The sequence below is a fragment of the Crassostrea angulata genome, chromosome 8 (genome assembly GCF_025612915.1).
Source record: "Crassostrea angulata isolate pt1a10 chromosome 8, ASM2561291v2, whole genome shotgun sequence".
NCBI classification, from domain to species: domain Eukaryota; kingdom Metazoa; phylum Mollusca; class Bivalvia; order Ostreida; family Ostreidae; genus Magallana; species Magallana angulata.
The window spans coordinates 42,524,449-42,651,387 of NC_069118.1; the positions used below are offsets into that span (position 1 = coordinate 42,524,449).

Consider the following 126,939-nt stretch of genomic DNA (forward strand, 5'->3'; position numbering starts at 1 on the left):
TTTATTTAGATATTGAATCTCGAATTTCGAATTTCGAATCTCGTATTTCGAATCTCGTATTTCGAATCTCGAATCTCGAATGATCCTTCTCGGCTTTCGTACTATTTCGCGTCACTATCATTCATAAACTGAATTTAAAAAAAAAAAATGTTGTAATTTGTATTATTTTCACAATTAAGAAAATCTAAATCATAGTGTAAAATTTTTAGGGATTTTACTGAACTTTTCAACAACAAAAATGGCCATTAAATCCAAAAATAGGTCATTAACATACTTTTTTGATAGTGAAAAATAGCACTACCATGATAGGTCTATAACACACAATATATATATATATATATTTTTTCAGATTAAACGTATACCTTGAATTATTTCCCGATAAAATAGTTATTAACACATTAAACATGATTAGAACATGTGATTAAAATAATCTCTCGTGGTTTGTGATTTCTATTTGCAACGAATTCGAACGTGATCGTTTTCGTAAAAATGCAAAAAAAAAAAAAAAAAAAAAAAAAAAAACAAGACCATAATTGCTAAATTTACCAGACATGCAGCATATGTCGTATTCAAAAGTCGACAATATTTACCCCCGTCTAAATCTTATTACTTATCATTTTTACAACACACTCAAATCTAATGTTACACAATTTCTGTAATGAAGATTACTGTGACTTTGAGGCTGACCCCGAGGTGTCTTGTTTTCTGACGGAGGATCTAGCAGATGATGATGGTGACTGGATACGAAACACGGTAAACATTATAAAAACATGTTTTAGAGTTGCAACTCTTTTTGTACATGGCACTGTAACCTTTCAACTGAGAATTTTTAGTCAACAAATTGTTTTGTTGGGAGGAAATACATTTTAATTCATAAATATGACTTTTACAGGGCCCGACAAACACTGGCACTACCGGACCAAATGCAGCCAGATTTGGTAGTTTCTACAAATACATGGACTCTGCCCCAATGAAGCGTAACGAAGTGGTAACAATGATTAGTTCCAAAGTCTTTACAGGTTTGTTCTCTGCATGCAAAGAAAAAGGGGGGGGGGGGGGGGGTCAAATATGTGTTTCTTGTATGACTTTATTACGTGAAAATTTTTCTTTTAATATTGATCCTTCTCTAGGTGTTCAAGGATTGTAATTTTCATAATTACTTTCTGTGTTCAACGTTCTATTGACTTGTTCGATCACAATTATGAAATAGAATCATATATATGCGTCATGTTTTATTTATAAGTACATGTAAAAGTTTCAAACAAACTTTGTAATTAAAACTCCTTATATTGCATTGCAACGAACAACACCGTTTATTTTCATTGGTTTTATAATCCAAGGTTTATACTAGATATTAGTATTTTGATAAATTACTAATTCAGTTTGTACTATTATAATGTACATGTAATTCATTCCTTCAAACCCAAATTAAAACATATTTTATCGACAATAAATCAATGTAGTATTAAGAAGTTTGCTGAAGGTTTCGATCGATCGATAAACTTGTGTCGTACAAATGGATCTTGTATATTTTAGTTTCAATAGAGCTGTGAATCACAATTAGTTTTCTCAACAAATAGAGAACATATTCTTTAGATGTACAGTTGAAAATATCTTGCAGCACGATCATATTGCCTGACATTCTATTATCACATGTCCGGGAGTCAAATGGGGGATTTGACGGTGTCCACACAGAACGGAACTCAGTCAGCGGTAACCAAGTGGACGAGGAGCGGAAACCAGGGCGACGTCTGGATACAAGTTCCCGGAATTGATCTCAAACTCGATTCTCAAACTAAGGTACAGAGAGAGAGAGAGAGAGAGAGAGAGAGAGAGAGAGAGAGAGAGAAAAAGAGAGAGAGAGAGAGAGAGAGAGAGCGCTATTTCGTGTTTCTGAATTTCCTCCGATATGAGACTAATTTTTTTAGGCGCTATGTACTTTTGGATTTCAGATTTTGATCACGGCTAAGAGAGATGGAAATGCGGCCGACATTGCTGTAGATCTGTTTGAGCTGTGGCCATATCCCTGTTAACAGAGGCACATTGACTGAATATCGTTAAATTGGTACATGAAAATGGTCCCCAAGACTTTCAAAGTTGTTATTTGTTGTGGCTGTTGTTGTTGTTGAAGTATATTGTCTGTTGGAGTTGATGCATGTTCATGTAGGTTCTGATAAGCAAAGGTAACCCAAATTAAACATTATGGTAAACGTATCAATTATCTTTTAGTCGTTTGTTCAGTATTTTGACGAATATATTACCGAGCGAAGCGAGCTCTACCGGCAAGGCGTGTATAAATAGAAAAAATTCGGACTACATGTAGTTGCACATTGATTCAAAGGATTTTATTGGCGTCAGTAACTCAGACCAGTAATACCTTTTTTTTATCGGACCAGCAGTTCCCTGTAAATATGATTTCCCATTTCACACTCTCACGAGAACAAGATTATCTTAAAGATAAAAATAATTAAAGACTATATGGACTATGTACATGCATTGTAAGTATAAACTGCTGACACAACGTAGTTCCATTACATAAGACTGACGGAGTTATCGTCCTTTCGAGTGACGTCACAATCGATTTCGAAAGATTTTTTTGGGCGTCAGTAAATTTCGACCCACAATGCAGTTCCAAAAATACCGTTTTAGCCTAGTCTCGTTCAACCAGACGCTAGGCTGTCTCTGTAAAACTCCGACGTCTAGTTGAACGAGACTATTTTTAGCCTGTTTCCCTGGCCTACCCATAATGCTACTGTTGCGGAGCATTATGGGTAGGCCAGGGAAACAGGCTAAAACACACGACCCTTGACCGACTTGAACTTTGACGTTACAATAAGGGAAAATTACTCTAACTAGTTATTGTAAATCTGCTGAAATTAAATACCAAAATCTTCTCAAAATCTTGCAGAGCTAACGAATGGAAATTTAATTTCATCTGTTCAAAACTAGCATCATTCATGCGCCGTGAATTGCAAGTTTTTCGTAAGTATGCACTGTACATAATATATTGCCATGTACATATGTAATTCAAACCCATATTTTTTTTTCCTAGAGCTATGTACAGCTATATATGCACCGAATGTATGTATTGTCACAACTATACGACAAATGCCCCAACTCCGACAGTCAGCGAACCAGCGGTAAGCTGCATCCACCAATAAGAAAGTTTGTGGTTAAGGTGCGGGTATTGTTTATGCATGGCGTAGCTAATAGAATTGAAAGCGACCCAATCGAAAAAACCTTACCAAATTCGATCGGATAATAAACGGAACGCGCAGATTTCACTCCTGTCAGTTTGTACAGAGCTATGAATATACAATTAATGTTCGTAATACTAAAGGGAATCATAGGTACTAAGTCTTGATGGATTTAAATACCCGCAACGTTATTTGTTACAAGATAAACGAAGGATAGGATTCACGCACGATAGGATAGGATTAACGCACGATAGAACAGTATACACAGACGATAAAATAGGATTGTTAAACGATAGGAAAGAATAAACGATGTTCATGATAAACGTATAATCGCTTTAAACGATCTTCCCGAATAAACTGATAATGGCAGAATTTGAGAAAGAACACGTACAATTACAGATTTACGTGGAATTTCTTTTCAGTAACAATTGCCGAGTTGTTAACCATTGTTGCATCATTTATAAAATGTATAAAAATGACCAGTTAATTTTTTAAACTAAAATTATGAGCTTAAATAACCAATAAATTGTCTGTATTGTTAACATTGTTTATAATTACCGAACACCCTAGCTGATCACTGCGAATATTTCAGCCTGAGTTCAAATCACACGAACAATAGCGGGTTCAATTATAAAAATCCAACTCTTGTTTAAAGAAAATATAAAATCTATCATGAAAGTTTAATACATTCCTTCTGTATAAGATAATGATGCATTAAAAATGAATTATATTACATAGAAATCAAATAAATATTTACGCAGATACATATTCCACGTACGATTTTTTAACAATCTTTTCATTACCACTCACCCTGGCCGATTGCCGAGAACATTTCAGCCCGAAACAAATATCACACGAACAATAACAGGTTCAATTAAAATTCAACTCAGTTTGAATTATATATAAATTATATCATAAATACGTTTGTTATCGTGAAAATATGATGCATATAAAAACAAATTATACTGCATAAAAGTTAATGTTTACGCAGGTATAAAAATGAACGATAAACCTGATAGGATTAACGCACGATAGGATAGGATTAACGCACGATAGAACAGTATACACGCACGATACGATAGGATAGGATTGTAAAAAATAAGGTTGCGGGGACTGTAATGTAAGGAAGTAATAAATGAAATGGGAAAATACTGATTTTTTTTATTTTTTCATTTTTTTATCTATTATTTTTATTTATTTTTTTTTTTTTTGGTATTTTACGATTAAACCAAAATAAGTTTAACCATCTTATTCGCCTATTTTAATTAGAATTTAAACGTCTTTATAATACATGTACATTACTTGCATGATAGTAAGGGAGGTAAGGAGATTCGCATATCTCCAGAAATTGTTTGTTATGCCGAAGGAGAAGTAGTAATATGGAAAACATCGCCAGGTCTTATTGTTTATCAACTCTCGTAAAGCTACATAAATTATCCTGAATGTTTACCGGTTTCTTTCTATGTTAGTTTTTTTTTTTCAATTTGCAGTAACACGTAATACATGTTATACTTTTTTTAATTTTAAAAACTATTAAAGGTTTGATATAAATCGATTTAGAAATAATCTTTTGGTTACCTAATAAGCTCGTCCTCTGAATTTTTCATACGATTGAGAATGCACGTGGTTTCCAAAATGGTGAGATGCACGTGTGAGGTGAAATGAAAAATATGACAATGACAGGGAAATTAGAAGTTGGATTGCCCTGACACGTGACTGTCTAGAACAACTCAAGTATTTACTCTGAAGCTTCATACGAACAGAAACTGCTATTAAGTGTGAGTTTTGTAAGCTACATTGATTAATAAATTATTAACAAATGATTACGATATTTTTTTTTAAATTGTGTTAAGTTTATACATAGTTGGCCTAAATTGTTAATTCTTTAAAAAAAACAAAAACTTATTGTTGTGTCTTACCATTATAAACTTTTTTTTCTTTTTTACATTATGCCATGTTTGTAAGATATATCGATTTTGGATTTGGATTTTAAGAGCACTTTGATAAAAGATGAACAAAATTGTACAATGAAGTACATGTACATAGGCAATTTCGCCACATATGATTTTCATATGTATTGCCTTTCACATGAGAATCATATGTGAATCATATGTGTATCATATGTGCATCATATGCATATCGAATCATATGAGTATCATATGTGGCAGATCATTTGAGAATCATATGAACACTCACATGTGGATCATATGTGGCGAAGTTGCCTGTATACATTTACCTGAATGGGAATACCTGGCTCATTCGATCTTTAAGTTACCAACAGTTCTAAATAATATTTTTCAATATATATTAATATACATATGTAAATACCTCTGGTTCTCAATCATGTTCGATAACTCGAAATCTTCCGGATTTTTTCTTTATTTGTACCATAAATCTGCCTTTTCTATAAAAAGTGTTTGATTAGTCTTCTATAAGTCTGTCCTAAGATATTTATGCAGCACATTTGGCTGAGTTTTTAATTAATAGAAATACATATACCTGTGCAAAATGTTCAATTGAAATTCATGGAAAGGAAAAATTATCATTTTTCATTCTAAAACATTTACGTGCGCGATACAGGAACAAAAACAGATTTATTACGGAGATTTAATGGGGAATGTTTACATCTAGATCTTTTCTCCATTTGGAGATCACTCGGAATATCTCATTTTTCAATGTTATCATCCGGGTCTGCTGCAATACAAAATCCCCGTAGACATCAATTTGTTAACCGTAGAGAGGACACCAATGAACCTTCTTCATATTTTTTTTTTAGATTTTTAAATCTTCAAAATATGTCTGTAGCTGCGCAGTTCGGCAACTGTTCTGACTGATTAAAAAGGCATTGTCTTGTTCTTGTATGCATACTTTTCAAACGAAATGACATGTAAGACTGCATATTCGTTTGGCAACATTTATGCCAGTGTCGGGCAGAAACAAGTCAGTTCAAGAAATGTTTTCATTCGTATCCGATGTCTGCAAATCCCCCTTAAATAGAGTATATTTTGAGAACATAGAGGAATGCGTCTTTGATTTCGTTCATGTTGGAGAATTTGCAAGTGTGCCCAGATATAGAATGAATCAACAAACTATTGGTATCTCTCCGCAGCGGTAATACTGTAGAACTTACACTAGCCTATACATTATAATTCATGTAACCTCGGGTTTCATTTGATAATTGATTTGAAATGATTGTACATTTCTACATGAAACTTTATTCTAGAATTCTTGTGATCAACAAGGACCTTGGCAGTACACGCAGTATATACCGGAGACTTGTGTTACCAAATCAATATATACTGATTTAATTAACTCATTGAGATATTTGAAAACATATTCGAGAACTCATGGGCTTTTTACATGTACATGTACTTACATGCATATAAAACAATAATCTTACTGATTGACGTTTGAAGGAAATTGAAAGTTGGGGAGGGGGTGTCTTATCGGTGTATCTCCTTGTAACGTGTCAGTACACAAGCGCCCTCAACGATGATCAAAGAGAATCGATGTGAATCGCACGGCAGTTACATGTTCCAACGGTAGGAGGACACAAGTTCTAACTTGTCCGAAACCTTGAATAGCAAGGGAAAAAATGAATGAATAAATTTAAAAAGGAAACCCGTTCTCGCCATTCCTCAAACTACTAATACGTGGGGGAGGGAGGGGGGGGGGGGGGTAGGGTAACCACGGTGCTTTTATATAAAGCTAATTATCCTGTTATTTTTTTTTAATCTTGAAATATAAAACAGGGGTGGATCAAGGATTTGAAGTTAAAGGGGGCATCAGTTGTAAACAGGGACCCCAGGAGCCTTAAAGGGGGGGGGGGGGGGCTTTGTTGATCCATAGGAAAGCCCATGAAAGTCCCTTTATTTTGAATATTAAGTATAATAGGGTATAAACTGAATGAAGTATTTAAAGTCACACTGTTGTGATAGTGATATTTCCTCTTGTAATCTGTTTTTCTCAACATTCTTTAGAAAATTACTAGCAGAGGGCAGATCCAGGATTTAATTTGAAGTTGGAGGGGGCTCCAGTTTTAGGCAAAGGGTCTGAGCAACCCTGATGGGGGCCAAGGGGACGATTTTTAATTTTTTAAACGATTGTCAATATAATACCTGCACAATTCCAGAAAATCCCTCCGCCATGCAAAAATATATGAAACATATCTGTTTACTTTAATTTTTCTTATGAATGGATGTAAATTAATCAGTTTAAAAAAATCAAGTTCAAAGTTTCTGAAGTTGAAACAAAGATAACTATGCCAGCTTGTATTGTACAAAACATATTGGGAAGAGTTGTTTTAACACTAACTAGTATGACAAATTACTTAAAGCCGAATGACTGGTCACAATTAAACTCAAAGGAAAGGGGATTTAAAATGGACTTTCTATTTACGTTTCACACGGATATTTTTATTTTATACTCACTGTTGATATCAGTGTAATGTACATGTAGAAATATCCCATAAGTTTCCAAAAAGTTCATATTTAGGACTCGCAAGCTTTACATTCTGTTTGATCGAAGGAGTATATTTTAACTTTATTTTGACAATTTTAGAAGGGGGAGATGCGCCGGGTACACCCCCCTCTGACTCCGCCTGATAAGATTAGTACAGGTAAAAAGGAAGTATCTGTTATTATTTAGCGATCAGTGCTTATGAATAATATTTGTTTTTTTAAATGTCATTGTTTAAAATATTATTTGAAAAATATTCCCAATAATTCAATCATTGTTCGATAACATCATTTACAATCATTTTTAATAAAAGTCATAAAAGTCATTTTAATAGTTTTTCATTGTCAAAATTTAGTCAGGCAGTTTTCAATAGCTATTAAAAAAAATTGGCAATATATGCATATTTATTTGTTAATTCATCAGCAATGATAATAATCCATTACAGTGATTAAAATTACGAATAAACATGTTCATATTTACATTGAACACTGTAGATACCGGTAATTGTACACAATCTCGGTGTTGTTGTTACATTGTCTCACAACATATACACAGTACATAATTATTGTATGGACATACATGTATAATGTTCACTGTAGATACTTGTACACTGTTACTGTCCTGGTGATTTGTCCCACCCAGAGATTGTTCTCATCATCCACACACACACTACGGGGATCCTCTACCCCTTGTTGTTCTGTAGGTAGTAAAGACATTAAGAACCGACCGTCCTGATCCAGGAAATGAACTGTGTTACTGATACTAAAACACACCAGGATGTGACCGAGTACATTGGTACATATTCCATAGGGATAAAACAATGACCCCTGACCTGTGTAGGAGAACCTGTGTTGTCCTGATTTATCCACCACCACTACAGCATTGTCATAGTCTGATACACAGACATCACCATTGATGTTTTCTGTGACGTAGTGTGGATACCTATACAGTGCCTGTCCGTTGTTGTTTCTCTGTATGTTCTGTATTTCTGTCCCTGTCTTGTTGTACCTGGTAACTTTAGCCTTTCTATACTTTATCATCCCCACCAGTATGTCCCCGTTGATGTGGGAGGAGTGTATACTGAGTGGTTCCCAGTCTCCTGTTTTAATGAATTCAGTGATTGTATTATCCGGTGTTATCCTATTGATGACTTTGTTGCGGTTGTCTGTATAGATCAGATCCCCGTCCTGTGTGACTGTGTGATAGCCATATCCACCACTGGTTTGTATCTTCTGTAGCTGATTCCCCTGTAGATCTGTTTGGATAAGTTTACCAGTTCCATCACTGACCCAGAGTCTGCCTGATTTATCCAGTGATATATGAAATACTCCATTAAATCCTGGTACTGTGTACTCCCTGACCTTGGTGACAGAGGAAGACAGACACAGTGTTTGTTTCACGTCAGATTTCTCTCTGTTTTGTTTCTTCTGTTTCCCTGTAGGTTTCAACTGTGTAGAGGCAGTCTCCATGGGCTTTATTTTTCTGTTCTCTGGTTTAGTGTTAGGAACAGTTATTCTACCCAGTAGTTTGGCGACATCTTCCTTGCTATGTTGACCAGCAGTAAATACGGGTGGGACTGGTTTGGATGTCTCTGGCACGGGTCGAATTTTAAGGCTTTTTGATTTAAGAGATAATGTTAAATTTTCTATTTTTGAGGGAGATAGGTAACCATAATATGTTTGGATCAAATCATTAAGGTAGTTGATGAAGTCATCTATTTCTTGGTTTTGGCCGTTTAATGTTTGCAATAATGACTGTTCTATTTTATTGACTTGTTCTATTTTATCTGATGTGACTGCATCTACCATTCTTTTAACAAACTCAGCTTCAGCCTTCATTGCTGTTCTTATACCTTCCATGATCTTCTTTATTTCTGTGACATCTCCAGCAATTTCTATTTTCACGTCTTGAGAAACTGGCTCAAAATAATTTTGAATTTTGTCAATTTCCTCTTGATATTGCGATACCTTTTCAGCAAAGACAATTTCTAGATCAGTAAAAATATGTCCGCGATGTTCTTTTGTGGCTGTGCATTTAGAACAAAGGGGAATCTGGCATTCCTCACAGAGAAGATCTATGTCTTTTGTTGGGTGGATCTTGCATTTCACTACAGGAATTCGACGTTTGCGTTGTTTATAATGGACCACTTCATGGTTCTTGGTTTTCTTATTTTTCTGATGTTCACCCATGCATAGTTCACACATTCGTAGGTGACAGTCATTGCAGTAAAACTGGCAGTTCTTCTCACAGTCTTCAGTGCCACACACCAAATAATGCTGGGCGTCGGGTGGTATTTGGGATTCAGATAGTGCCATCTAAATGGTAAAAGTGCCTAAAAGTTAGTTGAGGCTATATGTATTTGATTAAGTGTATTTGTTATTAAAGATCATTAAAAACTCTGAATTTAGGACCCATCTACACCCCCCCCCCCTTTACAAACATACAGGTACTCAAATCGATATGCATGTAGTAAGTATAATCTTCAGCAGATACATGTAGAATTGACATACAGGTATACACTGTAATGTCACACTTTGAGGTAGAGACAATTTATTTGTCTATTCCGTATTATCAACTTTTCTATCTTAATTATGTGAATCCGGGATTTTTTGTAGATGTCTAATATTTGTATAATAATGAGCAAAAAATATAATGCCGGTTTATCATAAGGTAAATAGCTTCCCTTTTCAAATCAATTATTTGTTGTTGTTGTTTTATTAACAGGTGCAAAACAAATGGATGAATATGATAAAACTTGATATCTGACCATGGCAATATATACCAATGAAAATGGTCACTACTTTCGGTTTAGTACAATGACAATATTACGCTAGGAAATATGTTAACTTCTGTACCGTCATGATCGGAAATAGTTATGACTGTTTTTGTATCAAACAAATTATAATATGATTCTAATTTACCTTTAGTTCTGTAGCAAGGTAACCTAGTGACGCCCTGAGATCAGAGGGAGAAAATACGAGACTTGTGTAATTTACTTCCTGGTTGAGCTAAAATTAGATTTAAACCTTCCGGCCTATCTATGTGATACGGGTATATATGTACGAGCAGTCTGATTAAAACAAGCCCCTTCTCTTTACTCGTACAGAAGAGTGTATGAATAAGGGGGGGGGGGGGGGGGTAATCAGACTAGGGTACGAGGTACTTCTTTAATTTGAATTCATAAAACGAACCTGATTCTGACTTTTTGTTTTCCCTTTCTGTAAATCATCAGTAATCGATTAATAAGTAAAGCAAATAAGTTTGTGAACCAAGCGTAAGTAATATATTATAATTTTAAAAATGCGGAAAAAAGATACAGTGCTAAAAGAATATATCAAATTATTGTTTTGTTTATGCAAGTCAAATACCATCTGTAAATATAACTAAAGGTGCATTTACATGTAAAATGTATACTGGTATATTTGCCAATTAATAATATGTAGTACCATAGACATGTATAATAGCTGCACGTACGCACATAAGTGCGAAGACGTCTGAAAATGTATTTATTATATAAAAATATATTTATGATAATTATAACTAATGTCATTAAGAAAATTAGCCGGTGAAAAAAATATCTTATAATATTTTAAACATAATGCAGATATGTAAATTATAATGTATTATTACATGTAGATATGAACTACTGCTCTGTATGACCGATATGTTTATACAAGAAGATCATGGCTACTTTGAACATTCCCCATAATGTATAATGTATAAGCACTTATGTAGTAATTTTTAAGTACAAGAATATTTAACAAAACCAATATCAACTTGAGATTGAGCGTGGCAGATTTTCTAATATCCATAGAAATGAGAGAGTTTGTAAACTATGTTCACTATCACAGATTGAAGACGAGTTTCATTTCATCAATATGTCCATTTTATAAGGAGATACGAAAGTTGTATGTAAAAAAAAATATTAAAATGAATCAAAATTAAAATGAAAAGCTTTCCGCCTGCATGTAAACCTATTCAATTACTTTCAACAAAGAATATCAAAGAGTTGTGCAATTTGGTAAAATACCTAGTATATAAATGCTCAAAATTACGATAAAAATACAATTATTGTTTTTGTTTTGAGAATATACTCTTCATTATCCTGTTTACTTTTGTAATGAACATTTTGCACACTGCTATGTGCACACACAGTCTAATGCAAGATTGTGGTGTTTTTAAAAAAATGTATACATATGTTTGTTTACTTTATTTATGTATATATATGTTAAGCCTATGAATCGTATTTTTCTTGGTTATAAACAATACAATAAAATGTATTTTGAACGCTAGACCTGCATGCAGAACCAATTTTCGTAGCAGTGAGCGCTAACCCATCGGTCATATATAGACATCCAGGACAAAAAATCTGCAACCTAGCATGCTTATCGCTCATCTTACTTCGAGATGGACGTAAAATACAATTAAGCAAATAAACATTTCCACAACATAATTCCATAAACGAATTCCATATTATTAATACTACGTTTCTGTTTACCATGTGAATATATAGTTTCTATGGAATTTTGTAAACATTCCCATCACACGGCTTTTCCGAACGCGGAGGGCGTTGCCGCACGCAGAACAGAAGTAACTTGCCACAAAAAGGTAAGATCTTTAACTTTCTTTCAAACTTTCTATAGATAGCTAATGGACTTTTAAGATTTTCTTCAAAATTCTTTTTAAGTTTTAATCATAAACATCTTCTGAAGGCGAGAGTTGCTCTACAGAAACTCTTGACGTGGGAAGAAGTAACCTAAAGGGATTACATGTATTACATCTACAAGCTTTTTTTTAAATGGTACATTTTTAACAAAATTCTGTTAAGTCAAGAATGTTTCCGTTGTTGGTGTTTAAACATCAATGAAATCCCTTCAAACCTTTATAATTCAATAACATTTAAGATAAAGACTAGAAAAAGGAGAAATTGTAGATTTTTGATTTTGACAGATTTGTATATTATTTTAAAAATTAGCGATGAACGCTCACGTGCACACTTATTGGTACATGTAAAATTATTTGTTTCCAAAAAAAAAAACCCAAAGCGCACGGAGATCATAACTAAAATGGATTCTTACAACAGGATCCACGCATTTTCCTTACCAGGACGCACCTTAAAATCCGCGCCTGTAGTAGGTCTGTACATGTAAAATATTGTTTGACTCATCCATTATTTACATCTCTGCCAAAAAAGGTGCTCCCCCCCCCCCCGGTCACAGGTTGTGATCCCCATGTGTGTAATGCAGTTCATCCCGTTGATAAATTTCGCGCCATTTTAAATATTAATTTTGCTCTTCATTAGAGGGAGATAAGAAGTGTCGGTCGGTAGGATGCAGCGAGGAAATAAGGGGCATCAGATTGACTGGTGATTAATAAAACATCAGCATTGAACAGCATCTCGCATATGACACTCATCTCTTAGGTCAGGCTTTTAAATTTTAACGTATATACTAGTAGAGAAGGGTCCGACTTTCAACAGTTATACGTCCCTGAATCGAGTAATTTTGATGCACCATCTGAACGGTTGGTTTTTCGCAAATTTCTCTTAACTGCTTAACGTTAGATTCATCCTATATTGTACGCACATGTATTAGGTAGGATAAAAGGACACTTCGTCTTAATCTTAATTTTAAAAGAAAGCTGGTTTATTTGAAATACAATTCCTTGGGTAATTAATAAGGAAACATGGGCGGTAATTCGGTGTTTTTAATTGATGAACGATGTGACTTCTCATACAATATTGGCTGGGTTTCTCATATTCTCTTTTGAGAAGTGGACAGGCATAGCCTACATCCACTTCTCTTCGCAAGCCCTCATATTTTGATTCTGAAAAACGTGTAAATGTAGGAACCGAAGACGGTCCACGCTTCGACCCATGTTTTGAGTCCAGTTTCCCTAAATTTTCGTAACAGACCTATTATTTCTACATTTTAAACATTAATGCATGCATATATCACAAACAAATCCACACTAACCCGCTGTCAAACCATTTTCTCAACTTCTACATTCCGGGTTTAAATTATGAGACATCTCGCTACAGGTTGTTTAAAAAGTAAAAATATTATAGTCGGAAAAAACGGAAAATATTGTTCGGATTGTAGACTTTAGATTAAAGATATTTTTCTTATAATTTAAAGAGGTTTAAGTAGTGGGTTTACAATTTCAGACAAATTAACAAAATACATACGATTAAATAAGTAACTGTGGCACATGAAAACAAAAAATCTCTTTATTTTAATCTTTGTTGCTTGCTATATTAATCAATGTTTGTTTTTATGTTAAAAACAGATGTAGAGCAAATTTGTCACCAAAAGAGATTATTAAAAAGGGAACAAATACAACTTTGTAATTTTGTGACTCAGTATTTGTTTGTACATTGTTAGGTTAAGTTGATTCAGTAACGTTTTCTACATTACTGTCTTTATTAGGTTTCCAATTTTATCCGAAACACAAACATTTAATCTGCGCTGACCTAGATAAACAATGCGATACACAAAATTTAAACCCGGGATGTAGAAGTTAGGAAAATGATTTGACAGCGGGTTAGTGTTGATTTTTTTGTAATACATGGATGAAATAATGTTTTAAATGTAGAAATAATAGGTCTGTTACGAAAATTCAGGGAAACTAGAGTCGAAACATGGGTCGAAGCGTAGACCGTCTTCGGTTCCGACATTTATACGTTTTCCAGAATCAAAATATGAGGGCTTGCGAAGAGAAGTGGATGTAGGCTATGCCTGTCCACTTCTCAAAAGAGAATAGGTTTCTCATTAACCCTCCCAATAATATAAATAAATGCAATCTAATCAATTTACTCCAGTTCAGCTGGAAGACGCAGCAACTCCATTACCAAAATGAACCGAACAAAAGGTCCAGTTCTGGTCTCCGCAGGAGTCCTACTCTACGAAAGCCGAGAAGGATCATTCGAGATTCGAGATTCAAAATGCGAGATTCGAAATACGAGATTCGAGATTCGAAATTCGAGATTTAATATCTAAATTAACCAATCAAATCATGGATCTGAAACCTGTATCCTAGCAACATCAAACTGTTCTAAATAAAGATCATTCATACATGCTCTTTCCTACAAATAAATGTCTTAATAGCTCTTATATAGTGGTTATAAAATGGTTAAATTAACATTGATGAATTAACCCCACACAGTAAAAACAATTAAATTAGAAATAACACTGTTGGCTTTGCGAATCTAAATGGTTTTGTTTGCCCTGTATGTATTTCCCCCCCCCCAACAATTTTAACCCGAAGTGTATTCGCCCCAACTGTGTAAAAATCGGCTCGCGAAGAAATATCTGTTTAATCTAAATGTTTTAGCTATGAAACGAAACTCAGTGAAATAATCGACATGTCAAAATATAGGTTATGATAAAGTTTTAAACCATAGAAGATATAATGATTTACAACCTCAAAGACAAAAATCCAGATAAGAATAGTGTATTGTAGGGTATGGCAATGCCATTGTCGATATGAGAGAGAGAGAGAGAGAGAGAGAGAGAGAGAGAGAGAGAGAGAGAGACAGAGACAGAGAGACAGACAGACAGACAGACAGACACAGAGAGAGTTTGTATTGTCAAATTCAGTTTTGATTTAGAATTTGAAATTGATTTGATTTGTTACAAGCATATATAGACAGTAATTAAGCCTCTAAAAGGAGAAAAGAGAGGAGGTACATGTAGCTAGGGTAGGGCAGACCAACTAGCAAGCTTTAATTTTAACGGTGTTAGCGCACCTGTGATTTACATCGACTCTCTCTCTCTCTCTCTCTCTCTCTCTCTCTCTCTCTCTCTCTCTCTCTCTCTCTCTCATCACCTAGCATTTCCTTTTCCGTGAGGGGGTTTGGGGTATTTGTGATGTCTTACATTAGCTAGCGAAAATGATAAAAAAAACATGAAATGTTCTTTAAATTGTGTGCGGATGTTGTACTCCAATCTGTTTTCAGTATATACATTTCAAGAGGGGGGGGGGGGGGGGGGGGGGGGGGGGCTATATGGTCCTAATTAGTTTGCCAGTTATTCTATCCCAACTTTGTTTTCTCTTCGTTTTCCAGGTTTTTTTTAGTTGGCTCGGCAAACTTTCTGTGTAGCTCCATAACGATGCACTGTAGATAAATTATGAGTAGTTTTACTTTTGATAAACAGGTACATATCCATACTTGATTTTTAATTTGACTCTTATAAGCGGATTTAATATTCCAATAAATATAGGGTAGGAAAGAGTAGACGGGACTTTTTTGCGCATATCCTACTGTACCATTCATTCAACACAGGTATTAGCACTCATCGAGTTCGACTTGCTTTCCTTTTTTTCATCCACTGGATTTAAAGCTATTAATTTTTGAAAATATTTTGAATTTATGGCCTGATTATATATAAATTAGAGCTGCGCTGGTGCATATATTTACCAAAATGGACCAAAATATAACCAAAAAGTACGACTCTTTTTCAATTCTAATCGGGTATGTCCTTTAGAAAAATCTTGAACCACACACATTTAGGCAAATAAAACGACAATTGTTTCATTTTTAGCTCACCTGAGCCAAAGGCTCAAGTGAGCTTTTCTGATCACAATTTGTCCGTTGTCTGTCGTCGTTGTCGTTGTCGTCGTCGTCGTCGTCGTTGTAAACTTTTCACATTTTCATCTTCTTCTCAAGAACCACTGGGCAGATTTCAACCAAATTTGGCACAAAGCACCACTAGGTGAAGGGGATTCAAGTTTTTTCAAAAGAAGGGCCACGCCCTTTTTAAAGGGGAGATAATTGAGAATTATTGAAAATTTGTTGGTATTTTTCAAAAATCTTCTTCTCAAAAACTATTAGGCCGATAAAGCTTAAACTTGTGTGGAGGCATCATCAGGTAGTGTAGATTCAAGTTTGTTCAATTCATGGTCCCCGGGGGTAGGGTGGGGCCACAATTGGGGGATCAAGTTTTACATAGGAATATATAGAGAAAATCTTTAAAAATCTTCTTCTCAAAAACTGTTTGGCCAGAAAAGCTCAAATTAAAATGGAAGCATCCTCAGGAAGTGTAGATTCAAGTTTGTTCGAATCATGGTCCCCGGGGGTAGGGTGGGGCCACAATTGGGGGATCAAGTTTTACATAGGAATATATAGAGAAAATCTTTTTAAAAATTTCTTTTAAAAACTATTAGGCCAGAAAAGCTCAAATTAAAATGGAAGCATCCTCAGGAAGTGTTGATTCAAGTTTGTTCAATTCATGGTCCCCGGGGGTAGGGTGGGGCCACAATTGGGGGATCAAGTTTTACATAGGAATATATAGAGAAAATCTTCAAAAATCTTCTTCTCAAAAACTATTAGGCCAGAAAAGTTAAAATTAAAATGGAAGCATCCTCAGGAAGTGTAGATTCAAGTTTGTTCAAATCATGGTCCCCGGGGGTAGGGTGGGGCCACAATTAGGGGATCAAGTCTTACATAGGAATATATAGATAAAAATCTTTAAAAATTTTCTTCTCAAAAACTATTAGGCCAGAAAAGCTCAACTTTGAGTGGAGGCATCATCAGGTAGTGTAGATTCAAGTTTGTTCAAATCATGGTCCCCGGGGGTAGGGTGGGGCCACAATTGGGGGATCAAGTTTTACATAGGAATATATAGAGAAAATCTTTTAAAATTTTCTTCTCAAAAACTATTAGGCCAGAAAAGCTCAAATTAAAATGGAAGCATCCTCAGGAAGTGTTGATTCAAGTTTGTTCAAATCATGGTCCCCGGGGGTAGGGTGGGGCCACAATTGGGGGATCAAGTTTTACATAGGAATATATAGAGAAAATCTTTAAAAATCTTCTTCTCAAAAACTGTTTGGCCAGAAAAGCTCAAATTAAAATGGAAGCATCCTCAGGAAGTGTAGATTCAAGTTTGTTCAAATCATTGTCCCTGGGGGTAGGGTGGGGCCACAATTGGGGGATCAAGTTTTACATAGGAATATATAGAGAAAATCTTTTAAAAAATTTCTTTAAAAACTATTAGGCCAGAAAAGCTCAAATTAAAATGGAAGCATCCTCAGGAAGTGTTGATTCAAGTTTGTTCAAATCATGGTCCCCGGGGGTAGGGTGAGGCCACAATTGGGGGATCAAGTTTTACAATCCTTAAAAATATTCTGGGAAAGTTTTCGGTCCAAAACTCAGTACTTAGTGTGAAAGCACAGGTTATGAGATTAAAGGTAGATTTAAGTTTGATGAAACCATGATTCCCTAGAGAATAGTGGGGCCACGAAAAGGGGGGGGGGGTTTATAGGAATAGAGAAAAATCTTCTTACAGGTACAACAACAAAAGGGGCTTTACTAAAAAATAAGAGGTGGATAAAAATTGGCAGATTTTCAATTTTTTTTTAAGCAAGATCTACTGTACTCCGTTGTCAAGATATTTTGATATTGTAAAGCTAATTTGATCAGAATTAAGGCAATTGTTGCTCAGGTGAGCGATGTGGCCCCTGGGCCTCTTGTTTTTATAGGGAGTGAGGTGGTGCCGGTAAAGGACATGTATTGCTTATGGCAGTTGTGCTATACTCTCATTTGTTATAATAGGTAATACTACATATTGATATAAAATGAAAGTTTCCAATTACACTGTACATGGCTTCTATCATGCATTTTGACCCGTGCGATAGTTTAAAACAATTTTCAAAGCATTTAATGTAATTCAACCGATCATTTTTCAAATTTAATTTTCTGGATCCCCGCCTGATACGTCCGCCTTCTTGTATATTAGAATTACATGTACGTTGACCATATGTACACATAAATTAATCGGCTATGTTATGTAACGATTACAAATTTTTGCAGGATATGTAACAAATAACAGCCTATTTGTGGGTTTTTGCACTGATTATTTGAAATAATTTGCCGCCATCTTTTATGCATTCCACACACCACTCACAGTTTCTTTATTTGGTGTTCTGTGTGTATGGCGACAAATTGGTAAATTTGTACCACTCACCCCTTGTAGCTTCATCCTGATTTTATCTGGCTAAGTGTAATGTAGTAGTATATTAAATACACACATCTTTGTTTGCAGTGCTTATTTACATCTTTAGAGATTTACTTACTAAAAAAGTAAACATTTGTATGACTTTCATGTAATTATTGTCCATTTTGGTGCGGGGGGGGGGTGGGGGGGGAGTTGGAAACTACAGAGAAACTTAACTTGGCTGTGAAGCAAATGCTTTTATTCTTTTTTGTTGATATATCAATGAATGAATTATAACAAAATACATGTACAACAATTAATTTTGAAATATTCATGCACAATCAAATAAAAAGTTTTACTGTTCTCTGCACAAGAAATCGGCAATGTGAACAAATTGGCACCCTATCATCCCTACCTTTAATTGTAGAGAGTAGGTATCCTTCAATATTGAAAACAATTCCAAAAGTAAGACTTATAATAAGTTGTTTACTGAGGAAAAGGAAAAAAAATTGTATTTATTAATAATTCCGTATGATGTGATAATATCTCAATGCTTTGTTTATAATCATAGTACTAGTGTATCACTGTATGCATACATAAAAACGATAAGTAATGCTTATATCTATTAGTGAAACAGGACAGATTATTTATATTTAGATTATTTAGATACATGTACTAATCTTCATGCGGGGATCTAGAAAGGAGGGGGTCAGGGGATCTGGACCCCCTCCTCGGGAAAATTGGAGCTTATTAAATTTACATAGGAAAATTATTTAAAATTGGCCTAGGACCCCCTACAGAAAAAATAAGCTACGCTTATTAAGTTCTCTACCATAACCGCATTTTTACACAAAAGGGGTGAATAAACCCGGGTTTTAAACTATTACTGGTGGTGAAATACCTTAGGGTTCAAACGCATCAGGTGGAAATGCACCAGGGAAAACAAAATCACTTAGATCCGCGAAGCACACTGCATTATTACTAGTCTACTTAGATATTCTGTGTAAAAGTAAATACAAATAATTATTTAGTTAGGTAGGGAGAAGTGAACATAGCATTTATTTATATATAAGAGCATGTACGTATGATTTTTATTTAGAACAGTTTGATGTCGCTAGGATACATATTTTCAGATCCTTGATTTGATTGGTTAATTTCGATATTGAATCTCGAATTTCGAATCTTGAATCTCGTATTTCGAATCTCGTATTTTGAATCTCGAATCTCGAATGATCCTTCTCGGCTTTCGTACTACTCCGCTCAGTCGGCTGTCAATCAAAATAAAGAGGGTGGAGACAATCGACAGGTGCTGCATGGAGATGAGAACTCAAATGTGGAGGAAGAGGCTCACTCAATGGATGTCTTGTGGAGTCTGTCTGGGTCAGTGTTATACTCGGGGAGGCACAACTACTACGCCAAGGCTTACTCCGTGTATGTAGTTTGGTATTTTATTGACTAAGTAGAACAATTTCAATTTCCTCACTCAAGTTACTAACAGAATATTACTCAAAATGTATTCCTATCTCATTTTGGTTATTGTCGAATGATGAGACAGAGTTTATTTTGGTATTCTATTGACATATATTAGGTATAACTATTTCAATTTACTAAATATAAGTTACAGAATATTACTCAAAATGTATTCCTATCTCATCTTGGTTATTGTTGCATGATTACAAGTGTCTCGCTTCTCTTTCTTACTGTTGGTCACTAGTCCAAAAAAGCACTTAAAATAACATTTTAAAAAATGCATACCTTTATTAAAAAAAAAGAAGATCTTTGCTGACATATTTCATACGTTAACAACAAACTTGTTGAGAAAACTGAACATGCTGAAAGACAAAAACCAGTACCAGCAGTCTTTTGATGATTTACTTAACAACAGACACGCTGACACTGGCTGACTGATGGCTTTAAGAATCATTGCAGTGGAGAGAGCCGCACAGTAGTCCTCATCACGCGATGAGCTGTCCTCACTCTCAAATTTATGATTCAATTCTGCAAAAAAAAAACCAAAAAACTAAAAACCCAAATTTCCTCATAGGGTTTTAATCTGATTAAGAATACGACAAAAGATAGGTTTAAAGTGAACTGAAGCTAAAAGAAAGTTTAATGTATAAATATATAACATTGCCTTCAAATTTGGACACATTACCATTAACTAGGTTGACTATAGAGTCCATTAGTATCTTTGTAGTGAGCGAGGTCCCCTCTCTGAGAGGTAACACCACAATAGGCTCCTCCGCTGAGGTTACTTGGTAGGACCTGTATGACTCCTCCAAAGAAACAGATTCCTTGGAGTCCTGTTTGTGAAACATGAAGCATGGTGATTTAATGTGGTGTAGGTATGTTCCTAATCGCACTTCAGGAACTCAGAAAACTGAAAAGTTCAATACCTATCATACTGTTAAATTGATTGATGACTAAGTTAGAAACATTTGGTTTTTTCTACAATAACTTCTATACATGGTTCAATAAATGCCTACTGGAATTACATATATGATAATTGGTGGACTGTTGTTTATACTTTACAGAAAACTAAAAATGGTTGACAATGATAATACAAGAGAGTTTACAGTAACTGTTACAGTAGTACATTGTAATGCTAGAAAATTATGATTTTACACCAGAGACTCTAATCATGAGATCAATACGTTCAGCTTTAGTTTTGTCTACACTAATACACTTTTAATAAAAATCATCTTATTTCATTTAATCATTTTCTAAAACATTAACTAAAGGTGATTCATTGCTATGCGTTTGTCATAAGTTCAAGATTTTTTTTTTATAATAGAGAGAGTGAACAAACTTTCTTAAAACAAAGACAATGGGTAGAACCAAAAACCTTAAGTTACAATTTACATCTTATAAAACTTTCCCTAAAGGCAGCATATACATGTGTGTTAGGTCCATATAGATATAATAAAGCTCTGAATCCACGACAGAGAAGGGGTAGAGTCTGTGCTCCTGTAACAGATCATGAGCTGCTACGAAAAATCCATCAAAAGTCAACATCCCATACCAAAACATTATCACGATTTGCTCATGAGCAGCTCACTTGAGGACTAACAAGATTTCCTCACGCGAGTTGCTCATGTGAGTCTCATGTACAATTTAACATAATGTTGCCATATATGTCATACAGAAGATGCAGGGGTGTCGACACTCGATTCATTCATTCAGATTCGTCCTCTGTTCAACCGTGGATTTTTCACACTAAAACACTCCATTGACAACGTAGTTTTTAACCTTATTAACCGGTAATGCCGATAATTCCCTTTTTAATTCATTTCTCCGTCATCTGTGATGGTAGACAACATGCCGGAATCGAGTATGAAAATTGGCGGCTGGCAATTGACCAACCAATGAGCGCGCGCGTAGCGGAGTCTGGTTCCCCCGCCACTGCGTTTTTACTTCGTTTTGGGCAGGAGCGAAAACCAGACAAGCAGGTAACTTTACATTAAAACAAAAGTTAAAGTAGAAACAAACAGCTTACGAAAAATCACAATATCAAGCGTTTTTGTCAGATACTCATATCTAAATAGTAAGTTGAGTAATAATAGAATTCAGGAAGAAATAAAAGAATATAATTTTACCCAAAAAAACAACAACAACAAAAAACCAGACAGTTTGGTCTTCATTACAAAAAGACGGGGTGGGGGAGGGGGTGTAAACAGAATATTGCAATTGCTTACGTGAGAAAAAAGGACCTATTTTTTTTTTTACTTTGATTTAACATCGATACTGCATATACTGACCAATTTTCCAACCTCTTGCTCACGTGAGGAAGTTGAACTTAGAAAAAAAAATCCACCGTTAGTGTATCCGTATAGCCTGTTGCTTACGTGAGCAATTCGAATAGAATTTTGCTCATAAGCAATCAGGTGAGCAAATTTTTGCACATGTGCATTTTGGTTAGTATTTTCCTCCCTAAAAGAGACTAACAATCTGCACATGAGCAAAATGAATTCCTACCTAATTTGCATATATTTCTTACTATATTCTCATGTGCTTCTCATAAGCTGCTCATGAATATTTGTTAGAATGTTTGGTACGGGATTTGATGCAAATGTCATTCCAGCAGACGAACCAAGAACTCGGTCAATGTATCTCTGAGGTATCTGTGTGGGGATGAAAGTATACACTGTTTATGGATGAAATCATATACTGTGTATGAAAATAAACACTGTTTGTGGATGAAATTAAACATTGTTTGAGGCTGATCACCACATGTACTGTTTTCACTGTCTTCAATTCTACTCACAGACACTGTATACAGGGAAATATTCGCCCTGGTCCATTTTATTTTCGCCCCATTTGCCATAGTTGTCAGTGGGCAAAATCAAGACAGGGCAAATTCTAATGTCTCTAATTATATCTCTTCAAACACAACTGTCTCTGGGCAAATTCAAGACGGAGAGAAATTGTTTGCAAGTGTAGAAGGGTGAAAATTACATGGGGCGAAAAAAAAAACACCTTTCAAATAACACTTTTTACAGTACTTGCGTCTTAATTAAGATTGTTTGACCCTAGCTTTGACAGGTGATGTTGAGTTTGTTACTTGATACCTAACTAAATATAGCTGTGAGTTATAACATGCTTTTTGATTGGATAAAGTAAGTTACTTTTTATAGCTTTAAATCACTTGACAATGCAAGATCAGTCAAACACGTTATGACCTCTTATGCAGATCTTCAGAAAATAACATGAACAATAGTGATTTTATTTGATCCCCATGATAACTTTCACAAGAGAAGAATACATGTGCATGTACATTTTAAAGTGTCCTTGCTCTCACACAAATTCTATATAATAATTTAAAAATTGGCTTTCTTTGATAGCCTGCAGGTTTGGGGCAACTCTTTGGACCAGATGATATCTCCAGTGGCAGATGTCTGTTCACCAGATATCACTCCCAGATCTTGATGGGATATCATTTGAAACCTGGAAATTTACAGAAACAATCTTTAAAATCAATGACTACAGATATTGATACAAATTGTAAAATGTGGGATGAGAGTGATAGCAAGGGTGGTGGCATTTTGCGGTAGTCACTCTAAGATGTGGTGTGTATGGTAAGGGGATGGCAGTGGGGTATATTTTCTTGTGGTAGTTACTAATAAAAGGTGTTGGTAGGGTAAAAGTATTTTTCGAATGGGGGTCACTCTATGGGGTGTGGGGGGTGGTGGAGTGGGGGTATTTTTTTTAATGTAATCATTGTATAGGATGGATTGAGAGTATTACAGCTTATATGGTATGTTTGTCCCCGCGCCAATGGAATGGCTGAAATGGAACCTTCCCAGTGGCGGTGTGATAAAGTGTGGCTCCCAGACTCCACAAGTCAACAGAGATGTCAAACTACCGCGGTCTGTGGCGTTCAATGAAGGCTGCCTTGAAGATGTCCGGATGCTGAAATTTTTAATTATTTATCCGTCAATACTGCATCTATAATACTAATAAAAAAAACGACCAGAAGGCATGCATTGATGTACAAGTACTTGTTTATTATAGAAATTTTTAAGTGATGGTTCAAATTATGATCATTGTTTGTTGTTGTTTATAAGGTAGTTATAAAGAGTACAAGAAAATGGATTTCAAGTGAAAATTGCAGTTTAATTTTTGAAATAAAAATTTTAGAGAACTCTATCATCGATATAAAATTTATTTACCAAGTATTCTTCTGTTCCGACTAAAAACTGGAAGAAATCTCCATCCTTGAGAGGTTTAGCTGTCCCGAAGTCAGACAGTTTGTAGACATAACAGTTTGTAAAAAAAATAATATGAAAATCTCCATATCTTACTCTAGCATCACCATCAAATACATCAGAGAGCCATATTTTTGGAATATTTTGTATCATACCTGCCGTCGTCTGCTATGCACACTAAGATGTTTCCGGGTTTTATATCACGATGGGAGAATCCATTTTGACGAAGGTTCTTCATGCCAGAGACTGCAAAAATTTCAACAGTTACTGATTTTTTAAGAATTCTAGTGTTATAAGATTTGGAACCATGCAGCAGTGAATAAAAACCTAGTAATCATTAACTTTTTTGGCCTAATGAACATATACATAAAACATAATACAAATTTTCATATCATTTTGAAATAAAATATATGCACTTTTCAGTGCCATATCTTTGATACAATTAGATGTATCTAGAAAGCTAAAATCAAACACAGATTAATCCTACACAATGATGAAATATTTTCTAACTTCACGCGACCTTTTTTATTTATTTTTTTCACACCTCTCTCCCTTGATTAATTTTTCAAGAAAAAACATTTTTGATCATAGACCTCACAGGGTTGCTTTTTCACTACTGTTATTCTGTTGATTTAAGACTTTTTTAATGACAAAATAATTAGTACTACTTATTAATAAAATTGTCTTTAAAAAATGCGTACAGTAAAACTGCTTGTATTGCCATTTTGTAAGTGCACTCTACAATGTAAAAACAGATAAGTTGGTACCATGCATACACACCTAGATGACTAAAGAATCTGAGGTATTCTTCCTCTGGGAGACCAAAGGCATTGCTGGGCTCCCTTAGTACCTCCAGCAGGTTCCCTTTCTCACACAGTTCCATCACTAGGATTGGTTTGGCACTCTCCTTCTATTTTTGAAAAAAAAAACAACGAATTTGATAACGATGGGTCTTTCTTTTCAAACAACTACATGTAAATGATATTACTGTGTAGAAGATCATAGTTACATAGCGTGTGATGTGATTTTGACAGTTGCTTTTCTAATTAAAGAAGAAAACGATAGTGAATAGATTTGACTTTTAGATGCAATTTTTACAATATTTTGATACAATTAACATTTACTTTCATCTATTAGGTTGTCGACATCTATCTGCATCAATGAAATGAGAATTATATAGGATATATCATGTCACATTTTTATTCTATTAAATTCTATAATCACATCATGTAAAAAGCCACGTTAATAATGTTAACTTGATTTTTGACATTTTTACTTGTTTGAGCATGAAATATACATGTGTAATGCAATGCTTTAAACACATTAATTGCAATAAAGTGTGCAATAGAAATTCACATTAAGTCTATCATAACAGTTTACTTGATCCAATATATGCCCATGATATATTCTACAAGTTCTAAGAATAACTTTAAGTATATTATTGTATACACACATCATACTCCAGTTGGTAGAACTTGGTGATGTTGGGGTGCTGGAGTTGGCGCATGGCCTCTACCTCCCTCTGGAGCTGCTGGGTGAAGCGCGAGTCACAGAGCTTGAGGGCACAATGCTCCCCCGTAACCTGGAAGTAACAAAACATACTGGTTTAATTAATCAAATAAATAATAAATAAAAAGGCTAATAATCATCCAAACTAGATTCGGCTATGCATATTCAATTACCTACATGTACGATTTTAAGAGCATAATACAAAGGTACATGCCTAATAGCTTATTTTGTGAAATTTCTGGCATGAGAAACTATCAAAGGCTTAATTTTGTTTGATTTATCTATACACTAAACCATGTACATTTATACAGTGAGCGATTGCCTAAATTCTATTGATTGTATTGTACAGTAGTACATACAATTCTAAAAAAAAAGTATTCGTTGAAATAGTTGTACAATGAATAAAAATTAAACAATGAAGATACACGTATTTATTCTTTTAAAGACAACTGAACAAGGCTAGTATGTAATATGTCTTAAAAACAGAGTTTAACTTAAGTTTCAAGTGAAACTGAAAGTAGAAATATTTAATGTCTGCGTTTACCTTGTGTACACCTTTGTATACATCGCCAGTGGCACCACGCCCGATACATTCGTCTGTTTTATACACATAATTCTCAGTGGCACGATATGTGCTCATTTTTAACAAAATATCGCCTACTTTGGAAAACGTAACTTGTCCTCCATTTTTTCTCTCAAAGATCTTCAAGGGAAACAACTCTCACATCGGTAACGTCTATAAATATAACAAATGAAAAATCCCACGAATTTGCATGCGCGGATCTAGAGAGGGGATGGGGGAGGGGGTACCCCTTTACTCACCAGAAAATTCAGGCGTATTGAATTCACATTGTAAATAACTTATTGAATGTATTTCTTGGACACCCCCTTTTTATTAAAACATGGTATATAGTGACATATACGCATTACATACACAATGTTATACGTCAATCATTACTGTATTGTATTCATGTGTAAAGTCAAGGTTTTCTGCTATAACGCCTTCGTAAGCTAGATATCAACAGAATAGAGAAACACCGTGGATCTTTATCCTTGGTTGGCGATAACTAAAAAAAGCTACACTTTTACCAATATAATATACATTCTAAACAGATGATTTTTTTTAAAATTAAAATTATAAAAAAAATATTTTCATCACCCCGTTTGGAAAATTCAAAGTTTAACATACACATGTAGTTAATTAACGAATATTTAAATATCCCCCCCCCCCAAAAAAAAAAAAAAAGAAAAAAAAGAAAAAATTGAAATAAAATAAATAAATAATGACCCCCTCTTGAAAAAATTATGTGATCTGTACATACAATAATGGTGAAAACCTCTCTAAAAGGTACCTGCAATTTTTACAGGTTAAAAAATCGTTTGATTTTATTCGAATCCAATTATATAACTCCTTCTACATAAGTTAAAAAAGGATACGGGAAAAATCAATATTTATAGGAAGGGGAATAATCGATAATAGGTTCATGTAAGAGTTACCGTCCTTTTAATTGTGAGACACGTGACGCATCACTAAGCAATGACGTCATAATAGGCACCTAGCTTATTGGTGATTCTTGTTCCATTTGCGGTAGGTATTATATATTTCCTTCTTTCGCACACACAAAATGTTTAATAATCTTTGAAGAAATTGAGAGTTAACTCAGTCTGATATATAAATTAAATTCTTAACCAATTTAATATACTTTATAATTGTAAGTGTATTCCATGGTGAAATATCATCCTTTCAGTTTTATTTAATTGTTTTTCTTTCTTTCAATATTTCATAGAATAGAGATCAACAATTTCATCAGCAAAGTTGTGAAAGCTACGAAATATTTTCTGAGCAGGTATATATGTACAGTTTATATTATATCGAATATCTTCCAAAGATCCATAACTTCTAAAAATCATAATCATATGTCATATATCTCTATAATATATTACAAGGAATAAAGTATTATTAATTAATTGGTACAAGTACGTTCGCATTAATACTTTCATACTTACGATAGTTATTAATTCAAATTAAATATGTGATACAAAATATACATGTTTTACATACAATGTAATAAATAAATGTTTATATAATATGAACAACTGCAACGAAACAATGCCGTGATTATTGCCGAATTCCGTGTCATTTCTATATCCATGTCAATTTCAAATGCAATTTGTTTTATCAAAAAATCTTTTCATGAAATTTTGTTGACAGCAACAATGGAGATGAACAAAACCGTTGATGACCCACAGGGGTCCACAGAAGCCCTCAGCGAATCCTTGCCTCGGGAGACCCTGCCCACAGGGACCCAGGTCGAGACCAAAGAGGCACAACATGTGTCAACAGAGGCACATTCCATGTCCATGGAGGCTCAGCACGTGCCCACAGAGGCACACCACGCAGAAGAGGGACGGCTCGTGTCCACAGAGGCCCAGCACATGCACACAGGGGCACCTCACCTGTTCCAAGAGCTCAAAACCGAGTCCCTAGGGACACAGGACATGCCCCCGAAAATTGAGGCACTCGGATTAATGCAAACAGAAGAAGCCTGTGAACATTTAGAGAACGATGCCAAACCCAAGGTAATTATAAAGATATCGTTTTGTTGAACTGCCAATTATTGATACGTGGAATTATTGCATTTTTTATATCATTGTGGTTTTTTTTTACTCTATTTACTTAAATTCTAATTTTATAAATTTCAACAGACCGGTGATTTGGAGATACCGGGTCCTTCGTTTACATCGACCATACGGAGAGAATCATTGGTATGATTTATTGTTATCAGATCCAGATATTAGTGTACGGCGGTTCTTACATTGAACACACTATTTTGCAAAAATACAGTCTGTTTATTTGAATTAATAGGCCATTAGTTGGACTTTTATGCACAGAGAGAGAGAGAGAGAGAGAGAGAGAGAGAGAGAGAGAGAGAGAGAGAGAGTTAAACTATTTTGGAAAAGTGCTCCTTGTTTTTATGTAGATGAACAAATGTTCGATGATATCGATGATGTTGGACCATGACAGTGATGACGACGAGGAAGCAAACAACAAAGAACTGGACCAGGCGGTATGATCATGATTAATTGTAATCAGATTAATCATATTTTCATCATGTCATTATATAATTCCATATTTAGATTTGGTTAATATTCTCAGCAATCTATACTTGTTATAAATTTCACAACAAATTTGAACACTTAATAATTATCACAACAAATTTAAACACTAAATAATTCATAGTCACGTGGTTTACAGGCCCTGTCCAGACTTTGTGCAGAGTCGGGGGAGATAATTCTTAGAGAAGAGGTACTGCAATCAAGACGTGTCCACCTTTTGTTGAAATATACAATCAAAATTACAGATTAATCGAGTTGTTTTAATTTATATATCTATATATTTCTATATATATACACTTTCTCTCTTTAGGCACGTGCATTGTCAGAGCTGACCATCAAAACAGTTCTGGCTGAGGAGCGAATAACATTAGAGGTGATCATACGTATATGCATATATCAACCGATACATTTCCGAGATAGTTGTCTTATTGTAAACTTCGGATTTGCCAATTGTGAATAGATACACAATTAACAATATATTAATTTTGCATTTCCTACCACCTGGTTAATTCAAAGTATACAACATGACCTAAATAATGATCGATGAATCGATAAATTAATACCGATGTGTACAGTTGTTATTCATATGAACCATTTTGTTGATTGACAATTGTTCATATGAACATCTATATCTGTTATAAGGCCAGAAGGATGTCCAAGATGGCGATACAGTCTGCCTACTCAGCGGCCGTGGTTACTCCACTAAGGTCCTCTAAGAAGGTAAGAAGGAAATAAAGCTCAACACAGGAATAAGTATTCTAATGTTAAAATGTAAATCAAACGTACTACATGTAAATCTCCATAGCTAATGCTATGGAAAAAAAAGGTTCGGATAGTACCAATTTTAGGTCGTCCATCCGAATTTTTTTTTCAGACCGGGAGCTAAAGACCAGCTATTTGTAACTACACACGTAATTGTGAAATAATTTGCCCGGCAAAGGTCATCGATATATAAGTATATATTAGATGGCCGCATATATCAATGAAGCTGAAACGAGAAAGAATAGCTTCAAAGTTTTAATCATATAACCATGCACGTGCATTGTAATGAATCGTTTCATAAAGAATCAATAAATGCATGCGTGTTACATTTCAGCTTCTCATATTTTTTTTTAAAGACTTGTTGAAGATTAAAGTTCTTAATAGCTACACCTCGTGAAATAATATCCCCATTATGTATTCATTTTCTATTTCAGCCAAACATCTTCAGGCGACTTCTAGCTTGCTGTTTTGGGTGCTGCAGGAGGAGACATTAAACTTTTTAAATATTTTTATTTAAATAAAAAAAATTAACAACATTCATTGTTTTATTTCTCTTTCCAAGAAAACATTTCATAGCATAAAAGACAAAGTTCATAATACTTTCCAGTTGTCATTTGTACGTGTTCATCTACAAATTAATTAACATGGTCCCATTACAGAGCAATTTTCATTCATTTGGCGGATTCAAGGGGGCGCCCTCGGCGCGCGCGCCCTGTAAAATTGTCAAAATAAAGTTAAATCATACTCGTTCTGGCAAAAATAAATATACAATTGCGAGTTTTAAACATCAAATCTTTAGAAACTTAAGGGATTTCTCTACATTAGACTAATTTCAACTGTGTAGCATGAACAACATGTGTGTGTTTAATGGTGTAACGTACAGACTAAAAAGGCTGATTTTGTCACGCTCTTTCAAATGTGACCAGTCGCTTACCTCAAGTATATGTAATTGGTTATACTACAGGCACGTAGCATCAGGGGGCCACAAACATTTTTTTTAAATTACATACCAAAAATTGAATTAACATGGAGTTACCTTCCCCCACACAACATTTTTATGGGACCAATGTAAGAAATTGAAATGAAAAATGAGGGAATAAACTGTGAAATTGAAGTTAAAATTATACTCCCCCCCCTCCTCTTTCCCAAGGATTAGGATTTTGGAAAGTAACCTTTTTTTTTTCTTTTTGCTTATCAAGATTTTTTTTGATGAGTCTGCCCCCCCCCCCCTTTTTCAAAAACGATTAATTACAAGCTGGTGTATGGTTATCTTTTTAAAAATTTCATTTACATTGTCCCATTGATCTTAATTTACTGATTAATCTACATCCATTAATAAGAAAATTCTCATATTTCTGCAAGGCAGAGGGTTTTGATGGGATTACTGCAGGTCTCAAATCTACAAAAAAAAAATTCAAAAAATGAAAATAGTTTTATTACTTCTAAGTTTAATCACAATAGGACAAAAGTCTTAATTGTAAGACTTCATTTTAACCCTAAACAAATCTGTAGAATCCATGAGCTTCCGGCGGCTTTGCCCCCCTGTGCCTCCATTAAAATAAAAGAAATTAAGAGGGTTTTGATAGAATTACTGCAGGTCGTAAATCAACAAACATTAAAAGATTTTAAACAATTCTATTACTTTTAAGTATAATCACGAGAAGAAATATTACAAAAGTCGACATTTGAAGACTTTATTTGTACCCTACAACATCTCTAGAATCCAGGAGCTTCAGGGGGCTTTACACTCTGGGCCCTCACCAGGACTTTGCCAAGACCCCCTGCCTAAAACTGGCGCCCCTTCAAATCCTGGATCCGCCACTGAATTTTTACTCTAAACCAACAATTACCGGTATTTCTATTGCTTTCGACACATATTTGCGATGTCTGCGGATACTGTGAAATTGTTAAAATTCGCAGCCCGGGAACTAAATGTTCTTGGATTTACAAATATTACATATAAAAAAAAAATACCCGACGAATTATGAAATACGCTCTTTCTTCATTAGACGCCAAAACGAATATATACGCAATAATATTCCAACGTACCTTTAAAAAAAACTGCACTCCACAAACTTTTGGACCTATCGATTTTAAATAAATGATACCTCAGTATATAACGACTGTTTGTCGCGAATATTGATAATATTTATCGTATGAAGCATCGTAGGCTAAGTACAGTTGTTTATTTTGAAATATTAACGGAGCACATTTCAAGCCAATCGTCAAAAAGTACCAATTTGAACACTATATATATGACATTGGTCTAATTCTTTTCAGCTCTTTCAAATTGAACATCTACCGGCTCATTTGAGCAAGTAAACGTTGTATGGGACACCTCCATATTGTGACGTACTTCCTATCGAAAAAACCCAATAAAATCAAGTATAGTTTCATAAATATTTTAGTCATGTGTTCGAATATCGCTGGGGCTTTTATAGTTTTTACCTTTCCAAAAACTTTTTAAACGTATTTTTTGGTCAAATACTGTAACAATTGAAAATTCTAAACCGGTGAAAGTATTTCGATTATAATATACTTTTATCCACATTTCTATCAACCAGTGCCCCATGCAAACCTCATTAAAAGAAATATAGACAAAACGCAAAAAAAAAAAATACAAGGATTTTTCTTTATTCACACAGCACACAGCATGGTATGAGCTACGTATAAAAGTTATAATTTGATAAGCAGGATGTCACTAGGGAGAAGTATACCTTTAACTTCAATTTCATTGATCACTTCAATTTTTATATGGTCCCATCAAAGTGGGGGAGGGACAACTCCATGTTAATTCAATTTTTTGTATGTAAATTTAAGAAAAATCTTTGCGGCTCAAAAAGTGGGGGAGGGGCCCCAATACTACGTGCCTGCTCCGCAAAAAAGTTGGGGGGGGGGGGGGCTAATGCTACGTGCCTGTGTATAGATTGCCGCGTGGTCGCCGCTATGTATGGGCAGCGGAAAGGGCAAAAAATACATTTTAACAAAATCAACGACAAACTAAATTCAGCAATCTAAAATAATATTATCAATGACCATAAATGCAAAACAAACAGTCTTCTTTGCAAAATAAATGTACATAAAAATCAACCAAATGTATTTAAATACAAATCAAACACAAAAAGTAAAACCAACAGAGAACATACATCAACATGAAACAAGCGGACGCACAAATAAACGCCAGGTGGCGTTTTTTGGGAAGCAATATACGTTATTATTGGAATCCGGGATGGTTCGCACCTATTCTGTTTCGCCCTGAGATGTTTCCCACGTCAATGTTTCGCACCTGCCTCGGAGCAAAACATCTGACTGTATTATAATGTAATGTAATGGAGTGTTGATTTAATTAGAAATGAACATGTATATATGGTAAGCATAGATCTATTTTGGGGACCATTTAATTACATAAATTACCGGTATCTGCTTGAACTTTACATTACCCAACTGCATCCACTATTTAACTACGATTTTTACCAGTCTTATTCTTATAGCAAAAGTGGGGTTAAATATTATTTCCATTCCCATTGATTTATTATGATTTATTTAAAATTATAAATAATATTTTAATGACCTGTTTATACTCGTACATTTGTTCCAAATTTCATATTCGGATGAAAACATATGTATAATCAAATATTGTACAGTCTTATATAAAAAAAGTAATTTATTTGTTACCCATAAACATGATGATATACAAATATCTGGAAAAAAACCATTTTTAAAATGCTACAAGACATATGTACATTGTGAATTAAAATTAAGTGCATGTATCAGAATACTTCAAGCTTATCGACACATAGGCTTCGGAACCGGGGGGGGGGGGGGGGGGGGGGGGGGGGGGGGGGGGGGGGGGGGGGGGGGGGGGGGGGCTTTTTGCAAAGTTAGACCTAACCATTAGGCACATAGCAGAATAGACGGTTCAGCCCCCCCCCCCCCCCCACACTTTTTCTCGCAGGAAATATAATTGTTCCTTAATGTACCTTGAAACATTGAGAAGTTGGAGTCTTAGGCATACTAGCCCCCCCCCCCCCCATCCCCACCCCCACCACGGATTAAGATTTTTATGATTTGGGGGAAAATAATTTTTAATGTAGGTTAGATTTTTTCTTTTGGAAGTATAGGTTTACTCCCCCCCACCCTCACCCCTCTCTCCCACGGATTAGGATTTTTATGATTTTAGGAATTAGGTTTTTCTCTCTCAATATTTCTGAGGATCAGTCTAGCCCCCCCCCCCCTCCCCCCCCCCCCCTTTGTCAGTCATTTGTTGCATTTTGTATCACTTTAATTTTACTGGGTGGAAGTAATGCAAAATTTACAACTTGACAACTTTGTAAATTTTGTATTTACTGCCATCCGGTAAATAAGCAATTTATAGAATAAAAAAAAGTCGGATAAAAATAAAATATTTAACGAGTTTGAATGGATATAATTCCATAAAAAATGGATACAGGGGAGGGGGGGGGGGTGGGTAATGTAAAGTTTAAGCTGATAATTTATGTAATTAAATGATCCCCAAAACAGAGCTATGCTAACAATATGATATTTTACATTTGTAATTAACATTCCCAAATTTTTCATTATAAAAATACAGGTAATTCTCAAGTGAAAGACAGGCTATAAATGTTATTACAACACGGTTCACACCTCTTGTTCTGAACCATATAAAACGACATGGCTTAATAAAATTAGTAAATAAAAATCCTAATCAAGCAAGAACGCTTTCTTGGCCGTGCATGAATAAAGACAAGCACTGTTTCAATAGTTTTTTTAAAAAACATATTTCAATTCTTGTATAGGTAATAATTTATTTCAGAGGAATGATAATACGAGAAAAATATCTAAACACAGTGAGATGGTTCGCCCCGAGGCAGGTGCGAAACATCTCAGGGCAAAACAAAATAGGTGCGAACCATCCCGGATTCCAATAATCGATGACGTATATTGCTTTCCAAAAAACGCCACCTGGCGTTTATTTGTGCGTCCGCTTGTTTCATGTTGATGTATGTTCGTTTTACATTTATGTCTGTTGGTTTTACTTTTTGTGTTTGATTTGTATTTAAATACCTTTGGTTGATTTTTATGTACATTTATTTTGCAAAGAAGACTGTTTGTTTTGCATTTATGGTCATTGATAATATTATTTTAGATTGCTGAAATTAGTTTATCGTTGAGTTTGTAAAAATGTATTTTTTGCCCTTTCCGCTGCCCATAGCTATGGCCGCTCACTGCGAGGAGATTGATTCTGCAAGGATGGAGTTCAAACCCCGACCTGGGCGAGGAAAAGCTCATTCATCAATTTAATTTACATAAATGCATTCTGACAGTGTTTAAACTTCGCAGGCGTTATAAATGATCTTTTCGCACTGGCCTTTTTCTGCTTTTCTACTTTCATTTTACCTTGAGTACTTGAGCAATGGTTTTACTAAAAACCCATACTGTAACATTATAATCGTCGTAAATCATAGACTGATCCTAAGTTCATAGGTAATATAAATGTTAACAGATTGTTCTTATTATCAGTTACACAGTATACGTCTTTGTATACGTGCTTTGAACATCTAGTAGAACACCAGGAGATTTAAATCTAATTTTGGCTCTATAAACAGGAAGTAAATTACACAAGTCGCTCTGATCTCAGGGCGTTACCTTGATTCAGGACTCAAGTGGTAAGTTACATATGTAATAAGAATAGTTTTGTCTAAAATTTTAAATATCTTTTATATCTCATGACGGTACAGCATTTGACATATAATTCATATTCATAATCAAGATGGATAAGTCAACAATGGATAATAATATATATTAAACAGTTAAATGCTTGTCCTTATTATTGAACCGAAAGTAGTGACTATATTTCGAGACACTGTGAAGTTTTCCAATTAATTTATTCCGATCCTTTGGCATCTGTAAAGAAATGTGTCATTCTATAACTGTACCGTTACTGGTGTAAACAAAGCCTAATCGGCCAAAATGTTTGTTTACAAATATTCGTATAGCGTCGAAAGCAAATTGAATGTGTGTGTGTGTTGGGGGGGGGGGCTATACTGATCTTTGAATATGGTTATGTATAAATTTGCAAATAATAAAGGGGGGGGGGGTTAACCCCCCCCCCCCCCCCGGTTACGATGCCTAAACCTTATACCTATGTTGAGTATCTACACTGTTTCATTGTATTTATAAGTAAAAGATGATTTGTAAATGAAAGCTAATTATAACCTTACTAAATTTGATAAACCTCTATTCAAATTTTCTTATTTCAGATGGAAATATCTAAATCCCTAGAACCACCCGACGCCCAGCATTATTTGGTGTGTGGCACTGAAGACTGTGAGAAGAACTGCCAGTTTTACTGCAATGACTGTCACCAACCATTGTGTGAACAATGCAGAGATGAACATCAGAAGAATAAGAAAACAAAGAACCATGAAGTGGTCCCTTATAAACAACGCAAACGTCAACTTCCTGTAGAGAAATGCAAGATCCACCCATCAAAAGACATAGATCTTCTCTGTGAGCAATGCCAGATTCCCATTTGTTCTAAATGCACAGCCACAGAAGAACACCGCGGCCATGTGTTTACCGACCTAGAAATTGTCTTTGCTGAAAAATGTTCGCTTTGTCATGTAGAAATTACCAAAATTCGAAGCTATTTTGAGCCTACTTCTCAAGATTTGAAAAAGGAAATTGTTGGAAATGTCACAGAAATTAAAAAGATCATGAAAGATATAAGAACATCTATGAAGGCTGAAGCTGAGTCTGTGAAAAAGCTGGTAGACACAGTCACATCAGAAAAAATGGAACAAGTCGACAAAATAGAACAGTCATTATTAGAAACTTTAAGCGGTCAAAATAAAAAAATGCATGACTACATTAACTATCTCAATGAATTGATCAAAAAATTTTATGGCTACCTATCTTCCTCGGATATTGACAATTTAACATTTGCTCTCAAATCAGAAAACCTAATGATACAACCCATACCAGAAACATTCAAACCAGTCCCACCCGTATTTACTGCTGGTCAATACAGCAAGGAAGATATTGCCAAACTGCTTGGTAGAATAACTGTTCCTAACACTAAACCAGAGAACAGAAAAATAAAACCCATGGAGACTGCCTCTACAGAATTGAAACTTACAGGGAAACAAGACAGAGAGAAATCTGACGTGAAACAAACACTGTCTCTGTCTTCTGCTGTCACCAAGGTCAGGGAGTTCAAAGTACCAGGTGTTAGTCGTGTATATCATATATCACTGGGTAAATCAGGCAGACTCTGGGTCAGTGATTATATAGGTAACCTTTTCCAAACAGATCTACAGGGGAATAAGCTACAGATGATACGAACCAGTGGTGAATCTGAAGGCTACCACACAGTCACACAGGGCGGGGGTCTGATCTATACAGAAAAATACCACAAAGTCATCAATAGGATAACACCAGATAATTCAATCACTGAATTCATTAAAACAGGAGACTGGACACCATTCAGTTTACACTCCTCCCACATCAATGGGAACATGCTGGTGGGGATGAGGAAGTATGAAGAGGTTAAAGTCACCAGGTACAACAAGACAGGGACAGAAATACAGAACATACAGAGAGACAACAAAGGACAGGAACTGTATAGTCGTCCAGACTACATCACAGAAAACATCAATGGTGATGTCTGTGTATCAGACTATAACAAACATGCTGTAGTGGTGGTGGATAAATCCGGACAACACAGGTTCTCCTACACAGGTCAGGGGTCAGGGTTTAATCCCTTTGGAATATGTACTGATGTACTCGGTCACATCCTGGTGTGTGATGTTATCAGTAAAACAGTTCATCTCCTGGATCAGGACGGTCAGTTCTTGTCTCTACTACTCACATCACAACAAGGGGTACATATTCCCTGTAGTGTGTGTGTGGACGATGAGAACAATCTCTGGGTGGGAGATGTTGCAAACACTGTGAGAGTGTACAAGTATCTACAGTGAACATTATATATCCATACATCAATTCGGTACTGTGTGTATGCTGTGAGACAATGTAACAACAACACTGTGATAGTGTACAATTACTGGTACATACAGTATTAGTGTACGTTAGTACATGTTAGCGTTTTTCACCCTGTGCATGTTTATAAAGTTAAATATAATGAATCATATTAATTGCTAAACAATTGACAAATAAAAATGCATGTATTATATTTCCTATTTTAGCCATTAGATACTTAATTTCAATTTTTGATTGAATCTTGAAAATAGTTATCAAAAGGAATACATATATTAAATTTCATCTAGCAATGATTGAAGTAATGCAAATGTTTTACGAAATACAATGATATCAAAACCGTACAATGTAAAAATACTACAGAACAATATTTAATTTTCAGTTTTTCATCAATTGATGAATTTGAATAAGATGTACATATTTGACATCTTACTACATGTACATGTAAAATGCATTGACAAAAAAGATTCGTTTGATTCACAGACAATGTAGATTTTAAAATTAAGGAAGCTATTTCTGCCTGGTATTTTCATCTTAAGAAATTTTTTTTTATTAAAAAGAAGAAAAAAACCTAAAACGTTTTTTCATTAACACGCAAACGGTACACAGAAATTAAAAAAGGTAAAAGAACAGCATTTAATAGAACAAAGGGAGGAAACTCCTAAAACGAAGCTGCCGAAAGTACAGTCTTTTCATTAAATCAGGGACGACGGACCTGATATGTTGCACAACTACTACGAACATCGAAATCAAAATATTACGTCACAATCACTAAAACTCAATGAAAAAAATCGCATATGACTCAATTTATGACTGAATGTTCAGAGCCATCTATCCACACTTTATATAGTACATGTATGTACATGTGCATGGTCGCTGACTGTTGTTATTTTTAACATGCTCAAATACGCTTTTCAACATTACACAACTTAACATACCCGGCTTTTTTAAAAGGATGTTACAGTACTGTAGCGAGCTCAAGTTATTCTTGACGCACCAAACAAAAATTAATCTTCCTTAAACTGGTTGACAGTTTCAGTTTGATTCTTATATAATTATACAGCAAATATAGACTACTTATAAGTATTGCTATATTAATAACGTTACATATTTTAAATACAGTAAATTTATTCGAATTTACTTTCTTATTTTGATTCAAAGTATTTCAGACTATGAATAATGCATGAGAAATGGAATGGTATAAATGATTAAAAATTAAAATAAAAAAAAATATACATTAAATCTCTGCATTTTTCTTAAAGATGGTGTAAATAATAAATGTAAACAAAACACGATAAAAGTGCATGTTATTTCATATCTATATATTAGTGTTGTGTAGTGCATGTACTATGCCTACAAAGTAGTCAGATGTTGGTATACAGTGAATAAGCCAGAGGCTAAATGTTCCCTACAAAACGTTCGCCGTGCTATATTTTGACAAAGTTTGTTTACGCTACATACATACTACCAATGTGCAAAAGTAGATGAGTATATTCATCTACTTTTTAAAATCATAATCTGTATGTGTTTTTTTTTTAAAAACGGATAATTTAATGAAAAAATTAAGTAAAGTCCCCGGGTCAAGATACTTTGGTTTGGGGATTGAACGCGGTGGGGGTGGGGGTGGTCCTGTCCTCAAGCATCTGTGAATTGCACAATGTATAGTTTGTTTTTGTATTTGTAAAATTGCTTTTAAAATTTTGGATAAGAATCCTTAAAAAATACGTAGTCTGCTGGTCTGTTCGTGCAATATTGTTCGGCTCCTATATAAGTTCTGGAGAATTACATGTATCGTAAATACCTATTATGCCTTTGAACTTTAGATAATTAATCGTTACGGGCGCATTACTTGCCATTTTGTATAGGAACACATAAATACCCCCCCCCCCCAAAAAAAAAAAAATAAAAAAAAAAATTTAGGTTTGTTTCTATTTTTATGATTTTCTTTGATTAAATATAAATCTTGTTTTCAATGTTTTCATGATCAAATCCATAACAAAACATGACTGTACCTGGCAAGAACGTAACTATGTGTATGAAGTATGCATTATTCCGAAATATTTTCAATTTTGATTTGATATTTCTATTTGTTGAAACATGCAATTTCTACAACATGTTGCAGAATAAAACGCAGAATAAAGCTAAGATGATCAATTAGAGAACGACTGCATGCAAAGCCCCATTTCATCCTTTCTTGAATTTCTAAACTCATAGTAAAGAAATAAACCAACTTTTGGCTGTAAAAATATATAATTGCATTTCCTAAAAAACCGTTAACATTGTATAACCTTGCGATGAAAACAATTACAAATTACTTTCTCAAAAAAAATACAATTTTCTTCTAGTTTAAAATTAAAAACTGTTTTCCTTCTATAATGCATGTTTAGAATTGTGATGTACATTGAAACATGCTTATGTTGTATATTTATTTAATAGCTCTCTCTCTCTCTCTCTCTCTCTCTCTCTCTCTCTCTCTCTCTCTCTCTCTCTCTCTCTCTCTCTCTCTTATGTGATGTTTTGCTGTCGTTTTTTTTTAAATGCTGGAAAACATCGCCGAAAGTACTTGGAAACATCAACTGCGTTTTTCAAATTGATTATAGAAATAATAATCAATAGGAAAAATACAGAAACAGAAGACTTTTTATTACATGTATAACCATGCCTTCAGGTTATCTCTTACGACTGTGAAAGTACAGAACATATCATACAATTTTAAGGTCATTTGTTATATTTTTTCATGAGTTCCAGTGGGATGAAACTGGAGAATGAAAATGGAGGATGTTTAAAGGTATAATACAAGGTATTTTCCTCAGTGAAAGGAATGCACAATCGTTTGAATGAATATCGATGAAACATTTATTTAAGCAATAAAATCAAAACAATGGGAATAGAAATAAATTAGAACAGATTAATATACATGTGGATTAACATGAGTTTCCACAAAAATTAAAAACAATAGGAGTAGAAATATTTAAGAAAGTTTCTATGCATGTGCATCTGCCAAGAGGAAGGACAGCACAAAATGTTCTCAAGGGGATATACGTTTCATTTTCATTATGGAGGGAAATCAATGATACTAAATAAGCGAAAGTATTTTGTATAAAGAATCTGACCATAAAATGAACAATATGACATTATCACAGCTCGAAAAAAAGGAGTTAAAAATTCCATACCAAGAATCCATGTATTTTTTTCTAAAAATCGAAATTATTGATTTTATTAGTGCAATAAATGACATATGGTGATAACGAATAGTGTTCAAAATATCAAGGAAAGGTGCAAAACAGGGGCAGGGGCAAACACGAACCTTAAAATTGGAAGTAAGATCAGGCGTTATGGAGGAAAGAGCATCTACTGCTGACCGGTCAAATCCGCCGTTTATTTTTTGTCGCAATTGGGAAAACGAAAAAATCCGTACACGCGATTATATAGGTGATCATGATTAAAAGCATACTGAGTATATATTGAATGCTTCAGAAAAGATGACTCAGAGATGAATTTGATACCTTATGACTTGTTTTTGTACACATCACCGTAACATTACAACACAACTACATGACTGTATTTAATAAACAACACGAATTAAAAAAATGTTTTCATTTTTCATCTGATAAATAATATATTTGTGTGTTGTTTTAACGTAACGAACAAAAACTGTGTGCCTTTCTAAAACATTTATAGCAAATGGTAAAATTGTAAGAGAGTTGTGGGGGGGGGGGGTATTGCAAAGTAGATGCAGTTCGTTCTTTGCAAAAAACGCGTGCATTGGTGACATTTTATGCCTAACACGCAGGAAGAAGGTTTATAGATTAAAAAAGGGGTGGGTCAGATTGAGTTTTCCATTCCCTAGCCATCCAGGCATCAGCTACGTCCCCTTATACGACGAATACAGCTGTTAGTACGGAAAAGAGTTAAGTTAAATGTACAGTAATGTACAGTGAACAATTATAGTGTTCGAACGCCTCGTAAAAAATCCTACATCTACAAGCATAAGTCCCTTTGTTTCTGTTGGAACAACTAAGGCGAAGTGCATTATTTGTCGCAAAGAGTTAAAAGGTTTGCGACGGTTTGCAGTTCCACTATCGACCTCTTTTTTCGTCGGTCGATCATTTGTGTGTCCGTCGGGCCAAGTTATAGGTTTTTAATTATTAATATGAACCAATATTAAGGAGTTAATGTATGAAAACTTGATAGTGTAGTGCTTAGTTTTACGCAATGTGAAACAGAAAAAACCCCTACGTTTAACTTTTAAAAATGAAACATAATATTTTGAAATATACTGAAAGTGTAGTTCAACATGTCAGACTCCTTGAGTGTAATTATTAAATGAAACAGAATACTTTCAAATATGTTCACAGAACATTTTAGAAACGTCTGAATTCTTAACAAAAATTAGATATAAAATGGAATTGACATTTGATACTAGAAAAAATAGCCGTTGCTTTGGAATTTTTAATAGAAAGAAATATTTTTGTATGCATAAATTTTCACGATAATATTATTTTTATGTTGAGCAACAATGCTCTTTTTTGTTGCAATTTAATATAAGCAATTTGTATCGTATGAATTGTAAATAGTTAAAAATTTAAAATGTGTGTTAAAGCTTTACGCCTTGGCTAACATTTTATTTGGCATTGAAAACCTGAATTAATTTTACCAATCGGTAAAGATAAATGTATGTTGCATTCGTTGAAATAAAACATTTTCTCTTGTGAACCATTTAGTGGGAAAAATTACGTCAACATGAAATTAGAAAAAAATTCCCAAATAACATACTACATGTAACATTTTACAATTTTGCAAGCCCTGTCATGGTAGTAAAAACCGTTTAGAATTACATTAAATATGAATAATGATATCGTTCATCATAAATTCTAGAACTACATCAGAATGAGTTTCAATATCATTTAATGTATAATTGTTTTTGAAATGGAGATAAATATTTAGATGTAATGAAATTTTTCCTTACTGTGTTAATGCATGACTTAGGGCAAGATGTGACTTTCATTTTCAAATTATCTTTATAAATAAAGTTTTGCTGATTTTAGATGTTTTATATGTATTTCTGGGTTTTTTTTAAAGTTGAGATTTATTTTTAGAATTAATACTTATTTTACGTTTCAAAAAAATCCGTCATGTTGACAGACACTCAAATTTTCAGTTAAATGAACATCTTTTAACGACAATTTATTCCTTTAAGAGATACCAAGGATGTTGAAAAGTTCAACAGGATATAAACGTGGTTGTCAAGTGATCGAATCCTGTGAAGGCCAAAAGGCTTCTCAGAAGATTTAATCACGTACCAACCAATGACATATCCCGGTGAACTTTAAAAACTTTGCTGCGAATTATCTTTATTTACGTTTTTAACAAAAAGGCAAATAGTTCATGAAAAAACATTGTTTACATGACAAAGGGTTGTGAGCCCTGTATCTTGCTTATAACTCTACGACTGACTCTCAAATTTCATTTTGTCTTAAAAATGCATTTCTTAAGCATTAAAGATACTAAAAAAACAGAGAAATAGAATTTGACCAAAACTTTGACTATGCCTCCGATTATATATCTCTAAAAATTAATTTGTAGTCAAAAGTTTTCATGATACTGAGCACCGATGTTTCAAAACAAATAATCTCATGCTTTGTATGCAAAACACTGTTTGTTTCGTACATGTACCCATTTCTAGCTGGCCCCCTTAGCAAGGCTCTTGTAACAAAAGTAATACAAGGACAAATATAAAAAAAGGATAAATCAGATTAGTACTTTTAGTCAGCAATGTAAAGCTTGGTTAAGGTTACCGTTTTTTTTAATCAAAATTCAGGAAAAATTTAAAACAAGTGAATGATTTAATTTTCAATTGATTGATTTTTTGTGGTTAATCATGATGGTGATGCACAAAAAAATAACTTCAGTTTTAAAAATGAACATCGTTGCTTAAAAAAGCCCCTATCACACAAATCATAAAATTTATGTATTGGGAGGCACTAGATTCTGCTTGATACTTGTAGCTAAATACTGTAAAATATACAAAAAATTCAGTTAGATTGAACTCCTAAGGTAATATAGTAAGAATCAATGCGACTATTGACAAAAAAGAAGCCTTCAGAATATTGGAATTTCCATGTGGGCTTTTTCTGGTAAATTAATTTTCAAAGCTCATCCTGTTATGTAGCGCAGCAATGTTTAATTTTTTGGCACGTTTACATATCTGTCATCCTTTCCTTGTGATTTTAATAAACAAAACATGCCTCTTTTTCAACATGAATAATTTATTAAAATCATTTTTATATTTCACTTATTGTTTACCATAACAGGGGTTTCCATTCGCATGATAGGCGTATGTTTCGCAGAAATGTATTTGGGTAGAACATTTTTGTTGTAAACTATCTTGGGGAAAATCCCAAAAACCTATTAAATATATTTTGAAATATTCTTCAGATGCCAAACATATATTTTACGATCATGGGAGTAAAAAGCTATAAATTTATCAAATATTAATAATTATATCGGTTATAAAAAAAATGGACCTACTCTGGGATGAAATCTATTTTCATTTAATTTATAGTGCTTGAAATTGATGTATCCATTTTCATTACATATCCAAAAGGTCCAAAAAAAATTAATATATAACATAAATTTAAATATTTTAAATTGTATTTTCTCTTTATTTTATGAAATAATGCAATTAGAATTAAAATCCAGAAACCAAAACGCCAAATCGCTAATATATCTTTGCCAACACACATTTGTGTCGACAGAACTTCGCATAGCAAGCGCTCGCGCTTTTAAACTTCTTGTAACTCGCTGTGCGCTGTCAAACAAACGCGACGGTGTTCCGTGCGAAATTGTTTTATCGCAGTTGCGGTTATGTGACGGTGGTGGGTTGTGCGACAGCGAGCTTTTTGAAAGAACTTACGCGGGTAGGTTAAGGCAACTCCGAGTTTAATGACCGTCAAAATTATGATCACTTTAAAAACTGTTTATTTTTATGAAAACAGTGCGGAACATTAATACTCTGTCCCGAGTGTTTGCTTCCACCACGTTTGCTTGATATTTCAATAATAGTAAGTATCTTTGTGCTCAAACTACGTTCATCCACTAATATGAAAAATGTCCAGATTATCTGTTTTGAAACGCCCTTCTACCGCTTTAGGTTTCAATACACATCCAAAAATTGAAAGTCTTCGGAGATTTTGCATTGCATCAGCCATTAATAAGCCCAGATGATAATGTTAAAAAATTGCGCGATGTATTCCGAGTGTATTCCGAATGGAGAAAAGATGTAAACATTTCCCATTACAAATCTCCGTAAGAAAATTGTTTTCGTTATTGTGAAATTTTATGAGTGAAAAGGGATAATTGTTCAATGAAGATATCTTGGAAATATTCCCTTTCATCGATTTCAATTGCATTTCTTTCACAGGTATGTATATTTTTTTATTAAAAATCATCAAATATTGATGGAAGCAATAACTAGGGACAGACTATAATTGAATGTGTTCACCAATATATTATTCATCTACTTCGGAATCGACCCGATCTTTGAGGCTGCCATGCCATGTATCACGTGACAGTTAAAAATAGATCACTTTTTTACCTTGACAAAAAATCAAAAAGTGTAAATCAATAATTCGATCGGCAATTTGTTAATGCTCATTGGTATTACTGCTAGAATCCTTTTGTTAGTCGGATAAAATAAATATTGTAAATATTTATCGGAAACCCTCTCAACTTCTATAATTTCATTGTAAATACTACGTATTTTTCAACCAAAACAACGAAGCACAGGATTCTACCAGCACTTTTCAAGTAGTTTAGGTCACATACCGTTGATATTTACCAAAGTCATCTATCATATTATCCGGGTTAGTGTTACACTTTTGCCTATTTTTTTGTACACACTAACAGAGGAAAGGCTGGTCAAGCTATATAAATATCGATCTGCTTACGTTATAACACTCGCTGATTGAACAAAATATCCATGCCTGTATTCTCTTGATAATATCCTATCTGACACTCATCTAAATCTTACGTATCTGTAGCCCTTTTCACAAAAATTCTTACGATTTATTTCTATAGTAAGAGAAAACGTACGATTTTGTCGGGTTTCACAAAGATTCTTACGATATTCTTAAGTGTGAAATCCATTGTAACCTTACGACAGCCTCTACCCTCTCTTAAGTCTAAAATATTTTTCGTAAGTGTAAAACATTTGTCGTAAGATAGAAATAAATAAACAAACATGGCTGCGTTTTTGTTGTTGTTTGAGAACGAGAGAGCTTTGCGAAGAGAGAGAGTTTTCCGGGACAGAGGAAACCCTATTGACAATTTTACGGACATCGAGTTGATAGCGAGTACCGTTTTCCAAGTCGAACAATAACTGGATTAACTGACTTAATCAAAGATAGAGTACAACATCCCGCCTCTAGATCCCATTCCATCCCTGCATTGGTACAAGTAAGTTCTTGAATTATTTATAAATTTCTTAACTCTTGAAAGAGGAGAGCTAACGGTAGTCAATCATTTCGTACTGCTACAATGTATTTTTGTAATGGTGCGTTTCGCCGCTATTGGCGATTCGCACCGAGACGATTCGCCCTATCAGCAGACCCTTCGCTTTTATAGACACTTCGAACCTTATAATATAATCTTATCAATATATTAAGAATATTTCACAAGTGTATATCTGTTTACATAGTTTGTAATTGTTAATTAGGGTCATTAATTAATTAAAAATAATATAGATGTCACAGAAGAGGTAAAAATTACTATCAACAAAGGATAGGTACCATTTTATAAATTAATTCAACATGAATGGTCTTTACGATTGGATCGTCAAATTTCATCTCTGTGACATTGAAAAGAGGAGGCCTAGGGGCCACATCACTCACCTGAGCATTACGGCTGTGAAAAAGCAAAAATCAATTTAGTACATGCATTGAAAAGCTTAAATGGTTACCCTAGGGGGTCACAATTTCTACAAACTTGAATCTATATTATCTGAGAATGCTTTCATATGCATCTCAGATCATACATTGCATTGTTGTGAGAAGATTTTTGAAGATTTGCATGAGTTTTATCTTTCTCAGCCCATTTAGGTTCTTCTTCAGAGGAATTTTAAATGATGCCATTAATTTGTCACTATTGCATAATTATCTCCCCCTGGAGGAGGCATGGTCCTTCATTAAAACAAACTTGAATCCCCTTTACCCAAGGATCAATTTTGTGCCAATTTTTTTTAAAGTGGCCTGGAAGCTCTGCATAAGCAGATGAAATTGTGAAAATTTTATAACAACAATGACAATGACAACAGACAAATTTCAATCATAAAAGCTAAAAAGTTAATAATTCATTCAAGTTGATCATGGTTAAATAACAACCATTAATACCTGATTATAAAATAAAGTGATGTAGTAATTTTGTAAATCAAGTGTTCAATAAGTTCCAACACAGTTAAGATTGAGAATAATCGATATAATTAAAGTCAAGTAAAAACAAGTTGTACTGAAAGAAATAATTTCTTGCAGGCCTTGGTTACTTTGCGATTTCTAGCAAAGGGAGATTATGTTTCTGAGGTCGCAGACATGCATGGTATTTCCTTATCCTCTGCCTCAAGGATCATTCATATTGTGTGCTCTGCACTTTGTCTCTGTCTCGACAATATCAGATTCCCAACATCCCAGCAAGAGCTAAAGAAAGTGAAGGACGAGTTCTTCAACATACAGGGATTTCCAAATGTCGTTGGAGCCATAGATGGCACACTTGTCCCCATCCAAGGCATGGCAGGTGATGAGGAACCTACTTTCATTTGCCGGAAAGGATTCCATGCCATTAACATACAGGCTGTTGCAGTAGCTAATCTCAGGTACATGTTTACAACTTTTCACAAGCTTACTGATTTATTGTTCCCAATGAAGAAAGAAGTTGATATATATGGTATACTGTTTTATCTTATTTAATTTTACCAACATTGTGGTAAGATGGCCAGGATCCGCCCATGATTCTTTCATTCTGGCTTATTCCTTCTTGCCACAAATCATGAGAGGAGTGAATGGATGGTTCCTGGGTGATTCTGGCTATCCACTGAAGAAATGGTTGCTGACACCATTTGCCCAGCCATCCAACCAGCAGGAGCAGCGGTACAACTCCTCCCATTGCTCGACGAGGAATACTGTTGAGAGAGCTTTTGGCGTTCTCAAGAGCAGATTTAGGTATCTTCCATAACTATTATACAAATCTTGTGCACAGAGCTCCAAATATAAAATCTAACCTGTAACGGATAATATCTGTAACACCACATTTGTCAGATAATTTGTTTAAAAAAATGGATTAGGGCAGCATCATGAGAGAAACTGAAGAACCATACACTTTACTACATCTCCAGTTTCATATTTACAAAAGCATTATTTTTTCATACAGATGCCTTCACAAAACAGGTGGTAGCCTGCAATTCAAGACAGAGAAGTGCATCAAATTCATTGAATGCTGCTTTAGTCTTCACAACAAGGCCATTAGTGAGAGGGTGCCCCTGCAAGCAGGGAACAATGCTGTGCCAGTGTACCACAACCACGATCTATAAAATGGAAATGACAATGATGGATTTGCCTTGAGACAAAGAATTGTGCAACGCTTTTAAATATCATTTGTCAAAATGAGACTATCAGATGGCAAGATAAATAATGTACATCCCTGCATATACATTGTGATTTTAAAGTACATGTATTTGAAAAGAACTTAGAACTCTTTTATCAATTTCTATTTGTTATCTGAATAGAAAAAAATGACAAATGTAAAGAACAGTGAAAACTTATACTATTGTTCAGTTTGTCAACAATAACATTTTTAAAAACAATTTTGGTTTGTCAACAATAACATTTTTAGAAACAATTTTGGTTTTTCAACAATGTCATTTTTTGAAACAATATTTCAACAATAACATTTTTAAAGCAGTAAGTATATAAGTGCTCTTGCTGCCAGATATTAACAATATCACAAAAATGTCTGTAATTAGAATATCTATGAACAAGTGAGCTAATAAGAATACCTTAGACTGCATACACTGAACATGTAGTAACATTAATGGTATTAAATGAATAATGAGTCTTAAAGCCTGTTTTTTCCTTGATGTTCATATATGGAATTAATCTATTAAATTAGATAATTCTCACAGTGTTCAAGTATACAGGTGCTTGAAAATTAAGTCATAAGACCTAATCAAGTAGAAGTGTTAAATATTTTATTAAGAAAATGTAAGCTAAAACTAAATAGATTTTTCCCCTTGGAATAGCCAGTATTAAAAAATAACATACATGTATGTAAATGATGAACATAAGAATTTTCCATGAGTTTATATAAGGAGAAAATATGAGAGAAGTATTGCAGCAAAATGATAACATCAATATGAATCTGACAAAATGCTCTTATCCACATTAAAACTTAATACTGATAAATAAATGATCGTACGTGATGCATTAAACAAATTTTAGAGATTTCAAGGGGAATAACTCATGATGATTTACAATAAATATTAATTTTACAATTTTGTCTATACATTTAAATATTCCACTCAAATGTAAATATAAGTATCAATAATAAAAACAATGTTACAAAGTTCACTTAGAAATGAACTTTATGAATGGGAACGTGATCAAATCTACTGAGAAACCCTTCGGGTTTTACAGGATTTGATCACGTGACCAACAAAGTTCATTTCCCAGTGAATTTTGTAACATTGTTGTTTATTTCTTCAATATACAAAAAATAGGAGATACAGTGGTCCCTGTTTAATATAATACCCGTTTGATATTATAGTTTAGTTAATATGATAGTTTTTCAAAACACAACACCATTTCTTAATAATTCTATATAAATAACATAAAAGTGCACCCGCTTAATATAATAGAAAGGGCACCCTTGTCAATTGAGTTGCACACCTATTTTATGTGCTATTCCCCCATGAGTAGCTTGTATAAACACTCTAACTTCGCAAATTACTTTGAAATTTACTGACAGTGCTGACCAGACAGGATTACTGCACGTGGCTTAAGTACGTTACCAATGCACCTGTAAAGTGACATTGCTGTGTATTAAAGTTCTTATAAGTTTTAATATATAAATCCTCTATTTTCTTTAGTAAAAATATTCTCTTAACTAATGGAATACATTTCACATGGCTTATCATTTGATGCCATGCATTGGACAATTTGTACCTCAGTAAAGTAAAGACTTTGTCTTTTTTAAACATGCCTTTATTTCATAGGGAAAATGTGCCAAATAAACTTAAGAAAATTAAAATGTTAATCATAGATTTGTGCTTTATTTTGTTGTTTCATGGAAGAAGTCTTTATAAAATAAATTGTCTGATGAATGCCTAACTAGATTTGGTCAAAACAAGAAGTACATTATAGAGGAATAAAAAAACATGAAAGCATGTCAACCCACCGGAAGCATTTTGGTGGATCTGAGCAATTTTCTCAGCTTGTTATAGTTAATTTTATAAATAATATTAACTTTTTTGATGCAATAAAGATAAATTTATAGAACAAATCATCAATTGCATTGGAAATTACCCTTTCTAGATTAAGATAGTAATACAGAACGTAAATAGTCACATGTCATACTTACTCACATTGAATTTAGCTAGGTTCGATTATTATTTTAGTCCTGTTAATATAATAATTTTGCCTGACAAAATAAATATTATATTAAGCGGGGTCCACTGTATACCTATGTTATTGCATCAAATACTTTAAACTCACTTAAAATTTGTAAGGATTAAACTACATGTATTAACTAAATTTTATAACAGGTGAAAGTGAATATGGCGAGAGAGACTGAGTTGACTCATGAAATTTCGTAGCTATGACTTCCAGAGCGGTTGTTGTTCTCCTCTGTATCTCTATAAGCTCGCTCTGCTGTTGAACAATTTTCTCCAGCAATGAAATCTTCTTCTTTCTGTAGTCCTCCGCAGTCTTGTTTTTTTCTCTTTCTCCATCAAGAAATTCTCTTCTAAGGTTGTGTGATTCATCACCTGAAATATGTAAATAGCATTCCTTTAATGGGTTTCTTCTTTAAAAGAATACCTCATAAACAAAGTATTTTGGGTATAAAGGAATAACCTTGACTGCCAGTCTGTATGCCTGTCTTTCTGGCCATGCAAATAGAGCCAAGCTTTGATATTATACACCAAATTCAAAAGATCATTAGACACTCATACTTGACACAAACATTGCTTATGATCTCAGGGTTTGTCAATACATTATACATGTATATTTATTAGAGAATAATCCTATATAGAGAAACACTCAACATCATTTTTATCAAGCTCCTCAGAAAATTATTGACAGTCATTAAATTTTCACAAATGTCCGTCAAAGAGCGTTTTCCCCATATCTTTATTGATTTGGATTTTGGTTAGAAAATTGAATTATTATGGTCTCTTCCGTTTATTCTGCTTTCTTGAAGATGGGCATATTTGTCCAGGGTTAACATCCGGCATTGAATTGGCAAAGACCACTGTAAAAAAGAAAAAAAATAAGTAATTCCTTACAGTAAGATCCTCACTAAGAATAAGAATCAATAGAATTTACTTAATTAACATTAACGATTGAGTAATTATTTAAGAAGTTCACTTTAACATGAGTGTTTCATCAGTAAAAGTTTACATAACATTCCTGTTGTCTGCTGAGAGAAAGAGAATACCTGTCTCAAACTGTTCTTCCTGCTGGACATCCTCACTACAAGCACTTTCTGAAATAGGAATAATATATATGAGATCTGCATGTTTAATATCAACTATCAAATATGTTATCATTATCAATATTTTTTAAAGCCATTCATCCAAAAGATGAATTGTGGCAAGATTTGTTGAAATTAGCCAAGTTGTTAAAAATGTGCATAAGTTTACCTGGAATAGAGGGTTTCATTTGCGTGGTGGAGGCAGGGGATGCTTCAAACACATATGATAGTTCTACAAAAAGTTTGTTAAAATATTATGTAAAGAAAATAACTATTACTATGAAACCTGGTTCACAGGTGCATGAAGTCAGGTCAATGTATCGGGTCTCATTGGTTAGCACACTGGCATTCCAGGTAGGTCAGAGACCCTGAGGCCCTTTTAACAAAAAAAAAAACAAAAAAAAAAAAAAAAACAAAAGAAACAAAAAACGACAAAGACCAAAAATTTTATTCTGCTTAGAACTTTCTTATTAACTACATGTATATTAACTAGAAAATGATTTTAATCTTTTTAAAAGGTAATATGTAGAGTCATATTTATTTACACTAGCAATTTCAAACAAAACCAGTAATTTTGCATGGTTTTACAATCAAATTAAGTTTTTGGTCTTACTCATAAGCTTTTAATTTAAAGGCTTTTATGAAACATGCGCTTGAGTCTTGGTTAAAATGTGAAATTTTCACCACCTGTGACACTACATAAGCAACTAAGAAATTTTTTTCTACATTTCCTCCATCAAACAAAAAATTGTGGATATGGCAAAACTTTGTAATTAATTCATGCATTACCCTTCTCCATAATCAGACTTTGTGATGGAGCTGAGGTGTCCACCCCTCCTGACACCCCTTCCAGCGAGGACTTTGATATTGTTCCAACAATCTAGATTTAAGTATAATTGTAAACATGTCCATTAAATTCAATATACCATGAACAAAAAATCTTGGTTTCTTAGTTACATTTTGTACATAATAGACAAAAAAAAGATTACAAATAAAACAATTATTATGGGAAATTACTTCATCATAATGTAAAATAACGTTTTATAAATTTACTTCAAAATGGCAAGTTGTTTGTATATATATTTTAATGAAGTCAAAGGAAAGAAAAATGTTAACTCACAGCTGAACTGATATATTCACTGCAAATAGTTTTCTAATTTATAACATGCTTTCTGTTCCCATGATTTTAACTCCTCAACAAGAACACCAGGGCCTCCTCCAGTGGCATGGAGCACTCTTCTCTTCTCAGCTTCACGTTTTTTGATTTGGGAGCTCAAATCCTGCCATTTCTTCTTTACGTCGCACACCTCCCTCTCAAAATTGGAACAGTTTACTGCATTTACCCTGAAAGCATTCAAATAATTCAATTTCTTTTATAAAGTTTTGATTCACTATGATACAAGGGGCTATTTATCTCCCTCTCTCTCTCATCTTATCTATCTACTATGATATATTTGAAGATGGAGTTCATTTTATATAAATTAAAACAAATTTAATCATCTTATTATAGAGAGGCAGGTGTTGCTTATTAACTTGAATATGTACATATATTGCACAACTAATGTGGAGTTAAAATTATGATAAATTTTTTTTTTGGCTTTTAAAGCATGGATGAAAAAAAATCACTAATCAAAAATAATTATCATTATTGTTTTATCACAATGTCTTAAAGTTGTATTAAAATCTTACTTATGTTACATAGTGATCAATTTTACAGTTGTAGACATGTACGTAAGCTGCAAATTTTACAGTTGTAGACATGTACGTAAGCTGCACATTAGCCTACCAAATTTTGCTCTCCAAATGATACGAAAGCATCATGCATTGGAGGAAATTTTTTAATTCGCCTCGGTAATAGCGCTGGATATATAAAGTTGAAATCTTTTTTTTTGTACATTTTTGTTCTTCACAAAACAACTTAATTCAACCCAGTTTTATTAAGTCTATATAATCTATCGTGTACTCACTGTGACGTTATCTCGACCCAGCAACGATTTTTTGCTTCATTGGTGATCGATGGTGTAAATTTTCCTTTTATCAGTCTGATGTTATCGGTGACACCTTGTACCAACACCTCTATCTCTTCGTTTGACCAGTTAGGTTTTCTCTTTGCGATTTTATCCATTTATAGGTGGTCAGACGACAAAACGATATTAACACGGAAATACGTACCGCGCATGTGCAGATGAAACGAAAGTAAGTTGTCAAGAAAGCTTTTTGTCGTAAGTGAAATCGTAAGTGTGCACGTAGACTAAAATTGCAAGAATTGTCGTACGAATATTTTTTTTACTTACGAGTGCGTTTGTAAAAAGCACTTAAGAATTGACTTACGAATTTCTTAAGTCTAAAACTTACGCAAAATCTTAAGAATTTTTGTGAAAAGGGCTTCTGTATTAAATAAGTCTTATTTCGGCATTGTTTACACTGCATTCCGATGATTTGTCTCCCGACATGATCTTCTCTATTAAACATGCTTGTGACGTCATCAATGATAATTATACGTAATAGAGTGAAAACTAAGATATATCCAGTTAGAGGAGTTTCTAGTGATATTGTATGCCTGTAGTTTTTAAAATTTAAAACAGAGATTAAGTTAAAATCGAGAAGTTTCTGAGTAAAATATGACATCATGCTGCTTATTGTGACGTCATATCGTTCAGAGCATTTTGATCGCTGAGAGTTGCATACCCGCGTATTTTAAACGCTCAAGTGGATTTTTTTAATGACCTTATTCAGAGACCATATATTTGAGGCATTTTTTGGTTGCTTCATTAGTATTCGGAGAAATTCATTTTCATGGATTCACAGTGATTGATATATTAAACCTATAAAACTTCGTAACTAATAATCATATCAATACATTATTCTATTTGATATAATTATATTTCAATGTTCAATGAGTTTTTCTTGAAATATCGTGGATCAATCAACAAATGAATGAATGACACAAAAATCAGTATTGAACGAATGACGTGTATTAATGAAACTACAGTACATGTTCAAATAAGAATTGATAAAATGAAAATGACAGCTATTTTTTTTCAAACATTAATGCGAATAAATACTTGACTTGGTTCAAAATGTATTATACGACATTGAATTATTGCAATAAATACTATCCTCTATTAATACAGTCATTTCATGCATATCTTTTACAATTTTATGCTATATTATGGTATGCGATTTTAATGATATGCTATGAGATTTGTATGGTATGCTTTGAGATTTGTATGCTATGCTATGAGAAATTGAAATGAAGGGCTTAATGATATGGTATGCTATGCTATGCTATGGTATGCTATGAGATTGGAACAAAAACGCCTCCATACACAGAAGAGTTCCACACATTTCGAAGTGAAATAATAAGAAGCCAAATTTTACCACAAATCTATCATGTAAACATTTATTTTTTCAAATAAAAACATTTAAAACCGAGTTAAAATAATGTTGTATGCTATGCTATGGTATGCTATGGTATGATATGACGAATGCGATTCTATGAGATTGTATGCTATGGTATGAGATTCCAATGCTATGGTATGAGATTCCAATGCTATGCTATGAGATTTCAATGCTATGCTATGCTATGGTGTATGTTGTAAAAGATATGCTTGAACTGACTGTATGTTTATAACATTTTTGTTTGAAAAGTATTCTATGAAAAGTATTTATTTCTCTAGATGCAACTTGCCCATAAATTATTGATTACAAAACTAAACTTCTTTGTTAGACCATTTCGACAACAGAATTAATTAATTGCCGATAGTATTTAACCGCAGTGCAATCAGCATTCTCTCCTACTGTACACAAACTGTGGAGCGGCATGCGCTTCAGAAGAAGTTTACCGCTGATAGTCAGATTCATTGAGTTAATCAATGGCTGCATTCAGTTTAAATCCTCACGTGAGGTGTCTTTCTTAGACAATTCTCAAATGATAGGCACATATCAAGGATCTTCCAAACAAGGGCTTTTCGGCGTGTGTGCTCCAAGATGTAACAATGACATAAGATGTAACGCTATTGACATCTGCTTTGAAAATTTGAAGTGCAAATTAATCAGTGGTAGGACACCACTGACGCCAGGAAACGTCTCTGAAGGAGTGTGTAAACGATTCCAAATGGTAGGGATGTAACCTTTTTTTGCTTTTTCTTTATCTCTCTCTTTCTGTATCTGAATATCACCCGTCTCATTTTAAAAGGAACATATGGTTAATTTGTGCGTTCTCTCTCTTTTTTTAAGCAAGGTTGTCCAGATGGATATTTTTTTGACAGAAAAGAAAATATTTGCATCGCTCACAGTAAGTCTTATATTAGTGACAACTGCAATTTTTTTTACAATCGAATCTATATTTAATACGACCACAAGCTAAAAACTGTCATTTATTCAACCGAATGTTGACTGAAAGGAAGGTGACTGAATGACAATTTCCCTTCCTTCCTATCACTTTTCAGTTGTCATGATGACACCATGTCAGTTTCATCCTGTGCCATGTTTCGCTCATTATGTTTCGTTGATTTTAATGTTATTCGTTTTCCTAACTTAATTAATTTTCTTTTTTCAGACTATTGCAACTTTGAGAGTGACCCAGAGTTGACATGTTTTCTTTCCGAAAGTCTTTCTGACGAATTTAACTGGACCATCCATGCGGTTGGTAGTTAACTATATAATATATCTTTTTCAAGAGGTGATATGTCAGGAGAGGACATTATCTTTAAAACTTTACATAAATAGTTTCATAACCATTAAATCAACATCTTAAAATGCGCAAATCCCACAACCCCGAAAATTTGATTTGTTAAGTATGGTCTTATTTTTATAACACACTGGTCTGTAATTGCTGATTATGATCATTTTTTGGGGTGGAATTTATTCCCTATATTTTAAAAATAATGTATACTGCAAGTTGCTTTTATAGATTACTTGTCTTTTAAAATAATTGCACATATCAGTTTCATTTTTTCTCAAAAAAGGGTTTTTTTTTTTATTACATAGCCATCTTCTGTTCGCCCTTTGAGTATATTCTGTGACTAAATAGAAAATGGTGCATACGCAGATGAATAAATGTGCGGTCACTGTGACGATGCGAATTTGCATCCGGTTTTCCATCCAATTTTCATTTTCTCGTGCACCCGATTCGCTGTCGACATATCCCACCGTGTGATCACCAAAGTAGAAAGTCCAAAGCAAAGTCTCAAAGTCGATTTAAAATCTGATGTCACAGTGACTTTCTCCCGTAAAATATTAATAATGAATAGGTTTAATTAATTAAAAATCGATTGTATTTCGTATCGTGTGACCACCTCAACAATCGACTCCAATTATTTTACCTAAGCAAGTCAATTGAAAATCAATTCGGATGAAAATCGCATTGTGAGCCTGCACTACAAGTCTATGTAATGAAAGCAAGGCTCGTGTCCTGTTTTTGTTTACATAGGTTCAATAAACAAGTAATAAAATATTTATTAACTGATTTGTCTATTTTCTTATTAATTTTAAGCATAAATAAACAGTTCTGTACGTTTAACACATTCATTTAAAGTCTCTAACTGGAATGTTTACTTCAACATTCAAAATGTAAACAAAGTTTTGTTTATATAGTAAAGAATTGTGAGTTCTGTAACTCGCTTCTAACTCAAGAAATGGCACTCTAATTTTGGTTGCTTATTAAAAATGCCTTTCTAAAGCATTGTAAACATTTGAACCTGAAAAACAATTTTTGACAAGAATCGTGATCATGCCTCTTTAATTGCATTGCAAAGTTTTCCATATGCCATCGTTAAAAACGAACAGTCAATATGACGTCATGATATGAAGTCATCGTCATTTAAAAACAGCTCTGGCTCAAGAGTTAAATCAAGTTAAAAGAAATATGTAAAATGATTCATGCTAGTTATGAAGGTAGCGATCATTGCAGAACTACAATGCTAGAATTTGTGACATTATTCTGCAAATATACTACAATCCTATAAATTCCTTCTTAAAACTGTTTCCCTTGGGCTCCACTATGAGTTAAATACAGAAGTTTGTAGGAAATGTTTTAAAACTCTTCTTAAAACATCATTATATCAAGGTCACAGTGATCTTCTGTCTCTTTAAAAAAATATTTATATTCCTTTTAACAATTTTTTAAGATCTAGTATAATATTGGTGCATTCAAAGAAGCCTTTTTTAGACATCATATCCTAGGATATAGGATGCATCATTTCTTATGCATTATTTGATGCATCTTAGATACTAGGATATGATGTCCATAAAAGAAGGCTTCTTTTAATGCATTTAAATGTATTGTCAAATCTCAGAATATCTGAGAATTTTTGTGAGTTTCGAAACCTTTGAGAAGAATTTCATATTCAAAATTTTTATTTTAGAATTCTACACCATCCTTCAACACAGGTCCTTCCTCTGCTGTTAATGGATCATACTACAAATACATTGAAACATCAAGAGGAGAAGGTTATCGTACTTACATATCTGGTCAAAGGGCGATTCTCGAAAGTTTCATGAAATTTTCAGGTGTATCGTCATTATTTTACGTTTTTGCATTTAATAAAACAATTTTTATCAAATATGACTTTTTAAATAATGAGTGAAGAAGGGAGATTAGTGTTATCACTCATTAAACTGCAATTTCGCCCATTTGACATTTGACATATTTTGCCGGTATATTCCACCAAATTTCAAAGTGATAATTTCAAATATCAATTATATTACTAAATATGGAAACAAATATATATTAATTTCTAAAACATATTCAACTGGTGACTTACAAAACAGTCTGCTGAAACATTATGAAAGAAAAGTGTCTGTGAATCATGTTAAAGAAAAAACTTTGCAACATGTAACATGTTTAATTGTTTAATCAAGATACAATAGATAAAATTTAACAGCATGATATTGTATAACCCCGTTGTGGCGTTATAAAACCTGAGTTTTAAATTTTTTAAAGTGAGATTTCAAGATATTTGACAGAAAATAAAATTGATAAAAACGTCTTCATATTTGACCTTTGACGTATTGATATGCTCAAATTCATTGAGCAGAAAGTCTAAACATTAGTGATGACATTGTATAAATTTCTAAACCCAAAATACATGCTTACAGAAAATAAACAGTGCACGTTTCTAAATGACCAGATACAATGTCTAGTAGAATGTGTCCTATTTACAGACGTGAACAGCTTTTAGCAGAGATAAAACAAAATAAAATGCGCAAATTCAACTCTTTTTTATTCCATGCATGAAATTCATCTCTAAACGTCTACTTGTGTTTGTTGAAAATTAAATAATTCCTATACTTGGTCGTATTACAGATATAACCTACTGCCTTGCGATGTACTACCACATGTACGGAGGCTACATAAACACTCTCACCATCAGAACTCAGAAAGGGAACAACACCGCCATAGACCGCTGGAAATTGTCTGGTAACCAAGGTGATGCCTGGCATCATTTGTCAGGGGTCAACCTTCCTTTGGACTCCCAAACAAAAGTAAAGAGATAGTTTCAAACTTGTTTCCTTTTCGATAAATATTCCTTATATTGAGTGAATCGCTGTTTAAGATCTTTTTTTTCATCATTTTTTTAGATCATCATTGAAGCAACAAAGGGGGCTTACTATGAAGGGGACATTGCAATTGATTCCATCGAGTTGTTGCCGTTGGCATGTCCTTAGAAAGTAACAGAGTGACCAAACTTATCTTTTATGCGCTTTTGATTTATTTTACTCATTTTTATTATTTGATTTGTAAAATAAACATTTTAAATTTCGTATAACTAAGTGTTCTTTTGCGCATTTGGCGTGAGTTGGCTTAGTAAAGATTTATCAGATATTTCATTGGTTTTTTGACTTGTAAGTATTTCTTTTTATCAAATAGTAAGCGGCCAGTTGGATCATATGTTTCATTGCAATTTATTAATCAATTCATTTTCAAAGTTTTGTGATTTTCTTTGTGTTTTTGCAGTCAAATATTACATGTATTTTCATATATTAAAACCGTTGGATCTAATTTGCATATTTAAAGTACCATATAACAGAAACGTTATCTGTAGATAAAATAACGCAACGATGTTATGTTATCGTCACCATTTGTATCTGTTGTAACTTGAATTCAGTTATTTCGATTCGTAACTTTTTTCTATCATTTTGAACCTCGAAATACATATAATATAAATGACCATCTGTCTATCTGCTCTTCTACACTTTACACTCCTCATATGAACAAGCATTCTGAGAGTATTGCATAAGGAATACAAGTCTTCTACCAGCATCACAAATTTAAAACATTTGTATTTTCATGTGCTAAATGGGTCTGAAAAAAAACTCGGTTTAAGATTTCTAAAAACGACGAAACCAATTATCAATTTTTAAAAAAGTCGTTAAAATTATTTGGGTTCTTTTGTGTTCATTTGGGTAAACATACGATATATTGATATATTAAAAAAAAATAATACATTGCAACTTTAATTAAGACATGTGGATAAAAAGTAACGCAAGTCGCACTCGCTGTAATTGCTGATGACTATAATCATTTTTATGGGTAGAATTTATTCACTATATTTTTAAAATAATGTATACTGCAAGTTGATTTTAAAGATTACTTGTCGATATTAACGGCACATATCAATTTCATCTTTTCTCAAAAAAGAATTTTTTTTCTAATACATATCTTCTTTTTGACCTATTTTGTGACTAAATAGAAAATAGTGCATACACAGATGAGTAAATGTGCGGTCACCGTCTCGATGCGAACTTGCATCCGGTTTTCCATCCAATTTTTATTTTCTCATCCGATTTGCTGTTGACATTAATCTCACCGTGTGACCACCAAAGTCGAAAGTCCAAAGCAAAGTCTCAAAGTCGATTTAAAATCTGAAGTCACAATGCCTTTCTCCCGTAAAGTATTAATTATGAATAGGTTTAATTAATTAAAAATCGATTGTATTTCGTATCGTGTGACCACCTCAACAATCGACTCCAATTATTTTACCTGAGCAAGTCAATTGAAAATCAAATCGGAAAATCGCATTGTGTACCCCACTACAATTCTTTGTAATGTTAATCAGTCTCGTGCCGTGTTTTTGTTTACATAGGTTCAATATACAAGTAAAAAAAAAATACAGCTGATTTGTCTATATTCTTATTCATTTTAAGCATGAATAAACAGTTCCTAACGTATAACACATATATAAGTCTATAACTGGAATTTTCATTTCAACATTCAAAATGTAAACAAAGCAATATAGTAAAGAATTGTGAGCTCTTTAATTCGCATATAACTCAACGAATGACACTCAAATTTTGGTTGCTCATTAAAAATGCCTTTCTAAAGCATTGTAAACATGCCTCTTTAATTGCATAGCTAAGTTTTCCATATGCCATTGTACATGTATGAATAGCGAACAGTCAATATGACGTCATGATATGACGTCACCGTCATTTATAAACAGCTTTGGCTCAAGAGTTAAATCAAGTTAAAAGAAAAATGTTTATATAAACAACTAGATGCTGTCATTAGACAGTAATACCCGCACCATGTGTTTGCCCCTAAATAACACTGTTTTGTACCAGTTTAATTAAAAATGAAGGCTACATGCAAACTCCGGTAATACATTTAAAAATTATAATTTTCAGAACTGAAGGATGAGATCCCTGCCCATATGATAATACACATCTTGACATGAGCAGCACTTTATGTGCAATTTGGGGTAGAACTGTTTGCAGTGAATTTTCAGTTAATCAATAATCTTAACATTTTATGTCATAGGAAGTATAATGGTCTATATAATTATTACAAACAAAATTAAAAATTAAATTATGCCCCCTCCCTGTGGCGGTTGCCAGTTTTAGATTTGCTTCTGTGTGCCTACATAAACATCATCGTGTGCACAGATTTAGAGAAGGGGTGGGAGTGAGTGGTCCAGACCCCCCCCCCTCCCCATGAAAATTCGTAAATTACCAAAAATACACCTTGGACCCCAATGCTCTTACAGACATGTAAACGCTCTAACCCATTGCGCTTCAATGTTAGGTAACATTATTTGGGGGGTAAATATTTAATCAATATTCAACATACTTTATTGTTTATCTCAATAGGAAGTATACATGTACATCACAATATGCAGGTGTCCTGCACCACCTTAAAGCTGTTATTTACCTAATAGAATAGTGCCAGTGGATTTGAAGAATAGGTCATAAAAGTACATGCATGTTACAAATGACTGATCTTTGTCTGAAGTTACATACACAACACAGGTTTGCATGTCTCATTAGCGGGTACTAGTTTTACCCCGCTCTTCGATTAGATGGGTTCACGTGTATACATACATGGGTGTTGCTAAAACGCGGAACGGAAAACGGAACGGAAGGAAAACGGAAAATCTTATCTAATGTTATTTACCTCATAGATTTGTTAAGTATGCTAAAACGATATACTTTATGTACCTTTTTAATTTTTTTTGAAAGATTAGCAATATTAGATTATTTATTCAAGAATATTTATTTCCTCAAAATTAACAGTACATGCATTGACCACTATATTCTGTCCCAAAATATCCTTGATTCACTTTTTGCTGTATTTAAGAAATAAACAACGTTATTTAGTGAACATGGCGTTATGAATAGCAATTGCTCTGCTGGCATAGTCCATGATGCGCGCTAGCGCATTATGGAAAATATGCCAGCAGAGCAGTTGCTATTCATAACGCCATGTACACTAAATAATCGTTGTTTATCACTTATATTTACATTTTACCACTCGCAAATACCCTGTATTAGCCTTGACCTTGACTTTAAGCTATTGCATCAAAATTAATCATTCAGACTGTAATGTATCTTTTAATTCACATAGATTTGTTAACAGAATCAATGATATGTTATAACAGTAATTCTTTTAAAATATTATTAATTTATAAGACAGGTTTTAATATTAAATACATCAATTTTATGGAGTTGAAGAAAAACACATCATGTATCATATAGTGGTTTAAAATCTAAAACATCGTTGAAAAGTATACGACGTCACATCTTTATGACGTCATAGTATACACACGGAGCAATTGCGATTATAGAAAAATAATTGCAGTTCCTCCGTATGGACTTACAGTGGGAAAGAACAATGCATATGCAAATATATTTATATATATACCTCAGGGTTCAAGCGATTCTCTTGTAGAAGCATTAAACATTCTCATTATTCTTTCTTTAAAACGTCCTCTCTAGCTTATCAGCTGGTATAAATACACGGCTAAAAATAAAGAAGTCTACGGGGTTTTGCATTTTAACAGACCCGGATGATAGTGTTGAAAAATTGTGCAAGGTCTTCTGAGTGACTTCCAAATGGAGAAAAGATGTCAACAATTTCCATTATAAATCGTCCAAATGTGCTGCATGAATATTTTGGGATCGACAGACTATAGTCCCAATATATAATCGGAAAATCAAACCAGGCAACGTCTAGAGCTCTCTGTTCGGATCGTATGTATATAGCTGCTGGAATAAACAACTGCATGCTTTGTAATGCAAACGAAAACAAAATTGCATTGCTAAAAATACTAGTTTCACAAATTACTAGTTTCACAAATTACCGGGTATTTTAATGTTTACTGTATTTTAATTTTTAATGTCGTCAGTCCTACGGTTTTTTTCTTCCAACTCAATGAGACTGTATCGTCTGTATGATAAAAGATAGTCTAGAACACCGAAAATTCAATTTTGATGTAAGTATATACACGTACATCATATTTGAAAATAATATAAAAATACTCAAAACACGCATAAAACGCTTACACTAACTGCGTAGGTTACGCTAATATGCCAGCAATACCATATAAGAGAAATAAGTAAAAAGTTATAGCTAATTTGCTCGTTTAATCATGTTAATGTTTCACAATTCGTATACATTTGATTTTTACGTTTCGTACTCAATTAAAGCCGAATGAATACAATGCTATAATTGATAGACATTCATATGAATATTAATAAGATAGCAACATGTTGATAATCATTCATTAGATATAAATAAAAGATACAAAGTAAATCGTTTCTGGCCAGTCTATACCTTTTTTAAGCGATAAACGTGATGATATTTTCCATTCCGTTCCGTTTTCCGTTCCGCGTTTTAGCAACACCCATACATACATGTCTGTGTTTTCCGTATGCAGAAAAGGATTACGGTAGTTAAGATCAGCTAAAGGAATTCATTATTGTGTTTTAATTGGATTATAATTATGATGTTGACCAATTTAGGTAAGCATAATACATGTAGTAGCAGTAGCACAATAGAATGAGATGCCAGCATGGGATTCCTGCCAGCATACATACACATGTTTCACTTTCTAAATGTAATCTCCTTTTGACAGCATACGCGGGCATGCTAAGGCTTCCCGATGGATTTTACATCGATGTGTAGAAAGTCACTTGTCTGTACTTCATACGATATGACGTCATAATTAACTTTGACGTCACGATCTGCATTCCTGTCGATAGTTCTCAGGGAATGTATCTCAACGTTAAAAGTGAATTTCATCAAATCAGTATAATACCGCATGTTTCCTATACATAGATGCTGCCGTTAATGCTAGATTTACAGAATTCATTCATATTAAAAACCAGTGTCAAATAATCGGCAGTTGTAAAGCTTCGTTATAAGTAAAAGACTATTCATAAACTAGTGGTTTAGAGACTCTCCCTGCTACGTGTAAACAACTGAAAGAAGAAATTTTAATGCATGTAAAACCAGCTTGGCGCAGGTGAAAGATCAACACAATTTTAGAATATTTTACGTAAAATTGGTAGAGAATATAAGTAACAATGTGAATCGTGCTACGGAAACGTACGGATTAACCCCAATTTTTTGTAAATCGCTTTTGATTAGTAAAACTGTGCATTATTTTGATGATTTTCTGGAATGTTTCAACAATATCTTTCATAAACGAAATATCTATTTCTTTCCCGAGCAAGAACTTCAAAGTATATGACTTAACAAAGAATTTTTCTTAAAAATGTGTATGATTTAATGTCATTAATCACCTGCGCCGATGCGATTTTAAAAGATCATTTGCAATATTAGGATTCGCCCGTCATGTGATTACAAAGAACATATGACGTCACAAAATGCATCAAATATAATGTTTAACATCGGTGTCAATAAATGTAACATATATTTTAAGAAATACTCCCGGTCAAAGTATTTTTGCGATGATTCAAATAATATCGTTTTCCAGTGGTATTTTAGCATCGGGACGCCTTAACATTGCTGCGTACTGTATCATCATCTTTTAATATTTAAATAAGCTTATCATCGTTACCTATCCTATCGCATTTGTAAAGTTTCTGTCATTTTAGTTGCAAAAGTTATTTTTTTCATTTGTCATACTGCATGCACTGTTGAGTTGACCCCATATTGACCCTGTATAAACAATTTCTTATTAAATTTGTGTATTACATATATAAGTAAGTGCAGACACTTATATTTTTTAATGAGTTATAATAGGAAGGAAGGAGTATTTCTTTCTTAATGTATTATAATGCATCAAATACAATGTAGGTCATGACCTTATGGGACTGTTCTTACCCCACGAAAGAGGAAAATACAAAATATCTTCTAAAGTCATTATGATGCATCAACTGGTGTAAAGAACATTAATGACCCCCAGGTGTGTTGTCTTTAACCCCCCGCCTTTATGAAATAGGAAATGATATGATTCACAGTATATTTTGTTAACTTCTGAGATCCTCATCCCAAAACGGTTTCATTTATTTTTGCTCTTTGTGTCATTGCGCGTAAAATTGTATTGTTAGATTATGCCCCCTTGGAGACACCCTGACATTTTAGAACTAAAAATAATAATGTATTTTATGTTATTCATATGTTATACAGTAGTGTTTGATCCATGTGGGTAATTCCTAGCCTAATGATGTCACTGCTTTGTTTAGGAGACTTTACAATTGCCCCAAATAGATGAATACACATGGCAGTGATGCATATACATGTAACATTTTGTTTATAAATCTTAAAAATTGAATTAAGCAATTTTCAAAATGTTGATGTGAATCACGAGAGAAAAATCAATCAAGAAATGATTTAAAATTTGCTACTGTACACATGTAAGAATGTATTAAGAAGACTGAATCTTTATAAGCAGGTTAGATTGGGGGGGGGGGGTGTGGATGAATGTGGAGTATTAATGTAATTTTTTTTAAGAATAACATTTTTTACCAGTTTATAAAAGTTTTTAGACACCCAAATTATATTTTGATTTTAATAGATCATTCGACAAGGGAGGGGGGGGGGGAGAACAGTTTATATTTGAGTTTGTTTGGGAGTGGGGGTTCCAAGTCATATATTTGACAATTTTTTAATGTAATTTAAAATAAGACTAAGCCATTCAGTCATGAACATGAATAGTATAGAACAAAACACAAACTAATACATGTACATGTATATATACATAGGAAGTGTTACAAAACAGATGATTGATCTATATCTGGGTTCTTAAATTGAATCATATATCAAGTACATATTATATTATTGTTTCTTTGTTCAAGGCATTTAAGGTGGTATGTAGGTCATGATCCCAAGTGCTCTTCCTGAAATTATCAAATATCATAAAAACCATTGAGATCCCCACCTTAATCCAAAGATATTATTCCTCCTTAGGTCATGCAGGCACATCAGATCATTATGGCATGTAAGTCATGACCCTAAGGGGTCATCCTGACCCCCTTAGAATCAGAAATTGTCAACATCTTTAAATTACCTGGTCTTGATGTTTGATGATCCTATCTTTATTTAATCTTTATTAATTATTAAGTCTCCTGAATGAAGTTTGGAGACTTATTGTTTTTGTACGGTTCTTAATACATGTATTATATTCTTCATCTTCTTTTTCTTCTTTCCCGCTCTGAACTTGTTTCTCAGAGATGGCTGAACATAATTGTACAAAACTCTAGGATATGATAGGCCTGCAAATCTAGTTGTGCATCCTGGTTTGATTTTTCTCATTTTGGGTGTGACAACCACTTTTCGGGGGAGGGGGGGAGGGGGGTTTCAAAAGGGTGTGGGGTCTAACATTGAACCTTGTAGGAAGAATCGTAGACTCTATTGTAAATGGTAACTTGAAAACGGACAAAGATAATAATATAGGATTTTCATAATCATATATTGGCTGTTACTGGCAATATATAGGGTTTATTAGATCTGACCCCTGGGGTCATCCCCACCCCCCAGGAATTTGAAATTACCATATATCTCAGAAACTGTTATAATCATGACCCCTAAACCATATATATTCATGTTTCTGATGTCAAAGGGGCATCAAATGTTATGTAGGTCATAGACCCTGTGAGTGGTCCTGACCCCTTCAAACAGGAAGTCCCTTAATATCTTCAAAACAGTTGAGATCCCCACCCTTAAACCATATATATTCTTGTTCCTTGTGTCAAAGGGCATCAAATGGTATGTAGGTCATGGGCCCCGGGGGTGGTCATGACCCCCCTTGAACAGGAAGTGCACGAATATCTTGAAAACGGTTGAGATCCCCACCCCTTAACCATATATATTCTTGATCCTTAAAGGGCATCAAAAGGTATCTACCGGTAGGTAATGGGCCTCAGGGTTAAATTTAATTTTTCAAAACCGTAATGCACATCTATGGAACAGTTCCTATCATATCCCAAGATATGATGTGTCTATCCATTAAATCATAAAAGGAGTTCTTAAGGATCTATGTTTTTTTTGAAGTGATAAACGTCAATTTTCTGCTACTTTTTGACTCCCTGGATAAAATTTAAATTTTTAAAACTTTACTGCACATCTATAGAACAGTTCCTATCATATCCCAAGATATGATTGTCTATCCATTAAATCATAAGAGGAGCTCTTGGATCTATGTTTTTTTTTTTAGTGATAAACATCAATTTTCTGCTACTATTTGACTCCCTGGATGAAATTTAAATTTTTAAAACCTTATTGCACATCTATAGGACAGCCCCAATTATATCCCAAGAGATGACGTAGCTACTCCAAAAGTTGTAAGAGGAGTTCTGGGAACCATATTTTTTTTGCAAAAAAACGTCATTTTTTGTTGCCCACTGATCCCCTTAATAAAAAAAAATTCTGGAACCTGATCACGCCTCAATATGACACCCCCAATCATATTCTAGAAGATCATTTGGCTACTGCCAAAAAAAAAGTTTTTGAAACCAGTTTTTTTGTGAAAAAACGTCATTTTTCAGCCATTAAATGACCCCCAGGACAAAATTGAAAATTCCGAAACCTTATTGCGCATCTAAAGGATACCCTAAAACATATTCCAAAAGATGATTTGTCTACTTTTGAAAATGTAGGAGGAGTTCGAGGAAGATGGTTTTTTGTGAAAAAACGTCATTTTTTACTAATTATTTGACCCCCAGGACTAACAGAGAATTTTTGAAACCTTTTTACAAAACAACATGATACCCCAAATCAAACTCCAAGAGTTTAGTTTGCTGGTTTATAAGATGTAAGAGCAGTTTGAGAAAGTAAAACGTGACAGACGGACGGATGGACGGACGGACAGACGGACAGACGGACGGACGGACGGAACAGGGTAACAACAATATACCCGAATTTTCTTTAGAAAGTGCGGGTATAATAAAATGATTTATGCTAGTTATGAAGGTAACGATCATTGCAGAACTACAATGCAAGAATTTGATATTATTATGCAAGCAAAACAATCTTGTAGATTCCTTCTTAAAACTGTGTCCCCTGCATCAATACTGGGACTCCAATATGAGTTAAATATAGACGTTTGTAGGGAAAATGTATAAAAAATCTTCTTAAAAATCATTATATCAAGGTCACAGTAATCTTTTGTCACTTTAAACAATTATTTATATTCCTTTGTACAATTTTATTAAGGCCTAATATAGTAAGGGTGCATAAAAGAAGCATTTTTTAGACATCATATCCTAGGATATAGGATGCATCATTATGAATTATTTGATGCATCTTAGATCCTTGGATATGATGTTAAAACAAGAAGGCTTCTTTTAATGCATATAAATGTATTGTCACATCTAGGAATATATGAGAATATTTGTGAGTTTCGAAACCTTTGAGATGAATTTCATATTTAAAATTTTTATTTTAGAATTCTACACCATCCCTCAAGACAGGTCCTTTCTCTGCTGTTAATGGATCATACTACAAATACATTGAAACATCAAGAGGAGAAGGTTATCCTACTTTCATATCTGGTCAAACGGCGATTCTCGAAAGTTTCATCAAATTTTCAGGTGCATCGTCATTATTTTACGTTTTTGGATTTAATTCAATAAGATTATTTTTTTTTTTATCAAAAAAGACTTTTTAAATAATGAGTAAAGAAGGAAGATAAGTGCTAAGACTCATTAAACTGCAATTTTCCCCCATTTGATATTTGACTTTTTTTGCCTGTATATTCCACCAAATTTCATCAAATGTTGTTTTTAAATATTCAAAGTGATTATTTCAAATATCAATTATATTACTGAATATGGAAACAAAGATTATCATTGGGATGTATAAAATGCACAAATTTGTAAAAAAAAAACAAACAACAACAACAACAACAAAACACCCCCCCCCCCCCCCCAAAAAAAAAAAAACAAAACAAAAAAACAACTCACACTTACTCGAACAAAAAATGGCATCAATAAAAGGAGTACACAAGATATCATCTAAAAAAAATTTCTCTGATTTAATTTCTTTGACATTTTAGATTGTCATATGTAGAAACATCATATGTAATTCAGGTATTCCACACCTCAATTTGTATCAAAATTTTCCCGAGAAGAATATCACTGAAATCAGTAGACAAAACATACTTCAAAAATACCAAAACAATGATAATATTTATAATGTTCATTGTACATGTATATGGCCCTCAGTAATGGCGCAGTTGATTTCACCTATTTTGCACGTAAAATGCAATTTCATCCCGATTGACATTGTTGTCAGTATTTTTAATGTAGCAAAATAGATATATTAATAACTACAATATGATTAAGAATTAAAAAAAAAAAAAACTTTTTGGAAATCAAGAACTTTATAAAATTAAAGAAGTTTGTCTAGATTTGCATTCGGTAATATTTTGGTATGATAATACATGGAGGTCAATAATGTCGATTTTCATTCAAATGCTTTCAAAAGTACTTTTTTTTTCAACAATTTACTTAAATAAATTCAGATTTGTTCCTAATGTTTGAATTAGTTTATACTGAACGTCAATATCAAACTTTCTAGATTTAACTTTTAAATATTAAACAGGACCTACGAATAGTGTTTCAAACCTAATAAATGTTAAAACATGTTAATCAAATGAAAATGATATTGACATTTTTTAAAATCACTTGATTTTGCCACTTTTCTTTAAAATACTTCAACAGAAAAACCTTTTTTATTGATTTTGATTGAATGTTGTGTAATAATGAAATAGCCAATCTTTCTGTACTGAATAGATAACAATAATCTAACTTATTTTAGATATAATGATCGTGTGCGCAATGAACTAAAAACGCGACGGGTGAGAACCCTAAACCACACATGTTTTCGATTCCATGCATGAAATTCATTTCTAAACGTCTTCTTGTGTTTGTTGAAAATTAAATAATTCCTATACTTGGTCGTATTCCAGATATAACCTACTGCCTCACGATGTACTACCACATGTACGGAGGCTACATAAACACTCTCACCATCAGAACTCAGAAAGGGAACAACACCGCCATAGACCGCTGGAAATTGTCTGGTAACCAAGGTGATGTCTGGCATCATTTGTCAGGGGTCAACCTTCCTTTGGACTCCCAAACAAAATTAAAGAGATAGTTTCAAACTTGTTTACTTTTCGATAAATATTCCTTATATTGAGTGAATCGCTGTTTAAGATCTTTGTTTTTCATCATTTTTTTTTAGATCATCATCGAAGCAACAAAGGGGGCTTACTATGAGGGGGACATTGCAATTGATTCCATCGAGTTGTTGCCGTTGGCATGTCCTTAGAAAGTAACAGAGTGACCAAACTTATCTTATATGCGCTTTTGATTTATTTTACTCATTTTTATTATTTGATTTGTAAAATAAACATTTTAAATTTCGAATAACCAATTGTTCTTTTGCGCATTTGGAGTGAGTTGGCTTAGTAAAGATTTATCAGATATTTCATTGGTTTTTTGACTTGTTTAGTATTTCGTAAACTTTTTATCAAAAATTAAACGTCCAGTTGGATCATATGTTTCATTGCAATTTAATAATCAATTCATTTACATGTAAGTCATTATTTTGATTTCAAGTTTTGTTTACTTCTTTGTATTTTTTGCAGTCAAATAAATATTACATGTACCTTCATATCATAACCGTTGGATCTAATTTGCATAGTTAAAGTACCTTATAACAAAAACGTTATTTGAGATAAAATAACGCAACGATGTTACGTTATCGTCACCAGTTGTATATGTTGTAACTTGAATTCAGTAATTTCGATTTGTAGCTTTTTTTCTATCATTTTGAACCTCGAAATAAATAAAATATAAATGACCATCTGTCTATCTGCTCTGCTACACGTTACACTCCTCATATGAACAAGCATTCTGAGAGTATTGCATAAGCAATACAAGTCTTCTAGCCGCATCCCATATTCTTTATGTGCTAAATGGGTTTGGAAATAATCGGTTTAAGATTTTTTAAAACGACAAAACCAATTATCACTTACAAAAAAGGTCGTAAAATTTACTTTGGTTCTTTTGGGTTCATTTGGGTAAATAGACAATATAATGATATGTTCAAAAAATTAATGCAGCTTTAATGCAAATTGTTGTCCTTTATGAAAATGGTGTGAATTATTCGGAAATAAACAGTTGCTTTTGAGAGATTGTAAGACGTCTTTAAAGCCTGAAAGCATCAACTTTCGTTGTCGAGAAACATATATCCCTCCAGAACTTTGTAAGCATTTGGTCGCATTCCGCGCATTACATCGTATGCTAAAACCATATATCTCCACGGCATATCACAGAAATCAGCCCATGTAGTGTACAAATTAACTTCTCGAATTTTTAAGGAGAGGGAGAAATAATAAAATCATTAACAGAGGGTAATGTTTAAATAAATAAAAAAGATATGTACAGCAAAATAAAACAAAACAAAGGAGATTACTTTTTCAGTGAGGGGGTAGTGGGTTTTTTTCTTTTTGTTTCAATTTAAATTGTCTTATTGCCCCATTTTAAAGAGCTTAAAATTTAAGGTAAAAATAGGACTATCAGCTATATTTGATAACTATTTTGACGTCAATAGCGCCTGCTCGGTGCACATTTCTTCAAGATCAGAATTTTTTACATATGATTTAAAACTTCGCTAGACCGAATTACGATTGTTTTTCTAACGCCTTTGCCCATTAAGAAAGTTCAAGGAGAAAATGAAATGAAGCTGTATGCCATTTTGACCTAAATAACACCTTTTTGAGAAGGCCAGCAAATTTCATTTTTATATGTAGAATGGTAGGTTAAACTTGAAGCTAAAACCACCCTGAAATGTACATGGGTTAAATACCGTAAAGGATGAACCAGAACGATGCTATAACAGTACTTTTACAGTACGGTACTTTTTAACAATGTAGTACTATATGGGCGGCGAAAATGGTACAATATGGGCGGCGGAAATATAACTTTATGGGCGGCGAAAATGGTACTATATGGGTGGTAGAGAGGGTAAAAAAAGACGTTAATGCAAAACGAACGACTCATTTTTAAAATCATGCTTGAATTTGAAACAGACCCGCTTAAAAAAAAACAACCTTTTTTGCAAAATCAACAGAAACCGATGTACATTGCTTACAACTTGTCGGTGGAAATCACCTCCAATTTACCCAATAAGTGTATTTATGTGTGAATGTCTTGCTGATATTAAGTGATGGGCATTTTCGGGCTTCGATATAAGGTTACAAAGTAATTACATATACTAGCGTAATAAAAAAGTAACAGCAAATTAATAAATAACGTTATAAGTGTAGTAGTGAAGAAGTGTTAGTACTAAAATAAAAAAACACTCTGTAAAATCGTTAATTTTTAACACACATGTTACAAAAAAAAATGATAATTCTCTAGAGAAGAAATAATAATTAAAAATATACGGGAATTGTGTTACGCAGTGATGTCAAAAATGACGTCATAATAAAACGCTGATATGGATCTGTTCAACAAAGAATTGAACTTTGAAGGGTTGAAAGCTGTATTATGAGTATCGTTCACCAATCACTACCGTGAAATGATGCAAAAAAGTACCTAATTCAGAAAAAAATCTTTTAAAAACCCAGATATAGCGTCTAGTAAAAAGATTTAAGAAAACAGGATCTACAGATGAAGGAAGAAAGATAAACACAGTGAGACCAAAAACTGGACAGACACCGAAAGGTAAAAAAGTGAATGAAGATACTCAACGAAGGTCAGTTCAGAAAGTAACTAACGGCTTACCGCATACTAGTAAGAAAGCAAAACAAGTGTATACAGAACGCTTCGTTTTGATTTGAAACAGACACTTCATGCTGTGTCAATCATGCATGCAGCATTTGAAACAATCAGACATCACAAGCAAACAAGAGCTGGATACAAGACCATCCAAACATTGTGAAAAAAAAGTTTGTTTTCCGGAGAAGCCCACTGATGTTTGAGTGCTTTTGTAAATAAGAGAAATTACTGCATTTGGGGAACAGAAACACCAAGCTTTTACCTGGAGAAGCCAATGCATGGAAAGAAAATAACTGTTTGGGCTGCTCTTAGCGCGTTGACTAGTTAGAGTAAACCGCTTTTTCTCTTTCAAAACAAATAATAGTTGAGCTTCTCATTCTCAAGATTAGAGCCCCTTACACTATTTCTATGGGGTTATCTGAGATATGGTAAGGGCGAACCTGCTCCTTGAACACTTTGCGATTTAATAGGTTAACAACCAAGTGAAAAATGAAAAGCATAATCCTTGTCATTTGTGCTGCAGTAATTTAGATTTTAATAATTACAAGTAATGGAAAGGTAGTAGCATATTATGTTAAAGTATCACATAATTTAGAAGTATAATCAAAACAAATACTAAATTTAGGCACATGAGAAAGTTCCAATTGCGACATATGTAAACAGGTAGCCATGCTATGACCTTAAATTGCTAGTATTAAATAATGGTCTCTATGATATTTAAGTGTACCTAGGTACTGTGCATTGAATGGTGTTAATGATAATTAATAGAATGAAGTCTGTGACTCTTGTAGCAATGCGTAGTATTCCTAAATGATGTTATGAAACCAGGTGAATAATACGGGCTTAATAATATCCAAATTGAGAGTTTAAAAACAAGTGTCATATTTGGCGATTCTGTATCTGCAACGACAGCTCTGGTACTCTATATTGACTCATGTATTGTGTATTCTATATATTAACCTTTGTAACCTTTTATGCCATGAATGAATGAACGTATCATGAGTAAGTGATGCCTCATACTAGATGGGGGACTCCGAGACCCAGGACTCCTGCATCCAGACTCTTTGATTGGCAGTTTTGACGGTTCTGTTACTTTATTTAGGAATAAATATTAATCTTAATTTTGAACACTAAATGTTCACTAATGATCGTCGTAAATGGGCCGAACAAGTCAAAACTGTCCATCATCTGTAAAATGTTATATATACCTATGTAAAATGATGTTGGGCAGATAGATTCCGCTTATAGAGAGATTCCGCTTATAGAGATTCTGAGACACTTGATTTGGGCTGCTTTTAGTTGATGTAATTCTAACTATACGATCACGATTGTTAATAAACTATTGGTCAAAGAAGTACTGGACTTCGAGTTGTGTATCATCGCCAGAAGATAACAAAGTCTGAAGGCTTACATGAACATGTTTGAAGATTTGGGGATGCTTTTACTTTTTCTCGTTTTTAAGAAATACCAACAGTAAAACCGAAAACTGGTGATGTATTTACTCAAGCTATATCTATTTAATTTGTAGTGAACTTTTTACATAATAAGTCGTGGATTGGAGAAAACCGATTTTGACGGTCTATGAACACATATGAGCTTCTTTTATAAAGAAGATACCTAATGTATGGCAGCTTGTTTTTATGAACAAAGAAATTTCATCCCCAACGAGTATGAGCTCTTGCTAATATAGCTCTTTAAGCCTACATACCGAAGTGAAGAAGTGTTAGCGATGAAATAGTGTGACCTTTTAAATGCGTGGGTATTTTCAATTATAAATTCAATATACTTATGAAGATTAATGCAACAAAATATAGTTTCGTAGAAAAAACATAAAGCCGTTCTTTTAGGAAAAAATCTGACTTTATGAAACCAAATACAGAACTATGCATTCCCTGTCGTCTCAATTGTAATGTATATTTCATTACATGATACTTATCTTTCTACTGTATAAAGCTACATGCAAACGAACACCCAATATAATCGCAAACGAAATAAAAAGGTCAAATCATCTGATCAAAATTGGTATTATAATACGAAGATAGCATGATTGGAACCCCACTGGTACTGGATTAGATGATCAGATGGAATTATGTCCTTTTTTGGTCCCCCAGAAGACCCTTGATATACACGACACACGGAATAAAGTAGACCTATCGTTTTAGGTAAACAATCTATGGCTATCTAATTTCCGATTGATGTTTGCAAATGTAGAGAAAAAGGTTCCTAGGATTAGTATCAAACATTTTCAATATCAATCTGCAGTCTAAATATTCCGACCAGTTATCATTATATCTGAGCGTTTGTACTGAATAGGAACTAAAAATTCATCTAGTTGTACAAAATGTAAGAGATAATTAACAATAAATTTAAGTTTAAATCGGACGGAAAATCAGACAAAAACTTGGAGTGGCCTAAATGTAAAGTAACTAGTTAACAAAGTACAACCTGGTCCAACTCACAAGAAAGAGAATTCAGGACAACGGAGGTTAAATGTTCTGTACAGTTTTGGTTTATCTGACCCTCTGGGTCAGTTCAACACGTTGCTCTGGAAGTTGTGTTCTATTTGAACTCGCACAGGAAGTGTCGCCGACTGAGTCCATACAGGTGATATCTAACTACTCGGCCGCTTCAAGGACGGAGCTGTTCGGCATCTGTGCCCCAAGGTGTATGAAGGACATTCGGTGCAATGCTTTCGACATTTGCAATGGCGAATGCCGAACCATAAGAGGATGGCTTCCGGTATATACAGACAGTGGATCTGGGAATGTGTGCGAACGCCATCAAATCGTAAGACCTAGGTTTGGGGCACTCTTGTTCAATTCCGGCATCGTGTTCACTCTGAAAAGTATCGCACTTAATTAATCATATTAATATTAATCTGTATATTTTTTCTTTGACAAATATTTTAAGAAAGTTAAATTGTGTATAAACTAGTTGAAAATCTAAAAGTTTGTTAACACGATTCTAAGAAATGAATTCAACCACAGTAGACAAATATTAGTTAATTAGCGGTGATAATACAAGTTGTAAATGCAAATATCAATTATATGGATATATTTGTTGACATACCTTTTTGCCATTATAAGTAAAGATTTAATGTATGATGTTAATATACATATATTTTCATTTAATTTCCGATGTAATATTATGTTTATCAATTGGAGCAACAAATTACTAGATGCAATACAGAATGGTAAACATTCCTTGGTGCAATATATGATTTATTAATTTATTGCCCGGTTTTTCTATAATTCCATTTTCTTTTTTAGAATAAATGAGTGTAATTTATTACTTTTTTCTATTACAACATAAAAAAATTAGAAAGATATATACATACTCTTGTTAACTTGTCTATGGATTCTTTTGAGTTTCTAGCACATAAACACCTAAATACATGTTTAGTTACATATTTGTTTTACCATGTTCATAATGTTATATAAAACACCATATTTTAATAGCGGTTCCGCTTGTATAAGTTGATGTAATTTGAACTTAAATTTTTGTCTTTTAGGACTGTGATGCTGGTTATTATTATGACAGACAAACAGAGAGATGCGTTCGTCATTGTAAGTAATGTCTTTCTAGCGGCTCATAGCTATGACATTGCGTTCTTTTTATTACATGCATTTTAAACCTCACACATATATTTAAACTAATTAATGAATATGTTTAAACTTTTTGTCAAATGGTATATGCTGAAAACTAAAGATTGCGAATAATCGAATTACAATATACATTTACAGTAAAACTCGTTTAGTACGAACACGGATATTGCGAATTCACGGATATAACGAAGTCATCTTGGATCCCCAGCTATTTCTTAGGTCCCAGTGACTTCGTAATAACCGAGTTTTGCTGTACCATTATTACAAAATACAAAGTGTTAAGCAATGTGACACACCAAGTTTTGAAAAGAACGAACGACAGTGCTTTCATCTATTAAAATCATTGTCAGTACATACTGTACACAAATAGATAATTTAGCAATGATATATAAAATAGTGGTAGTTTTTTATGTATCAGACAAACAGAGAGATGCGTTCGTCATTGTAAGTGATGTCTTTCTAGCAGATCAAAGCTATGATATTTTTTTCGGTTTTATTACATGTATTTTGAAACTTATTCATATATTTGAACTGAATAATGAATATGTTCAAACTTTTTGTCAAATGGTATATGCCGAAAGCTAAGGATTGCAAACATTCGATTTACAATATACCATTATTACAAAATAGTTAGTGTTTAGCATTGGGACACACCAAGTTTTGAAAAGAACGAACGACAGTGCTGTTATTTATTAAACCTATTGTCAGTACATACTGTACACAAATATATATTTTAGCAATGATACATAAAATAGTGGTAGTTATTGTATGTATCATTAACATGTTATTGTAGATTACTGTGATTTTGAATTGGTGACTGAAACATCGTGCTTTCTCTCGGAATCACATGCAGACAATGCTGATTGGACACGGCACACGGTTGTACATTTTTTTTTTCAAAAATTATTATTAAAAAATTTTGTTTATTCAGAATGTTAACAAAACCACTAGATATCACGATTTGATCCGTTTACTTTTTCAGTTGTTCTATTTATAGCAATGTTGCTCATAGCTAGTCTTTGTTTTGAGAAATGATAATTTTTTAAAAATTATTAACCTTTTAATTCATTATAGATAATTATATAGTGCTTACAGACTTTACAAATTGAATGCTTGATGAATTATATTGGTGATTCTTAGGGAACAACTCCGTATTCTAATACTGGCCCGTCGTCAGCAAAGTTTGGGAGTTATTACAAGTATCTCCAGTCAGCATATTACGCGGGATAAACAGGCATTCTCGAAAGCATCGAACACTTTGAAGGTGAATTGACTGAAATAATTTATCAAGAATACGGAAAACAACTAACATTGTATTTATGAAACTTCAATTCTCGTATCAAAAAAATAAAACGAATTTGATACTTATGGAAACAAAATTTAATTCCTGGTTTTTTTCGTTTCTCTTTTTTTTTCAAACAGATAAAACATACTGCCTTTCGCTTTACTATCATATGTATGGCAGCTATATGAACAGTTTGTTAATTTCAACGCAAAATGGCACTGATACCCTTAATAACCACTGGACCATGACGGGTAACCAAGGAAACGCGTGGTACAGACTGTCGGGTCTAAACCTTCAATTAGATCATAATACAAAGGTTATCTGTCAACATCTATTTACTTCTCCTTTCTATATACATCTACAAGCACCAACTGAGAACATTACTACATTAATACTATTGTTTGTATATAAGTATAACCCCCTCCCCCCTCTAAAAAAAAATAAATAGAATTAAAAATAGAAACAAACAAACAATCATATCAAAAAGAAAAATCAAACGAAAAAAAAAAAAAAAAATACAAAAAAAAAATACCCCCCCCCCCAAAAAAAAAACCAATAAAAAAAACAAGCAAAGCAAAAAAAAAAAGAAGAAGATAAAAAACCACTTTTTTTTCATAAATGAAATCTATGACTTAAAATGACCAAGATTCATATGAACCGTGTAACCGTTAATCTAGGAACTAGAGCTAGTAACTGCACTAAATAGTTACATTTACATTTTCCAGTGTCTTTTCCTGTGATAACAATACGTATCAATTTTATACTATATAACTTATAATTTCAAATACGCCAAATTGAGGCGTCAGCGGGGTTAGCTTATTTTGCATTTAAATATTTAATCCTACGACGGTTTAAAATTATATAAATATAAGTTATAAGGAATCATTCTTTGAATATTATGAGGTGATAATTTCGGTAGGGGCGTGAGCAGATCTATCATAAAGCCCTGGATTTGATCACACCCCGACCAAAATTATCATCTCATAATACTTAAAGAATGATTCCTTATTCCTTAAGTAAAATATTTTTATTCAGACAGGTAGACATAGTGATGTCAGCCCAAAATCTACAGATGTAGATGTTTTTATACTTATACGTAAACAACATATAAAAGGATGGTACACTAAAGTTGGAAATATATGGTTTGCTACTTCCGATTTGAATGCAACACCAATAAAGGGCCCAGAAATACCGAAACCCCAAACTTAAGAGATAATCTGAGATAAGATAGTACTTAATACTTTTCTTTTACAGGTTTTAATCACAGGAGAACAAGGGGCTTACTACGCTGGAGATATTGGCATAGATTTCGTAGAGCTTTGGCCGTTTGCGTGCCCTTACAGTGCCTGACATCTTTACAAGTTTTTGTTGCGTTTTGGTCAATATCTCTATTTGTCTTGAAAATCCACAGAGATGTGTCTTTACTCTTTTAATGATACAGATGTTCTACTGCATTATAATGCGTAATGAATTGTTAACCCACCTTAGCCAGATAAAGGCATAAGACAGCATGGCTTTTTTATTAGTGTTTATATACATAAAAAGAGTAGTTGTTATTACTTATATTCTTACATGGTAAATCTCCGAAATATCCATATTATTTTCGTACTCATATAATTTCGACAAGTATGGTAAATAATTAAGGATAATTTTAATGTTTTTGAGATAAATAATGTCAACGTTTGAAATTAGGACATACAATCATATAAAACTGACATAATCTCGGGTACAAATAAGGCATTGATTAACATATAATGGAAGAGATAAATTTAAAGAAATGCTTCTTTTCTTTAACTTTTGTTTTTGCATTAGATATGAATTCGGGGAGAATATCTGCCAGTGCTAGAGAAGAGTTAAACCTTAATCAAGGATTTGTGTACTTTTTTAAGACGAAAAATGCTTTTTTGCTGATTTAATACTCTCTATGTTGTGAAAAAAATAATAATCTAGTTCTCATTTATATCCGTAAAAGAGTTAAATATTTACGATTTTTTGTGTACATTTAGACAACAAAAATCCTTTTTGGTGATTTAATACGCTGTATTTTATGTAATAATAATCTCTTTTTTATTTGTATCCGTGTTCAAATTTTGTAGAATCTGAGTACTCTGTTTACTAGTTTTAAAGTTAAAGAAGTACATGCATAAATAATATTTGTTTACATTTTTATAACAACACATCTTTAAAAAATTAGATCAGGTTTTACTTAACCACATATCTTTCCGTGATTTCCTGCTGGATTAGAACTCTGGAGAGGAATTCCATTGAATGATAAACATCTAAAATTATCTGAATGCAGGTATATGAATACATTGTGGTCAAATACTACATATTAAGTACAGGCACATGTATCTAATATATCAAACGATAATTCAATTCCCCGCCATTACTTTCTGACATATGCTTTTAATAATTTTTGTTGTAATTATTCTATCTCACAAATTATAACTGCGCAAAAAATGCATAACCACATTTAGTATGACCAAGTAATTGTCGTAAAGACCTCAATCGTTAAGATAGAATCCTGTTACTACTACATTTAAGAATGTGATAACTTGCAAGCATTAAAGTGTGACAAATATGTGTTCCCTTCTGTTGCACCATTTCAATCAAGATAAAATGTAATTAAATCTTAATTGTTTCGTGTCGATTGTTCCTGTTACCTTGTGCGATCTCTTTCTTTTGAATGAATATTTGAATTGCATTACTAAGTTAAAGCATTTTTAAAACAATAAAAGTTGGACAAATAAGTTTTAGGCTTTAGCCTCTTTCACAGTTACGATTGAAATTATTCACACAGTATATTTATATATATATACATGTATTGCCCGTTGAAATACACATTAAGTTTTATATAGAACAATTGTATTTCATTAATTTTATCAAGTCTAATTTGTGCATAAAAGTTGAAAGGGTTTTTCTCCGTCTAAACAATCCACCCGTTTGAAAAAAGATTAAAACTTTTGCTCGGTCTTATAAAAACACAAACATTAAGTAAGGCACGTTTTGTCTTCAATCATTTAAACTTTATTAACGTTGAAAATGTTATTTACTCCAAAACAACAACCATGACAATTGCGTCGTTAGATTTTCAAAGAAAATATGGAAGATTATTTCTCACATTTCTGGTTTATCCCGCTTCACAGTTTCACTGTGTGTAAATCCATCTAAACTAAACAACTGTGTACGTACTACCTACATTTACATGTAATAGCAGTCATAGCTGAACGATGGAACATATTTAAATGGAAGTTTAAATTTTATTCCACACAATTAATGTTTAATATATTGCCTAAACTTAATGTAGATGTCCAGTTCAGATATTATCTCAATTATTGATATTTGATATAAAACAGAAAATACGTGAAAAGCAAGCGCTTTAAATCGAATATGATCGCAAATATTGATTTTGTATCTTAGTTCTTCGGCTGTTTGTGCAGTAAAACAACGTTTCATTGATGAACAGAACAATCAATTTTTTTTCTGCATTTAGTTATTTTGTCAAAAATTTGAATCTCGATCATTTGTTATAGTGTTGGAATGATGTGTCAATATTTGGTATCATTGATTAAAATCATACGCAACTAGACATCTGATTAATGGATTGGTGGTATGTGTTTTATTCACGATGAATGTCTCGCAAATGAGAGCGTCATAAACCTGGGTACTGTAGCATTTGAATCTTTATAAAAAAAAAGTAATCGTAAAAAATGACATTTATTTTAAATTCTAGAAAAGATATCTTTGCGTGTGTTGTCATTAAAAAAGTGCAGAACAATTTCAACAAGCATACTTCATTTTTTTTAAACGGAGAAAGAGGGACACATGTCTTTTATACATGAAGAACATACGTATGTGCATGAATAGTTATTATCTTTTCATAATATCTAAACCACTTTATAACATTATTTTCATACAAATATCAAGAAAAAATTTGCATTTAAAAAAAAGATCCACACTTTTTGGATTACAAAAGTAAAAATACCATCTGTATAATGAATGAATCATTACTTTTATATTAATGATGGTGCATATAGATATTTTTAAAAATAATATGACGGTAGTTCTCATCAATAACCACCATCTAACTTTACCCTTTAGAACCGCACACTTAAACAGTTTATAAAAAATATTAAATTATCAATGATTAAACAGAAAATGCTTAATTGATCTAATAGTCATTATAAAACTGATTCTAGAAATTCACCAAGGAAAATATTTTAACATCTTCCTTATTCATATTATAAAAAATTCCGGTTGATAAAAAGTTCAAAACCTTATTTGTTAAATATAACGGAACTTAATAAAATGGAAAATGTATTTTGTTTGTTTACAATCAATAATTTTACTTAAAAAGTCTTCAGACATTGATATGATTACCTACGGTATCATACAGAAAATAAATGCTGAGGAATCATTCAAATTTCTGGAGACAAATTTTCGAGAATTCGGGTATTTGTTTATTTGTACGTATTGATTTTCGGTTTTCAATTTTAGTTAGAAAGCAAACTCTTTCAAAATTGTTTTCGTCCAGGATGTTAATTCGTGGGGTAGGGCTACCCACGAATACCACAAAAATTGATCCACCACGAAAAGGCACGAATTCTAATGATTCCACAGTATATAAAGATAAATACAAATATTTATAAAAGTAAATTGTTAAACAAACAATCATGAGACAAAGCTTGTTTCTAACAATATTAATGGTGCCTTATTACCAGATTGTAAAGCCTTGTTGGTCTGTTTATTCAAGCTCCATCTGAGTCAAACCGCAGTCACATATATTTCATCAGTGTGTTTGACAAACAAATCTGATATGGTATTCTTTTTTTTTTAAGTTGATCCATTTCCAAGAGTGTTGCAAGATATTGTAATATATAATTCATTCTGTCTGCTTTTGTGTAGATCCTGTGGGGGACATTTTTAAGATTAAACATATTCTGTACAAAATGATATCTCCCTAAAGACGTAACTAACCTATACAGTATTAATGTAAAATGAACATTTTTATAGCGTGTCCTCGACCGAATAACTGCTTAATCATCTGTGTGGTTTAACCGTTCAATGTAGGTCAATCAACACTTCATGTTATATACAGCCCACACTTTCTCAACAATTCATACACTGAGGCAGAATGAAATTTCAAAGAGCGTTGCCGACGATGGTCGATTTCGTTGAGTTAATCCATGGCTGTATTCAGTTTGACCTCTCACGTGAGGTGTCTTTCTGTGACAATGCTCAAGTGATATGCACATACCCAGTAACCTTAAGTTCTATCCAGCAACCACCACACTAACTTACCTCTAAGAACCGCGCACTTAAACACTTTTTGAAAAAACAAACATCAAATAATCAATATTAAAACAAAAGTTTAATTGATCTGATTTTACTTTTTAAAATGCTTCAAGGAATTTATCAAGGACTAAGATCGATTTTACATCTGCGTTCGTCATATAAAAGTTTTGTTTAATAAAAATTTCATAGCTTTTTTTTGTTTAATATAACATACAAAACAAAAACTATTTTATTATCTACAATCAATACGAATAGTTAAAAAAGAGTCTAAGATACAAATGTGATTACACGCGGTACAGTGTATCATTAAGAAATAAATTTAGAAAGGCAAATACTTGTGCTATTTTAAGTGATTTAATTACAAGCAATTATGATAGAAAGTTTGTTCCTATTGATATTAAGTGTTGTCTTATATGCCGGATTGTAAAGCCTTAAGATTGTTGGTATCATCATGCAACGTACGTAAAACTGGGCCAAGCCACAGTCACATATATATCATCAGTGTGTTTGACGAATAAATCTGGCGTAATAGAATTTTATTTTTTAAGTTGATACGTATCCAAAAGTGGTGCAAGATATTGTAATATATAATTCATTCTGTCTGCTTTTCTGTAGATCCTGTGGGGGCATTTTAAAGATCAAACATGTATACAAAATAATATCTCCCTAAAGACGCACCTAACCTATGTAGTATTAATGTAAAATGAAACTTTTTAATAGCGTATCCTCAACCGTAGAATCGCTTAATCATCTGTGTGGTTTAACCGTACACTGTAGGTCAATCAACACTATTTGTTATATGCAGCCCACAACACATCTCAACAACTCATATACTGGAGCAGAATGAAATTTCTAAGAGCTTTGCCGATGATGGTCGGTTTTGTTGAGTTAATCCATGGCTGTATTCAGTTTGACCTCTCACGTGAGGTGTCTTTCTTTGCCACTGCTCAAGTGATTGGAACATACCCAGGAACCTCTAGAGAAGAATTATTTGGCGTGTGTGTTTCAAGATGTACCAAAGACATACGATGTAACGCTATTGACATCTGTTCTGAAAATTTGAAGTGTAGATTAATCAGAGGCTGGACACCCCTAACGCCAGGAAACGTATCTGAAGGAGTGTGTCTACGATTCCAAATGGTAAAACAATTAGCCTCTTTCAATTTAAAATTATCTTTGATAAATAATATAAATATGCACTTTTGCTAAAAAATCTGTTTTGTTTGATAAGATATGACATTGTATGAATACATTACCTTTTTTATTTTAATGTAATTAACAAAATCTTGAAAAAAAGTTTTTAAATGGACGATTTTGCCTCTTTTAGTCGATTTGATAGTCTTTTAATAAAAGCATTTTAAGATTCAATTATCATTTTATTTTTATGCACTTAATTTGCTCTCTGGCCTTTAAAAAATTCTTTGTTCTTCATTAAAAAAAATTTAAGTCGGGTTAACTCTCTTTTGAAAGATATTTAAAAAGGTACGAATTTACGAATTTACGAATTTACGAATGAATCTCGAATTTCATCAGTATTAAAGAAACAATAACGCAAAAACAATTAAAAATACGAGTGGCGTTAGGAAAGTTCGTGGAAGTAGTAATTTACGGAAACATTGCTGTGTACTTTGAAAAAAGGCGTACTGGTATGTTTTATTAAATGATTATCAATTGAAAATAAATGTTCAAAAATCAGATGATGTTAATATTTTTTTCTTTCAAATTTTACAGCGATTTTCATTTAACATGAATTAAATTTACGGAGCACAATGTCATATTTCAATGAAGTCAGGTAACGTCAAAAAACTGGAAGGCAAACCTATCACTCTTTTCGGAAGTAAACACCTTTCAGTTCCACACACTTTTCACATCTCTGTAATCCACTTATAAAATGCATCTTATTATAAACTTGTCACGTTTGTTTAACAAGTATTTTCGGGCGTGTCGTAGATCATTTAGGTCCAAAAATCTCTTTTCAAGCAGTTCTAATTTTAGAGAAAAAATTAAGCGAAATCCATAGGTGCAAAATCCGGGCGGAATGGGGCTTTTTTCGTCATAATAAATATCAGTCTTTCTATCTTTAAACCTTTGATGCCATTTGTAAACCAATTTTCTAGACTTATGTGGGTCATGTCAAGCAGCATCTAAGAACCCTTTGGTCTTCATCGTTGATTTTTTTGCTCGTAGACAAAATTTAATGACCGCCCATTGCTCCAAGATGAACTTTGACCTGAACGTTTTTGACAAAATGTTCAAGCGTTGGCCATCCATATTCGGCAATAAAACAGTCGGAAATTATTCAATTTAATTAAAATTTCTACAAATTGCAGCTTTTATGTTATTGTAATGTCATGCAAAATATATATGGAGGGTAATCGTGTTCAAAAATCCAGACATGTAAACTTGTAAATCCGAATATGCAATCGTGTTGATGTGTGAGCCTGAGCATGAATATGTGTAATTCTGATCGTGTAACCTATAAAACTCGGGCATAAACACGTGTAAGATTTGACTCAGTTCCTTCGCATGATGCACATTTTGCAACTTTATTGTTTACATTAGTTAATTAAACCGTCAACTTTGCACACTTTCAATCCGTAGTTTCTGCATTTGTAACTTCAGGCTCGGCAATAGCATATCTGACATGATACAAATTGATAAATGTAAAGTCTACAAGTTTGTCGAATTTTGACATGACCTTATATGGAAACAGTGACGTCACTGATAGAAAAAGGCTAGCTGCAGGTTAAGGCATGCCGTAATCGCCGGAATAGGGACGGAATAAATAAAAAAAATATATTAGGTAAGCCTATAATCATATTATCCCTGGATAACAACATTTCATAGAGTTTTATTTTTCGGAAAATTAAATTATGAGATTGGTATACATTTTATCAAGAGAACGTATAAAAGATGCGAGTAAAGAATTCGATCGGCTTCAGATTTCCTCTTAGAACTGAAAAAAATTACATTTAAAGACTTTGTTTGAATACACGTGTATAAAGATATATACGCATTTTTATTCATAGGCGTCTGAACCGGGAAAGGGGAGGGGGGCTACGGGGGGGGGGGGGGGACTTAGTCCCCCCCCCCCCCACTTTTTTGCCAAGTTAGACCTAACCATTAGGAACATAGCAACAGGGAGGATTCAACCCCCCCCCCTACTTTTTCCTCGCAACAAACAAAATTGTTCCTTAAATACCTTAAAGAGAATGAAATATTAATAGTTATATTGAAAATTAGAGTCATAGTATGTATACTAGCACCCCCCCCCTCCCACCACCACCACCACGGATTAGGAATTTCATGATTTGGGGGGGGGATTGGGCAGGTAAGATTGGAGTTATTGGTATACCCTCCCCCACGGATTAGAATTTTCATGATTATGGGAATTCTTGTCAATATTTTTCATGATTAGTTTAGCCCCCCCTTTCAATTTGCTTCCGACGCCACTGTTATTAGAGTACATGCAACAAATTGTTAAAGTATATACCTCGGCTGAATTAAGAAAATATCTCCAAATGCATCCTTATCGCTACCACCAAGTTGTGACAAGACCCCCCCCCCCCCTCCACGCGAAAAATTACACGGGGTCCGTCAGCTGAGTTGCAAAGTTATTGATTAGAAAAACAAACTATGTAAAGACATTGGTTTTGAGATTGTGATTACCCGGTAATATGAAACATAAGAAGCGACACCCTCTTTAAAAAAAAGGAGTAAAAATTCCAAAGATAAGGTTAACTGTCGTGAAATTAAAATGTGTATAAATTATTTTAAGAAATGTTTCTTTGCATTGTCGGCAATATATAGGGAAAAAAGCCTATCATGCAGGTAAAAATTGACATTTTTTAAAAATTATTTTAAGCAATTTTTACGGGATTGAGTATGACGTCCTGAATGTCGGTTCAATACAGACTCACTTTGTGAAGTTGGCTGATGGAAATTTTCTGGAGAGCTAGTATAATACAGCTTTACAGCCACTTGTGAACTAGCAGCAGGTCTGTAGCTCCCTGTCTAAAAATACAGATGGACGATCTTTGAGCTACAGTGCCTCCCATAGTAAAACTTCAATTTACGGCGCACAAAAAATATGCGCTAGTTTTTTTTTATTATTATTGAAGATTGTGTTATTATTTATCTTTCACTTACACAACAACAAAAAGTATAAATACATGTAAAGTAACAAAATTTTCCGCGAAAAATTACCAAATCCTTGCAGATCGTTTATTCTAACTAATTCAGAAAAATAACAAGAGTAAAAATGGGGTACTCTATATGCAATGTTTTTGCCCAAAAATGACTAAGTTCAACAGCTGATATTTTTATAAATGATCAGAAATCAAAATCCTAGCAATTGGCATACTTCAGATATATATGTATAAATGATCTGCAAAAGAACAACTTCCTATCTTAAAAACTGTTCGAGGAGTTATCGGTACAATAAGGGTACCTTTTTGACAGCCACTCGCCCGTCTGCAATTTTTACTATTTCAATAACGGAAACCCGGTTAAAAATTCACTCTCATAATTCTTAGAATTCAGAATCAATGGAGTTACATGGGACCTCACGGCGGTCTTCGAACCCCATGCCGCTCAAAATATATTTACCCCCTTAGGAAATTTCTTGATCCGTCTCATTTCTAGAAAAGAGTACGCATTTACTTATATTCCAGTTTAAATTACATGTCAATTTTTTTATAGAGATATAAGATATTAGGCATTTCCTTTTATAATACCATCAGAATTATATTACGGAAATTAGCGCATTCGTCACATCGGCAACGATTTTTTTTCTACATGAACCTCGTCCTGTTTGGTCCAGTTTCAATCATACCTCAATTTTTTTTCTAAAAATAATACCGGTGTTTTCGATAGAAAATTTGTCGTTCATTAAAAGCTTATTGCAACAGTTTAGCTGAATATTATGTTTATTTTTCGTTCATTCCGGTCCGGCGGTTACGGCATGTCTTTTCCCGCAGCAAGGCATTTGCCATATAAGGTCATGTCAAAATTCGACAAACTTGTAGACTTTACATTTGTCAATTTGCATCATGTCAGATATGCTATTGCCGAGCCTGAAGTTACAAACACAGGAACTACGGATTGAAAGTGTGCAAAGTTTAAGGTTTAATTAACTAATGTAAACAATAAAGTTGCAAAATGTGCATCATGCGAAGGAATGAGTCAAATCTTACACGTGTTTATGCCCGAGTTTTATAGGTTACACGATCAGAATTGCACATATTCATGCTCAGGCTCACACATCAACACGATTGCATATTCGGATTTACAAGTTTACATGTCTGGATTTTTGAACACGATTACCCTCCATAAATATAGTGCATATTTACTCACTAAAACGCTACAATTACATTTCAAAAGAAAAAAATGAATATAAGATATCAAATAATTACAAAAAACTGAATTGCTCCATAAAACATATCTTTTAATGCTATTTAAGCTGTATATTATTATGGTGCTTTTAAAAAAACAAACCTTTACATTTTTATTAGAAAATACGTCAAGTTTAAAATTGGTAGGTTTCACTGATATCACAGGCCGCTCACAATTGAAACCGTCTGCAAACTTTTCGAACAACCCTCGTATAATGTTTTAAAAGATTTTTTTGATGAATTGTTGAGTTAATGTTATACAATGTACATTTTCCAGATGTGCCAAGATGGATATTTTTATGACAGACAAAACGAATCTTGTCTTCAGCACTGTAAGTCTTAAACATTATCCAAATGTCATTTCTTCACAAACTAAGAAATAGTTTCCTTAATAAATCTTCATACTTAGAGGATAGAAGTGTACTAACCGTAAATGATACAACGCCGCTCAATGATATAAATACCATTGAGCGTTGCAATAGACTAGAGGTTCAATTTTACTTTAATCTTTGTTTTATATTTCCTATCTTGACTTATCTTTATTTCAGATTATTGCGACTTTGAGAGTAATCCAGAATCGGCTTGTTTTTTCTCCGAGAGTCCATCGGACGAATTTGATTGGACCATTCTTTCGGTGGGTAGTTAACAAAATTATTAATTATAGCAAAGCATTCCTATTTCAAAAGCCTGCTTATAAAGGAGTAGGTTGGAGGTAAAGTGAAAAATTTGGAATCAAATAACAATGATTATTACCTTTATTGGGGCTACAATATCTGAATGCAGCAATTAAGGTTTTTGTTTTATGTGTTAATCTTTACAACATTATGATTGATTAATAACAATCAGATATTTGTGATTGATACAAAGGACCAATTTTCAAGTCCTTTCTAATAAAAATGGGTTATTTAACACAGGGTTCGACAGGATCCGTAGGCACGGGTCCTACCTCAGCATACCATGGATTGCGTTACAAATACATTGAAACATCCGCAATTGCGTCCGGACAAAGAGCAATACTGGAGAGCTCAAAGACATTTCAAGGTACACTGCACTACCATTGCTTTCAAATAATACTTATAAATCATTTATACACATAAAAAATATATCAGTCAGCGTATTATTCAGTTTGTAAATATATTGAGGAGTCCGATTTCTGTCAATAAAGGTAAATTTACTAAGATGAAATTAAAAAATAGTTTTGTAGGTTTTATTTTAAATTCTTTTAAAGCATCATCTGATTTTTTTTCCGAATTAAAGTATAATATTGTTTAAAGTATTCCAAATTGTATCTCTAGATTTTAGTTAGAGGGTCTGAGGTTGAAATATTAAGCAAAAAAGGAGAATAGTTATTTTGATTGCCATTTCTGGGACATTTTTTTCCAAATGATAGCTTTACGTTTCTTCAAAAGTACTTTATTTTATCCACAAGTCTAAAAAATATAAGCAACAGTTGTTTTATTTATTGGTAGATTTACTTTCGATTAAATGATAATAAAAGGTCTTATTAACAATACTAAGCATGGTTTAATGGTAAGAAAATAATATCAGGCATGTTGCATCAAAGGGCGGGGCGGGGGACAGGAACCATGGGGCCTTCTGCCTCCCCTGTTTTCGCAGCAGACATCTATCGGATATTTACATACAAATTAATGAAGTACATGTATCATGCCCCCCCCCCCCCATCAAACACACCCTTTTTGGGAGTATGTAACAAGTTATAAAGTTATAAAGAATTTACTACTCGCCCCTACACTTTTCCCACCCTACGAATTAAGAATAGTTCATGATTTTGAGAATGTCTTCCTTTTTATGTTTGGCAATTTTTTTTAGGTACCACACTTACTTTAAAACCGATGCTACGTGCCTGAATATCATGCATCTATTCACAACAAATTTTGAACTGTCTAGTGTGTAATTATAACCAGAACAGATTTTCAGTTTTTCATACCGATGAAAAATATTTTTTTTTTAAATAATTAAGAGTATATATATAATTGTTCTTGAACAACGAAATCAGTTACATGTATCTGAATCTACTTTACCGATACATAAAACAAAATTTGGATGTGTAAATGCAGCATCCTACTTTCAAGAATGAAGTGGCATTACTGCCTCGATTGAAAGGTTTGATATTTTATCTTTCAAGAGGAATGATGCGTAGATTACTTTTTTTATTGCATTGATATAATTAAATTTGATTGTATTATTTAGTCATAAATGTAAATACTTTCATATACAGTTATGTCTATTATATGTCTTGAAAGGAAAAAACCGGTAATAAATATATAATGAATATACCAATCAATCAACTTTGTATAAAAGAGAAACTATTTTAATCTTGTCTGGTGATTTTTTTGTATCTTATTCAAAATCGCAATAAATGTGCAGTGACTTTAAACTTTCATTTAACAAGCTAAAACCTACTGCCTAACGATGTACTACCACATGTATGGGGACACCATAAACACTCTCACCATCAGAACTCAAAAAGGAAACAACGCCGCCATTGACCGCTGGAAATTGTCTGGTGACCAAGGCAACGTCTGGCACCATCTTTCTGGGGTCAACCTTCCTTTGGACTCCCAAACAAAAGTAAGAAATTAAAGGCAAAGAGTTTTTACAACAACCAAAGTTTTACAACTGCGAAAAAAAAACTACCAGTGTGACAGATGTTGCTCTTCAAAACACTATACTGGATAAATAAAGGGAATTATGCTATCCGGCCATCTTGTATATATGTGGACCAAAAATGGATACATTTTTTGACTGACTTGTTTATATCCAAAACTGATCAAAAAGTCTTTCGAAAGATAAAAAAATATATATTTATAATTTTTTTTATCTTTTGACAGAAATTTTGGTCCTGCAATCTTTGGCATAAATTAAACGAGTCAGATAAAAACAATTAATAATCTTGGTCCATAAAAATGTACAGTTGTTTTATCCGACAAAGGGAAATGTTTCGAAAAATGCAACTTTGTCATATAATAAACCACTGTTTACAATGTTTATAACCAGTTTTTGTTTTTATATGTAACTCATCTGTTAGATTATATTTTTATCTTTAAATTAAAAGAATTTCAAAGGAAAAGGTAACTTTTCTCATAAGAAAATAAGAATTAAAGAAATTCCAATAGAAATTTAACTTCCGATAGATTGTGAACAAAGCATATACAGTGTTTTTAAATTTTGATAGGAAGTGGATTTCTTGCTCTAAGACTGGGTGTCTGAATTAATTCCAGGAGGAATATTTTTTAATCTTTAGGAAATGAAATTCCTGTAGGATTTTTAGAAATCCTTTTTTTTCAAAAGTTTTATATTAATTTTCAAATGTAATTGCTTTCCCTGTAATGCGAGACACACGGAATACAAAAGTGGCAATAGACTGGTCTATCATTTGATACATGTTTATACATCTTTTACGAAACTGTATCTTAAGTGGATGCGACAAATTCCACATTTCCACCAATTATCATCCTGCACAGTGTTACTAGATAGTATCACTGAACTTACAATAAATGTGTTTTCCTCCGTATTTTAGATTATCATCGAGGCTACTAAAGGATCCAGTTTCACGGGCGATACTGCGATCGATTACGTTGAACTTTGGCAATTTGCATGCCCGTAGAAGATGACTTCATGAATAAACAGTGTACTGTTAATCAAAGTTAACAACTTGACGATAAACCGCAGAAGACGTAAACATGACACTTTTTATATTGTTTAAAAGGAGTTTGGATCCTAAGGGGGGAAACACCCTGGATAAAGTTGTACTATTGATCAACATGCCAGTGTTTTAAAGCTATTTTATGTACTCTTCATCATTTCGATTTACATATTTTTTGGTTATTTCTTTACTTGTGTTGCTCTTTAAATATTTATTTATTATCAAATGATACATCATGCTCATTTCAATGTGTATAACTTGTTAATTCATTCCCGCTGACGTTCAAATAAAAAGACGGATTGCAATTCTGAGGCTTATTACATTTATACGACAAGATAATTGAAAATATTAAGTCATTTAAGAATAAAAAAAGAAGTTTTCAGAAAAAAAACTCGTACTCTACCATTTAAATGATGAAAAAAAAAACGAACGACAATGAGAAACGGGCATTTAAGGACTTTAAGGAATAATATTTTTAACAGTCTAGACGGACTCCCAAAACGGAGTCAACGGAAGAGAACTTCTGCAAGCATTTTGGACTCCGTTTTGGGAGTCTTCACATGCGCACTGGTACAAAATATGGCGATTTTTCGATGAAAACATAGGGTCAACAAGAAATCGTCCTGCAAAGTGCTGCATGTGTTGGCAGACTTCTAACATGTTTTAAAAGACCCAGGATATAATTTACTATCGATCGTATTTGCACGAAATAGTGCGTAAACGAAAAAAAGCCTTGATTATTAACAAAAACTGGTTGCTCTAGCGATGATTAAAAACGTCTTTTTAGTATATAAGAATAGGATTGGTTGTTAAGAATCCCAGAAAATAAAAACTCTAGATACAATAAATCTTTACATAGAACTGATAATTAACATCAAAACAATTATAATCGCTTGCAGCATTTGCGATGTTAGGAAACCATGTTAAATACATAATTATTCAAGATAATTGAATTAGCATTTAGCATTAAAATGAGACTATACTTTTAACAAAAAATGATAAATAGACATATACAAGCATTCAATTAATTTCAAAATAGTTATAGTTGTGCGTGATCGAAGTTATGGGTGAATTTTTCATTTTAAAAATTAATCTTGCGTAATACAAGTAAATGGTTATAAACATATGACATTAATATGACACATATACGTTCAGAAATGTTTTTGAAAGTTTAGAATTATTTTTTGTCGTGATTTTGGTCAATTTTAGAGATTTATTTAGAACTAAGGGGCATAACTCGCACGTTGTTTATATTAAAAACGCCATTTTACTGCAATGCATGATGGAGCCAAAGACTCCGTTTTGGGAGTTAACTCCGTTTTGGGAGTCCCGTCTAGACTGTTTAAAGAAGCTCAAAATTTAAACTTGAACATACTTAAGTAATTAAAAAGTGTCATGGTTTGACAATTGAAGAGAACAGAAATTCAGTTTGAAGAAGATAAATAAAAAATTGTTGTAAAATATACCTTCTTTAGATTGATAGGTACACATTTACAAATTATAGTTTAAAAATGCTTTAAAGGAAAAAAAATGTTTTTGAGACTCATATTACAATGTGCGATAATTATGAGAATCGGATGTATTGTATAAGATAAAAATATAGTAGTTAATATAATGTGCTCGTACTAATATATTTTAAGACGCTGTTGCTCACGTAAGACACGTGGCCAAGGGGCCTTTGCTTTCAAATCATACATATTAGACATAAACATTTTCAAATAGAAGTTTCAAATTCATTCTTTTATTTACCTTTCATGTTAATAACATACAATTATGATTATGGCAGATAATCGACTTTTACGTATTATACAATAAAGTAAATGCAATTGTATAATACAATTTTTGCTACGACATTTGAGCATGGTAAAGAATGATAACTCTTTGATGATTTATCTCCTTACAAGAAATGTTGTTAAATAAACAGGAGAGCCAAAGTTATACTGAGTTACAGATTGGTACAGGTGGTAAAAGCAAAATCAGAGATATTATAAAATATATTTATAAAAAGGCCATGCACTATTTTTTTGTGGAAATTATTAAGCACAATGTACTAATGTTGTATAAAAGGCATGCTTCGTTCACATGATTGGCCACGAAATATTTTTGCGCAATATGTGTACCGTCAGCAAAAATGTTAAGTGAAACAAGTGGAAACTTTTATATTTATTTTCCAATAATGTGCGCGTTAAAAGCACGTAGTGCATTGCCGTGGTTTATGTAGAGTTGTACTCATTGATTGACAATTAAATTTTAACGAGAAAATTGAATGATATAACATGTCATTAACCTCATACAAAGAGTAGTTTGATGACGATATGGTGATCAATTAGAAGTTTCACTAAAGGCAATTGATTTTTACAGTAATTTTAATATAGTCTCAGTTATGGTAATAATCTCTTATTAATGTTATAATACTCACATACTGATATGAGATTTAAGAATATGGTCAAGAAAAGAGATGATTTTAGAAACCAATGCATTTTTTTTATATCGTAGTTAAAGGACACACGAGACGTTCCTTAATTTCATATAATTTTCATTCATTTTTATTCCTTAATCTTAACATTTAAACCTGTTAATTCTCAAGGTTTCAAGGTGCATTACCGGGCTCTTTCCGGAGCTAGAATATTTCGAATTTTCCTTGAAATAGCATGCAAAATGCATTTAAATGTTTATAAATACTGTCGTACTATACATTTTCAATTGTACAACTTGAATTTAAAAAAGAATCATATAAGATAAAAATATAATTATGAAATTACAAAGTGGAAATCTTCACATTTTGAAGATAGGAAAAAATAGAGAAAATGGAAGGTAGGTCGCGTCTGACCTTAATCTTGAATAAATCAGTCCATAACGAATAAAGTGTATTAAATATTGTATGTATTTTTCTTTTGGCTGCTGTCACAGTGTTGTAAAAGGCTTTCATCCCGTAACTTTTTTTAAGGTCAATGCAATAGAGAATTAAACAAAAATTATAAAGTCCTGATTACATTTCCTGGTTTCAGTAATCGAGCTCTTTTGTTACATTGATTCCAAGATTGGAATTTGACCATGGCGTCATCCGAACATGGTGGAATGTGTATCAAATACTCAGATCTATCGTGTAGAGGGAAGATACCTAGCGTCATATTTCGAATAGATTTCATAGTCGTCATCATCAACTTGTAAATTATTTATCAAAGTATACGTGCCTTAAATTCTCGATACAAAAATATCTTAAAACGTTCAGTTACCTGCATGTTCACCATGGCACAGAAAGTTATTATTTTGTTGTTATTCTCTATATTTTACGGAACAGAACATTGTGAGAATTTCCGGTATACGAAAGATGTTGCTGTGCCAAACGCAATTCAAATCATATCCAATGTATCTACGGAGTTTCTAAACTATCTCAGCGTTGCGTGCATCACTAACTGTATGTCTAACATTGAGTGTAACGCCATAGACGTCTGCGGGACCTATTGTCGTCTAATTCGAGGCTGGGACTCCTTGTACACCGAACAGGACGTGTCAACGACCTGTCAACGATTTCAGATCGTAAGGATATTTTATTTATTAACCGGGATTGGGGAGGGGGGAGGGCTTATGTCGTTTATACTATTAGATGTATAGGTGTATGGCATATTCTATTTAGAGAAGAGAAGAGGTCGGTCGTTCATGGAGAATAGATGGCTTTTGTATTTGTACTACTACTAGGTTCTTTGAGAAAATAACATGTATTATTGTTTTTTTTTCTTTTACTCTTTTTTATTTCAACCGTAATATCTGGTCTGATTTCTGACTTATCAACATTTCAAAAGTATATTCGATTTAAGGTCCATAATATCAAGTTGTAAGGAAACTAAATGAGCGTACCCCCCCCCCTTTTTTTTTTTTACAATAGTTGTTATTGTTATAACTTGTATAAAAACAGGAATCAAAAGTTACAATCTAAAAAGGACTTTATTTTTTGCGGAACAAAGGCCTAAATAAACAAGAAAAAATAGTTCTTGTAATTAAGGATAACTGAAGATTTTTTAACGTGATTCTCATTAAGAAAAAAAAAACACAACAACAATGCATTGTATTTAGCTAAAGATAACTTATATATAGAGACTTACTTTTCATAGCGTATTTAGAATACGATTTTTCAAACAATTACAAATTTTATTATTTTCAATAGTTCAATCTATTAAAAAATAAGTGGGAAGAATGACAAACCCGGATTTTTCAAATTTATTCAATTATCAATACATTAGCTTTTCTATTTATTAAATCTTCAGATTAGAAATTATATAACAATATTGGAAACAGGAAAATGATCAAAATACCTTAGCAGTTTAAGAAAATGAGAAGCAAATGTGCTCGAACCTGGAAAATAAATGTTTGTTCTGCTATAGGAATGTGCAGCGGGGCAGTTTTACGACCGTGCATTGGAGAGATGCGTTGCTCACGGTATGTAGCATATTTACTTTTATCACATGTTTAGCTCAATATACGATGGATTTTTGATGTAACACTGTGATGATGATGTGATGATGATACATGTGTATTTCTGTTACAATCACGTTAGGAGTTTTGCATGTTTGTAACCAACAATCTGATTGGCTAATACATCTAATGATTAAATAGTGGTTTATAAAACAACTGTTCCAACCCATTTTATGTACATTCATGTACAAGTATAACTTCGGTAGCCATTGACTTCATATTTTATAAATAATTTAATTTTTTTCTATCAGTTGTGGTCATTAGACCTTTAAAATAAGTTAAGATTTTATATGTTAGTCAAAATAACTTTGAATACTTTTTGTTGGTTTTATCACACTTTTTCATTTAGATAACCGTGTGGCACGCACTATAAAAATATTAAAAAATGCTTAAAAACGATAGAACGCACCATATCTCAAAATTTTGATCATTGACAACATATAAATTTAATGCCAGCAGAGTAAGGTGAATATGATTAGTTAAATACTATAAACGATTTAGTATTATCATCATTCAGTATTTTTTTTAGATCAAAAATGGGTAGATATTTGAAAACTGATAGAGGGAATTCGGACAGGAATATTTATAAAAATTGTGAATGAAAACTTGATGCTTTGTATCTATTTCGCGTCACTATCATTCATAAACTGAATTTAAAAAAAAAAAATGTTGTAATTTGTATTATTTTCACAATTAAGAAAATCTAAATCATAGTGTAAAATTTTTAGGGATTTTACTGAACTTTTCAACAACAAAAATGGCCATTAAATCCAAAAATAGGTCATTAACATACTTTTTTGATAGTGAAAAATAGCACTACCATGATAGGTCTATAACACACAATATATATATATATATTTTTTTTCAGATTAAACGTATACCTTGAATTATTTCCCGATAAAATAGTTATTAACACATTAAACATGATTAGAACATGTGATTAAAATAATCTCTCGTGGTTTGTGATTTCTATTTGCAACGAATTCGAACGTGATCGTTTTCGTAAAAATGCAAAAAAAAAAACAAAAAAAAAAAAAACAAGACCATAATTGCTAAATTTACCAGACATGCAGCATATGTCGTATTCAAAAGTCGACAATATTTACCCCCGTCTAAATCTTATTACTTATCATTTTTACAACACACTCAAATCTAATGTTACACAATTTCTGTAATGAAGATTACTGTGACTTTGAGGCTGACCCCGAGGTGTCTTGTTTTCTGACGGAGGATCTAGCAGATGATGATGGTGACTGGATACGAAACACGGTAAACATTATAAAAACATGTTTTAGAGTTGCAACTCTTTTTGTACATGGCACTGTAACCTTTCAACTGAGAATTTTTAGTCAACAAATTGTTTTGTTGGGAGGAAATACATTTTAATTCATAAATATGACTTTTACAGGGCCCGACAAACACTGGCACTACCGGACCAAATGCAGCCAGATTTGGTAGTTTCTACAAATACATGGACTCTGCCCCAATGAAGCGTAACGAAGTGGTAACAATGATTAGTTCCAAAGTCTTTACAGGTTTGTTCTCTGCATGCAAAGAAAAAGGGGGGGGGGTCAAATATGTGTTTCTTGTATGACTTTATTACGTGAAAATTTTTCTTTTAATATTGATCCTTCTCTAGGTGTTCAAGGATTGTAATTTTCATAATTACTTTCTGTGTTCAACGTTCTATTGACTTGTTCGATCACAATTATGAAATAGAATCATATATATGCGTCATGTTTTATTTATAAGTACATGTAAAAGTTTCAAACAAACTTTGTAATTAAAACTCCTTATATTGCATTGCAACGAACAACACCGTTTATTTTCATTTGTTTTATAATCCAAGGTTTATACTAGATATTAGTATTTTGATAAATTACTAATTCAGTTTGTACTATTATAATGTACATGTAATTCATTCCTTCAAACCCAAATTAAAACATATTTTATCGACAATAAATCAATGTAGTATTAAGAAGTTTGCTGAAGGTTTCGATCGATCGATAAACTTGTGTCGTACAAATGGATCTTGTATATTTTAGTTTCAATAGAGCTGTGAATCACAATTAGTTTTCTCAACAAATAGAGAACATATTCTTGAGATGTACAGTTGAAAATATCTTGCAGCACGATCATATTGCCTGACATTCTATTATCACATGTCCGGGAGTCAAATGGGGGATTTGACGGTGTCCACACAGAACGGAACTCAGTCAGCGGTAACCAAGTGGACGAGGAGCGGAAACCAGGGCGACGTCTGGATACAAGTTCCCGGAATTGATCTCAAACTCGATTCTCAAACTAAGGTACAGAGAGAGAGAGAGAGAGAGAGAGAGAGAGAGAGAGAGAGAGAGAGAGAGCGCTATTTCGTGTTTCTGAATTTCCTCCGATATGAGACTAATTTTTTTAGGCGCTATGTACTTTTGGATTTCAGATTTTGATCACGGCTAAGAGAGATGGAAATGCGGCCGACATTGCGGTAGATCTGTTTGAGCTGTGGCCATATCCCTGTTAACAGAGGCACATTGACTGAATATCGTTAAATTTGTACATGAAAATGGTCCCCAAGACTTTCAAAGTTGTTATTTGTTGTGGCTGTTGTTGTTGTTGAAGTATATTGTCTGTTGGAGTTGATGCATGTTCATGTAGGTTCTGATAAGCAAAGGTAACCCAAATTAAACATTATGGTAAACGTATCAATTATCTTTTAGTCGTTTGTTCAGTATTTTGACGAATATATTACCGAGCGAAGCGAGCTCTACCGGCAAGGCGTGTATAAATAGAAAAAATTCGGACTACATGTAGTTGCACATTGATTCAAAGGATTTTATTGGCGTCAGTAACTCAGACCAGTAATACCTTTTTTTTATCGGACCAGCAGTTCCCTGTAAATATGATTTCCCATTTCACACTCTCACGAGAACAAGATTATCTTAAAGATAAAAATAATTAAAGACTATATGGACTATGTACATGCATTGTAAGTATAAACTGCTGACACAACGTAGTTCCATTACATAAGACTGACGGAGTTATCGTCCTTTCGAGTGACGTCACAATCGATTTCGAAAGATTTTTTTGGGCGTCAGTAAATTTCGACCCACAATGCAGTTCCAAAAATACCGTTTTAGCCTAGTCTCGTTCAACCAGACGCTAGGCTGTCTCTGTAAAACTCCGACGTCTAGTTGAACGAGACTATTTTTAGCCTGTTTCCCTGGCCTACCCATAATGCTACTGTTGCGGAGCATTATGGATAGGCCAGGGAAACAGGCTAAAACACACGACCCTTGACCGACTTGAACTTTGACGTTACAATAAGGGAAAATTACTCTAACTAGTTATTGTAAATCTGCTGAAATTAAATACCAAAATCTTCTCAAAATCTTGCAGAGCTAACGAATGGAAATTTAATTTCATCTGTTCAAAACTAGCATCATTCATGCGCCGTGAATTGCAAGTTTTTCGTAAGTATGCACTGTACATAATATATTGCCATGTACATATGTAATTCAAACCCATATTTTTTTTTCCTAGAGCTATGTACAGCTATATATGCACCGAATGTATGTATTGTCACAACTATACGACAAATGCCCCAACTCCGACAGTCAGCGAACCAGCGGTAAGCTGCATCCACCAATAAGAAAGTTTGTGGTTAAGGTGCGGGTATTGTTTATGCATGGCGTAGCTAATAGAATTGAAAGCGACCCAATCGAAAAAACCTTACCAAATTCGATCGGATAATAAACGGAACGCGCAGATTTCACTCCTGTCAGTTTGTACAGAGCTATGAATATACAATTAATGTTCGTAATACTAAAGGGAATCATAGGTACTAAGTCTTGATGGATTTAAATACCCGCAACGTTATTTGTTACAAGATAAACGAAGGATAGGATTCACGCACGATAGGATAGGATTAACGCACGATAGAACAGTATACACAGACGATAAAATAGGATTGTTAAACGATAGGAAAGAATACACGATGTTCATGATAAACGTATAATCGCTTTAAACGATCTTCCCGAATAAACTGATAATGGCAGAATTTGAGAAAGAACACGTACAATTACAGATTTACGTGGAATTTCTTTTCAGTAACAATTGCCGAGTTGTTAACCATTGTTGCATCATTTATAAAATGTATAAAAATGACCAGTTAATTTTTTAAACTAAAATTATGAGCTTAAATAACCAATAAATTGTCTGTATTGTTAACATTGTTTATAATTACCGAACACCCTAGCTGATCACTGCGAATATTTCAGCCTGAGTTCAAATCACACGAACAATAGCGGGTTCAATTATAAAAATCCAACTCTTGTTTAAAGAAAATATAAAATCTATCATGAAAGTTTAATACATTCCTTCTGTATAAGATAATGATGCATTAAAAATGAATTATATTACATAGAAATCAAATAAATATTTACGCAGATACATATTCCACGTACGATTTTTTAACAATCTTTTCATTACCACTCACCCTGGCCGATTGCCAAGAACATTTCAGCCCGAAACAAATATCACACGAACAATAACAGGTTCAATTAAAATTCAACTCAGTTTGAATTATATATAAATTATATCATAAATACGTTTGTTATCGTGAAAATATGATGCATATAAAAACAAATTATACTGCATAAAAGTTAATGTTTACGCAGGTATAAAAATGAACGATAAACCTGATAGGATTAACGCACGATAGGATAGGATTAACGCACGATAGAACAGTATACACGCACGATACGATAGGATAGGATTGTAAAAAATAAGGTTGCGGGGACTGTAATGTAAGGAAGTAATATATGAAATGGGAAAATACTGATTTTTTTTATTTTTTCATTTTTTTATCTATTATTTTTATTTTTTTTTTTTATTTTTTTTTGGTATTTTACGATTAAACCAAAATAAGTTTAACCATCTTATTCGCCTATTTTAATTAGAATTTAAACGTCTTTATAATACATGTACATTACTTGCATGATAGTAAGGGAGGTAAGGAGATTCGCATATCTCCAGAAATTGTTTGATATGCCGAAGGAGAAGTAGTAATATGGAAAACATCGCCAGGTCTTATTGTTTATCAACTCTCGTAAAGCTACATAAATTATCCTGAATGTTTACCGGTTTCTTTCTATGTTAGTTTTTTTTTTTTCAATTTGCAGTAACACGTAATACATGTTATACTTTTTTTAATTTTAAAAACTATTAAAGGTTTGATATAAATCGATTTAGAAATAATCTTTTGGTTACCTAATAAGCTCGTCCTCGGAATTTTTCATACGATTGAGAATTCACGTGGTTTCCAAAATGGTGAGATGCACGTGTGAGGTGAAATGAAAAATATGACGACAACAGGGAAATTAGAAGTTGGATTGCCCTGACACGTGATTGTCTAGAACAAATAAAATATTTACTCTGAAGCTTTATATGAAAAGAAACTGCTATTAATGTGTGAGTTTTGTAGACTAAATTGATTAAAAAATGATTAACAAATGATTAGGAAATTTTTTTTTAATTGTGCTAAGTTTATACATAGTTGGGCTAAGTTGTTGATTCTTTTACAAAAAAACAACTTATTGTTGTGTCTTACCATAATAAACGTTTTTCTCTTTTTTACATTATGCCATGTTTGTAAGATATATCGATTTTGGATTTGGATTTTAAGAGCACTTTGATAAAAGATGAAGAAAAAATTATACAATGAAGTACATGTATATACATTTTCCTGAATATGAATACCTGGCTCATTCGATCTTTAAGCTACCAACAGTTCTAAATAATATTTTTCAATATACATGTGTATTAATATACATATGTAACTATCCCCGGTCTTCAGTCACGTTCGATAACTCGAGGTTATTCGGATTTTTCTTTATATGTACCATGAATCTGCCTTTTATATAAATAATGTTTAATTAGTCTTCTATAAGTCTGCCCCAATATTTTTATGCATCACATTTGGCGGATATTTAATTGAAATACACATACTTGTAGAAGATGTTCAATCGAAATCGATGGAAAGGAAAAATTATAATTTTTCACTCGGAAATATTCACAGGAACGAAAACAGACTTCTAACGGAGATTTATAATGGGGAATTACATCTTTTCTCCATTTGGAGGTCACTCGTAATATCTCGCACAGTTTTTCAAGGTTATCATCCGGGTCTGCTGCGATACAAAATCCTCGTGGACCTCAAATTTGTTAGCTGTAGAAATGACACCAATGAACCTTCGTCATATTCTTTTAGATTTTTAAATCTTCAAAATAAGTCTGTAGCTGCGCAGTTCGACAGCTGTTCTGACTGATTAAAACGACATTGTCCTGTTCTTGTATGCATACTTTTCAAACAAAATGTTATGTCGGACTGCACTTTTATTGCTTTTATGTCTTTTAGCAACATTGTTTGCCAGTTTCGGGCAGAAAAAACCAGTTCAAGAAATCTTTACATTCGTATCCTCAAATAGACAAGATATTTGCTAACCCCCGTTAAATAGAGTATATTTTGAGAAGAAAGAGGAATTCGTCCTCGTTTTCGTTTATGTTGGAGAATTTGCAAGTGTGGTCAGATATAGAATGAATCAACAAACTATTGGTATCTCTCCGCAGCGATAGTAATGTAGAGCTTACACTCCACTACATTATAATTCATGTAAACTCGGGTATCATTTGAGAATTGAGTTAAAATGATTGTACATTTGTACATTAAACTCTAAAAGTTTTTGTGATCAACAAGGACCTTGCCAGTACACGCAGAGACCCGTCATCTTGTTGGAGTCCTCATTTGTTACGGAGGCGTTTCACGCAGCTATACATTAAACAAAAATGAATGTGTAAATAAATAAATTGATGTTTTGCACGCGTGTGGTAGAACTTTAGTAGACTAAGTTGCCAAATCAATATATGCTGATTTTAACTCAATGAGATATTTGAAAATAGACTCGAGAACACATGTAAATGTACCTACATACATGTACATATAATACAATAACATTTCTGATTGACGTTGGAAGCAAATAAAAAGCTGGGGGTGTCTTATCGGCGTAAACCCTGTAACGTTTTAGTACACAAGCTCCCTCATCAGTGATGATCGAAAAGAACTGATGTAAATCGCACGCGAGTTACCAACGGTAGTAGGGCGGAAGTAATAACTTGTCCAAAATCTTGAATAGCAAAAAAAAAAAAAAAAAAAATGAAATAAAATAAAATAAATAAATAAATTTAAAAAGGAAACCCATTCTCGCCATTCCTAACTCCTAATCCGTGTGTGTGTGTGTGTGTGGGGGGGGGGGGGGGTGAGGGTAACCACGGTTATTTAAGGCTAATTATCCGATTTTTTTTTAAAATATTGAGTTTTAAACCAGGGATGTATCCCGGATTTGAAGTTAAAGAGGGCACTAGTTATAAACAGGAGGCCCAAGAGCCTTAAGGGGGCCCCTCGCTAGTCCATGGCAAAGCCCATGGAAGCCCCTGCATTTTGAAGATTAAGTATACTATGGTAAAAACAGAATGACGTATTTAAAGTCACACTGTTGTGATAGTGATATTTCCTCTCGCAATCTGTTTTTCTCAGCAATCTTAAGAAAATTACTAGCAGGGGGCGGATCCAGGATTTGAAGTTGGGGGGGGGGGGGGCTCCAGTTCTAGGCAAAGGGTCTGAGAAACCCTGACGGGGGCCCAGGGGACGATTTTTAATTTTTAAACCTTTGTAAATATAAGACCTGCAAAATCCGAGCAAAGACATCCGCCATGCAGAAATATAAGGAACATTCCTGTTTACTTTTTGTCTTATGAGTGTCTGTAAATTAATCAGTTTCAAAAAAAATCAAGTTCAATGGGACGATGTTTATGAAGTTGAAACAAAGATAACCATGCCAGCTTGTATATATTATAATAAACATGGAAGGGTCGTTTTAAACCCTACCTAATATAACAAATTACTTAAAGCCGAATGACTGGTCACATTTAAACCTAAGAAGGGGGTAGTTAAAATGGGCTTTCTATGTACGTTACACACGGGACTATTTTTATTTTATACTCACTGTTGAAATCAGTTTAATGCAGAGAAATCCCATGAGTTTCCAAAAAGTTCATATCTAAGACTCGCAAGTTGTACATTTTGTTTGATCGAAGGAGTATAATTTAACTTTATTTTGACAATTTTTGAGGGGGAGCACGCCGGGAACATCCCCTCTCAGACTCCACCACTGATTCGATTAGGACAGATAAAAAGGAAGAATATGTTATTGTTCTAGCGTTCATGATCAGTGCGTATGAATGATAATTAATGGATTAATATTTGCTTTTGAATGCCACTGTTTAAAATATTATTTGAAAAATGTTCTCAATAATTTTAAAAATCATTGTTCGATATAACATATTTTAAAAATCATATGTAAAGCAAGTCTTTTTTGATAGCTTTTCATTGTCAAGATTTGATCAGGTATATAATTTTCAATAGCTATAAAAAAAACGTCAATACATGTATATTTATTTGTTAATTCATCAGCAATGAAAATATTAATTCATTACAGTAATTAAAAACAAATACATATACGAATAAACATGGTTACATAAATGATGTACATGTACTTCAATGTACACTGTAGATACCAGTAACTGTACACTATCACAGTGTTATTGTTACATTGTCTCACAACATACACACAGAACCTAGTTGTTGTATGGACATACATGTATAATGTTCACTGTAGATACTTGTACACTGTCACTGTGTTGGTCTCATACTGTCCCACCCAGAGATTGTTCTCATCATCCACACACACACTATAGGGATACTTTAGCCCTTGTTGTTCTGTGAGTAGTAGAGACAGGAATTGACCGTCCTGATCCAGGAGATGAACTGTGTCACTGTAAGTATCACACACCAGGATGTGACCGAGTACATCAGTACATATTCCATAGGGTCTAAACCATGACCCTTGACCTGTGTAGGAGAACCTGTGTTGTCCTGATTTATCCACCACAACTACACCACTGTAATGATCTGATACACAGACATCACCATTGATGTTTTCTGTGATGTAGTGTGGTGTACCATACAGTGTCTGTCCTTTGTTGTCTCTCTGTATGTTCTGTATTTCTGACCCTGTCTTGTTGTACCTGGTGACTTTAGAGGGCTTTCCATCCTTTATCATCCCCACCAGTATGTCACCGTTGATGTGGGAGGAGTGTATACTGAGTGATTCCCAGTCTCCTGTTTTAATGAATTCAGTGATTGAAATATCCGGGGTTATCCTATTGATGACTTTGTTGACTTTGTCTGTATAGATCAGATCCTCGTCATGTGTGACTGTGTGGTAGCCTTCATCTCTACCACTGGTTTGTATCTTCTGTAGCTGATACCCCTTTAGATCTGTTTGGACAAGGTTACCTATATAATCACTGACCCAGAGTCTGCCTGATTTACCCAGTGATATATGATATACACTGCAAACACCTGGTACTGTGTACTCCCTGACCTTGGTGACAGACGAAGACAGAGACAGTGTTTGTTTCACGTCAGATTTCTCTCTGTCTTGTTTCCTCTGTTTCCCTGTAGGTTTCAACTGTGTAGAGGCAGTCTCCATGGGCTTTATTTTTCTGTTTTCTGCTTTTGTGTTAGGAACAGTTATTTTACCCAGTAGTTTGGCGACATCTTCCTTGCTGTGTTGACCAGCAGTAAATACGGGTGGGACTGGTTTGGATGTCTCTGGCACACGTCGAATTTTAAGGCTTTTTGATTTGAGAGATGATGTTAAATTTTCTATTTTTGAGGGAGATAGGTAACCATAATATGTTTGGATTAAATCATTAAGATAGTTGATGTAATCATCTATTTCTTGGTTTTGGCTGTTTAATGTTTGTAATAATGACTGTTCTATTTTGTTAACTTGTTCTATATTATCTGATGTGACTGTGTCTACCATTCTTTTCAAATACTCAGCTTCAGCCTTCATTGCTGTTCTTATATCTTCCATGATCTTCTTTATTTCTGTGACATCTCCAGCAATTTCTATTTTCACTTCTTGAGAAACTGGCTCAAAATAATTTCGAATTTTGTCAATTTCCTCTTGATATTGGGATACCTTTTCAGCAAAGACAATTTCTAGATCAGTAAATACGTGGCCGCGGTGTTCTTTTGTGGCTGTGCATTTAGAACAAATGGGAATCTGGCATTCCTCACAGATAAGTTCTATGTCTTTTGTGGGGTGGCTCTTGCATTTCTCTACAGGAATTCGACGTTTGCGTTGTTTATAATGGACCACTTCATGATTCCTGGTTTTCTTATTTTTTTGATGTTCATCTCTGCATTGTTCACACATTTGTTGGTGGCAGTCATTGCAGTAAAACTGACAGTTCTTCTCACAGTCTTCAGTGCCACACACCAAATAATGCTGGGCGTCGGGTGGTGCATGGGATTCAGATAATGCCATCTGAAATGGTAAAAGTGTCTGTAACTTATGAGAGGCTACATGTATTTCATTAATTGTATTTGTTATCAAAAATCATTAAAAACTCTGAATTTAAGACCAATCCACCCCCTCCCCCTACACACATACAGGTACTCAAATTGATATGTTTGTATTGAGTAATATTTACATTCTCAACTGTCTTTGTCTGTGATAACATTACGAATCAATGATGAACCCTAAAACCCAATATCTTTATAAAACATGAGTGGCACTAAATGGGCGTGTCTTATAGCATAACCGAAAAACGGTATTGGCTGCTCCGCGTAGTATTACATAGTATGTGCTACATAAAAAATAGTGGTTTTAAAAATAAAGTTGTTTTAAAGTGTACAAATTGGAAATAATATAAATATAAGTATTGAATAAGAAATCATTCTTTGAATATTATGAATTGATAATTTTGGTCGGAGCGTGATCAAATCTATCATAAACCCCTTCGGGCTTTATTGGATTTAAATACGCCCCGACCGAAATTATCACCTTATGATACTCAAAGAACGATTCCTTATTCCTTAATAATCTTCAGCAGATACATATAGGAATTACGACATTCCGATTTACACTGTAATGTCACACTTTGAAGTAGAGGCAATTTATTTGTCCATTCCGTATTATCAACTTATCTAGATCTTAGTTATGTACATGCCCGAATCCGGAATTTTTAGTGTACATGTCTTAATATTTATATAATAATGAGCAGAAAATATAATGCCGGTATATTATAAGGTAAATAGCTTCCCTTTACAAATCAATTATTTGTTTACATCAAAAACTGCCAGTTATAGTTGCTTTATTAACAAGTGCAAAACAAATCGAAAAATAAAATTGGATATCTGACCATGGCACTATATAACTATGAAAAAGGCCACTACTTTCGGTTTAGCCTAGTACAATGTAAACTGATAATATTACATACATATATAAAAATATTAATGTTGAACTACGCTAGGAAATATGTCAAGTTCTTTGCCGTCATGGGAAATATATGCTATGATTTTTCTATTGTATCAAACAAAATTATTATAACTTACTGTAAAGTCTGTAGCAAGGAAACCCGGTGACGCCTTCAGCTAGCTAGAGATCAGAGTGAGAAAATACGAGACTTCCTTGTTGAGCTAAAATTAGATTAAAACCTTTCTTGTCTACATTTTTTTATAGAGGGTTTTAATTCTTTGTGAAGAGCCAACCCGTATGGACGAGTGTAAAGAGAGGTTTCTTTTTTAATCAGCAGGCACGTAGTGGGGGGGGGGGGGGGCAGGAAAGATTTTTCTTAAATTTACATACAAAAATTGAATGAACATGGAGTCACCACCTCCAATTTTTTATGGGAGCATGTAAAAATTCAATTGAAAATAAGGATTCCGAAGTAAACAGAGAAATTGAAGTTATACATGTAGGTAACCCCCCACCCCCCACCCCACAGATTAGGATTTTTAGGATTTTGCTTGTGAAGATTATTTTTGGATGAGTCTGCCCCCCCCTCTACTTTCAAAAGAATCATCAGTAATTTATTTAATAATTAAAGCAATATTAGCTGTATTTTTAGAATTTTATTTTGCTGCAAAAACCTGCTGGTAAATATGATGAGTCTGCATGTAAATTAAACTCATATGATAAATTAGATTTGAAAAAATCATTAATCTTCGTCAGAAGAAAGATTTCTTCCTAAGGAATATATAGGAGATCAACTTTTGCACAGGATGACACATCTTTGCTAGCCAAGGGTTTACGATCCACTCTGCTAGAGGAGCAGAGTGGATCGTAAACCCTTGGCTAGGGAAGATGAGGATGACAATAATTCAATTTTGCTTCATTTAAGGCTTCTTTACGGCTTTTCCAATAAAAATATGGCAAACAGAACCATAAAACCATGATATTTTTGTAATTTTAGTAGAAAATAACAAAAATCAGCATGAAAATTGCAGCTCATATTGCTTTAAATATCCGTAAACCAAGTATAATTACTATTTATAAGAATACATAAAAATTAGATGTAATGCTATGAGAATGAATAAAATTATTGTTTTGTATATTGAAGTAAAATACCTTCTGTAAATATAACTAAAGGTACATGTACAATGTATTAGTATACTGGCGTCTCTGCAAATTGATAACATGTAATACCATATACATGTACACGTATACTAGCTGCACATTCACACATAATTAAGTGCGAAAACGTCTGAAAATACATTACTTACATGTATATATTTATGATTATAACTAAATGTCATTAAGAAAAGTGGCCGGTGAGAAAAGATCATTTATTAATTTAAACAGAGCGCAAGTTATGTAAAATTATATTGTGAATTATTAGATATGAACTATTACTCCAAATTTCGTAGCAGTGAGTGATAACCAATCGTTCAAACAAACAGGGCAAAAAGATCATGCTTTCGACAAATGCAACCTATAGCGCGCTTGTAGATCACCACATGGTCATATAAATAGACGTAAAATACAGTTAATCAAATGAACATCTCCACTACATACCGGTATTCAATTTCTTTATTTACCAATTAAGGGCCCTGAAGGGTCAACATTGGAGATTGTACATTCAACATCCAATGTACATAAAACATTCAATACACATATATAAGAGGGAAAGAGTTGGATGATTGAAAGAGCTATGACAGACATGAACATTTAATTAGTATATATAATTATGTATGTTTCTGTACACTCAATACAATGTCTTCTTTATATTTATGTTAAACACCATACATAAATATGTTAAAATACAAATATACATACAAATCTGAAATAGTTTATCATATGATTGAAAGGTTAAAAACCAATAGTTGACTAAGAATAACAAATTAAGGCAATGCATTTTGTAACAATATACCAAGAGAGTTTAATATATCTAATTCTTCACAGTTTAAAATCCAAAATAATTTTTGTTTATCTTGCAAACGAGTAAAATGTTTTGCTTTAGATGAAATTATATCAAATAGTTCCTCTTTTTTTTGTAAATTTGCTACATACTAGTAATTCCATAAACTAAGTTCATTTTATACAATACTTTTCTATTTGCCTAGTGGATATACAGTGTCTATGGAGTTTCATACACACCCCATCATACGGCTTTCCCGAACGTGTATAATAAGTGTATATGAAGTATTAATATCAAGTCGAATTGATATGCAACTTTGGAAAGAAAATATGATTTTCAAAAAGTGTTTTGGACAAAATTAACATAAACAATGGCATCTGGAAGTTTCAAACTCTTGATCTTTGGTTCATAAGATTAATACTTTTATCACTAATTAACAAAGCTTCTTTAAAAAAATGCTATCTTGGGACGAGGTGTCTCTTTTTAGACAAAAAGTCTTGATGGAATGAGATATCTTGATCACATTGGTCAAGCTAGTCACGTGACAGAGTAGCAGCAAGTAGCTCTACGGAAAAGTTAGGTTTGACATATCGTAGACATCTAAGGAATGTCAAACCAACTTTTTCCGGACTTGTTAAGTTACAGATTCACGGCTAAATCTACCATTATGACAAAGTGAATAAAATACAGAGTTTCTTGGGAAACATATACATTAAAGTGTACCACACCGTTCAAAAGCCTCAGGGAGTTTTTTTTTTGTGGCGGGCGGTTAATATTTATATTGGTCTCACATATATCAACATTGTCCATTCATTTTCTGTACAGACATCACAAGCGCTATTATGTGACGATAGCAACATTCTTATTATCAAAAAAAGCTCGTTTAGTAACGATCAAATTAAATCAGAATGAAATCATTTGAAAATATCTTGCAGCACGATCATATTGCTTGACATTCTACTATCACATGTTGGGGTCCAATATGGGGGATCTGAAAATTTTCACACAGAACGGAACTCAGTCAGCAGTAGAAAAATGGTCGACGTGGGGAAACCAGGGCGACGTCTAGATACAAGTCCCTGGAATCGACCTCAAACTAGATCCCCAAACTAAGGAATAAATTTGGAGTTCTCTGCGTACTAAAACTTGTGAATTAAATTCTTTATGAGGTGCTTGATCTTTTTTTTATTGGATTTCAGATTTTGATCACGGCAAGGCGAGATAACGGAGGTGCAGGCGAAATAGCGTTAGATCTGCGAGAGAGAGAGAGAGAGAGAGAGAGAGAGAGAGAGAGAGAGAGAGAGAGAGAGAGAGAGAGACTGAATGTTGGTGAGGAGAGAAAGTGAAATTAAAAAAGGATTTGTCTTCCAAATATAGCAAAGAATAATGATTTTATTTTTTAAAAATAAAATTATAAAATTATTGATTATCATCTGAAACCTGAGGTACAGTTGAATAGTTTATGAATAAGATATGAAGAAATTCAACTCTGAAACGTATTAAACAGCGACAGACTACATGAAGTCTCCAGTATCATAGGTGATCCAGGAATGGTGTGACAGGGTGCGTTACGTACTGCTTGACGTTCAACACTCATTGATTCATTTGCATTGACGAAACCGTATCTCAAGTGTGGCGTGAACTGAGCTATCTGGTTTTGGTTGACCTGATTGCCACACTTAATTGTTCACGTCAAACATTTATCTGACGAGTGCACGTATGTTGTGATTTGTACTAATGTCGCACGTAGCATCAAGAGGGACCGGGGGGAGGGGGCTGTCGTCCCCCCAGGAAATAAACAGTGAAATTAAAGTATAGCCCACCCAACCACCCCCCACCCCCCTCTCCGGACTAGGATTTTTAAGGATTTTGAAAGTAGCCTATTTTCCTTTTTCCTTTGTTATCTTATCAATATGTTTTGGTCTGCTGTCATGTTGTAAATTTTTACCGGGTGGCAGTAAATACAAAATTTACAACCACAGGGGCCAAGCCCGTTTTAACATTAACTTCAATGTAACCATAAATAAAGAAAGGGGTCGAACTCTGACCCAGATGAATAACTACCAGCTCGCTTCAAAAGCCTAATGAATCAATTAATTTTTAAAACACTCGCAATATGTATGTATTTTACAAAAAAGTAATGTTTGAGATACACTCATGCCGAATTTCAAGTTGACGGGTCTTAAGATAGCGGAGATATACGTCATTATTCTCTCGAAGTCGCCAGTTTATTTTTACTCGGACATTTACAGGTCCAGGGCTCACGATGGGATTATGCCTATGACAACAGCAGTATTGCAACAAGTCGAGAAATATTTGCACCAATCTTTTAAAATCTTACATCAAACGCAAGCTAATTACATACAAAAACTGCGATAAAATTCCTTAAATACTCTCCATACTGAACTTTTATTCTAAACCACATTGACTTCGGACAGGGCCAGCCATTTTGACGTCTACGAGAAAGACCGATTTTGATTGGACCACCAGGAATATTAACCAATGAAACTGAGTTTAACATTAGCTATCACAATGACCGGTCTGATCAGAAGTTGATGTATCTTCAGAATAAAAGTTTGGAGAGTATTTAAGGAATTTTATCGGAATTTAAGGATGTAAGTACTTGCGGGAAAAAAAGGAATCTATAGTATATCCTCTCAATATATAAGTCTTCTATCGGGGGCGGCTTTTTCTCGGCAATGTTCAGGATAAACAAAGAGAGGCCGCACTGAGACCGGCTGATAGGGAGAAATAATTAATGGAGAGACTGCATCGTCGGTCACTGAAGCGACAGACCAACAAAAAACTTGACCACTTACTGGAGCTGTTTGATATGCTGCAATAGTCTCACGTTTATATGTTAACTATTTTTCAATGTTAGAATAAATATGAGTAAGTTTTTAAATTGTTTATATTAAATTCTGTTTGTTTTATTTTTGGGTTTTTTAGGTGTGTGTGTGTGTGTTTATATAATTCCCTCTTTATAAGATTGAACGATTTTGGATTTTGAAGAGCACTTTGAAAAATATAGGTACTAAGTAAGTCATTTATAATATCTAATGACGTGTAACACTGTATATCGTTAACGGTTAGGTACTTGTATATATGCATTTACCTGAATATGAATACCTGGCTCATTCGACCTATAAGTTGCCAACAGTTATAAATAATATGTTTCAATACATTCATTTAACGATCCCTGATCCTCAGCCAAGATCGATAACTCGAGGTTATCCGGATTTTGCTATATTTGTACCATAAATCTACCTTTTATGTAAATAATTCGTATTTCTAGGGTTAATATTACGACCAGTTAGTCAATAAAAGCCTAAAATTGGTTAAGTGTATCCACTGAGCTCTATATAAACATGTACACTGTCGGTATACAAGTTCGAACCACCGATGCACGGTACGGCATTTTTATTTACTAGTATTTGATCTCAACTTGTTTATATTGATTCCACTGTGTCTATCCTGGGCAAATCAATCCCTTTACAAATAAATAAATTATGATTTACAAAAAAAGTACAATTTATGCATGGATATCATCATTTTCTTTTTATTAATACTTCATTTTATACAAAGTTTAAGGCTGAGGGTCGGGAAAACTGAATGGATGATCTTTTCATCCACTGAGAAATTTCTTCTGTATAAAAACAATTGGAAATGTGTTCTATCTATCATTGTAGACAAAAAATGCATAACTAGCTAACGCGATCACAGTAGAGAAAGTTTTAATGTTTAGAGTACATTTGAGAACTAAGAGGAAAAAGTCCTCGATTTCGTTCATGTTGGAGATTTTGCAAGTGGGCTCAGATATAGAATGAACCCACAATCTATGGGTATCTCAGAACCAGTGCGCGCGGAAAAAGAACGAGCTAATCCTACAGATTCATTAAGAACAAATTTTTTGGCAACATCCCATAATGCTCTCTCTCTCTCATTCTATCTCTCTCTCTCTCTCTCTGAAAAATTCGTTGATGTGAGTTTATTATCGTCAAAATACCACACAGTTGACAATGATGCAAAATACCTCGCTGCGCTCGCCCCAACGGCAGCACCGTAAAACATATTACTGTAGAACTTACTCTCAACTACATTATAACTCAAGCTTCATGTACAAGTAACTTTGGGTATCATTTGAGAATTGAGTTAAAATGATTGTACATTAAACTCATTTAGTTCTTATGATCAACAAGGACCTTGCCATTATACTTAGAGGGAAAACACCGTCATCTCAGTTGATACTGAGGCGTTTCACGCGGTTATACATAAAAAAATATGAATGTGTAGATAAAAATGATGTTTTGTACCTTTTGCACGGGTGTCACACAATTTTTTTCGACTTGTGCTGCCAAGTCAATATATGATATGTCTATATTGATTTTAACAAAACCAAATGATATATTTAAAAACACACTAAAGAACCAATTGGATTTTTACATGTACATTTACATGGGGGGGGGGGGGTTAACGGTGTAAACAGCGGTAACGTTTTAGTCTCCCTCAATGATAGAGAGAATTGATGTGAATTGCACGAGTAACCAACGATAGGATGGCAGAAGCACCAAATTGTCCGAAATCTTGAATAGCAAAAAAAAAATAAAAATTAATAAATAAAAAATAAAAAATAAGAAGAAAAAATATATATAAAACCTTTGAAAAGAAAACCCATTCTCACCGCTCTGGGGTGCTTTATTTATCCGGTAAATAACTTTTTATTAATCTTGAATTTTAAATCAGGGGTGTGGATCCCGGATTTAAAGTTAAAGAGGGCACCATTTGTAAACAGGGGACTAAGACGTCCCTTAGTTGATCCATGGCAAAGCCCATGGAAGCTCCTGTATTTTGGAGATTAAGTATACTATGGTAAAGATTGAATGAAGTATTTTAAGTTAGACTAGTACTGTTGTGATATTTTATTCTCGTAATCTATTTTCTCGGCCATCTTAAGAAAGGACTACGAACGATAGCATTGTCCAGCCGCCTAACTAAAAGTCATTTTTTGAAAATTGTCTAATGAAGTTATTTTTTAATAATAATGTTAACATTTATGTATATTTTCATTAAATATAGATGATTTGGACACACAAAAAGAGATAACTTTGCAATTTTGGTTAAAATAGCCCATTTTATTATAGAAAATAGCGGAAAACGGAAATGTTTTATAAAAACATCCACCCTACCCCCGTGAAACAAAACAATCTTTTTGAGGGGTTTTATATATTGGTATTTAGCATATTTATACCAAAGGGTTTGTAGTTTTACGGAGAAAATTATGTCAACAGACCGGAATACATTTTCAAAAAAGAATTTTGCTTTGTAAATTTTCGAAAAATAATTAACAGATATGAATTAAACGAAATTTTACTTTAATATCTAACGTAAACATGTTATTATTAAGTTTTTGTAGGCACATATTGGCCGCTTCATAATATTTTACTCACTCATAGAGACCGATTTCAATTATTTTTTTAAGACCCCCCCCCCCCCCGTAACCAAAACTTTTGTTTAAAGACTAATAATTTGATTACAATTTTTTTTATATAAATCAATTAGGATTTGATCATACTTTTTAGTAGATAAATTTGTTTTAGAATATCTGACATAAATTCAGAAATATTTGGATGTAAAGTGTAGGCGAGAAACGGGCGTTAGCGTTCACAGCTCTTAGATTAGGACAGGTGAAGGTGAAGAATTTGGTTATGGTTAATGTTTTAGCAGATCAGTGCGTATGACTAATGATGGATTATTTTTTTTTAAAGATTTCACTCTTTAAAATATCATTTGAAAAATATTCTCAATAATTCAATCATTGTTCGAAAACATCATCTACAATCAAATGTACTGCAAGTCTTTTTGATAGCTCTTTATTAGGGCTTTTCGACTTTCGGTCGAAAAGACCTATTGTTTTTGTCTTTTTTTTTATTATTATTAGGGCTTTTCGACTTTCGGTCGAAAAGACCTATTGTTTTTGTCTTTTTAGGGCTTTTCGACTTTCGGTCGAAAAGACCTATTGTTATTCTTCTGTTTTTTAGGGCTTTTCGACTTTCGGTCGAAAAGACCTATTGTTATTCTTCTGTTTTTTATTATTCTTATTCTCGACAAAGTTTCGTCAGCGATTTTTTGAAAACGGAAAGGAATATTTAAACAATTATTCAATAGTCTTATAGCAAATGTTGATGACACGCGTATGTAAGGTTTTAGACTTCCGGCTCCGGCACTTTCGGTTTTGACAAGGAAAATACTAAAAATCCATTGAAGCACAATATCTTTATTATTTTTTAAGTTAGAGCATTCAAATTTCAGAATTAGATGCATCTTGTAAAGATGTACAAAATCATAAGCGTGCCCATTTCTCTGTCTCTTGCCGTTTTCTAGATATTAGGGTTCGAACTTGAGAAAAGGGGGGATGAAAAAGAAAAAAAATTCAAAAAACCATAGAAATTGTATAAGACGCCTAGACATTGTTCAGATAGAAGTATTCAAGATATAAACCAAGTTTCAATAAAATATATTGAGTACTTCCGGTTTTATGAGCCTAGGAAAACTTGTCTATGGGAGTTTCAATGTTAAACTAAAATCACGCGTCGTTCGTTTTCTCAAAAAGTTTACAAGTTAACATTACAATATTTCAGATTTATAATGATACGCACAATGCGCAGACCGGAAAAGTTTTTGGGTAAACAATTAAAAAAAATTAGGGATCTGCAAGGGCCAACGTACAAAACAGCCCTTTCGCTGTAACTTTTTAATTTCTTTTCTGATTTTAAAAATCTTTTCAGTTTATTGTTCAAAATGAAAAGACTAATCTTAAAATTATGGTCCGAGGGGCCACTTTTTGAGTCCTTATAGGGTTTAGGAAGGCCCAATGATCATCATTTGTTTAAATTTCAAAATGTTTTTTAGTAATAGTTATCACGCTTTGCTGTGAGAATATAGAGAATAAATACCGTAGGCATACCAAGTTTTGTGTCCGTGGAATGCATACTTCCTTCGATATGATTTTTTGAAAATATTCCTCTGGAAATTAGAAGTTTAGCTACCTGTAAAATTCTGGAGTTATCTTTCTTTTCACATTGCACTACTCGTAAGTTCCTATTTAAGCAACTGGGGATACCAAGGCGTTTAGAACTTTTGGAAATAAATTGGAGAATAATTTTTTTTTAACATTTAATTAAAAAGGGATAATGGGGCTGTCGAAAAGCCCTTACTTTTTGTTGAAAACAAAAAAAGTTCTAGTTATTATTCTTATTCTCGACAAAGTTTCGTCAGCGATTTTTTGAAAACGGAAAAACAGATTATATCAAGAATGCTATAATCTTATAGCGCTTTAATATGACACGCGTATGTAAGGTTTTGGACTTCCGATTTCGGCACTTCCGGTTTTGACAAGAAAAATACTAAAAACTCAATGAAACATAATATCTTTAATATTTTTTGAGTTAGAGCATTCAAATATAGGGATTAGATGCATCTTGTCGAGTTGAACAAAATCAAAACCGTAGCCATTTCTCTATCTCTTACCATTTTTAAGATATTAAGGCTCAAACTTGAGAAAAGGGGGGATGAAAAACAAAAAAAAATCAAAAGACCTTAGAAATTTTAAAAGACGCCTAAACATTGTTCAGGTAGAACTATTTAACATATATTCCAAGTTTGAATAAAAAATATTGAGTACTTCCGGTTTTATGAGCCTATGAAAAATTGTCTATGGGAGTTTCAATGTTAAACTAAAATCACGCGTGATTCGTTTTCTAAAAAAGTATATAAGTAAATATTACAATATTTTTAATGTGTAACGACACAACCAATGCGCAAACCGGAAAAGTTTTTGGGTAGACAACTTGAAAGAATAAGGGATCTGCAGGGGCCAACGTGCAAAACAGCCCTTTAGCTGTAACTTTTTTTACCTTTCATCCGATATTAAAAATCTTTTCTGTTTATTGTTCAAAATAAAGAGTTCTATCTTAAAATTATGGTCCGAGGGGCCACTTTTTGACTCCGTATAGGGGTTTTGAAGGCCCAAAGATCATCACTTGTTTTAATTTCAAAATGTATTTTAGTAAGCGTTATCTCGCTTTGCTGTAAGAATATAGAGCATAAATACTATAGGCATACCAAGTTTTGTGTCCCAGGAATGAATACTTACTTCAATATGATTTTTTGAAAATATTCCTCTGGAAATTAGAAGTGTAGCTACCTGTTAAGTTCTGGAGTTATCTTTCTTTTCACATTGCACTACTCAAAAGTTCCTATCTAAGCAACTCGAGATACCAAGGCGTTTAGAACACTTGCAAACAAATTACAGAATAATTTTTTTTGAACATTTAATTAAAAAGGAACAATGGGGCTGTCGAAAAGCCCTTACTTTTTGTTGAAGACAAAAAAAGTTCTAGTTTTATTATTATTATTTTCTCGACAGTTTTTTGTCAACGATTTCTATAAAACTGGAAGTTATATAGATACAATTATGCAACGGTCTTACAGCAAATATATTAATCTATGGAAAGCAAGGTTTTGAACTTCCGGTTACGGTACTTCCGGTTTATATAAGGAAAATTGTAAAAATTGAACGAAACGCAATATTTTGTTTAATTTTTGAATTAGAACGTTCAGCTTTTGGAATTAGATACATCTTGTCTTGTTGTACAAAATTGTAAGCGTAGACAACTTTCTATTTCTTACTGTTATTGAGATATTAAATCCTAAACTTTAGAAAAGGGGGGGATGAAAAACAAAAAAATTCAAATGACCTTTAAAAATTTAAATTATACCTTACTCTTGTTAAAATAGAAGTAATAAACGTACATTCCGAGTTTCATTGACATATATAGACTACTTCCGGTTTTAAAGGTCGATGAAAATCACCTATGGGAGTTTCAATGTGAAACAAAAATCACGCGTCGTTCGTTTTCTCAAAAAGTTTTCAAGTTAACATTACGATATTTCAGATGTATAATGGTACACACAATGCGCAAACCGGAAAAGTTTTTGGGTAGACAATTTGAGAAAATTAAGGATCTGTAGGGGCCAACGTACAAAACAGCACTTTAGCTGTAACTTTTTTATTCCTCTTCCAATTTTAAAAATCTTTTCAGTTTAAGGTTAGGAATAAAAAGTACAATCTTAAAATTATGGTCCGAGGGGCCACTTTTTGACTCCTTATAGGGGTTTGGAAGGCACAAAGATCATCACTTGTTTAAATTTCAAAATGTGTTTTAGTAAGAGTTATCTCGCTTTGCTGTAAGAATGTAGAGCATAAGGACTATAGGCATACCAAGTTTTGTGTCCCAGGAATGAATACTTTCTTCAATATGATTTTTTGAAAATATTCCTCTGGAAATTAGAAGTGTAGCTACCTGTAAAGTTCTGGAGTTATCTTTCTTTTCACATTGCACTGCTCATAAGTTCCTATCTAAGCAACTGGAGATACCAAGGCGTTTAGAACACTTGGAAATAAATTAGAGAATAATTTTTTTTTTAACATTTAATTAAAAAGGGCTAATGGGGCTGTCGAAAAGCCCTTACTTTTTGTTGAAGACAAAAAAAGTTCTAGTTATTATTTTTCTCGACAGATTTCTGTCAGCGATTTTTTGAAAGCTGGAAGATGTATTGATACAATTTTGCAATGGTCTTATAGCAAATTTATCACTCTATGAAATGTAAGGTTTTAGATTTCCGGTTCCGGTACTTCTGGTTTTTACAAGGAAAATTGCAAAAATTGATTGAAACTCAATACTTTGAATATTCTTCAATCTAGAACGTTCAAACTTTAGAACTACATTTATCATAACTAGTTGTACAAAATTGTAAGCGTGGTCGACTTTCTATATCTTACCGTTTTTGAGATATAAAGCCCTAAACTTTAGAAAAGGGGGGATGAAAAAACAAAAAAATTCAAATGACGTTTAAAAGTTTATATGAGGCCTGAATATTATCAAGATAGACGTTATTAACATATATTCCGAGTTTTATAAAAATATGTGGACTACTTCCGGTTTTATAGGTCGGTGAAAATTGTCTACGGGAGTTTCAATGTTAAACAAAAATCACGCGTCATTCGTTTTCTCAAAAAGTATATAAGTAAATATTACAATATTTTTTATGTGTAATGACACAAACAATGCGCAGACCGGAAAAGTTTTTGGGTGGACAACTTGAAAGAATAAGGGATCTGCAGGGGCCAACGTGCAAAACAGCCCTTTAGCTGTAACTTTTTTACCTTTCGTCCGATATAAAAAAAATCTTTCCTGTTTATTGTTCAAAACAAAGAGTTCTATCTTAAAATTATGGTCCGAGGGGCCAATTTTTGACTCCTTATAGGGGTTTTGAAGGCCCAAAGATCATCACTTGTTTAAATTTCAAAATGTTTTTTTAGTAAGAGTTATCTCGCTTTGCTGTAAGAATGTAGAGCATAAATACTATAGGTATACCAAGTTTTGTGTCCCAGGAATGAATACTTACTTCAATATGATTTTTTGAAAATATTCCTCTGGAAATTAGAAGTGTAGCTACCTGTAAAGTTCTGGAGTTATCTTTCTTTTCACATTGCACTACTTAAAAGTTCATATCTAAGCAACTGGGGATACCAAGGCGTTTTAAACACCTGGAAACAAATTAGAGAATTTTTTTTTGAATATTTAATCTAAAAGAGATAATGGGGCTGTCGAAAAGCCCTTCTTTTTTTGTTGGAGACAAAAACAGGTCTAGTTGTCATTGATTTTGTCAGGCAGTTATCAGTAGTTATAAAAATGGGCAATACATGTATATTTATTTGTTACAGTACCCGCAACGTTATTTTTTACAAGATAAACGATATGATTCACGCACGATAGGATAACATTAACGCACAATAAAACAGTATACACGCACGAAAGGATAGGATTAACGCACGATAGAACAGTATACACGCACGATATGATAGGATTGTTACACGATGTTCATGATAAACGTATGATTGCTTTAAACAATATTTACGAACAAACTGATAATGGCAGAATTTGAGAGAGAACACGAACAAAGAAAGATTTACGTGGAATTTCTTTTTAGTAACAATTGCCGAGTTGTTAATCATCGCTGCAATTTTTTTTAGAATGTATAAAAATATAGCAGTTAATTTTTTTCAACTAAAATTATGAGCTTTAATGATCAATAAATTGTCGGTATTGTTAAAATTGTTTTCATTACCGATCACCATAGCCGTACCCTACGAATAGTTCAGCCCGAGATTAAATCACTCGGAAAATAGCGGGTTTAATTATATAAATCCAACTCTTGTATAAAGTAAATATAAAATCTATCGTAAGTACATTTCTTTCTGTATAAGAAAATGATGCATTAAAAACAAATTATTACAGACAAGTTAAATAAATATTTACACAGATACACATTCCGCGTATGATTTATTAACATTGTTTTCATTACCACACAGCCTATATGATAGCCGAGAACATTTCAGCCTGAAATCAAATATCACACGGAAAATAACGGGTTCAAAATACAACTCGGGTTTTAATTAAATATAAATTATATCATCAATAGTTTTGTTTCTCTATAATATGATGCAACAAAATAATATTGCATAAAAGTTAATGTTTACGCAGGTATACACTCTGCGTACGATTTAATGTATTCGATATACAGGTAAATATGTTACCTTGTTCCTAAGAACTTCGTTTTTAATTTTCAATGTTTACAGATATGATTTATATATAATATTGGTTAATTTTGATCTAAAAAATTTAAAAATTAGTATTCCTGACGGAGTGTTGGATAGGATTTTACAATTTTTGTTCGATAAATATTCGTATACGGTGCACCGAACGAGTTGCAACTTTAATAGTAATAAATTTACTTGCTTATGAAAAGGCACGAAACGATTAACACGATAGGATAAACGAAAGAATTGTTGAAATTAAACGATAAACCTGATAGGATTAACTCACGATAGGATAGGATTAACGCACGATAGAACAGTATACACGCACGATAGGATAGAATTAACGCACGATAGAACGGTATACACGCACGATAGGATAGAATTGATACACGATACGATAGGATATGATTGTTAAAAATAACGTTGCGGGTAGTGTAATTCACCAGCAATGAAAATAATTCATTACATTAATTAATATTACACGTACGATTAAACATGCTCATGATTACATAAATGTATATATATTTCGATGAAAACTGTAGATACCAGAAATTGTACACTATCTTAGTGTTATTGTTACATTGTCTCACAACATACAAACAGTACCGAATTATTGTACGGACATATAGTAATCACTGTAGATACTTGTACACTTTCACTGTGTTGGTTTCACATTGTCCCACCAGAAGATTATTTTCATAATCCACACACAAACTACAGGGATATTTTACATCTTGTTGTGGCGTGAGTAGTAGAGACAAGAACTGACCGTCCTTATCCAGAATATTAACTGTGTCATTGTAAGTATCACACACCAGGATGTGACCGAGTACATCCGTACATATTCCATAGGGTTCAAACGTTGACCGCTGACGTGTGTAGGAGAACCTGTGTTGTCCTGATTTATCCACCACCACTACAGCGTGTTTATAGTCTGATACACAGACATCACCATTGATGTTTTCTGTGATGTAGCATGGAACAGCACTATACAGGGTCTGTCCTTTGTTGCTTCTCGGTATGTTCTGTATTTCTGTCCCTGTCTTGTTGTACCTGGTGACTTTACCCTTCATACGTTTATTCATCCCCACCAGTATGTCCCCGTTGATGTGGGAGGAGTGTATACTGAGTGGTTTCCAGCCTCCTGTTTTAATGATTTTAGTAATTGTATTATCCTGTGTTATCCTATTGATAACTTTGTTTTCTTGGTCTGTATAGATCAGATCCCCGTCCTGTGTGATTGTATGGTAGCCATCATCTCTACCACTGGTTTGTATCTTCTGTAGCTGATTTCCCTGTAGATCGGTTTGGACAAGGTTACCATTATCATCACTGACCCAGAGTCTGCCTGATTTACCTAGTGATGCATGGCATACACTGTCAACACCTGGTACTGTGTACTCCCTGACCTTGGTGACAGAGGAAGACAGAGACAGTCTTTGTTTCACGCCAGATTTTTCTCTGTCTAGTTTCCTCTGTTTCCTAGTAGGTTTCAACTGTGTAGCGGCAATCTCCATGGGTTTTATTTTTCTGTTTTCTGGTTTAGTCTTAGGAATGGTTATTCTACCCAGTAGTTTGGCAACATCTTCTTTGCTGTATTGACCAGAACTAAATACGGGTGGGACTGGTTTGGATGTCTCTGGCACGGGTCGAATTACCAGGCATTTTGATTGGAGAGATAATGTTAAATTTTCTATGCTTGAAGGAGATAGGTAACCAAAAAACATTTTGATTAAATCATTGAGATATTTGATGTAATCATCTATTATTTGGTTTTGGGCGTTTAATGTGTCTAATAAAGACCGTTCTATTTTGTTGATTTGTTCTATATTATCTAATGTGACTGCATCTACCACTCTTTTTACAGCTTCAGCTTCAGCCGTCATGAATGATTTTATAGTGGCCATGATTTTCTTTATTTCTGTGACATCTCCAGCAATCTCATTTTTCACGTCTTGAGAAATTGGCTCAAAATAGTTCCGAATTTTGTCAATTTCTTCTTGATATTGCAATACCTTTTCAGCAAAGACCATTTCTAGATCAGTAAAAACATGGCCGCGATGTTCATTTGTGGCAGTGCATTTAGAACAAAGGGGAACCTGGCATTCCTCACAGAGAAGATCTATGTCTTTTGTTGGGTGGATCCTGCATTTCTCTACAGGAATTTGACGTTTGCGTTGTTTATAATGTGCAACTTCATGGTTCTTGGTTTCCTTATTTTTTTTATGCTCATCTCTGCATTGTTCACACATTGGTTGGTGACAGTCATTGCAGTAAAACTGGCAGTTCTTCTCACAATCTTCAGTGCCACATACCAAATAATGCTGGGCATCAGGTGGTATTTGGAATTCAGATAATGCCATCTGAAATAGGACAAGTGCCTATAAGTTAATAGAGGGAACATGCATTTCATTTATTTATTATCAAAAAGTATTAAAAACGAGTTCCAGTCACGTTATGAGGAAGGATTGAAGGATAAACAACCACTCCGCCGATTATCTTGTTAAATTAGTAATTTTGTGACTTTTTAGTCTCATAATTGTATGGAATTGCTTTATTGGATTAAGTTTTCGTCGTATGTGAAAAATTGTGACAATCAACAAAAAGTGGCTTTTATTTTGGACTTGGAATTTTTACAAATCCGTGAGTAACAGTTCACAATGGCTGATAAGACGGAAAAGACAGGGGCTAAACACGGTGAGAAAAGTAAAAAAAACCATCAGAATCAGATACAACTAAGCAGCAAAGAATTACGCAGCTAAGCTTGAAAACAACCCCTATGTCAACTAGGGTTTTTTTTCCTTCACTAAACTTACACATAAATCCATTATCTATGTTAAAAAATACTTTTAGGAGTAACTTAAGGGGGAAAGATTATACAATACTTGTCGATATTGATGTGGATTAGAGTATATTATAATCAAAACACTTTCACTTTTTTAGAAATTTCTACATTTACTATATTTGACCAATGATATAATTTTATAAAATAATTGCAAAGGTAAAATAATGATTAAGTAGTTTCCACCCCTCATGATACATGTATACCAGTAATTGGCTGTATTCCGGTAGAGATCCCAACCCTTATATGTACATGTATATTCTTAGATGCATCTCATGATAAGACGTGGCGATTACCTTGGGATGCATATTAATGTATCTCTTATCCCACTTTTTTATAATTCATTGGTCAAATAACTTTAAAATTGTTACACCCTACCCTCAACCATTATTTATTTATTTTTTAAATTGAATTCTTCACTTTTATACTAGTATATGTACATACAAAACATATCTTGTACATTACATATGTTTATATAATCATCTTGGAAAGTTTTCAACTATTTGATTATTATATATTATATAGTTCTTATGTTGTGAAAGTAAATTTTGGGAAAAAGAGAGAGAGAGAGAGAGAGAGAGAGAGAGAGAGAGAGAGAGAGAGAGAGAGAGAGAGAGAGAGAGAGAGTACAGGGGAGAGAGCGAGGGAAAGGATTGGGTCATTGTTCACATATGTATATAAAATATAAACCATAATCGATTAATCATTGAAAGAGGAAAGAGGGATAAAACACAAAAAATCCAAAAAAGAAATCACAGTTCAGAACAAGATTGAGATGAGACACAAACGAGAGACAATTTAACTATATATATTACAATGCTACAGCTTATCACATATTTTTGCCAATTGTTTTTTATGCTCCTTATATCTACAATTTTTCATTATCAAAAATTTTTGGTCAAGGGCCTTTCTATTTTAGAATTTTTTTAATCCATGTATATTTGGATTTGCATTACTTTTGTATGTACAAGAAAACATGTATTGCTTCACACTAATAACTATCAAGTTAAAAAATCTATAAATATCTCTAGTTTTATATTTCCCAAAGAGAATGGATTGTTTATCAAATGTTATTAACAAATCAAACTATCAAACAACAGCCGACCATAATTCGTTTACAATAATACATTCATGTTAAAATAAATGCCCAATACTCTCTTCATCTATTTAACAGAGAGTGCATACAGGAGACTCTGCCTTTTTTTGAAAATATATTTATTTTTTGTTATTTTTTTTTATTGAATTTTCACATATTCACATACCATAGCATAAACATTTATATAAATATATGTTGCAATGTATACATATCCATTAAATTCATAGTATTTGTTTGATAGATATAATCAATATTTTGATATAAAGTATATATGTACATATGTGTATTACTTCTCAGAATAGTAACGATATAATTTGAACAAGTTGTGGTATAAATATATATGTGAAAAATGGTTTTCTTTTCAGAAAAAAAAAGGAAAAGGAAAAATTCAAAGACACAGAGCAAAAAAAAAAAACTAATAAGAAACAGGGACATTAAGGAGAGAATAAAGATGGTGATGAATGTTCCAAACGTTGAAATATATCTTTCCAATAAATATCAAACAAATGATAATTACAGTTTTTCAGAAGCAAAAGTTTTTCAATAAACAGTCTTCTGGTTATAGATTTATTAATGTTTTCTACATTTAACCATGGTGTTTTCATTTTAGTTTGCAGAATACATTGTTTTGTGAAAAGAATGATTAAATTTTCCAACCTATGAATATCTCTATTATCAAATTTTCCAAAAAGGATTGAATATTTGTCAAAATTTGTTTGTAAACCAAAGATATCTGTCATCCATTTCTCCAAATCAATCCAAATTTCTTTCACTAAATAACAGTCAACAAAAATATGTTCTATAGTCTCAGGGGTCTGTTGACAAAAGTAACACAGTGGAGAATTTACTATCCCTACTCTATGTAAATGATAATTGATTGGCAAGATCCTATGTAATAGTTGGTATTGAAGCCACAATAATTTTGAATCCTTTGTGCACTTAAAGGGCAGACTATACATTTTCCTTCATTGTTTTTGAGTTAATTTGATTTCTGACATCCATTTTTTTTTCCGATTTTGGATAAGTTCTTTTCTTTGATATCAAGAGATTGTATATGTCACTACAACCCTTCTTAGATCTACAAAATATTTCTACCGTATTTGGGTAACCAATATTACAATTCTTAGTTGAAAAGATATTTATTCTGATCATCTTATGAATAATTTGGAACTGTAACCAATGAAGCTTTGATTCTTGTGTAAATTTAAAAGGGGGTTCAAAAATGTTGTTCCAGGTTTCTGGTGCATAATTATGATCCCTTTCTCTCCATGTTGATATGGATGTACATGTTAATCTGTTTTTATCTAATACTAAGTTGTACATAAGTTTGCAGCCTTTACAATTATTATTAAACAATAGGATATGATTAGGGATCATATTCTTTTATTATTTGTTAGTTTGGTA

At 33.3% G+C, this 126,939-nt stretch overlaps 11 protein-coding genes and 2 pseudogenes across 12 annotated transcripts in view; 8 read left to right on the forward strand and 5 right to left on the reverse strand.

The window, feature by feature from the left end:
• The window catches only part of LOC128158634 (MAM and LDL-receptor class A domain-containing protein 1-like), a 6,953-nt gene extending 4,773 nt beyond the window's left edge, over positions 1-2,180 (forward strand). Inside the window, exons 3-6 of the mRNA XM_052821566.1 lie at positions 665-753; positions 893-1,019; positions 1,622-1,800; positions 1,953-2,180. Of these exons, the coding sequence (XP_052677526.1) occupies positions 665-753; positions 893-1,019; positions 1,622-1,800; positions 1,953-2,033 (476 nt within the window). The 3' untranslated portion in view covers positions 2,034-2,180. The remainder of the gene's footprint in view (positions 1-664; positions 754-892; positions 1,020-1,621; positions 1,801-1,952) is intronic.
• A 5,866-nt stretch (positions 2,181-8,046) lies between these two features.
• Positions 8,047-10,647, reverse strand: LOC128158627 (uncharacterized). The gene is made up of 2 exons (XM_052821557.1): positions 10,577-10,647; positions 8,047-9,970 (listed from the first exon to the last, which is right to left on the reverse strand). The coding sequence occupies exon 2, from the start codon at positions 9,968-9,970 to the stop codon at positions 8,246-8,248; it is 1,725 nt and encodes a 574-aa protein (XP_052677517.1). The 5' UTR covers positions 10,577-10,647; the 3' UTR covers positions 8,047-8,245.
• Positions 10,648-20,131: 9,484 nt separating this feature from the next.
• On the reverse strand, positions 20,132-26,536 carry LOC128158636 (inhibitor of nuclear factor kappa-B kinase subunit epsilon-like; annotated as a pseudogene).
• Positions 26,537-28,020: 1,484 nt separating this feature from the next.
• Positions 28,021-30,214, forward strand: LOC128158637 (uncharacterized). The gene is made up of 7 exons (XM_052821568.1): positions 28,021-28,383; positions 28,510-28,569; positions 28,785-28,871; positions 29,060-29,110; positions 29,231-29,293; positions 29,563-29,640; positions 30,117-30,214. Exons 1-7 carry the CDS (start codon positions 28,021-28,023, stop codon positions 30,174-30,176), a joined length of 762 nt encoding a protein of 253 aa, XP_052677528.1. The 3' UTR covers positions 30,177-30,214.
• A 5,001-nt stretch (positions 30,215-35,215) lies between these two features.
• On the forward strand, positions 35,216-38,451 carry LOC128158640 (uncharacterized). Its single transcript, XM_052821572.1, has 2 exons — positions 35,216-35,348; positions 35,943-38,451. The coding sequence occupies exon 2, from the start codon at positions 35,943-35,945 to the stop codon at positions 37,659-37,661; it is 1,719 nt and encodes a 572-aa protein (XP_052677532.1). The 5' UTR covers positions 35,216-35,348; the 3' UTR covers positions 37,662-38,451.
• Positions 38,452-47,216: 8,765 nt separating this feature from the next.
• On the forward strand, positions 47,217-48,256 carry LOC128158647 (putative nuclease HARBI1). Its single transcript, XM_052821579.1, has 3 exons — positions 47,217-47,542; positions 47,658-47,888; positions 48,097-48,256. Exons 1-3 carry the CDS (start codon positions 47,262-47,264, stop codon positions 48,254-48,256), a joined length of 672 nt encoding a protein of 223 aa, XP_052677539.1. The 5' UTR covers positions 47,217-47,261.
• Positions 48,257-50,371: 2,115 nt separating this feature from the next.
• On the reverse strand, positions 50,372-53,562 carry LOC128158646 (uncharacterized). The gene is made up of 7 exons (XM_052821578.1): positions 53,382-53,562; positions 52,584-52,758; positions 52,204-52,294; positions 51,584-51,646; positions 51,379-51,426; positions 51,109-51,192; positions 50,372-50,716 (listed from the first exon to the last, which is right to left on the reverse strand). Exons 1-7 carry the CDS (start codon positions 53,537-53,539, stop codon positions 50,466-50,468), a joined length of 870 nt encoding a protein of 289 aa, XP_052677538.1. The 5' UTR covers positions 53,540-53,562; the 3' UTR covers positions 50,372-50,465.
• A 1,658-nt stretch (positions 53,563-55,220) lies between these two features.
• On the forward strand, positions 55,221-59,723 carry LOC128158642 (MAM domain-containing glycosylphosphatidylinositol anchor protein 1-like). Of its 2 annotated transcripts, none has more exons than XM_052821574.1 (6): positions 55,221-55,534; positions 55,654-55,711; positions 55,976-56,061; positions 57,783-57,867; positions 58,724-58,902; positions 58,999-59,723. In XM_052821574.1, exons 1-6 carry the CDS (start codon positions 55,238-55,240, stop codon positions 59,083-59,085), a joined length of 792 nt encoding a protein of 263 aa, XP_052677534.1. In that variant the 5' UTR covers positions 55,221-55,237; the 3' UTR covers positions 59,086-59,723. The 2 variants fall into 2 exon arrangements, with proteins under 2 accessions (XP_052677534.1, XP_052677533.1); XM_052821573.1 differs by having other exon boundaries at positions 57,783-57,927; positions 58,999-59,719.
• A 15,385-nt stretch (positions 59,724-75,108) lies between these two features.
• Positions 75,109-80,258, forward strand: LOC128158643 (MAM domain-containing glycosylphosphatidylinositol anchor protein 1-like; annotated as a pseudogene).
• A 3,538-nt stretch (positions 80,259-83,796) lies between these two features.
• Positions 83,797-92,410, forward strand: LOC128158645 (MAM and LDL-receptor class A domain-containing protein 1-like). Its single transcript, XM_052821577.1, has 6 exons — positions 83,797-84,216; positions 88,747-88,801; positions 89,018-89,103; positions 89,384-89,510; positions 90,883-91,061; positions 92,011-92,410. Exons 1-6 carry the CDS (start codon positions 83,920-83,922, stop codon positions 92,095-92,097), a joined length of 831 nt encoding a protein of 276 aa, XP_052677537.1. The 5' UTR covers positions 83,797-83,919; the 3' UTR covers positions 92,098-92,410.
• A 2,942-nt stretch (positions 92,411-95,352) lies between these two features.
• LOC128158644 (MAM and LDL-receptor class A domain-containing protein 1-like) lies at positions 95,353-99,314 on the forward strand. The gene is made up of 6 exons (XM_052821575.1): positions 95,353-95,676; positions 96,519-96,573; positions 97,790-97,878; positions 98,018-98,144; positions 98,740-98,918; positions 99,047-99,314. The coding sequence occupies exons 1-6, from the start codon at positions 95,377-95,379 to the stop codon at positions 99,125-99,127; spliced, it is 831 nt and encodes a 276-aa protein (XP_052677535.1). The 5' UTR covers positions 95,353-95,376; the 3' UTR covers positions 99,128-99,314.
• Positions 99,315-105,036: 5,722 nt separating this feature from the next.
• Positions 105,037-108,167, reverse strand: LOC128158638 (uncharacterized). The gene is made up of 2 exons (XM_052821569.1): positions 108,131-108,167; positions 105,037-107,060 (listed from the first exon to the last, which is right to left on the reverse strand). Exon 2 carries the CDS (start codon positions 107,058-107,060, stop codon positions 105,330-105,332), a length of 1,731 nt encoding a protein of 576 aa, XP_052677529.1. The 5' UTR covers positions 108,131-108,167; the 3' UTR covers positions 105,037-105,329.
• Positions 108,168-122,056: 13,889 nt separating this feature from the next.
• On the reverse strand, positions 122,057-123,960 carry LOC128158639 (uncharacterized). Its single transcript, XM_052821571.1, has one exon. The coding sequence runs from the start codon at positions 123,958-123,960 to the stop codon at positions 122,230-122,232; it is 1,731 nt and encodes a 576-aa protein (XP_052677531.1). The 3' UTR covers positions 122,057-122,229.
• Between the last annotated feature and the right edge of the window lie 2,979 nt (positions 123,961-126,939).

Coding starts and splice junctions, on each gene's coding strand:
- LOC128158637 (XM_052821568.1), top strand. CDS start 28,021: ATGGAGATGAACAAAACCGTTGATGACCCACAGGGGTCCACAGAAGCC. Junction 29,111..29,230: donor AGATAATTCTTAGAGAAGAG/GTACTGCAATCA, acceptor TTCTCTCTTTAG/GCACGTGCATTGTCAGAGCT. Junction 29,641..30,116: donor CACTAAGGTCCTCTAAGAAG/GTAAGAAGGAAA, acceptor TTTCTATTTCAG/CCAAACATCTTCAGGCGACT.
- LOC128158639 (XM_052821571.1), bottom strand. CDS start 123,960: ATGGCATTATCTGAATTCCAAATACCACCTGATGCCCAGCATTATTTG.
- LOC128158646 (XM_052821578.1), bottom strand. CDS start 53,539: ATGGATAAAATCGCAAAGAGAAAACCTAACTGGTCAAACGAAGAGATA. Junction 51,427..51,583: donor AATGAAACCCTCTATTCCAG/GTAAACTTATGC, acceptor TTCCTATTTCAG/AAAGTGCTTGTAGTGAGGAT. Junction 50,717..51,108: donor GAATAAACGGAAGAGACCAT/AATAATTCAATT, acceptor AATGCTATTTAC/ATATTTCAGGTGATGAATCA.
- LOC128158644 (XM_052821575.1), top strand. CDS start 95,377: ATGTTCACCATGGCACAGAAAGTTATTATTTTGTTGTTATTCTCTATA. Junction 96,574..97,789: donor GGAGAGATGCGTTGCTCACG/GTATGTAGCATA, acceptor TCTGTAATGAAG/ATTACTGTGACTTTGAGGCT. Junction 98,919..99,046: donor AACTCGATTCTCAAACTAAG/GTACAGAGAGAG, acceptor TTTGGATTTCAG/ATTTTGATCACGGCTAAGAG.
- LOC128158640 (XM_052821572.1), top strand. CDS start 35,943: ATGGAAATATCTAAATCCCTAGAACCACCCGACGCCCAGCATTATTTG.
- LOC128158642 (XM_052821573.1), top strand. CDS start 55,238: ATGCGCTTCAGAAGAAGTTTACCGCTGATAGTCAGATTCATTGAGTTA. Junction 55,535..55,653: donor TGTGTAAACGATTCCAAATG/GTAGGGATGTAA, acceptor TCTTTTTTTAAG/CAAGGTTGTCCAGATGGATA. Junction 56,062..57,782: donor TTAACTGGACCATCCATGCG/GTTGGTAGTTAA, acceptor TTTTTATTTTAG/AATTCTACACCATCCTTCAA.
- LOC128158645 (XM_052821577.1), top strand. CDS start 83,920: ATGAAATTTCTAAGAGCTTTGCCGATGATGGTCGGTTTTGTTGAGTTA. Junction 84,217..88,746: donor TGTGTCTACGATTCCAAATG/GTAAAACAATTA, acceptor TACATTTTCCAG/ATGTGCCAAGATGGATATTT. Junction 89,104..89,383: donor TTGATTGGACCATTCTTTCG/GTGGGTAGTTAA, acceptor TATTTAACACAG/GGTTCGACAGGATCCGTAGG.
- LOC128158647 (XM_052821579.1), top strand. CDS start 47,262: ATGCATGGTATTTCCTTATCCTCTGCCTCAAGGATCATTCATATTGTG. Junction 47,543..47,657: donor GTTGCAGTAGCTAATCTCAG/GTACATGTTTAC, acceptor CATTGTGGTAAG/ATGGCCAGGATCCGCCCATG. Junction 47,889..48,096: donor GTTCTCAAGAGCAGATTTAG/GTATCTTCCATA, acceptor TTTTTCATACAG/ATGCCTTCACAAAACAGGTG.
- LOC128158638 (XM_052821569.1), bottom strand. CDS start 107,060: ATGGCATTATCTGAATCCCATGCACCACCCGACGCCCAGCATTATTTG.
- LOC128158627 (XM_052821557.1), bottom strand. CDS start 9,970: ATGGCACTATCTGAATCCCAAATACCACCCGACGCCCAGCATTATTTG.